Source organism: Hippocampus bargibanti, linkage group LG14, assembly GCF_051943395.1.
Source record: "Hippocampus bargibanti isolate YZ-2025 linkage group LG14, ASM5194339v1, whole genome shotgun sequence".
Classification (NCBI taxonomy): domain Eukaryota; kingdom Metazoa; phylum Chordata; class Actinopteri; order Syngnathiformes; family Syngnathidae; genus Hippocampus; species Hippocampus bargibanti.
This window is the reverse complement of record NC_142747.1, coordinates 19,283,281-19,425,333: the sequence shown is the minus strand read 5'-3', so window position 1 is coordinate 19,425,333 and position 142,053 is coordinate 19,283,281. Positions and strand designations below refer to the sequence as shown.

At 40.6% G+C, this 142,053-nt stretch overlaps 8 protein-coding genes and 1 long non-coding RNA gene across 20 annotated transcripts; 5 read left to right on the top strand and 4 right to left on the bottom strand.

The window, feature by feature from the left end:
* The first annotated feature begins 36,498 nt into the window (after positions 1–36,498).
* On the top strand, positions 36,499–45,064 carry pld3 (phospholipase D family member 3). Of its 2 annotated transcripts, none has more exons than XM_089014289.1 (12): positions 36,499–36,673; positions 37,301–37,358; positions 38,692–38,742; positions 38,813–38,967; positions 39,850–40,033; positions 40,091–40,208; positions 41,533–41,660; positions 42,518–42,715; positions 42,783–42,922; positions 43,672–43,837; positions 43,922–44,021; positions 44,345–45,064. In XM_089014289.1, the coding sequence occupies exons 1-12, from the start codon at positions 36,591–36,593 to the stop codon at positions 44,530–44,532; spliced, it is 1,569 nt and encodes a 522-aa protein (XP_088870415.1). In that variant the 5' UTR covers positions 36,499–36,590; the 3' UTR covers positions 44,533–45,064. The 2 variants fall into 2 exon arrangements, with proteins under 2 accessions (XP_088870415.1, XP_088870414.1); XM_089014288.1 differs by having other exon boundaries at positions 36,520–36,654; positions 37,287–37,358.
* Positions 39,417–66,315, bottom strand: LOC148888714 (uncharacterized). Its single transcript, XR_016117210.1, has 5 exons — positions 66,199–66,315; positions 55,128–55,346; positions 42,593–42,651; positions 39,831–40,186; positions 39,417–39,728 (listed from the first exon to the last, which is right to left on the bottom strand). It is a non-coding gene; the product is annotated as an uncharacterized LOC148888714 (long non-coding RNA).
* On the top strand, positions 45,212–67,334 carry prx (periaxin). Of its 4 annotated transcripts, none has more exons than XM_089014285.1 (9): positions 45,212–45,509; positions 51,102–51,157; positions 51,684–51,791; positions 53,092–53,217; positions 53,539–53,713; positions 53,968–54,161; positions 55,145–55,374; positions 55,769–65,622; positions 66,048–67,334. In XM_089014285.1, the coding sequence occupies exons 1-9, from the start codon at positions 45,452–45,454 to the stop codon at positions 66,296–66,298; spliced, it is 11,052 nt and encodes a 3,683-aa protein (XP_088870411.1). In that variant the 5' UTR covers positions 45,212–45,451; the 3' UTR covers positions 66,299–67,334. The 4 variants fall into 4 exon arrangements, with proteins under 4 accessions (XP_088870411.1, XP_088870410.1, XP_088870407.1 ...); XM_089014284.1 differs by lacking the exon at positions 45,212–45,509 and adding an exon at positions 47,654–47,819 and having other exon boundaries at positions 65,965–66,101; XM_089014281.1 differs by lacking the exon at positions 45,212–45,509 and adding an exon at positions 47,657–47,819.
* Positions 67,335–67,980: 646 nt separating this feature from the next.
* On the top strand, positions 67,981–78,106 carry LOC148888712 (uncharacterized). 2 transcript variants are annotated; one of them, XM_089014287.1, is made up of 6 exons: positions 67,981–68,788; positions 70,172–72,548; positions 72,993–73,147; positions 73,689–73,804; positions 74,151–74,274; positions 75,252–78,106. In XM_089014287.1, the coding sequence occupies exons 2-6, from the start codon at positions 70,319–70,321 to the stop codon at positions 75,372–75,374; spliced, it is 2,748 nt and encodes a 915-aa protein (XP_088870413.1). In that variant the 5' UTR covers positions 67,981–68,788; positions 70,172–70,318; the 3' UTR covers positions 75,375–78,106. The 2 variants fall into 2 exon arrangements, with proteins under 2 accessions (XP_088870413.1, XP_088870412.1); XM_089014286.1 differs by having other exon boundaries at positions 67,984–68,788; positions 72,993–73,162.
* Positions 78,107–78,445: 339 nt separating this feature from the next.
* kcnk6 (potassium channel, subfamily K, member 6) lies at positions 78,446–84,811 on the top strand. Its single transcript, XM_089014290.1, has 3 exons — positions 78,446–78,902; positions 80,554–80,946; positions 83,355–84,811. The coding sequence occupies exons 1-3, from the start codon at positions 78,584–78,586 to the stop codon at positions 83,555–83,557; spliced, it is 915 nt and encodes a 304-aa protein (XP_088870416.1). The 5' UTR covers positions 78,446–78,583; the 3' UTR covers positions 83,558–84,811.
* A 134-nt stretch (positions 84,812–84,945) lies between these two features.
* Positions 84,946–88,437, bottom strand: sertad3 (SERTA domain containing 3). 3 transcript variants are annotated; one of them, XM_089014291.1, is made up of 4 exons: positions 88,346–88,437; positions 87,772–87,872; positions 86,625–86,795; positions 84,946–86,256 (listed from the first exon to the last, which is right to left on the bottom strand). In XM_089014291.1, the coding sequence occupies exons 3-4, from the start codon at positions 86,666–86,668 to the stop codon at positions 85,503–85,505; spliced, it is 798 nt and encodes a 265-aa protein (XP_088870417.1). In that variant the 5' UTR covers positions 86,669–86,795; positions 87,772–87,872; positions 88,346–88,437; the 3' UTR covers positions 84,946–85,502. The 3 variants fall into 3 exon arrangements, with proteins under 3 accessions (XP_088870417.1, XP_088870419.1, XP_088870420.1); XM_089014293.1 differs by lacking the exon at positions 86,625–86,795; XM_089014294.1 differs by lacking the exons at positions 86,625–86,795; positions 87,772–87,872 and having other exon boundaries at positions 88,346–88,390.
* A 1,878-nt stretch (positions 88,438–90,315) lies between these two features.
* Positions 90,316–105,987, bottom strand: rsf1a (remodeling and spacing factor 1a). The gene is made up of 19 exons (XM_089013091.1): positions 105,763–105,987; positions 104,450–104,541; positions 104,264–104,356; positions 102,650–102,855; positions 102,450–102,565; positions 102,155–102,241; positions 100,480–100,983; positions 99,034–99,493; positions 98,170–98,386; positions 97,219–97,416; positions 97,026–97,130; positions 96,475–96,554; positions 96,313–96,361; positions 96,140–96,240; positions 95,182–95,246; positions 94,396–94,558; positions 93,884–94,098; positions 93,631–93,816; positions 90,316–93,339 (listed from the first exon to the last, which is right to left on the bottom strand). Exons 1-19 carry the CDS (start codon positions 105,914–105,916, stop codon positions 92,639–92,641), a joined length of 3,792 nt encoding a protein of 1,263 aa, XP_088869217.1. The 5' UTR covers positions 105,917–105,987; the 3' UTR covers positions 90,316–92,638.
* Positions 105,988–106,694: 707 nt separating this feature from the next.
* On the top strand, positions 106,695–114,600 carry LOC148888708 (pannexin-1-like). Of its 2 annotated transcripts, none has more exons than XM_089013102.1 (8): positions 106,695–106,853; positions 108,692–108,881; positions 109,517–109,632; positions 109,754–109,941; positions 110,822–111,100; positions 111,755–111,923; positions 112,576–112,807; positions 113,554–114,600. In XM_089013102.1, exons 2-8 carry the CDS (start codon positions 108,701–108,703, stop codon positions 113,622–113,624), a joined length of 1,236 nt encoding a protein of 411 aa, XP_088869228.1. In that variant the 5' UTR covers positions 106,695–106,853; positions 108,692–108,700; the 3' UTR covers positions 113,625–114,600. The 2 variants fall into 2 exon arrangements, with proteins under 2 accessions (XP_088869228.1, XP_088869227.1); XM_089013101.1 differs by having other exon boundaries at positions 111,701–111,923.
* A 329-nt stretch (positions 114,601–114,929) lies between these two features.
* On the bottom strand, positions 114,930–135,287 carry LOC148888707 (fibroblast growth factor 12-like). Of its 4 annotated transcripts, XM_089013106.1 has the most exons (6): positions 134,572–135,287; positions 134,255–134,477; positions 121,735–121,845; positions 120,722–120,825; positions 119,180–119,378; positions 114,930–117,761 (listed from the first exon to the last, which is right to left on the bottom strand). In XM_089013106.1, exons 2-6 carry the CDS (start codon positions 134,280–134,282, stop codon positions 117,580–117,582), a joined length of 624 nt encoding a protein of 207 aa, XP_088869232.1. In that variant the 5' UTR covers positions 134,283–134,477; positions 134,572–135,287; the 3' UTR covers positions 114,930–117,579. The 4 variants fall into 4 exon arrangements, with proteins under 4 accessions (XP_088869232.1, XP_088869231.1, XP_088869230.1 ...); XM_089013105.1 differs by having other exon boundaries at positions 134,255–135,287; XM_089013104.1 differs by lacking the exons at positions 134,255–134,477; positions 134,572–135,287 and adding an exon at positions 129,086–129,226.
* Positions 135,288–142,053: the final 6,766 nt, after the last annotated feature.

Here is a 142,053-nt window from a genome sequence, read left to right as displayed (position 1 = left end):
CTGGCACTGGAGTGGACACATTTTTGCGCATCGTCTGGCAGTAACATAATTACAGTAAAGTCTCGTTATATCGATATTCAAGGGAGTCCGAAAAAATATCGATATAACCAGGACTATCGATATATCCGACCCTGTTTGCATGTAATTTTCTCCGTGCGTTCATAGAAATAGTATCGATATAACCGGGACTATCGATATATCCGATATCGATATAACGCGACTTTACTGTATATTTTATTTATTGTATTCTATTTATAATTGTATTTTATTTATTGTTGTCTATGTTTGTCTGTGACTGTAAAGTGTACTTGGGAGCTCTGAAAGGCGCTTGAAGGAAAATGTATTATTATTATTATTATTATATCATTATTAAGATGAATACTTTAAAAAAATGAGAAATTTGGAAGCTAAAGAAGATTGACTTCAGGCAAAAGATGAAGTTTTGCATGTGTACTCAAAAAAAGAAGAGTAGGAAAAGGAGGAGAAGGAGAAAGAGGGAAAGTGCGCCACCGAGACTCTTGTCATCTTGTTGAATATTTGACCCCTGGGGCACAACTGATAACTCAACACTTGTGCACGCTATCCGAAAACAAAAACCGAGACATGATGAACACCAACGACAAATATAACACAGAACAAAAGAAATAAACAGGAAAAAAAGATGTGACAGCGTGTCCTCCAAATCAATAAAAAGAAAAATAACAAATAAAAAGAGACGAAAGGTGTGTGCGTGTGTGTTTTTAACGGGAGCTAAGATGCAAATGAAGCGGTGCATCCTGGATCCTGTTAGGTGGATGCTGTGTTTACTTTGCTTATAGCCTGTGGGGAAGGAGGGGTGTGGAGGGGGGGGGGAAGGACAGGGTGAGGGGGGGTTGAAGATGGAGGGGGGGGGGGGGGAGGCCAGAGGCATGAAGAAGAGGAAAGCAGCACTTACAGTTCTGCCTTGGGGACATTTCTTAATGGATGACATGATGTGAGATACACACACACACATATGCACACACACGCACACACATTCCTGTTTCATAGTTTTGTGAGGTCCGGATAACTCCAGATAAGGAGTGAGGACCACCGTTGCTAATAAGTTTAGAGACGAACTAGTGTTACATTTGAACACAAAATGTCACCCCATTTCCCACTTCAACTTCTTTAAAAACAATGCAATAAAAAGTGGACTTGAAACTGAAATAACAGCAGGAGTGAGGATTCTGAATAGCTACATTCAAAGTCCTCACCACTGTTGTGAATTTGGTTAAAATATCGTTTTACTTTTTGCGGTAGGAACTTTTTCCTCTCATTAAACACAGAAAAAGTGTGTATCCAAGTGAAATGAAAATACACACAAAAAAATTAGTTTGGGTGAATTTGTGAGGACCTCTCTGAAACTTTAACAGATGAATATATAGACTCTCTAGAAACCTTTAGAATTAAAAAAAAACTTGTGAGGACCAGCCAAAAGGTCCTCACTTGTCAAAAATGTCCTCACGCCGCATGGTATAAAATGTTAGTGGTCCTCACAAGAGTAGTCATACAAACACGCACACACACGGCACAGCATGACTTCTTCCATACAGTACGTGACGTCCATAAATTTAACATATTTGAACATGGATGTTGACTTTAAGTCGTCAAGGAAGAAAAACGTCCCTAACGAGCTCACCAAAGTAAAAAAATTCTGCAGCAACTGACAAAGCATCCAAATGAACAGCCAACGGGCATCATTAAATTTGTCATTGCACCAAAACCAAAAAACTGAGAATCATACTTTTTTTTTTTTGGGGGGGGGGGGGGGGGGGGGGGGTGAATGAGTTAACACACTGATGTTAACTCATTCACTGCCAGACATGTGCAAAAAAATGTGTCCACTCCAGTGCCAGGGTTTTTGTCATTTCCACTCGAATTCCAGGACCCACAGAATATTGACTTTTACGACTACATAAACATTCAAGATAGAGTTAGAAACCTTAAAATCTCTTATTGCATCAGAAGAAAAGTTAATTCCTAAATTATATGGGTCTGGAGTTATCAGAGCTTGAAATGAGGGCGGCTGTTGAAAATACAATGCAATACATACATATTGGTTTATATAGCGCGTTAACAACGGCTGAAGCTGGAACAAAGCGCTAACATGGAAAAATGGGAAATGCTGCCCCCTTTGGATTAGAAAAAAACACTGCCAGAGGCCATGGCCAGCGCTTCATCGGCACCCAAGCATGAAAAAACAAAACCCGAACAGATTCAGGAATGGCGCTATACGTCATATTTTTAGCTTACTTTCATTACTTTTCCCTTGATGTGCTGCTTCCGGATTTCTGTTTTTGTATTTAAGCATTTAACCAATCACATTTGAGTCATCATTTCTTACCAGGGTCAAAAATAGAACTGGACGCCTTCACAATCAGTTCTGCAGGCCTTGGAGCATTACATAAGTGTTGATGGAACTATTGAATTAACCAATTGGATTTTGAGTTGGCAAGCTTAGCCTTAGAGTTTTTGCAAAATATTATTGGCATGATTGGCTAGTCACTAGCCAATCATAGTATCACTAGCCGCTAGGTTATAAGAGCATACTGGCCCGAGCTAGCACACTGTATGTAGCCAGCTGCATAGGCAAATATGTTGTTGTGTAATAATAATAATATGTTCATCAACACGCTTCAACAGGCTGATTAATTCCTTACACGGAGCTTTGTCGCCGTCTTCTGCCTCTTTTTGGTGCAACACAAAGTTTTCAGACCAAACAAGTACAGCAAAATGCATTGATGTGATGGAAGGACATCATTTGAAGCCATTTTACAAATTATGGACACAACTTGTCCGTAGACGTCGGTTGTCCTTTAAGTCATTTTTATTGGTGTTTTGTATTTGACTAAAAATATCATACTGCGTGTTTTGTGTATTTTAGATGCTATAAAACGTTTTTCTGATGTCAGTTAGGAAACAAAAAAGTGGTGTCGGTTATCCTTTAAGTGTTTAACGCAATCATGCTAGTTTTTATGTGTCTCCTGAACGTTTTTTCCTTTTTTCTTTTTTATCGACCTTACCCCGACAGGACAAAGTCCGAGTATTTATCTGAAAGTCAGACTGATACACTGGCTTGACGTGTTTGTGTATATGTGAGTTGATATGTGTCATGGGTATTTTTTGGCTTATATTCGCGGTTGAGAGTTGTCATGTGACATTTATTTTTTGTTTTTGTTTTTTTTTTGTTAGCACGCACAGTTTGCTGCGGCGCTACAGTTTGTGAATATTAACCAATCAGAGGCATGAATGTTGGGTTGCGACATCTATTCGGGGGACTTGGTATTATTCACTATTCAAAGCAGACTTAGTCACCAAATAATGATTAACTCTGTCCGCTCTTGTATTTTCATCCAAGTTGGTTTGTAGTTATTAGCCTTTCCCTGATCCACTGCTGAAAACGACGCTTTGATCCTCTCCTCTTTCATCTAGAACTGCTTCATGTCACAGAGAGGGTACGGAAAGTGCCGGAGAATGAATGGCTCTCTGTGTCTTTGTGTTGTCATATTTATTTATTTATTTATTTATGTTACTTCCGGGTTGAGTGAACACTGGCGCTTGTGGCTGCCGCTGCTCACTCGCAGAAAAAATATCCTGTGACTGTAAAGTGTCCTAGAGTGCTTGTAAATGACATTTATTATGATTAGATATGGATAGCTATTAGCTGTCTAGCTATCTATTAGCTAGCTAGCTTGCTTGCTATCTTTTTGAGTTATTCGCTTGGCTGCCGCTGCTCACCCACAGAAAATCTTATCCTGTGACTGCAAAGTGACTTTGAGAGTTTTGAAAGGCGCTTATAAATAAAATGTATTATTATTATTATTATTATTATTATTATTATTATTGAATAGAGGGTTTTTGGATTAGCAAAGGATGGAAAACAGGCCGGAGATCGGCTCTCGAGGAAACCAGAGTTTGTGCCAGCGTTGAAACCGCTGCAGGCCCATGCGGCGCCTGCATCGAGTTTGATGCCTGTCACACAAAGACGGTCATCAGAAAATGAAATCGCAATAACTGCTTTCAACACAGCGGAAACAAAAGACGTGAAATCAGGTGTTAAATATCACACTTTGTTCCTGGACTTGTTATGGCTTTTAATGATCTATCTTTGCCGTTTATACAAAAACGGGGGGGAAATACTATTACGCTTTTGTTTAGCTAATTTAAATCAATGACGCTGTGATCAATAAGAGATAGAATGTTGATATGGTGTATGTGTGTACACATGTGTGTGTGTGTGTGTGTGTGTGTGTGTGTTTGTGTGTATATAACAAAGCATCACAAGTATGGCTTTGCAAATATACTGACAACACAGATTAGTTAGCTGCAAATATTTGCAGCAAATCAGATAATTTGTGTTTCTTTGAGAGCAGCGCAGACAAACTCTGATTGTTTAATATGATACCAGCTCAACATCTCCCTTAAGCCGTCCCAATGTCACTCGTTACTTCATTAAATACACTAAAAACACTAGAATAATAATAATAATAATAATAATAATAAAAAATAATAATAATGCCCATTTAACACATTCACTGCCAGACGATGTGCAAAAAATGTGTCCACTCCAGTGCCAGGGTTTTTGTCATTGTCACTTGAAATCCAGGACCCACAAAATATTGAGTTTTAGGACTACATAATAATAATAATAATAATAATAATAATAATAATAATAATAATAATTAAAAGTAAAAATAAAAGTAAAAGTAAAAGTAAAAGTAAAAAAAAGTAAAAATAAAAATAAAAATAAAAATAAAAATAAAAATTCAAAAACTACTACTACTACTACTACTACTACTACTACTACTAATAATAATAATACATTTCATTTATAAGAGCATTTCAAAAAACACTCAAGGACACTTTATAGTCGCAGGATATTTTTTCTGCGGGTGAGCAGGGGCAGCCACACGCGCCAGCGTTCACTCAATCCCGGAAGTTCTTTCATTATTAGAATGAATAAACAAATCTATAAATAAATATATAAATAAATACATAAATGAATACAAAAATAAATACATAAATATAAACATTCAATGCAGCATTACAAATCTTAGACTCTGCTAATAGTTTATCCATATATATTTATTTGTTATTGTGAAAGCAACAATTTAATCAGCAATGTGATTGAAAATGATGGATTTAAGTTTTGTGAGATAATTTTCGTCGTGGATTACATTTGGGCAGGGCGGCCGATTTTTCTGAAATAAAAAAAGCTGAAAAAAAACCTGTGACTTAAAAAAAAGGATTTTGTGGGGGAAAATAGGATGTAATTTTTTTGCGGGATTAAAAAGATTATTATTTTTTTAATTAAGTCATTGAAAAATGTGTCCACTCTCGTGCCAGGGTTTTTGTCATTGTCACTTGTATTCCAGGAGCCACAGAATATTGACTTTTACGACTAAATAAACATTTAATGCCGCGTAAGAAACCTTAGATTCTCTTCTTTCATCAGAAAAAAAAGAGTTAATCCCTAAATGATATGGGTCTGGAGTTATATGAGCTTGAAATGAGGACAACTGTCCAAAATGCAATACATATATGCATGTATTGGTTGATATAGATATATTTAACAACAGCCGAAACTGGAACAAAGCGCTAACATGGAAAAAAACAGAAATTCTGCCCGCTTGTGGAAAAGAAAAAACATTGCCAGAGGTCATGGTCAGTGCTTTATCGGCAACCAAGCATGAAAAAAACAAATTTGGGAATGGCGCTCTTTGTCATATTTTCAATTCTCAAATAAATTCGTGAATGAGTAAATAAAATTTGCAACACTGGAGACGCACTCAACATTGTACAAGTTTTAAAAAGTCGGCAAAGAGGGTCTTCGTTAAGTTGAGTGTACCTAATGAAGTGGGTTATTTTATGCCATGCGAAAAAGAGTATTTGACACACACACACACACACACACACACACACACACACACACACACACACACACACACACGCACGCACACACACATATACACACACGCATCAAGCCCTGCAGTTATCTTATCACTCATCACAGGTGTGTTGAAGGGACCCCACCCATTACTGATTTCCATCTTGGACTCGCTCACTTGAACTCAGTTGGAGTTGTGAGTGCGTGTGTGTGTTTGTATGACTAATCTTGTGAGGACCACTAAAATTTTATACCATAGTTAGTGAGAACATTTTTGACAAATGAGGACCTTTTGGCCGGTCCTCACAAGCTATTCATTCTAGAGGCTTCTGTTAAAAGGCATCTGTTAAAGTTTCAGAAAGGTCCTCACAAATTCACCCAAAAGATTTTTTGGTGTGTATTTTCATTTCACTCGGATACACACACTTTTTACTCACTGTGTGTGTTTGTGTGTGTGTGTGCGCGTGGTTAATGAGAGGAAAAAGTTAATATCACAAAAAGTTAAACGATATTTTAGCCAAATTCACTACAGGGGTGAGGACTTTGAATGTAGGCATTCATAAACCTCACTTCTGCTGTTATTTCAATTTCAAGTCCACTTTTTATTGCTTTGTTTTTAAAGAAGTTGAAGTGGGAAATGGGGTGACATTTAGTGTTCAAATGTAACACTAGTTCTTCTCTAAACTTGTCAGCAACAGTCGTCCTCACTCCTTATCTGGAGTTATCTGGACCTCACAGAACCATTGAAACAGGAATGTGTGTGTGTGTGTGTGTGTGCGTGTGTTTGCGTGTGTGTGTGATTTCTCTGTTGGTCTCTTAACATTGAAAACAAAGATATGAATAACAGGCAAAATAGGTGAGAGTTTTTCCACATCACAGCCTTCTGTATTGGTTCCATTTTCCAAAATAAAACAAAAATTAGCCAAACTAAGGCAAGATTTTCTTGTGAAAGGACACTCTTCTAAAGGTGCAACACACTCTTCACCTATACTTTTCCCAGCTTGGAATGGCAGCGTGAAAGAGGCGTGAAAAAAAAAAAAAAAGGAAATCCAAAATGGCGCCCGAGTAGGCAGCCGTGTTATAATAATAAAATAATAATACATTTCATTTCTAAGCGCTTTTCAAAACTCTCAAGGTCACTTTACAGTCACAGTATATGTTTTTTTTTTTGTGGGTGACACGCGCCAGCATTCACTCAATCCGGAAGTAAATAGATAGAAAGCTAGCTAGTCAGCTAGTAGATAGCTAATAGATAGCTAACAGAAAGCTAGCTAGATAGCTCAACACCTAGGTAACAATACAGCTAATAGAAAGTTAAGTAGAGAGAAAGCTAGCTAGCCAGCTAGTAGATAGCTAATAGATAGCCAACAGATAGCTAGCTAGATACTGACCCACATGTCATACTATTATTATTATTATTATTTTGTTGTTCTTTTGATTTCAAAATGGCGTCGTGAGAGTAGCTGCCTTTCTAGCAGCTCCTGTTTTGTTTTTCTACTTCTTCCGTTTTCTTTCCTTTTACTTTCATCACTGCTGTTGTGAAATATCAATTTCACCGCTGCGAGACTAATAAAGGCTAATCTTCATTCAAAAAAAAAAAAAAAAGACGTATCCCGACGTATCGCCGTTGCGATTTTGGTCACAAAACAAGAGAATGTTCTCGTGATGACATCACGCAAAATGGCGCCACATATGATTAGCCTCTGTGGTGAACGGCGGCTAGCGTGATAGCATAGCATCAGAAGTGGGTGAAGAGCAGAAGCGGTCACACTGGAGTGACAACACACTTCATTAACAGTGTGTACGTGTGTGTGTGTGTGTGTGTGTGTGTGTGTGTGTGTGTATACAGCTGGACACACAAAACACACACCCACACATCAACCAACAATAGAACAAACAGCTGGCGGAATAAACGCATGCGATGCACCATAAGAGAAAAAAATAGCCCTCTCTCACCAGACGGCTTTAGACTGACGTCCATTTTAGAACTTCATAAAATGAAAGACCACAGCAAAGGATTAAAAAAAAAATTGGGCTTTTTTTTTTAAATATCAAAACATGAATCAGACTTAAAGCGATTTGTTTGTTTTATTATGGTGTTGTTGTTATTATTAATAGTCGTTCAATGTTTATGACGGAAAGTCTAGCAGCTGGCGGTGTGACTTCCTGAAGACAGAATAGTGTTCTTGATTTGATTGAATAATAATAATAATAATAATAATAATAATAATAATAAATATTTATAATAATAATAATAATAATAATAATAATAATAATAATAATAATAATAATAATAATAAATATTTATAATAATAATAATAATAATAATAATAATAATAATAATAATAATAAATATTTATAATAATAATAATAATAATAATAATAATAATAATAATAATAATAATAATAATCATCATATCATCATCATAAATTTCATTTATGTCATTGTCACTTGAAATCCAGGACCCACAGAATATTGAGTTTTAGGACTACATAATAATAATAATAATAATAATAATAATAATAATAATAATAATAATAGTAATAATTAAAAGTAAAAGTACTAATTAAATAAAAATAAACAAAAATAAAAATAAAAATAAAAAAAAATACTACTACTGCTACTACTACTACTACTACTACTACTACTACTAATAATAATAATAATAATAATAAAAAAATCATCATCATCATCAGAAATTTCATTTATGTCATTGTCACTTGAAATCCAGGACCCACAGAATATTGAGTTTTAGGACTACATCATAATAATAATAATAATAATAATAATAATAATAATAATAATAATAATAATAATAAAATAATAATAATAATAGTAATAATTAAAAGTAAAAGTACTAATTAAATAAAAATAAACAAAAATAAAAATAAAAATAAAAAAAATACTACTACTGCTACTACTACTACTACTACTACTACTACTACTACTACTACTACTACTAATAATAATAATAATAATAATAATAATAATAATAATAATGATAATAATAATCAAATAATAATAATAGTAATAATTAAAAGTAAAAGTACTAATTAAATAAAAATAAACAAAAATAAAAATAAAAATAAAAAAAATACTACTACTGCTACTACTACTACTACTACTACTACTAATAATAATAATAATAATAATAATAATAATAATAAAAAGTAAAAGTACTAATTAAATAAAAATAAACAAAAATAAAAATAAAAATAAAAAAATACTACTACTGCTACTACTACTACTACTACTACTACTACTACTAATAATAATAATACATTTCATTTATAAGAGCATTTCAAAACTCTCAATGTCACTTTACAGTCACAGGATAGATTTTTCTGTTGGAATTTACTCTATTTTTCTGATTAAATAAAGAGTTTCAGTTTTTTTTTACGCCCCGTTGAATGTTTATGTAGTCCTAAAACTCGATATTCGGTGGGTCCTGGATTTTGAGTGACAATGACAAAAACCCTGGCACTGAAGCAGGCAAATGTTGGCACATATCTGACAGAGAATGACTTAATCACAAAAAATAATAACATCTTTTTAAATACACAAAAAAAATACATGCTATTATTTTTTTTTAATTTCACAGGTATTTTTCCTTTTTTTTCTATTTCAGAAAAATCGGACACCTTGCTAAAATTTAATCAATGACGAAATTTATCTGACGAAACTTTAATCCATTATTTTCAATCACATATCTGAAATAAAATCGCTGCTTTCACAAGAACAATTAAATGTGTACGGATCAACTGGTATCAAAATTTCTATTGGCGTTCAGAGGGCCAAACTACACACAAACTTCACCTGGAAATAAAAAGCCCACACACATACACACACGAACTGAAGACACTTCATTCATTCATTCATTCATTCATTCATTCATTCATTCATTCATTCATTCATTCATTCGTTCGTTCGTTCGTTCGTTCATTCATTCATACGTTCGTTCGTTCGTTCATACGTTCGTTCGTTCATTCATTCATTCATTCGTTCATTCGTTCGTTCGTTCGTTCGTTCGTTCGTTCATTCATTCATTCATTCATACGTTCGTTCGTTCATTCATACGTTCGTTCATTCATTCATTCATTCATTCATTCATTCATTCATTCATTCATTCATTCATTCCCTCATCCTCTCAGACTTTTTTTCATCCTTCTCCCCTGCTCGCCCATGAGTGATTTTCAAACGTTAGCATAGCTTTCCATAGCTGGTATGAATCATCCCACTCATTTGATGCTCACCCTAACAATTCCAACTTTGATGTCACTTTATACGCATCCGTGGTTGTTGTATGCCAATATAAATAAAGTTAAAGTCGATACGGATTTGACACAAGAGTGACATCACATCCTCCAAAGATGGCGCGTGTGTGCCCTTCATGGTGATTTTTTTTGGTGTGTGAGTGTTAATTTCAAAGCTTCCGTTTTAATGGCGTAGGCGGAGTTTGGCTAATCTGACACAGCTGGCTACCACACCCAATGCAGCTGTATGTGTGTGGGAAGTGAGGGGGTGAGTGGGGGTCAACAGCAGGTTGTTAATTGGGGTCCTCCGATTGGAGGCAGTGGACAAACAACATCAAGTCACAGAGGGGTGAAAGTAAGAATGGAATTCCTGTGAGGATGGAAGGAGAGGGTCTCGGGTTTTGCGTGGAGACTCATGGCAAAATGAGCTATCTAGCTAGCTAGCTATTTGCTATCTAGCTCCCTGGCTGGCTATCTAGCTAGCTATCCATTAGCTACATAGCTATATAGCTGGCCGGCTACTGATCGAGCTAGCTAACTATTAGCTAGCTCGCTAGTTTTCTATCTATTTGAGTTACTTCTGGGTTCAGTCAACGCTGGCGCGTGTGGCTGCCGCTGCTCACCCACAGAAAAACTTATCCTGTGACTGTAAAGTGACCTTGAGAGTTTTGAAAGGCACTTGTAAATGAAATGTATTATTATTGTTATTACAGTAAAGTCTCGTTATATCGATATTCAAGGGAGTCCGAAAAAATATCGATATAACCGGGACTATCGATATATCCGAACCTGTTTGCATGTCATTTTCTCCATGCGTGCATAGAAATAGTATCGATATAACCAGGACTATCGATATATCCGATATCGATATAACGAGACTTTACTGTATTTAATGAATAAAACGGGACTCTGCCGTTTTAAATTCACCTTGTCCAACGGAACGTGATCAAACCGCCGATCTCTGTAACCATCCTTTAAACTGTCATCGAAGGTTAAAAAAAAACCTCCCATCATGTGCGCTGTTAGCAAGGAGGAGCATCAACAGTTAACCCCCGAGGCTACGTGCAGGCGAGCCTTGGTGTATTTGAATAGTCGCTTGCCATTATCGTTTTCCAACCCCCATCAAGTCATCCCAAAACCCGAACCCAACATCACCTTTTCGTCTTTCCCTGTCAAACAAATTCTATCAGAAAAAAAACAGGAATGTTCTACCTCAGCTAAATACAGTGATACCTTGGCTTACGAACTTAATTGGTTCCCAGAAAGAGTGTGTAAGGCGAAAAATGACAATAATCCGTTCCCAGGTGCCCATAAAATATAATTTTCAACTTTCTAATTTTCTAAGCCTTAAAACGACGCAAAATATACCTCATTTTACATATAATAAATGTGCTATTGTATTATAATTAAAGAAATAAACTGTACAGTATAATAAATTCATTTTATTTACATTTGTGATGGTAGTTGACGGCTTGATGGAATGGAGTGGCCGGTTCATCAGCATTACCATGATGTCCCTGATCCACTGGTGTAAAGACGCTTTGATCCTCTCCCTTTTTCATCTAGAACTGCTTCATGTAACAAAGAGGGTACAGAAAGTGCTTAAGAATGAATGACTGTGTCTTTCTGTTGTCATATTGTCTTTGTGTTGTCATATTATTTGTTATTTAGTTTTTTTGTTCTTTTGACTTCAACCCGGCGCCGCGAGAGTGGCGTATTTTGTTTTTGTACTTTCATTCCTTTCATCACTTTGCTGATGTGAAATGTAAATTTCTCCACTGCGAGACTAATAAAAGCAAAGCTAATCCAATCCAATTAAACCTCTGCCATAATTTTACCTTGTTCCTCATCAATTGTGTTCTGTTTAGCTGGGTTGATAGCTTTTTGCATCAAGTGTACAGATGGCTTGTGCGGGTTGTTTGTGAAGCCTGATTGATGGGATATTTTAACCTTGCAGTCTACACTCTGCCTTTGAACTATCAACCCAGTCCAAATGTCACTTTTTATTTTCTCACTCTGTCGGTCTCTTTAATGTTAAACCACACCCCTCACTGCTGCGTTCTTGATCAATCACATGGTTTTAACCAAAGACTGGGGGCGGGGGATAGAGGACAAAAACAGTCGACTGCCATTTCCTTGTTCGGAGAACAGGCTCGTTCGCGAATGACACATCACTCATCCGTGTGTATCCTGAAAAATAGTTTGTATGCCAAGGTAAAATAAAAAAAAATCATAAAAATATCATAAATTTAACGTTCGTAAACCGAAAAGTTTGTAAGCCAAGGGGTTCGTAAACCGAGGTATCACTATATTCCAGCTCCGGCCGTTCCCAAGAAAGAAACCCCCCTTTCACTCTCACTACCTCCTGTCAAAATAAACACATTGCAAGCTCATTTAGCATGTGTGTGTGTGTCTGTGTGTGTGTGTGTGTAATGTGTGTTATGTGTGTATATGTGTGTATATGCACGCACGTATATTTATAACACACAGCGTGGTATCTGACATAAGCAGCAGCGTTGGGCCTTCCTGGCAGATAGAGGGGCCGCCGGTCGGTCGGCCGGCCCGCAGCCCGTCGGGGGGAACTTTCCTGGCTCGGGGAAACCTTAGGACAATCCCACCTTTCATGGGGGCCCGGAGAGACCCGCCGCCGCCACCGCCACGGGCCAGGGGAATGTTTCTCTCTGTCGCTCGCTCTTTCTACTTCTCGATCACTGGCTCAAAAACCGCCATATAATCACTCCCCTTGCCTCGGATTTTGGTGTATTTGAAGTTTACTCAGCATCCATATTGAAGTGTTAATTCAATCAAAAACATTGGAAATGCTGAAGTGACCTTTGAACTCAAACAAAATCCTATTTGACACAAATCTGGCGTCCATGTAACAGACTGTGCTTGAATTGATTTGCAAGATATTCAAATAGCCTCCCAAAACTGCTGTTTGGATGTCAACTTCCGTAGCGTACGTTTCTCCGCTTTCGTACGCATCATAGAAAATGATGCAGGGGGATTTTTTTTGGGATTGGATTCATCTTTAATAGTCTCGCATCTAACGAGCCAACCAGATAGCTAATAGCTAGCGAGCAAGATAGCTAACGAGCCAGCCAGAATGATAATAGATAGCAAATAAATGGATAGCTAGGTATTCAGCTAAATAGGTAGACAGCTAACTAGATAGCCAGATAGCTAATAGCTACATAGCTAGATAGCGAACAAACTAGCTAGATAGCTAATAGATAGCAAATAGATAGCAAATAAAGTGCTAGATAGCTAGCCAACTTAATAGCTACATAGCTAACTGGATATCTAGCTAGATAACCAGATAGCTAATAGATAGCAAATAATAATAATAATAATAATAATAATAAATTTCCTTTCTAAGCGCCTTTCAAAACTCTCAAGGTCACTTTTCAGTCACAGGATCAGTTTTTCTGTGGGTGAGCAGCGGCAAAATAGATGGCAAATAAAGTGCTAGACAGCTAGCCAGCTAAATAGCGAGATAGCTAACTAAATGGCTATCTAGCTAATAGGTAGCTAGCTAGATAGATAACAAGCCAGCCAGATAGCTAATGGATAGCAAATAGATAGCAAATAAAGTGCTAGCTAGCCAGCGAAATATCTAGATAGCTAACTAGATAGCTAGCTAGATAGCCAGATAATTAACAGATCGCTAGCTAGATAGATAACGAATCAGACAGATAGATAAATGATAGAAAATAGATAGCAAATAAAGTGCTCACTATCTAAACAGCTAAAAAGCTATATAGCTAACTAGATAGCAAGCTGGATAGCCATACATCTAATGGATGCTACCGAGATAGCTAACGAGCCAGCCAGATAGCTAATAGATAGCAAATAGATAGCAAATAAATTGCTAGCTAGGTAACCAGCTAAATAGCTAGATACCTAACTAGATAGCTGGCTATATAGCCAGATAGCTAACAGATAGCTAGCTAGATAGCTAATGAGCAAGCCAGATGGCTAAGAGATAGCAAATAAAGTGCTAGCTAGAAAGCTAAATAGCTAGATACCTAACTAGATAGCTATCTAGATAGCCAGATAGCTAAAAGATAGCTAGCTAGATAGCTAACGAGCCAACCAGAATGCAAATAGATAGAAAATAGATAGCAAATAAAGTGCTAGCTAGGTAGCCAGCTAAATACCTAGGTAGCTAAGTAGATAGCTAGCTAGATACCCAAATATAGCCACTATTTTGACATGCTGGAAAGAAATTCAACTATTTCGCTTTGCTTGAACATGATTCTGAGCAATCTTTGTTCCGAGAATGATAAATGATGACTTCTGATGTGTAAAGTTGAATGACTGAGTGGCGTTTGACGGCCTCGGGGGAGGTCATCCCTTTAGCTCAAGTTCCTCTGCGACTTTGCAAAGGAGCCATCAGTCGCCCTGTGAGAAAGTCTCCATCTGAATATTCCCGTTGTATGTCACGTTCTGCCGGGTGCCATAGCTTCAAAACGCTCCTTCATCCGCCACACCAATCCCCCCCCACCCCTCATAATCTCCTCCCTGTGCCCCCACCTTGAGCTCCACAAAGCTACCTTTTAGCGCGTTTAAAATTAGAACGTGCTGCGAGAGAGGGAAGGAGACTGATTTATTTTTTTATTTTTGCTCTGTTTGGGAACGCTGGCTAGCTTCTTTTTTGGAAGATGCTGCTATTGCCGATGCAAGGCCCCGCCACGCTCTTCCCGTAAGGACGCTCAGTGGCGTTATTCAAAGACCCTGCGGTAAGACCAAGAGCCAAATAAAGATGGCATCAATGCCGAGGGAGGAAGGGAAGGGGAAATGCGGAGAGCTACAGTGGAGATCCAAGCCACCTGGGACACGGAAAATGTCTAGGAACAAATTACGGGGGGAAAAAAAAAACAACAACAACAACAACATCATGTGTGCGATATCTATCATTTGAAGTGGAAAAGTGTGCTATGGATTCAAGTGCAGGTAACATCTGACTTACAACCAGCTCGACTTACGACTGCCATTTTCGCGTTTATTATGTTTGTTAAAGGACAACCGACGTTGTCCATCAGTTCTGTCCATAATTTGTAAAATGGCTTCAAATGACTTCTACTGAGCGCATTTCAATAAGATTCCACCACATATAGCTATATTTTACAATTTAAGACTCATGCTGAATATTCCGGATGTCTTGTTTTAGAGTTGGTGACGAGTCCGTACGTGACGTCACTGAAGGAACGCCCCTGACCGAAAAAAAGGACACATTGTAGCAGCTAGCTAGCTAGGTAGCCAGCTAAATAGCTAGATAGCTAACTAGAACGCTAGTTAGATATCCAGATAGCTAATAGATAGCTAGCTAGATAGCTAATGAGCCAGCCAGATAGCTAAGGCATCCAGACCTTATTTTTAAAATTTTCATTCTATGCCTGGCACCGCTATGTGCTAGCAGGCTGGCAACGCGTACGACAATTTTGGCCAGCCAGCCAACATCTCACTCTCGTACAGCAATCGACCGTGTGATGGCACCGGGGGTGGGGGTTAATGGATTTCGACTTACGACCATTTTGACTTACGACCGTTTGGTCGGAACGTAACTCGGTTTTAAGTCGGATGTTACCTGGATATACTTTACATGAAAATATGTTTTTACTTTCACTTCTGACATTGGCAAAAATAGGATTGCATTATCTGATGATGATACTAGTGCAGCGTGTTCGACCGGAAACAAATTCCTTGTGTGTTCTACATACTTGGCAATAAAGATTATTCTGATTCTACACTTTTTATAATAATAATAATAATAATAATAATAATAATAATAAGCTATAAAGCTAGCTAGCTAGGTAATAGCTAGTTAATAGATAGCTGGCTAGTTAGCTAGCTTGACGGCTAGCTAGATAGCTAGCTAATAGATAGCTAATAGACAGCAAATAGATCACTTTTCATCACTTTACTGCTGTGAAATGTACATTTCTCCACTGCGAGACTAATAAAGGTTAATCCAATCCAATCCAATGCGCTTCACATAATTAAAAGGTGAAAATGTAAGAGTGTAAAATATCTTGGGATACGTGCACGGCCATGGAGAATGTTGAAAAGTCAAAAGGCGGAGTCATCCCATCATCCTAAAAGCAAACACGGGTTGAACACTTGGAAAGAAAACAAGACAAAGTGAAGGAGGAAAAGAGAGCCGCTGGTTGTGAGCAAACACGACTGGTTTAACTGGTTAGTGCAGGCCACGGGATGGATTTTGTGGAAGCGACAGGAAAGTTACAGCCTTGGGATGACATGTTTTTTTTTTCTCTTTGTGGTTAAATTGATCATCAACATTCATACATTACAATCTATCATTTACAGTTTTTGAAATATTGCAATCGGGCTTTGTCAGAGGCATAATAGACATTAAACATAGTGTAACTATAACACAATCATTGTGTAATATTGACTCCTTCATACACCCTGTAACCTGATAACACAATATGCTTTCCACTGGAGTAACCGATGTGGCTGCAAGGTTTGATTATATCATAAAAAATAAGCAGCATTCGATGTATAGTAGCGACATGAAATATGAAGATCGGAAAAAAAATGGAGAAACATCAAATACTGTACAGTCAAAACATCTCACATTTAACGTACAGTAGATCGATCCATTTTCTAAGCTGCTAATTGTCCCAAGGATGGCGGAGGAGTGCCGGAGGAATTTTAGGGCAGAGCGCTGAAGCATATGTGGAAATGTCGCAGCTCGGAATTGAAGCGGATTTACAGTACGTGGGACAGGAGTCTCTTTTCGTCAATGGATGCCACAGATTCGTGTTTGTTTTCAACATTCAGCTTGTAGCAGATGAGCATATTCTACCATGACGCTCCTAATCCATTGGTGAAAAGGACGCTCATCTCTTTTTTTTTAATGTACAACTGCTTCATACAACAAAGGGGGCGCGGAAAGTGCTTAAGATTGAATGACTGTCTATGTCTTTGTGTTGTCATATTTTTTGTCATTTAGTTTTTTTGTTCTTAATAATTTAATGTAACTTAATGTAACGTAATGTAACTTAATGTAACGTAATGTAATGTAATGTAATGTTATGTCATGCCATGTAATCGAATCAAATCAAATACTAACACCAAGGAACCATTCAGGATGTTCAATCAACCTGCTACGCATGTTTTTGGAAAGCGGGAGGTAACCGGAGTACCCAGAGAAAACCCACGTGGGCACACAAAGAACATACAAACCCCATACAGGGGGCCAGCATCAAACCCGGTACCTCTGCACTGTGAGGGGGACCCGCTAATTATTATGTTGCAGTCTACTTTGCCGTCAAAAGTAGAATTTATAAACATCAAATTTGACGGTAAAATGCTACATTCAAGTTGTCGACTGTATTGACATGAAAATGGATGTAAAAGGTGCTAAATGGAAGCGGTCCTTTCAACCAATGGAGGGAAATGGAGTCAGTCCAGACCAAAGTAAACGTTACGGAATGTTTCATAAAATGTTGACTTGCATCTACTCGGATGTTGTCTGTGTTTGCTTACATTTTTTTCGGAAGGCCTGTGTTGTTGTTTACAGGATTTTTGTACCCGTGACCATGTGTGTGTGTGTGTGTGTGTGTGTGTTTGTATGACTACTCGTGTGAGGACCACTAACATTTGATACCATACGGCTTTTCCCTTGATGGGAAAAGCCAAAAAGAAAAGAAGAAGAAGATGCAGTGAAGACATTTTTGACAAGTGAGGACCTTTTGGACGGTCCTCACAAGTTTTTAATTCTAAAGGCTTCTAGAGAGGCTATATATGCATCTGTTAAAGTTTCAGCGAGGTCCTCACAAATTCACCCAAAATGTTTTTTTGGTGTGTATTTTCATTTCACTTGGATACACACACTATAGACTATCGTAAGACTACTTACTCACTGTGTGTGTGTTTATGTGTGTGTGTGTGCGTGGTTAATGAGAGGAAAAAGTTCATACCACATAAAAATAAAACGATATTTTAACCAAATTCACCACAGGGGTGAGGACTTTGAATGTAGCCATTCAGAAACCTCACTCCTGCTGTTATTTTAGTTTCAAGTCCACTTCTTCTTCTCTAAACTTATCAGCAACGGTGGTCCTCACTCCTTATCTACAGTTATCCGGACCTCACAAAACCCCATTGAAACAGGAATGTGTGTGTGGCTGTGTGTGTATGTGCACACGTTGTTTTATATGTTACGTAAATGCAATATGATAAAAATACTTCAGTCCAAACTACGGAACAGGAAGCCTTTAAATATTCACTTTTACAACATCCCAGCAATGCGCAACATTTTACAGGCCAGACGGAATTTGTGATTGGGCGTCCAATCTCTCTTGCCGCGAAAGGAGAATTCCGCCAAAGTCCGCAAACAACAACATTGACTTTCTTCCGCTTCGTCAATGAAAACAAGAAAGGAATCACACGGAGAACCTCCATGCACGCACATACACAGCTATACAATTGTACAAAAGCACATATACACACACACACAAAACCCTCTTACACACGTTGCCTACATTTGGCTAGAAATAGCAAAATAAATAAAGATGTTAGCTGAAAGGAAAAAAGGTCAGAGTGGTTCGCAGGCAGCATGGAGGGAAAACAAACCTCACTTGACCCCAATGGGGCCAAAACAACATCATCTACACCAGCACGATTTGAAATTTTCCTCACTTATTTTGCCCTCAACCCTTTTGTATTGTATTGTATTGTATTGTATTGTATTGTATTATCCTATATTATATTGATGAAAAGGTTTCTTCAGCCGTCATCTGTACTTCTTTGACTTATACAGTAAAGTCTCGTTATATCGATATCGGATATATCGATAGTCCCGGTTATATCGATATTTTTTCGGACTCCCTTGAATATCGATATAACTAGACTTTACTGTATTACATTACATTACATTATATTATATTATATTATATATATATATCATATCATATCATATCATATATCATATCTCTCACATATCATATCTCATATATTATATTATATTATATTATATTATATTATATTATATTACTAGATTATATTATGCTTTATTATATATTATATTATGCTTTATTATATTATATTATATTATGCTTTATTATATTATATTATATTATATTATATTATATTATATTATATTATATTATATTATATTATATTATATTATATTATATTATATTATATTATATTATATTATATTATATTAATTAATTATAATTATATTATATTATATTATATTATATTATATTATATCTCTGTGACTACTTTATTTCCTGTATGAGAGTTGTCCATGTTAAGCGCTTTGTTACAGCATCAACTGTTGCTAAAGCGCAACATAAATCAATATGTATTGTATTGCATTATTATATTCTGTGTTATTATAATGTTTAAAATGATGATTATTATTTTTATTATGCATTTTTATCTTTGTAAAAAAAAGTGTTTTGCGGTACAAACAAATTGTGGGAGGTGAAGGAAAGCAAAAGAGGGATGACGATGACGCTAATCCTAACAACGGGTTCTGGGAATGAACGTGGTCCAACTGGATCCTCGCTTGGTGTTAATCATTTAAATCAACAGGGAAGCAAGATCATGACCTTGAGTCAATAGGGTGCCCATTTATTTAAATACCGAAATAACATGAAATATTAAAAAAAAGTGCTATGCTAACAAGCTATGGAGGCTGAAAGCCCTGCGGCTAAGTGCTAAACTGAGCCGATCCAGTTGAGCCCGAGGGTACAGCTCGTTCAGTTGCAGCCGCCGTACGTTTCCTTCAAAACATCCAGTGTATGAATTAAGACGTCTAACTTCGCTAGCTGCCTCCACCCGTTGGCCTCTCCGCTCAGTTTTCTTCTCGGGTAGAAAAAAAATCTTGAAAGACTTTGGGTGAGCACAGTGGCGTGTTTTTTTTTTTTTGCTCTCAAAGAGGCCCTAAGAGTTGTAAAAGTGGCCAGCGAACTCAATGAACAAGCACGGCTAACTGGAATTAGCCTTACGATAACAACTAGCGACTTTTTTTTCCGCCTACTTAATTTAAATGAAACGCATAAACAACATCGAGGCGGGACTCATATTGAAGATTTTGCATAGAGAAATGTGGGACTGCTGTATTATGATGTACAGTAGATATTTACCATATACAGTGATACCTCAGTTTACGAATCCCTTGGCTTACAAACTTTTCGGTTCACGAACGCTACATTTATGAAAATTTAACCTTGGCATACGAACAATTTTTGGGGATATACACAGGAGCGCCACAATGAGTGATGTGTCGTTCGCGAACGAGCCCCTTCTCCTAACAAGAAAATGGAAGCCCACTTGTTTTTATCCTCTATTCCCCGCCCCCAGTCTTCGGTTAAAGCCACGTGATTGGTCAAGAACGCAGCAGTGAGGGGAGGTGATTGAAACAAAGAGACAGGCAGACGACAGAGAGAGATAGTGACAAAATGGATAGAAAACAGTGACATTTGGACTCGTTACAACTTTGATAGTTCAAAGGCAGAGTGTAGAGTGCAAGGTTAAAATATCCCATCAATCAGGCTCCACAAATAACCCGCACAAGACATCTGTACACTTGAGGCAAAAAGCTATCAACCCAGATAAATAGAACACAATTGATGAGGAACATGGTAAAATTATAGCAGAGAACGCACCTACAAGGGATCATTCCTCAAGATGGTGAAAGAAGAAGGCTACGTTCCTCATCAAGTGTTTCATGCTGATGAAACCGGTCACTCCATTCCATCAAGCCATCAATGACCATCACAGAGGTAAATAAAATGACTTTATTATACGGTACAGTTTATTTCTTTAATTATAATGCCATAGCACATTTATTATACATAAAATAAGGTCTATTTTGTGTAGTTTTAAGGAAAATTAGAAAGTAGAAAATGATGTTTTATGGGGACCTGGGAACGAATTATTATCATTTTAATGGTTTCCTATGGGAAATTAATTTTTGGGATACATTACTTTTCACATGACAGACTGTTTGTAAACCAATTAAGTTCGTAAGCCAATGTATCACTGTATAGGATGCAGTTTTAAGGTGTCAAAAAATGTTATTTTTGGAAGCATCTCAAAGTAATCAAGACTTTCCACCGGATGATTCCCTTTTCCACTCGTAAACTTGAGGATTGCTGTCATCTGGAATTCATATGACTTCAGCGTCCAGACGATGGTGACAAAACCGAAGTCTTTCTCTCTCTCTGTCTACCTGCTTCTTCTTCTCCTCGCTGACTTCCCCCTTCCAACGGGAGGCTGCGGCCATCAGCATCAATACCTCGCTGTGTTCCGTCCCTTTCGGGCAAACACTGCTACCTTTGTGCCTGCACTGTGCCAGATGAGACTAAAATTAAATGTGCTTTAATTGCAGCCTTGTAGGGCGCTGTGGATGTATGGGTGTGTGTGTGTGTGTGTGTGTGTGTGTGGCAACGCGTGTATGAAGTATATGAAGCGAAGAGTTGAAACAATATTTTTAGCTTGTGATTTGAAGACAAAATGTCATTGGTCATGGTAGGAAGGGAAATCATGTTCAAAATACAGTACAGTGATACCTTGGTATACGAACTAGTTTTCGGGAAACACACGGAGCGCCACCATGGGTGGCGGACTAGTTTCCCACACACCTTTTTGTTTCAGTGCACCCGGTGCAGACATGGTTTGTTATCGAGTGGATACTTTTGCTTTTTTTGCGACCGAAAAAGACCCCACCACAGGCTCATGGATGGACACAAAACACGGTCGAGCAGAAGAAGGAGATCATCGAGAAACACGGACGAGGTGTGCATTTGTGTGACTTAGCATCCCAGTACCGGTATGCTAAGTCGACCATTGCTACGTGTGGCTAATGGTGTTTCTTTGTTGTCTAAGCAACGGTCTCAGGCAATAGAAGAGGTTGAAAAACTTCTGTTGATTTGGATTAACGAAAAGCAGCTAGCAGGGGACAGTGTGTGAGGGTATTATGGCCGAGAAAGCACGGCAACTTTACTCAGATATCATCAAGAGGCAACTACATCAACGACCATCACAAAGGTAAATAAAACAACTTTACTATACAGTACAGTTTATTTCTTTAATTACAATACAGTAGCACATTTATTATACATAAAATAAGGTGTGATTTGTGTAGTTTTAAGGCCTATTTAGTAGAAAATTATGTTTTATGGGGACCCGGAAACGGATTATTCTCATTTTTAATGGTTTCCTATGGGGAGTTCATGTTTGGAAGATACACTTTTTGCCTTACACACACTTTCTGGGAACCTTATACACACCTTATACACCGGAAAATATGGTGAATATCTACAGCATTATACATGAGTCCCGCATCCCTAAAATTTTACCTGTCTATCAAATTTCATGTTTATAATTAATAAGTCTACATGTGGTAAATTTGAAGAGGAACAAAACGAGGATGTTTTTTAGGGCTTCAATTCCGGCTGTACCTGGACTCCGCCTTGAATTTCTGTTCATTGTTGCCGCTTCAGGTGCTTGCGTTAATGGTTAACAGCAGGCTGGGCCCTTTGCGGAGCAAGTTGGGCAGCGGCCGCCAAAGAAAACGGTGACATTTGGCTGCCATTATTCATGGTTTTCAAGCTTTTGTTCCTGCAGCAGGCAGGAGTGTTTGCACTGGGATGAATGGGGATGGGGTGTGGAGGTTGGCGGTATGGGGGTTGGGGGGGTGCGTTGGGTTTGGTATGCCAGGTGAACAAGTCACGGGGTTAAAGTGTGAGACCATTTTTTGAGGCTAGGATAAGACACACAAAGGCCTTCATTTTTTTTTTCGATGTGGCTATCGCACATTTTTAATCGCGGACTCTTTTTCTTTGCTACTTGGCCCCTAGCGCCTCTTTGACACACCACACACACACACACACAGACACACACACATACATATGGTGAGCACAGCCATGTTTGCATGGTGTGTTTGCACAATATGGTGACAGAGAAGGAGCATGGATGTTCCCCCTTTGCCGGGGAGAGATGCTCTGCTCCTACAGTTGTCAGAACAAAGCCGCGAAAAAACAAGTCATGGAGGGAAGATACACATAAATAATGATTTCCAAAAGTTGGATTCTTGTCAAACGGAGACTTTTGTTTTACTATTCTCTGTTTAGGTCATTTTTATACTCCAGTGGGCCTTATAGGCCAATGCGCCTTATATATGGGAAAAAGTTGGAAAATAAACCATTCAATAGGGGTGCGCCTTATACTCCAGTGCCCTTTATACAGTATATGGAAAAAGTTGGAAAATACACCCTTCAATAGGGGTGCGCCTTATACTGCAGTGCACCTTATACAGTATATGGAAAAAGTTGGAAAATACACCCTTCAATAGGGGTGCGCCTTATACTCCAGTGTCCCTTATACAGTATATGGAAAAAGTTGGAAAATACACCCTTCAATAGGGGTGCGCCTTATACTCCAGTGCACCTTATACAGTATATGGAAAAAGTTGGAAAATACATCCTTCAATAGGGGTGCGCCTTATACTCCAGTGCACCTTATACAGTATATGGAAAAAGTTGGAAAATACACCATTCATTAGGGGTGCGCCTTATACTCCAGTGCCCCTTATACAGTATATGGAAAAAGTTGGAAAATACATTCTTCAATAGGGGTGCGCCTTATACTCCAGTGCCCCTTATACAGTATATGGAAAAAGTTGGAAAATACACCCTTCAATAGGGGTGCGCCTTATACTCCAGTGCCCCTTATACAGTATATGGAAAAAGTTGGAAAATACACCCTTCAATAGGGGTGCGCCTTATACTCCAGTGTCCCTTATACAGTATATGGAAAAAGTTGGAAAATACACCCTTCAATAGGGGTGCGCCTTATACTGCAGTGCGCCTTATACAGTATATGGAAAAAGTTGGAAAATACACCCTTCAATAGGGGTGCGCCTTATACTCCAGTGCCCCTTATGCAGCATATGGAAAAAGTTGGAAAATACACCATTCATTAGGGGTGATCCTTGTACTCCGATGCGCCTTATAGTCCAGCGTGCCTTATATATGGAAAAAAGCTTGAAAATACAACATTCACTAGGAGTGCGCCTTATACTTCAATGCACCTCATGCAGTATATGGAAAAAGTTTGAAAATACACCATTCATTAGGGGTGCACCTTATACTCCAAAGTAACCTTATATACCAGTGCACGTTTATATATGGGAAGAGTTTGAAAATACACCATTCACTGGGGGTGCGCCTTATACACTGGAAAATATGCTATATGGTTTCACAGCTATAACGCGTCTCTCTGGGGAAAACGACAAAACTGAGTTTGACACCTCTATCTTGGGAGGCCTTTCCATCGAGCTACTCTATGTACTGTATATGCTTTGCTAATGGCGACCACGGCAATCACGTTATATGCAAAGACGCTCATCTGAAACCGTTCCGGAGCAAAATGGAGTGAACGCAACTAAAATTGATGAATTGTGTTCCTTTTTTTTGGGGGGGGGGGGGGTGTTGGCCGCTTAAATTAGCCTCAGTCCCTGCTATGTCATGCTTGTTCGAAATGCTAAACGTTGTGTGCGATAGCGAATGATGGAATTTGTATGTAAATAACGGTCTCTTTTGCTCGTCTCGGTAAAAAAAGATGGTTTAGTGAAATAGCTGTTGACAGAAAACTAAAACTGTCACACATTGATTTAGTGGCAGTAAGTGACAGGCCAGGCTGACGCCGACGCCGCTTAGTAGAGCGTCGCATGCAAAGCGGAGGAGCACCATCAAGTGATTTTTCTTGTGGTGCGCTTTTGGGAGTTTCAAGGAGGTCGGCGACATGCATGACGCAAGCGGCGGAAAGCTTCACTCAAAACAGAGTCTATTCTCAAAAAAAAAAAAACACAAGATGCGGAGCTTTTAATGCCCGAAACCGGATTGAGTCATCATCGCATACGAGCCGCCGCACGTTGCCGCGCGCGTATATTCTCTCACGTGCACGCACTCGGCCGAGTCTCAGAACAATGGCCTGCTTTGACGCGGGCCGACTGACAGGAGGAGATGGGCTGGGAACTATTGTCTGCTGTGTTTACTCACAGAATCACCTGGCACTGAGCTAATAACACACGCTCTATCTATCAGTGGAAGGGGGGGGGGGGTTAGGGGTAGGGGGGGGGGGTACCCTGGCCCGACATACCCGACATCGCCGTCCCCAACACCCAAAAAAAAATCTACTTCCAAGCATCACTTTATGATGAGCCCTGTATGTCTGTTTATATAGCTTAGCGTTGTGTGTGTTTTAAGTCCCCACGAGTTTGAATTAAAATAAGAAAAATGCAATTTGAAAGTGATTTCTTTGTGAGCACATGCTCAAATTTTTTTAAGGAGTTTAATAAAAAAAATGTTTGAAATGGGGTTGCCACGGGTCAAATCCTTTGCACACCACGTCCCCACCGTGTAGAAAAAACGTGTGTGCGTGTGTATGTGTGCGTAGTCCCCACGAGTTTGAATTAAAACAAGAAAAATGCAGTTTGAAAGTGATTTCTGAGTGAGCACATGCTCACATTTTTTTTATGAGTTTAATAAAAAAAATGTTTGAAATTGGGTTCCCACGGGTCAAATCCTTTGCACACCACGTCCCCACCGTGTAAAAAAAACGTGTGCGCGTGTGTATGTGTGCGTAGTCCCCACGAGTTTGAATTAAAACAAGAAAAATGCAGTTTGAAAGTGATTTCTGAGTGAGCACATGCTCACATTTTTTTATGAGTTTAATAAAAAAATGTTTGAAATTGGGTTGCACGGGTCAAATCCTTTGCACACCACGTCCCCACCGTGTAGAAAAACGTGCGGGGTGTGAAGTAGCCATGAGGTTGCCAAAAACTTGGAAAAATTAAAATAAGAAATATCCCATTTGAGGGAGCACAGACTCAAAAAAATGTGTCCTAAAATCAAATTTGTATGAGTTTAATAAATAATTAACATTTTATTAATGAGTTTAATAAATATATTTTTTCATGTTTGAAATTGGGTTCCCACGGGTCAAATCCTTCGCGCACCTCGTCCCTACCACGTAGCAAAAACGGGTTTTGTGTGTGTGTGTAGTCACACCTGGGTGTTCTAGGAGGTTGCGGTGGTGGATGAGGAGGGTTTATGGAGGAGAAAGAGGTGAAGTTACGGGGAAGTGGGAGGAGGAAGGTAAAGCGGGGATTCTTTCAGGTTTTTACTACTGTGCAAACACACACACACATGCACACACACACACACACACACACACACACACACATGCACACACAGACACACACAGGGTTGATAGGTTTGATGGGATCAGTTGGAAGCCTCACAGTCACCCTTCCCCTAACCCCGCCCTCGTTTGATCCAGAGAAGATGGGTGTGTGTCAGTGCATGTGTGTGTGTGTGTGTGTGTGTGTGTGCGTGTGTGTGTGTGTGTGTCGGCGCCTGTGTTGAAATTATGAGATTATTTGGATTTTTGTCAACAACAGACATCAACAATGCCATTTTAGTCCGTCTGAGGTTTTTCCTCTTATGGATTGGATTGTCTTTATGAGTCTCGCAGTGGAGAAATTTACAGTTCACAGCAGCAAAGTGATGGAAGGGAGAAGAAAGGAAAGGAAAAGGTAGAAAAACAAAATACAGGAGCTGCTGTAAAGGCAGCCTCTCTCGCGGCGCCATCTTGAAGTCAACAAAAACAACAAAACAGAATAACAAAATAGTATGACACCACAAAACCACATTCATTCAATCTTAGTGAACTTCCTGCACCCTCTTTGTTGGATGAAGCAGTTCCAGATGAAAGAAGAGAGGATTAAAGCCTCATTTTCACCAGTGGATCAGGGACAACGTCTGCTAGAAGCTAATTATTGAAAACAACCACGAAGCAGTAGCATCCATTGAAGAAAAGAGAATGTTTCAAATTTCAGTTCCACGTAAATCCGCTTCAATTCCAAGTCACGACCGTTCCATATATGCATTGGCACTACCAATGCATTGGCATTGGTAGCTCGTCGGGCCTTCGGCACTGTGACTTGATGGCACTCGAGATAACTAACCACGCCACGCTACGTCACTTCCCGTCGAGTCTGTTTGATGTTAACGGCCGCCGTCTGCGCAATTATCCGCAGTCGGGGCCTTCGAGGCGCTCTGGTTAGTGCCTTAACAGAAATATGAAAATAAAGGGAGGCTGACTAATCATTAATCCGTCTGGTATGTCCCGAGCCAGCCTTATCAGGCGATCGGCTTTTTTTTGAGAAACGGGGCGTCTGATTGAATGAACCTTGAATTCAGGTTTGAGGGGTCATGTGGGATAAGACGGGCGAGACAGGGTGGGAAAACCTTTCTGCTCCAGAGCCACGTTTGATTTTTATTTACCGTATTTTCCAGTGTATAAGGTGCACCCAAAAGCCTTGATTTTCTTCAAAGACAACCATGCGCCTTATACGCCGGTGCGACTTATATGTTCAGTCATATTGCACCACAAAAGGTCTCCTTATAATGTGGCATGCCTTATATTTGTAAAATCGTTATATATTTCTATGTTATATTTGTAAAACCTTTGTCATGCATTGAGGGTGCGCCTTACACAGGTAACATCCGACTTACGACCGAGTTCCGTTCCGACCAAACGGTCGTAAGACAAAATGGTCGTAAGTCGAAATCTATTCAAAATGTTGAATAAAGACTCGGAGGCTAAATGACTTGCAAACTCCCCCCCCCCCCCCCTATGGTGCCATCACACGGTCGATTGCTGTGCGAGAGTGAGATGCTAGCTGGCTAGCCAAAATTGTTGCCTGCCTGCTAGCGCGTTGCGGTGCCAGGCGTAGAATTAACATTTTAAAAATTGGGTCTGGAGGTCATGGTCGTAAGTACGGGTGGTCGCAAGTTGAGCCGGTTGTAAGTCGGATGTTACCTGTGTATAGAAAAAGTATATTTCTATGTTATACAGGTAACATCCGATTTACGACCGGCGCGAGTTACGACCACCCGTACTTACGACCACGACCGCCAGACCTTTTTTTTTAATGGGTCAGCAGAAAGCGCGTGCGCCGACACAGTAATAAAGATTGATAATATGAAATATAAAATGATTAAAATGATACTAAAAGTTATAAGATTTATAAATGAACTGTCAACATTTTGGTATATAATAGTAATTAATAGAAAACGTTGCTTAAAAACAACAGCTTGACATTGTATACTATCCTGTCGTATAGGAGATGACAGCGTGTCGTCATTTGTTATGATCATGTGATCCTCGCATCAGCCATTTTGAATGCTTTTGGATTTACGACCGTTTGACTTACGACCGTTTTGTTGGAAGGTAACCCGGTCGTAACTCGGATGTTACCTGTTTCTAATAGAAAACGTCGCTTAAAAACAACAGATTCACACCGTATGCTATATAGTATTCTGTCGTATAAACCTTGCATCAGCCATTTTGAATGCTTTTCGATTTACGACCATTTGACTTACGACCATTTTGTCGGAACAGAACCCGGTCGTAACTCGGACGTTACCTGTATTTGTAAAACCTTTGTCATTCATTGGGGGTTTGTTTGCCTTATACAGCAGAAAATAGGCTACATTAGCTTGTGAGCGCTACAGTCGTTTTCACCTCCCGTAACTATAATCGAAGTTTTGAGACGCGCCCGAAAGCGAACGCAGCGGGTCGGCCAGTGACCTGCCGGTTGTCTGGGCTTGATAAAGGAAGTCCTGGTTAATAAGTAATAAGCCTGGGCGCTACAGGTGGGGCGGGCGTGGGGGCTTTCGGCCAGGACGTTGTGCTGATAAGAGGGGACATAGAGTGACTTTCAAAGTGGGGGGGGGGGGATTTGTCGAGGCAGTAAAAGATTGTCGCTTCACATTAGTGCATCCACGCTCACGTCAGCAGAGAGGAAAGGGAAAAGATGGAAATACATCAATAATATGAGGGGATGAATGACAGCCCTTGACGCAAGTGGCTGCATGATGAATAGGAATAATAAACGATTATCTGAACTGTTACGCTACAGCTAATAACACCATGTACACTGCAAGTTATGACAAGAGGAAACGTTTCCGCTTTTCTATACAGCATGACACTGATTTCACCAGTGGCGGACCGTCAAAACCTGCAAAGCCTTCTCTGCTGGCCTAAAGATATCTGAATCACGGACTGATGTGAATCAGTATATTTTATCCATGAAATCTTATTAAATAATTCCAAATTGTCTTTCAGCTTTCTTTCATTACTGTTGCGCTGCTTACAGATGTGTGTTTTCATATTTAACGAAGCTATTAATCAATCACATTTCAGCCATCATTTGTTACCAGTTGTTCGCATCAAAATCATTGGCGAGTCAAGGACTTGCACACTGCGATAATCAAAACAAAGGCGCGACACTGGACCCTCCGCACCCTGCCCACCACCTTTTCCAGCGACTCCTCTCAGGCATGCGCCACCAAATCCAGCAGATATTTAAACAGCTTCTTTCCCCGTCGCCATTAACTCTCGAAACAGTAACCTAAATACAACTGTATAGTGCCTCTTTGCAATATTTTATGGTGATACTAGTGCAGCGTGTTCTATCGGAGACAAATTCCTTGTGTGTTCTACATACTTGGACAATCAAGATGATTCTGGTTCTGATTCTGAAAAGTGTCGCTTGGCAATCCAAAAAGGGTACCAATGCCATCTTGAAGAGAGAATTCTCAACATAACCATAGTTAATAATAATAATAATCCGTTTCATTTATAAGTGCCTTTCAAAACTCTCAAGGTTACTTTACAGTCACAGGATAAATTTTTTTTTCTGTGGGTAAGCAGCGGCAGCCACACATGCCAGCGTTCACTCAACATGGAACTAACTCAAATAGATAGCAAGCTAGCTAGCGAATATATAGCTAATAGCTAGTGAATAGATAGCTAATAGCTAGTGAATATATAGCTAATACCTAGCAAATAGATAGCTAATACCTAGCGAATAGATAGCTAATGGCTAGTGAATAGATAGCTAATAGCTAGTGAATAGATAGCTAATAGCTAGTGAATACATAGCTAATACCTAGCAAATAGATAGCTAATACCTAGCGAATAGATAGCTAATGGCTAGTGAATAGATAGCTAATAGCTAGTGAATAGATAGCTAATACCTAGCGAATCCATAGTTAATACCTAGCGAATAGATAGCTAATAGCTAGCGAATAGATAGCCTAATAGGTAGTGAATAGATAGCTAATAGCTATCTTAGGTTACAAGAGGGTGTGCAGACTTTTACAACGAGATTATTTCAGTTTTTTACTCTGCCTTTGCTCAGTTAAAAAAAAAAAGATTTAAAAACATATGTTGAGTTGTATAGAATGTGAGCCATTTAAAAAAAATATTGCTTCAAATTCAAAACATGAACAGTAGCATTTAAGCTAACGCACTACAAACATTTTTACCAGGAATTGAGATTGACCAATCACAGCACAGGAAATCCCGGAATGGACGGCCCACGCGTGATTACAAAAGAATAAAATAGTGGAATGTGACAGTGATTGATGTCATTGGGACTGATAAGGGCGCCGATAGTGACCTAAAAAAGGTTGCCATGACAACCTGCTCAACTTAACCTCTCTGGAGCTTCACTTCCTCATTCTGGATGGTAAAAAAAAAACATGGGAACAGACACAATGACCTCCCCAGTTGTCACTAAAAGGTGTCCTCATCTTTGTCACCTGAAACCCTCGCAAGGTTCCAAATCCTATTTGCCAAAGCGGCCAATGGGCTCCTCCTTTAAGAGGCGGACTCCCGCAGTGTTTGTGATTCTTGCGTCTTAGTCCAACAATGTCAAGGAAAGCCTCAGTCGTGTCAAAGATTTTGAGGGGTTAAAACTCCTGAAGAGTTCAGGACGAACGAGGCCCTCTTCTGTCCACCCGTTTCGACCGTTGGGTAATCAGTTACCCGGCTCTATCGGACCCCCCCCCCCCCCCCTTAACACACACTCATATCAAATGAAAAGCCTCCCAAAGTCCAATTGGACACAGTTTGGATATGGACCGAAGTGAATAGTCACACTGACAATGTACTTGGTGGGAAATGGCAAAACAAACTAACAAATAAACAAATAGTTTGTGTGTAAACATTCTCAATGTGTTGGTTTGTTTAATAAATGCAAGTACAGTAAAGTCTCGTTATATCGATAATCAAGGGAGTCCGAAAAAATATCGATATAACCGGGACTATCGATATATCCGACCCTGTTTGCATGTAATTTTCTCTGTGCGTGCATAGAAATAGTATCGATATAACCGGGACTATCGATATATCCGATATCGATATAACGAGACTTTACTGTATTACCTTTGTCAGGTATTTATTTGTTTGGAGGATGATACACACAAACCCACACAAACCCCCACACACACACACACACTGATTTCCTTCAATGCTTGTACAAAGGTGATTCTAGACCCCTTCCTCACACATCGAGGACCTGTTAAAATTTCCATTTTAATTGTATTGTATTTATTTATTTTGATTTTTTTATTTTTATTTTTTTACCCCACCATTTCTCACTTTTTTTGCAATTTTATTTGATTTCATATGATTGCGATTTATTTTTAGATGTTTTTATTTATTTGTATTTATGTATTTGGTTGGTATTTGGCTGAGGGTATGTGTCTCCATGTTCTTTGTCCTACAGAGCTGTATCTTTACTCATCCCCAGTGTGTTTATTCTTCTATTTTGTAATCATTCAGCCCAATCCCCGCGTTCCTGTAACTGGTCCAAAAGTCCAAAGAACTGCACTGATCCTGAAATCCATCTGCCTCCTTCTATCACCCAAATATGGTCCTTCAAAACTAACATTTTAGTTCAGAGGTTAGCTTGGTTCTATGAGGTTTTTTTTTTTTTTCACCTAAACTTGGGGTCCCTCTAGCGCTACGTCAGGATGATCCACTTCCTGCCGGTGCGGTTCCGTTGAGTCTCCACAAAACCCAAGGTGTCAGCTCACTTCCTTGAGTGATTTCCAGTGCACTCCACGTGACCAGGAATCGATTTGGACACTTGTCCAGTTCTTTCTGCCCCCCCCCCCCACCACCCACTCTCTGTGCGATCTGGACTCTGAGACCAGGGAGGTGGGAACACGGTAGGAGGTACACCGGTGAAACAGATAGTGGGGGGTGAGGGGCAACGGACTGCATCAGGTGAAGGTTGACAGATAACCTATTTGCAAGGCTGACCTAGTCAAACCTTTCATCAGGATTTCATACCGTTTATCACTCGTAAAGTGTTAGATGGGTGGATTTACGTTGCAGGTCCAATTGCCCAGTCCTGATTTAACTCGTTCACTGCCAAAAGAACTGTCCAAACAACAGTTCATATGTAATAATAATAAATACATTTCATTTGTAAGCGCCTTTAAAAACCTCTCAAGGTCACTTTACAGTCACAGGATATCAAGTAAGATAGGTCTCATGTATCTCAAGTATATAATAATAATAATAATAATAATAATAATAATAATAATAATAATAATAATAATAATACATTTACTTTCTAAGCGCCTAGTTGTTATTTTATGGGCAGCACGACTGATTGTGAAGCCAAGCAAATTAAATGAGATGGAGGCTGAAACAAGACTAAACAAAAACATAACATAAATATTTGGGGAGGAGTGCATAATGGGAATATAGACACTTAATTATAATAATAAAAAAAAATAAAATAAAAAATAATAATAATAATAATAATAATCCATTTCAGTTCTAAGCGCCTTTCAAAACTCTCAAGGTCACTTTACAGTCACAGGATACGTTTTTTCTGTGGGTGAGCAGTGGCAGCCACATGCACCAGCGTTCCCTCAGCCTGGAATAACTCAAATAGATCAAGTTAGCTAGCTAGCTAATAGATAGCTAGATAGCTAATAGATAGCTAGATAGCTAATAGATAGATAGCTAATATGTTTCCTGACTCAAATAGCTGGCTGGAACAATAGACAATTTAATAATAATAATAATAATAATAATAATAATAATAATAATAATAATAATACATTTCATTTACAACCGCCTTTCTGAACACCCAAGGACACTTTACAAATAAAAGAACAATACACAGAACAATAAAACCATAAATGTAAAGATAAATAATAAAATATCTGATTAAACTAGACCATGAATGCAAGTTTAAACAGGTGGATTTTGAGGTGAGATTTGAAATTTTGTGAACAAACTAATAGTTTGATGTAAACATTAGTTTGTACTTCTCATAGTGCAGTAAAAACTTGACATCCCACGACCGCATTTCCTTCATGTCCCTATTTTGTGAGTCCAGGATACAACCACACCTACCACGACATCGTGACGTTATTCATATAACAGCTTGCATACAATGAGAGTCTGCGCGTACGCAGAACAGGAAGTGATATTGATCCGACGGCGTCACCAATGACTCATTTCATATCATTCACAACTATACGTGGAACTTACCATGAGGACTAATTACTTTCACAATGAAGACCAACGATGAGAAGGTTTCTTCAGCCGTCATCTGTACTTCTTTGAAGGTGTCGGACGTTTCGCTTCTTATCCAAGAAACTTCGTCAGCAAACTAAAGTCTTCCTGGTAGTTTAGGCCCTATATATATATATCCCTACTGTCCAGACATGGCAGTGCCGGACTTACTAATTGAACCTCACCCCACCATCTCAGTTTAATGAAGGATTTAGTTGTTTTATGAAAATCGCTTCTTTTACTCCTCTTTCAAACCATCTATGTTCTTTCGCTAAGATTTAAACCTCATTGTCGTCAAATGAGTGCTTGCTAGCTTTTAGGTGCATATGTACTGCCGATTGAGGCCCACTAGTATTATCCCTGCGATGTTGATAAAGTCTTTTTTTTGTAGAATTTGTTCAGTCTCCCCAATATACTGCTCTTTACAATTTTCATTCTTCCAATGAATAAACTAAATGCTTCATTAAACCGATCTGGTAGGGTGAGGTTCAATTTGGATCGTTCATACAATAGCCTGCTTAGGCAACATAGGATTAGTAATACTGATGAGGTGATACCGGTGGAAGTGGGGCAATCAGGCCAGTCGTTAGTCAGAACAATAGGAACAATCAGTGGAGCTGCAGGGAGTAGTCCTCTGCTCCCCCCAACCTGAGAGCAGGGACCTATCATAGCAGAGTCCTGCACTGCCATGTCTGTACAATATGGATAGATATATATAGGGCCTAAACTACCAGTAAGACTTTAGTTTGCTGACGAAGTTTCTTGGATAAGAAGCAAAACGTCCGACACCTTCAAAGAAGTACAGATGACGGCTGAAGAAACCTTTTCACCGATGGACCACTCCTGCACGACTGAGAGCTTATACAGACGTAATGAAGACCAAGTTATGTTGGAATAGTCCGTTAAAAAAAACGCATGAGAAATGCCACTGTGTTACCAAATTAGACATAATTGTTCAGCAAATAACACAAAGATTATACGAAAGGACAGAAGTCCATCATCAAGGCTATTATTTCGAGTGAGGTTTGGCCAGCTTCACTGTGGAACTCTGCGTTTATGGCTGTGTCATAATTGGGCCTCATAGTGGCCATAAATGTTAAATGAGTCTGGGAAGCACAGATGACACACATTGTCTCCAACAATAGATAATACCACACATGGCCTTGTCAAGTCAACTACCCCACCATACCTATTTCAACCCTCAATTAAATGAGAAAGGGGTGTGGGTTACTTTTTTAAAAAGAGATAATCTTGGAATTTCTTTTCTTTCTTATCAAATGTTAAATTCCAGCATTTAACAAAACTGCTCACCTAACGTTGACACACATTCCACACTGTCAGTGAGTGTACAAAATACTTCTTTTTTTTAAATTGCAGTTCAGATGTGACAGTTGAGGCTTTACAGTTTTTGTAAACAAATTATTGCTGCAATTTACGCTATACACGACAAGTATCTTGGAACAAGATCTGTTCTTGAGGAACCAGGTATATCGAAAGGATTGCCACTAAAGCCGCTGGTGACGATGCCAAGCTCTTAAAGCAAAAAGCAAAGGAGAGTCTATCCACAAGGCTGCATGGGAGATCAGCAGTGAAAACAACAACAAAATATTCATGAGATAATTCGAACACTGAAGCGGAAGATTATGACATTCAACATTTTTTTTCTATCTGCTTGGCATTTTTTCTATCTGAAGAAAATTTTTGATTAAATCTAAGGTGTTACTTTAAGGTCATATCATGTATTCTCGCCTAACGCATCCTATCCTGAAAACAATGTAGCTAGTTTAATAAGTGAGCGGTCTTCAGTGTATTCTAAATATTAGCTACTGCATTTAATGACATGACAATAATGTATACTGCTCAAGATACTAATGTTCTTTATCAATATTGTTTCTATCAAGGTTTATGAATGCGTTGAATTGTATTATGTACTTAAAAACTGAATAAAAAAACCAACAACCGATACTTAATTGATACCAAAAAGAAAAATTTAAAAAAAAATGTACTTCCAAGATGGCGTCATGAAGTGACCACTTTATACATGGCGTCCTTCTCAAATAGAGACGACGTACGTAACATCGCGCCAAATAACACACAATTAAATGCCAAATAGACTAGAATAATATAAATACTTCCACTATGCACAATTTTATGTACTCACCATGCTTCTTCAAGGAGTAGAACTAGCTTTAATGGCCTTTTTTTTGTACAGTCCTTCAATGGCGGCGTCCCTGCCAAAGAGTATAAAAATACAAGATGAACATCATGTGTGCATTTTTTTAACAAGGCGACGTTGGAATTTCTTCATTCCAATTACGTGTTGAATTGTTTAACTTGATTACTTCAAGTACACACCAAAACCTAGTCGTTTTAAAAGTGTCTTTACATAAGTTTATGTCCATGTATTCTGTTGGTTTCTAAGAGTAAATAAATACAAAACAAACCAAGACAAATTCGTCTTTAGTGGTAAAGTTCAGGCATATGGCTGCTTTCTAATGAAATACCATGAAAAACACCTACCAGATTCATTCGTTTCAAAATGAACTATTTTGCTCTGATTTGCTGTCTTACTACTCTTAGCGTGATTAATGTGCACGTCGATATTGATTTCATTGCATCTTAGGGACGTGCGGTTACACTTCCCGCAGTATGTTGTATGAAAATAGACATTTGTTTAAAAAAAACGGGAGAAAGTTATGTAGCCTACGGACTGGTACAAACAAATTCATTCACATGACAGTTTGAATCGCTGGTTTAATTTGGCATCCGCGGGATGACAGCGATATCTAGAGGTCATTTTTGAAACTCCATTGGTACAAAACAACTCGCCCGAGGACGTCACATGACACTCCTCTTTCGTCATTGGCTCTCTTGGGTCATGTGACTGTCAGACGCACAGTACCGCTGTAAACAGTTGGAAGCTATCTTCGCCCTCGTCTTTTGTGAACTATTGTGTGAAACAATCGTGGCAGAAAGTTAAAATTTTATGTCACCCAGGGAATCCGACGCTATTGAGTGGGACCTCAGTGAAAAGACAAACTTTAGACAAGGTGCGTCAATTTTTTTTTCTTAACCTTTTCAAAGCGGAATTTTTGTACTGGCTCGGCAAAACAACTGAATCTCAATGAAAGCAATTGAATGGAATTATTCGGACCTATTTAGTATTATGTCTGTTTTTTTTTTTTAATTTTCCTTTTTAAGTCCAACGCCGGTTAATTATTACCTTGTAATTATTATGATGTAATGTAAAATAATTGAATTTAAGGTCGAGTTTATTACTTAAATGCAATAAATGTGATTATTCTAATGCATGTCGCATTGAAAAGGGGTATTTTTGCGCTATTTGCCAACTTTTAAGAGAAAAAAAGAACACACGTTTTACCTTCAATTCTGTATTATTACTTGGTTCTCACTTCAAAACATCACTTATTGTTGATACTACCGTACTTTTGAACTCAGAATTGGTGTGAAGAGAATAGAGGCCGAGAAGCTTCTCTGTGTGTGTGTGTGTGTGTGTGTGTGTGTGTGTGTGTGTGTGTGTGTGTGTGTGTGTGTGTGTGTGTGTGTGTGTGTGTGTGTGTGTGTGTGTGTGTGTGTGTGTGTGTGTGTGTGTGTGTGGATGGTGAGAGAGATTCTTTGTGCTTTTCCATCACTTTTCTTCCCCATGTCCTCCTTGTTTAAGACTTTTGACATAAGGCATCAAAGCGGAGCGACTTCGCATGTCAACATGAAGATTGACGTCACCTATGAGAAGGTACCATAAGAAAATAAGTTGTGACCTATATTCCAATTTTGATGTGCACAATTCCTTGCACGGCATTTCTATTAGTCCGTGAGAAATTAAAGAAATGTTTTGTAATAGTGGAGAAAAAAATGTAAACGGCCTCTCACAGATTTTGTTTCTTTTTCAAATTTTATCATAGAAATCACCACCGCCATGAGAAAGCCTGACACTTTGGGGCATTTGCACATTTTAATGTTTTTTTTTAATCTTAAAATTGGTTTTGTTAAAACATTTGCACTCAAATAATTGCTCATTTTCAAGTTTTTTTTTTAATATTAAAATTGGTTTGGCAAGACATTTTCATGTATAAATGAACTATACAGTAAACAGATTACATTACAGGTACAGTTATACAGTAATAAAAATCAACAATACGAAATATAAAATGATAATAATGACACTAAAGGTTATAATTTTGTATTATTTATAACATGTATAAATGAACTGTACAGTAAACAGATTACATTACAGGTACAGTTATACAGTAATAAAAATCAACAATACGAAATATAAAATGATAATAATGACACTAAAGGTTATAATTTTGTATTATTTATAACATTTATAAATGAACTGTACAGTAAACAGTTTTGTATACATTACAGGTACAGTTATACAGTAATAAAAATCAAGAATACGAAATCTAAAATGATAAAATGACACTAAAGGTTATAATTTTTTATTATTTATGACATTTATAAATGAACTGTAATAAGTTAGGTATATAATAGTATTCAAGAGAAAACATTGCTTAAAAAGAATAGATTGACATCCTGTCGTGTAAACGTCACATCGGCCATTTTGAATGGATTTCGACTTACGACCGTTTGACTTACGACCGTTTTGTCGGAACGGAACCCGGTCATAACTCGGATTTTACCTGTATATTTATTAAAGTAATTATTTTTTTATACAGGAAATTAATTACATTAACTACAAATACAGTAAAGTCTCGTTATATCGATATCGGATATATCGATAGTCCCGGTTATATCGATACTATTTCTATGCACGGATAAAATTACATGCAAACAGGGTCGGATATATCGATAGTCCCGGTTATATCGATATTTTTTCGGACTCCCTTGAATATCGATATAACGAGACTTTACTGTAATACAATTGAGAAAATAATTTTGTTCTGGAAATGAAAATGTTCAATTTTTACATGCACAACATTTATGAATAATCTGGCCAATCAGTTTTTGAAACAAAAAAAAAACTATCTGACTGGGCTAGTGGGAGCTGAGCTATTGTTAAAATCTTTATTAATTCCGAATATTTGTGGTTTGTTTTTTTTCAGTTTGCGGACGTAAGGCGGAGGCGGTCAGATTTGGACGACAAATCTCTAATGGTATGTCAACTAATGGCGGTTCAAAAGTCACCTCACCTCACAATAACATGTTGGGCCTCTCTGATGACAGCACTCCTGTTGTCTGGTGGCAGTCGCTGCCGCTGCCTCTTTGCTCCTCGCCGCCATGGTGCTCTACAACCTGCTAGCGCCTGCCGCTTCCGACCCATCGCCGATAATCGGCGGTGATCTGCAACTTGGCTTGGAGTCCTGCTCGGATCCGTGCGAGTAAGAAAACGGCATCAAAGTGATTGGTGCTCACTAATCAGGTTTTAAAAAGAGGAGTTAAAGGAAATTGGAATCGCGAGAAGTATAGTACAGTGGAATTTAGCTTTAAAGGACAACCAACATCACTTTTTTGTGTACTGACATCAGAAAAACGTTTTATAGCATCTAAAATACCCAAAACACGCAGTCTGATATTTTTAGTCAACTGCAAAACACCAATAAAAATGACTTCAAGTGTCTAAAAAGTACTTCAATTTGAAACCGGAAGTGGTCAGTTTCAGAAGGTCCCGCCCCCATGTTCGTAGTGTCACGGCAAGACGTCTTGCCTTGCTGGAGAATCAAAACAATGGCTTCAGATTCGGAGAATATGCTTCCTTGTTACTCATCCAGTTATGAATATGATTCAAATAGTTCTGAAGAAGAAAGCATACATTTTTGGAATGGATTAAAGAATTTATTCCGTGTCATTTTGAGGCATCAGGGGTGGGAAATGTTGCACCCAAAAAAGGCAGAAAACGGCGACAAAGCCGTGTAAGGAATTAATCAGCCCGTTTCCACAGGCTGATTAATTCCTTACACGGAGCTTTGTCGCCCTCTTCTGCCTCTTTTTGGTCCTACATGACGTTTTCAGACCAAAGTACAGCAAAATGCATTGACGTGATGGAAGGACTGCTACAATGTGTCCTTTTTTCGGTCAGGGGCGTTCCTTCAGTGACGTAGGGTGAGTTGGCCGTTAGTCACCAACTCGCGCATCTGAAAATCTGAAAAACAAAAATATAACTCAAACACTACAGCTTTCAAGAATTTTAATAAAAAGGTCAAACAAAATAGAATAATTAAGCAGTGAAACAAATGGATGTGACCTCTTTGTTACTCGTTCAGGATCTCCTTGGTGGAAAGCATCCCCGAGGGCATGCGGTTCAACTCCAGCGAACCGTCTCACGGTTCCATCTACCAAGCATGGCTGCAGCTGATGCTCCAAGCCCGTACTAGTGTGGACATCGCTTCCTTCTACTGGACGCTCACTAACCAAGACACGGGCACCCATGAACTCACCGCAGACCAGGTGCAAAAACATCATTTTGTTGCCCCATCCCTCGGTCCACTAATGTCCTCCTGACAGGGTGAGAACGTTTTGAAGAAACTGGCCGAGTTGTCGGGCTCCTTGTCGGTCCGCATCGCCGTCAACGCGCCACAGGGCAGGCAGCCGATCGAAGACCTGAAACGACTTAATGCTTCAGGTGAGTGTCATCGATTAAATACAGTCAACATCATTGCAGTTACCCACTTCTGTAAACACCGTATTGTGATACATATTTCATGTGGGCAATATGACTGCAGGAGCAAAATCCTCCCGGTTTTCATCAATCTGGAAGAGGCGGCCATTTTGTCACTTGTAAACATCCATAATGGAGCTGTGTGACAGTCTTTATCTAAGCCGTGACTGTAACTTGATGTCATTATTAGTCGATGGCCAGTAGCAAAATGGCAGTTTTGGATGGATAAAACCGAGTGGAGCGGTAATTCATATTCCACAAACTCCAATTTTAATATACAGTAAAGTCTCGTTATATCGATATTCAAGGGAGTCCGAAAAAATATCGATATAACCGGGACTATCGATATATCCGACCCTGTTTGCATGTAATTTTCTCCGCGCGTGCATAGAAATAGTATCGATATAACTGGGACTATCGATATATCCGATATCGATATAACGAGACTTTACTGTAATAATAATAATTTAATTATGTTTAAGTCATCCTAAGTGCCTTGCACGCTGGGTCCGAGAGGACAGTAATTTCATCTGTGCTGTATGTCATGCATATTAGCATATTTGACAATAAAGCTGACTTTGACTTCATAATAATAATAATAATCAATAATAATAATAATACATTTCATTTATAAGCGCCTTTCAAAAGTCTCAAGGTCACTCTACAGTCACAGGATAAGTTTCTCTGTGGGTGAGCAGCGGCAGCCACACGTGCCAGCGTTCACTCAAACCGGAAGTAACTCAAATAGATAGAAAGCTATTCTGAATATTCACAATTTAGACCAGTTACAGGGGCATATTATTGTAAAGCAGTGGCGGGTCGTGCGGGTCATTCCTAGGCCTTCAGTAGTGCTACATCTAAGTGAACGCTGGCGCGTGTGGCTACCACTGCTCACCCGCAGAAAAAAAATATCATGTGACTGTAAAGTGTCCTTGAGAGTTTTGAAAGGTGCTTATAAATGAAATAAATGTATTATTATTATTATTATACATCTGAATCACTTCACAGCTGCGAGTGCGGTGTGATATTACTACACGTCCACTAGAGGGTGTCGTTGGCTTGGAAATAACTTGTGACTTGAAGAATGTTATGACATACTGTCATTAAACTGAATTTTTTACGATGAACATGTGGATTCATGATAACTTCATAAAATCGAAAATATTATTTGTTATTTTTTGCTAGCTTCGGAGCTGTCCTTTTTGCTAGCTTCGGAGCTGTCCTACCTTAATGAACCATTGTGAAGTTAAAAACAATTGTGTGTGTGTGCCTGTGTGTGTGAAAATAGGGGCCGACATCAGGATAGTAAACATGAAAGAGCTGACCTCGGGGGTTCTGCACACCAAATTCTGGCTGGTCGACAAGAAACACATTTTCATCGGAAGCGCCAATATGGACTGGAGATCCCTCACACAGGTACACACGTCTTAATTCAAATACAGTAAAGTCTCGTTATATCGATATTCAAGGGAGTCCGAAAAAATATCGATATAACCGGGACTATCGATATATCCGACCCTGTTTGCATGTAATTTTCTCCGTGCGTGCATAGAAATAGTATCGATATAACCGGGACTATCGATATATCCGATATCGATATAACGAGACTTTACTGTAGTTCTGAAGAGGAAAGCATAAATATTTGCAATCGATTAAAGTAGTCCTTCTGTATCATTCGAGCCGTTTGGACCCCAATGTAGCGCCCAGAAAATGCACAAGATAGCGTACAAGCTCCGTTGGAAATAGGCTGGTTTGTCCGCTGGGAATTTGTGTCAACTTATAACCTTCTTTATGTGTGTTAACGCAATTGGCTGCGACACACACCGATTCACCATTGCGTTATTTATGTAGTTTTCCTTCTCATTTTGCCATCAACACGGTGTTTTCACGTGAAAAAAAGTACCCCATTGTGTGTCGCTTTCTCGGTCAGGGGCGTTCCCTCCGTGACGTCACTTAGGGGCTCGTCATCAACTCGAAAACAAGACTTTTTGAATATTCTGCGCTCGTCTTAAAAGGTAAAATATAGCTAAATGCGGTGGAATCTTTGTCAAATGAAGAAGTCATTCGACGTGATTTTACAAATTATGGACGCACCTTGTCCGGCGGTGTCGGTTGTCCTTTAAGTGATTGTTTTAAATTCAAATTCAGATTTGGGTCCCTCATAACGCAGCATGGTATTGAGGAAATGACAATATTAGGAGTATCTTGATGCATAAACCACGCCGTCGTTTATAAATTGACGTACTCAAAGTATGTTTGTATCTGATTGTTAGGTAAAGGAATTGGGCGTGGTAGTGTCCAACTGCAGCTGTCTGGCCTCAGATTTGGGAAAAATATTCGAGGCTTACTGGTTCTTGGGGGGAAGCCAGTCCATCCCGTCACCTTGGCCCTCCAGCTTCTCCACCGTCTACAACAAAGAAACGCCACTCCAGCTGACACTTAACAATACTCTCTCCAGTGTCTACTTGACAGTGAGTAACAACACTAAAATAAACGTGTTTGTTATTGTGTTAACAACTTCTTTTTTTTTTTTATCAGAGTTCCCCTCTGTCCTTCTGTGCCGCCGGCAGGACCTTTGACCTGGAGTCCATCTTAAACATAATGCAGGATGCCAAGAGTTTCATCTACATCGCCGTCATGAATTACATACCCGCCATGGAGTTCTCACATCCCAGAAGGTAAAGTGGGCTTGATTGTATTCTTATTGGATTTGATTGGATTAGGCTTTATTAGTCTCGCAGTGGAGAAATGTAAATTTCACAGCAGCAAAGTTACGAAAGGAAGAAGAAAGGAAAAAAAGAAGTAGAAAAACAAAATACAGGAGCTGCTGTAAAGGCAGCCACTCTCGCGGTGCCATCATGAAATTAAAAGAGCAAAAAATGTGACAACACAAAGACACAGTCATTCAATAATAATAATAATAATAATAATACATTTCATTTCTAAGCGCCTTTCAAAACTCTCAAGGTCACTTTACAGTCACAGGATATGTTTTTCTGTGGGTGAGCAGCGGCAGCCACACGCGCCAGCGTTCACTCAACCCAGAATAACTCAAATCGATAGAAAGCTAGCTAGCAAATAGATAGCTATGAGGTAGCTAACTAGTTAAATAGCTAATAGCTAGTTATCTAGCTAATAGATAGCAAATCGCTGGCTAGCTAGGTAGCCAGCTAGATCGCTAGGTAGTGACCTTGAGAGTTTTGAAAGGCGCTTAGAAATTAAATGGATTGTAGATAGCTAGCTAGATCGCCAGATAGATAATTTAAAAGAAGAAGTGAAGAGGAGAAACTTTTCACACACGGAGAACCCAACGTTCGTATTCCAAGGTAAAATTGTCATACATTTATCGTTCGTAAACCGAAAAGGTTCGTAAACCGAGGTATCACTGTATTGGTAATCGATATGATATGTATTGGATCATCTGCAGGTACTGGGCAGATATTGATACTCAGCTACGTCGGGTGGCTTTTGAGAAGAAAGTACGAGTGCGCCTGCTGATCAGCTGCTGGTCCAATACGTCGCCCGCCATGATGCCCTTCCTCAAATCACTGGCATCACTCTATGACGCAAAAACCAAGCTGGATATCCAGGTGGTGAGTAGACGCGTTGTTTGTAGTGATTACGCTGGATGTTTTGTCACAAGATTATAACAGCCATTTTGTTTCTCTGATCCACAGCGACTTTTCGTGGTTCCATCCAGCACCAAGCAGAAGCAGATCCCCTTCGCCAGGGTGAACCACAACAAGTACATGGTGACAGACCAAGTCGCTTACATCGGTAAGATATGAGAGGTTTGGTGAGACAACTCGGTTAACGACTAATATCGGGGAAAAGAATGCTGAGTGGGCGTTCCTTTCGTGACGTCACGTACGGACTCGTCACCGACTCAAAAACAAGACTTCCTGAATATTCAGTCTTAAAACGTAAACTATAGCTCTATGCGGTGGTATCTTTGTAAAATACGCTCAGTAGAAGTCATTTGAAGCCATTTTACAAATTATGGACACAACTTGTCCGGAGAAGTCCCTTTAAGGAAACTATTATTTTATTTTATTCATTAGAATGAAATTAATGCAAAATTGCTTGTATTTTTATATTAGGTACATCCAACTGGTCAGGCGACTACTTTGTGAACACTGCAGGTGCTGCCGTGGTGGTCAACCAAACATCATCCTCATCCCTGGAGCCCAGCGTACAATCACAGCTGAGAGATATTTTTGAGAGAGATTGGAACTCCGGCTACAGTGTCCCCCTCACGCAACACACTAACATCAAAAATGTCTGTTAATCTGCACCTTAGAAGGTAGTTCAGGTACTTTTTTTGAAGAGTACTACATGGGTGGAAGAACATTTTCAACATGAGGAAAGAAGCTTTCGACGATACTTTTAAGAACATTTGAAAGATTTGCTCGCTTACCCACAGAAAAACTGATCCTGTGACCTTGAGAGTTTTGAAAGGTGCTTAGAAAATCAATGTATTATTGTTGTTATTATTTGCTATTAGCTAGCTAGCGTATTATAATTATCATTATGAATTACTTCTGGGTTGAGTGATCGCTGGCGCGTGTGGCTGTCGCTGCTCACCCACAGAAAAACTGATCCTGTGACTGTAAAGTGACCTTGCGAGTTTTGAAAGGCGCTTAGAAATGTAATGGATTATTATTATAGTATGCCGTGCTTCATGTTTCAGTGCAAACTGGCTCACTACTTGCAATCCAAACTATACTGAACATATTTCAGCCTCAGGTCTTCTCTGAACCACAATGGAGAATAATGTGTTGATTAAAAAAAAAGCTGTTCTGATGCCACGGTCATCAACACACTCAGCGTTGTGCTCCATGCTGGGGGTCAGTCTGCCATCCGACATCTAGCCCCCACTAAGCCCACCAACAACAGTCTGTACTAAAGCCTCCAAAGGTAACAACAATGAGAGCTTTGCAGTGACACGGAGGAAATTGCTGACTGTCCGCAACTGCTAATGCACGCCTATTCTGTGCTGTCCATACACACACACTGTGGTTGAGGATGCAAAGTTAGGTACCGGATTGCGTTCCCTCCCATCTTTTCCATCCCGCGGTGTAAACCACACTCCGAGCGTCGCTGGTCTGCCGGCCTCCCCAAAGCATTGAAGCCACCCCGGGATCGCATCCGCCTCGAGAACCCCGAGTGCAGGCTGCTGTGTTGGTGGTCGTCCTCTCCTGCAGACCATGTGTGAGTGTCTCCGTGGAATATTCCGAGTCACCTGGACACCTTCCTCCGATGCAGGTCAGGATGAATAAACTTTCAGACTGGATCGGCAATAAGAGCAACCAAAGTTTGAGAGTCATCAAAGGCGTCAAATTGTCAACGGGGGTGTTAGCAATGTCCGTCAAGAGAGCTAAAATGTCAATGCTAATTGAGCTCTTCAATGGTGATTGGTTTCTATTCACTATGAATCCATGTTCCCACTTATTCGTTAGCTTTGTACTGGAGAAAGACTCTTATTTGAAATTAGTTGAATTTAAGGAACGGTCTCTGGCCATGTTTCCAAAATACAGTAAAGTCTCGTTATATCGATATTCAAGGGAGTCCGAAAAAATATCGATATAACCGGGACTATCGATATATCCGACCCTGTTTGCATGTAATTTTCTCCGTGCGTGCATAAAAATAGTATCGATATAACCGGGACTATCGATATATCCGATATCGATATAACGAGACTTTACTGTAGTTAGCTTAAAATGTTATAGTGTAATGTGGTTTGTAACATGTTGAATTTTGAAGCCTATTATGAATTTCAAATTCTTCTGTATCCAAACTGTTGGACGATCACATCCATTTTTTTTTTTTTTTTTTTTTTTTTGCTTCATCGCTCATCTACATTCTTGGTAACAATATGTCACCAACACAGCTCAGTGGCGCTCATCCTCAACCTCAACAACACGACTAAAACCAAAACCCAACAACATCACTCTGGCATCACCAATGCCTGAACTCCATCCAAGTCCAGATACCCCCACTGTATTTCTGAATAAAAGGAAATCCAGCCTTTGTGGATCAAAGTCCATGTTTGCTGACACAATCGCGGCAGCTGAACCACAATCCTGATCAAGACAAACACAAATCCAACAACATCCAAATACAATCCTGATATATTAGGCGATTCTCAGATTTATCTCATCATAAAACATCTTGATCAGTGGTTCTTAATCTTGTTGGAGGCACCGAACCCCACCAGTTTCATATGATCATTCATCAAACCCTTCTTACAATGACTGTACTCACTAACTGCAGACTAGACTCAGGGGTGTACCTCTGCGGCAGTGGATCCACCAAACCCCTGGGACAGACTCACCGAACTCCTAGGGTTTAAGAACCACTGCCCTATGGTTTCAGTGAGTTGATCTCAGGGGTTTGGTGGATCATCCGCCGCAGAGGTCCACCCCTGAGTCTAATCTGAAGTTAGTGGGCACAGTCATTGAAAAAAGGGTTCTGTGAACGAGCTTATGGAACTGGTGAGGTTTGTTGCCTCCAACAAATGAAGAACCGCTGCCATCGGGGAAGAACCCAGTTTAAGAACCACTGCTCTAGAACATCCTAAGAAGATGTCAATACGATCCCAATAAAATCTCCCTCAATCCTTGACAAAATCAACCAATCCGCCATATCCAAATGCCCCTACAGGATTCGCGCATCTATTCCAACCCAATCAGATCCTGACCACCACAACACCTCAACAAATGCCTACAGCTTTATGAAAACATCCCAATGCAGACAAACCAAAATTTTACCAGCATCTTAACCACCACTTTGACAGTACAACAACATACAGGGATTCTAGTTTTGATTCACTTCTTGTTTTGTCATCAATCTACCCCTTAACAACGCAGGAATTTTTATCCTGGTTCGGTTTGTGCAGTGGGGCGGACTCACTGTTTACCACACTAATAATACACACACAGAAACACACTAATAATAGACACACTCACACACACACAAACACACTGTGTTGCAGCTGCTCAAGCATTGCGAGAGGAAGCTTCACCCTTTCTCCAAATCCTGTTCTTACTATTTTTAGACCTTTCCTTTAAAAATAATGTTAAACAACATCTCCCACCGGGACCATCGGTCAAGCAAGTCCATCAGAACTTTCGCTTCTCATTCCTAAACTTCGTATTCTGACAAAGAACTGAGCCGAAAAATGAAAACATCTGCTGAAATCAGTGCCAGTGGAGTGAGTAGTCTTCCCCTCATAGACGCTGTACCATGCCCCAAACGTTGTTTTTCCCTCCCTAACTTTATCAGCAACAAAGGCCCCGCCTCCAGCGGACCCAATATGGAAGCATCTTCCTGTCCGCCGGCCAATCAGCAAGCTAGCCCGGTCCCTTCTGGAGATGCTGTGGTCCTGTGTCGGGTCGAGGTTTTCAGTGAGGGGGAGCAACGGGTGGGCTGGTGACGAGGGATGAACGTTTTTGACAAGAGGGGGGGGACAATTTTAAGAAATACCGACAACAAGAAGGAAAGACTTAAAGTTCTTGAGGCGGGAAGAAGGCTGAAGCTCTGAAGGGAGACTCTGGGAAGGCTGAGAGGAAGGTAGGATGGACCTTCAGCTTCTGTTACAGCTTCTGGAGGATAAATACTCTAGTTTTCTTGTTCTGTAGTTGTCATGGGAAATTTTGCGGAAAGTTGCTGGCTTGCGCAGTGCGGAATGACTGCACATGGTGGAACAATAGCGTACTGTTTCAACAAACACTCAAGTAATGTGTGTCACCATGACTTTTAGTAGAGTGTTTTGTCATAAGAGGAGTTTGTGGAAATTCATGCTAACTGCCTCAGGCAGGGTAATGAGACAAGTCGCGTTGGATTGGTTTTCCAGATTTTCAGCTTTTGTTGATGTCCACCCCCCAAAAAAATAAATAATCGGAAAGTCAAATGATGCAGAGCTGTCAGAGGCGCTGGCATGGCTTTGACTTCGTTTAGTCTCGTTCTTGTGACAGCTGCAGCAAGATAGTCATTGGATCCATTTGCCCCCCCACCCCTACACAGAAATGGAGCTCTCCCCCACCTTAACCCACCCCAGCCTGGTATGTCATCATGGTGAGGGCAAAACGATGACAACAGCCGAGGTAGTTGAATCTGTGCAGGTTTTGGGAAAATGTCCAGCACATTTTCAAAGAAAGTTAAAATCAAGAATGATGGAAAGATTCCAAATTGGAAACTTTCCAACTCATTCGCTGCCATTCCTGAATTTATATCCCATCAATCAGGCTCCACAAATAACGCGCACAAGCCATCACTTCAATTTGCAATAAAAAGACAAGAAAGGGAACCAGCTACTAATGAAGTTTCTAGTGTGTATGTCCATTCCATCAAGCCATTAACGACCATCACAAAGGTAAATAAAACGACTTTATTATACAGTATAGTTTATTTCTTTAATTACAATACAATAATAGCACATTTATTATACAAAAAATAAGGTATATCTTGTGTAGTTTTAAGCCTTTAGTTGAAAATTATGTTTTATGGGGACCTGGGAACGGATTATTCTCATTTGAATGGTTTTCTATAGAAAATTAATGTTTGGAATCCACACTTTTCACCTTACACACACTTTCTGGGAACCATTTAAGTTCTTAAGCCAAGGTATCACCGGACTGTATTTGTATATTGTTAATTGCCAACCCTGGCCACCACAACACATGTTTGGGATTTTATTCCTGTCTTGATGGCACATCAGATGTGGTGTCATGCTGCTTCTTAGCATGTGAAACATCTGAAGCCTCCACGAGTCCAGCTGGTGTGACCGTGGCCAAGAACTGGATTCTCCAGAAGAGAATATCAGGCGAGTGGAAGCAGAACCAAGACGTGAACTCTTTGACGTTTCAGCATAAACAAGGACTACAAGTGACATGATGGATCACACGATGGTGGTTTCCTGGCGTACGTCTTTGGGCGGTGGCTGTGGTGCGAGTCGATGGGCTTTATTTTCAGGCAGGAAGTTTGGTCAAGAGTGGATGGGGAGACGGTAGGGAGGGAGTACCCCATGTGAGGAAACAATGTTTGACATCTGATCGAGAGTGAACTTCCCTGCATACGGCAAGTAGAGGAAGAGCCATGTCAATAGAATTATGCAGCGTGTGACTCTTAAGGCATGTTGACGAATGAGATTTTTCAGTTCTTAGTTGCTGCTTGGTTTTACTTTTTTAATTTTTCGCTCGCTGTTGCAAAAGACAACATTTGAGTAACGGGTGAGGCTCAGATACACCCTCGCTTGACGAAAAATAAAGTAACCCCGAGCTATATAGCTAGCTTGCTCGCTATACAGGTTAAAATCTTAGCGAAAGAAAATAGATGGTTTGAAAGGGGAGTAAAAGAAGCCGTTTTCATAAAACAGCAAAATCCTTCACTAAATCGCCATGGTGGGGTGAGGTTCAATTTGGATTGTTGGTACAACAGACTTCTTAGGCAACATAGGTTTAGTTATGCTGAGGAGGTGATACCAAGGCAAATGGGGCAATCAGGCCAGTCGTAGACCTCATACTCAGGCAGGACAATAGAAGTCATCAGTCAGGATAGTAGAAGTAATCAGTGTAGACGCAGGGAGTAGTCCTCTGCTCCCACCCAACCTGACAGCAGGGACCAATCATAGCAGAGTCTGGCACCGCCACGTCTGGACCGTAGGGATATATATATATATATATATATATATATATATATATATATATATATATATATATATATATATATATATATATATATATATACCAGCAAAAGACTTTAGTTTGCTGACGAAGCCTATACACCTTCAAAGAAGATGAAAAGAAACCTTTTCATTGCTAGTTATACATAGCTACATAGCTAGATAGCTACCTAGCTATCTAGCTAGCTATATAGATAGATTTGAGCGATAGTGGCCTTTCCTGTTTACAGACGGCCCTTTCCTGCCTAGACACGGGTTGACCACATTTTTGGATCATTATAAAGCACACTTGATGGTTTCATCCGCACTCGTTATCATATCTCATGATTCAAACAGGAAGTTGGAGGATGTGTATCGTCCTTAGCGTCCTTAGAGCTAACAAAGTAGAAATACTGAGTGAAATGAAGATTCCTTTGGAATCAGAATTTTTCAGATTTTTCTGAAGGCCTTTGATTTTTTTTTTTTTGCCTTCATTCGAAAGCAAGAATATGTTGTCGCAAAAGGCTGATGTTTTTTTGCTGACTGCTGAAACTGATTGAGATCTTATAATAATAATAATAATAATAATAATAATAATAATAGTAATAGTGTGTGTGTGTGTGTGTGTGTGTGTGTGTGTGTGTGTGTGTGTGTGTGTGTGTGTGTGTGTGTGTGTGTGTGTGTGTGTGTGTGTGTGTGTGTGTGGTGTTGGGGCCCTGTGTAGATATGGGTGTCTGGTGTCCAGCCGGTCACAAGATGACATAACTTAAATTCTGTTGTGCTCACTTTAACATTGAAAGACTCTTGTTGCAATAAACGGCCATCCCCGAATAAGTCGTCAGGTGCGTCATCCATTTATGACAGTTAAATGACTATCCCGAAAAAAAGTTCGTATGCTAGGGTAAAATTGTCATAAATTTAACATTCGTAAACTGAAAAGTTTGTAAACAGAGGTATCACTGTAGTATATGGAAAAAGTTTGAAAATATACCAATCATTGGGGGTGCGCCTTATACTCCGGTGCGCCTTATAAACCGTAAAATACGATATCTCTTTAAGAACCATCAGTGCTCCAGGTCAGATGTTTCCGATTTTTTTTTCTTCCACGCCACTTTCACCTATCAACTGTCGCAATATACGACCAACGTGATTTAAAATGCTTCCATGATGTATTTTGTCGTCTCCCTTTCCAGACTCTGACAGAGAAAGCGACGACGGCCATGTTCACGGCGCCAGCAGAGATCACGCAGTAAGCAAAACACAGACATTACAAACAAATCCTCCAACAAGCGTCAGATAGAAACCTTACACTCTCTTCTTTCATCGGAAAAAAAAGTTAATTCCCAAGTTATATTTGAAGTTAAAAATAATGACTGTTATTGAGGTTTAATTGGGATAATTTTGATTTTAGGAAGCATCATGGCACTTAACATACTTGATTTGCTTTCGCGGGCCGAATAAAATGAGGTAATGGGCCACATTTGGCCCCCGCGCCTTGAGTTTGACACCAGTGACATTCATTTTCGAATTCAGTGAGTAAAATTGCCAATTAATGGTCGATAGGTCATACACAAGGCAAATGCTGCCCCCTTGTGGAAGAGAAAACCATTGCCAGAGGTCTGACCAGCGCCTCCCCCCCCCCACCCTGCAAGAAAAACAAAAAACCCGAACAAATTCGGGGATGGCAGCGAATGAGTTAACAAAGAGAATGTTCCCTTTTGATTGACAGCCATTGTTCTCTATGAGACCCATCGCAATGTTGTACTTCTTCACAGGTGAAAGATAAGAAGTATTCTCCTCCCTCCAGTAGACCCCCCGCTGGCCCACAACGCAACCCTCACCACTGCGCCTCTGCAGAAGAACGTGACAGTCCCGAAAGAGTGGTGAGACACAAATATAGACAAACTGGAACCCTCTTTTAGCGACAAACAATACAAACAATAGTTGACATACCCATACACGATGCATGGTTACAGACGAAAGTGTTGGGACAGTCTGGAGCTGTTTCCACCTTTAAAGGACAACCGACACCTCCGGACAAGTTGCGTCCATAATTTGTAAAAACACTTCAAATGACTTCTACTGAGCGTATTTTACAAAGATTCCATGGCATAGAGCTATATTTTATGTTTTAAGACTTGCGCTGAATATTCAGGAAGCGACACACAATGCATTTTGGGTACTTTTTTTTGTCTGAAAACACAGTGTTGATCGCGAAATTAGAAGGAAAACGACATAAATAACGCGATGGTGAATCGTTGTGTGTCGCAGCCAATTGCGGTAACACGCATAAAGAAGGTGTAAGTTGACACAAATTCCCAGCGGACAAATCAGCCCATTTCCAACGGAGCTTGTGCGCCATCTTGTGCATTTTCAGGGCGCTACATTGGAGTCCAGATGGCTCGAATTGATATGGAAGGACTTCGTTAATCGATTGCAAACATTTATGCTTTTCTCTTCAGAACTATTTGAATCATATTCATAACTGGATGAGTAACAAGAAAGCATCTTCTCGGAATCTGAACTCTCTGAATCCATTGTTTTGATTCTGGAGCAGGGCAGTGTGTGCCCAATAGTGACATCACAAACAAGGGGGCGGGACTTTCTGAATCTGCCCAGTTCCTAGCTCATTTTGTGGCAGTTTTGGGATACTTGAAGTCGTTTTTATTGGTGTTTTGCATTTGACTAAAAATATCAGCCTGCGTGTTTTGGGTATTTTAGATGCTATAAAATGTTTTTTCTGATGTCAGTTAGGAAACAAAAAAATGGTGTTGGTTGTCCTTTAAACAGCTTTTATTCGTTTGGGAAGACTTTCTATCATAGATTAATTAAAACCCAGAGAGTTTTGTTGCCGGCCGAACCTGGCAGCACATTTTTTGGCTCGCTCGCTACATTATTGTGGACCACAATGGTTGCGCAGCTTTCAATTGTGTAGAGTCAGCAGAGATGTCAGCAGTCTTTGGACCAGAGCATCAACAACAAACAATGTGGCTTATCTTTCCCGAATTACGGGAAAAAAAAACAGAAATGGAATTTACTAATATTTCACAAATAGATAGCTCGCTAGGTAGCCAGCCAGATAGCTAGCTAGAAAGCCAGATAGCCAGCTAGATAGCCAGATAGCTCAAGTGATGGTCCCCCCACACCTCATGATGACTAACGAGCCATTTGTGTTGTGTACAGGAGCAGAAGGAGAAGCTCCACGCAGAGTTGAAAAAGGTGCTGAGTCAGAAAAGAAGTCACCTTCGAGCATCCACCTGCCAACTGGCCCAATCAGAGATGGACTCGGAACCTTCCAACGAGCAGACAGTAAAGCCCCCTTGACCACTGAACCATCAAACAAACCATCTGGACCGAATTGGAAATGTTCAAGTCATCTCCTAAAAATCAAAATTTTGCAGTCGACTATGAATTTTAAAATCCCACCATAGGCTGAATAACCTACATAAGTCTGGAAAAACATTAAAACTACACACCGCAGGAAGGCCAGAGTCAAGATTTGAAAATTGGCCTCGAGGCTGACATACTCGATATTAGTCCACGGTGTTTGCCCATAGTGCTCATTGTTCCAGTTCACGTATTTCACCACAATGACGGTCAAGACTGTAAGACTCTGTATTTGTATCTGAGGACCAGACCACAGTGGAAGCCGTGGCCGTGGAGTCTCCGGTGGAGATAGTTGTGGAGACGGAAGCAGAGGCTGGAGCTAGTGGCTACAGTGTGACCGGCGGTGGAGAGCGAGGCATATTCATCAAAGACGTCCTCAAGGACTCACCAGCTGCCAAACATCTCAGCCTGCAGCAAGGTGCCTGCATGCTTGCAAACTCCTCCCACTGCAGTCGACACTCATTATTTGCATTGGTTAGTGATCAAGACCTGCCTGAATAAATAGTACATAAGCCCGCAAGAGTGTTTTGCCAATGTTCATAGTGCGAACCCCAAAAAAGACCCCAAACCATACACTCTATATGACAACAGTCCCCGACAACAGATTGTTATGATATTCTGGTAGTCAATACTACTTCGACTGGGAGTTACTACTACTTTGATCCATACTAGGTGATCAGCTGCTAAGCGCCAAGGTGTACTTTGACAACGTGCGGTACGAAGACGCTCTGAAGATCCTCCAGTGCGCTGAGCCCTACAAAGTCAGCTTCCTGGTCAAGAGGACGGTCCATGGCGAGGAGGTTTGCGTGCGGCCCCGCCTGCCCAGTGTGGACATTAAAGGTTCCAAAGCCAAGATGACCAAAATGGTAATCAAAAAATGTGATTGATCCTTACGTGACTCTGTGACTTGCTTGTTAAATGTGACTTTATCGATGGTCAATCACAGTCACACCATACATGAAGACGGGATTTCCATTTTGAATTGAAGAACTGAATATATGCTTATTTATTTTAATTCTCAATGTCTGGTCACCTTGCCTGAGAAATGAACAATTTAGCACTTATGTTAGCCCATTTTCAGTACGCTGAACAGTGGAACGCAGACAGTTAGCATGATGGGATTCTTGCTTGCCAAATATTTTAGGCTGATCCTGTTTTGGATCTTCTTGATCAAGTGGTGCTCCATTTAAACTGACTTCAAATACCAACCAATCATGTCCACAACAAGCATCCAGGGAGTAAATTCATTGTGACTGAAACACGTTTTTTTGTTGTTATGTCAGTTTTTGTCCTCCACATTTGTATTCAACTGAAAACAGACCAAAACACACACACAAAAATAGAAGTTTGGTCACTCTTGGTGTGCAGTGGTACATAGAACTAAGTTGAGCTTCGGAACTGTAAGATAAGGATGATTTCTTCAGAGAGCTTTTCTAAATGTCTTTGCTCCCCAACGCATATCTCGGTGGTGTTCACTGAACGTGCTAACTAGCAGACAGCCACCCGATGTAGGCTAGCAATGCAGCATATTCTAAATCAGTGGTTCTTAATCTGCTTGGAGGCATAGAACCCCACCAGCTTCATATGCTCATTCACCGAACCCTTCTCAATGACTGGGCCCACTAACTGCAGACTAGACTGAGGGGTGGACCTCTGCTGCGGAAGGATCCACCGAACCCCTGGGACTGACTCACCGAACCCCGAGGGTTCGATCGAATCCAGTTTAAGAACCACTGTTCTAAATGACATCATGTTCCCTTATAAAATTCAAAGTAACATTGTCATTTTTGATTGTTACATAAAGGTATCTAAAATAGGAGAGGGTGGCTGACCTTGTTGTATGTTTCAGAGCGTGAAGGCGATCAAGCCGTTCAAGGCCAAGAAGAAGAGAGGCGGTCGCTTTGGTCTGAAGAGGCTCAAGGAGAAACGGCGCGAGGAGCTGGTGATCGAGGGAACGCCACCCAGGATGGAGATGAGCAACGTGGATGTTGAATTTTGCCTCCCTCGGTTGAAACCCAGGCAGAGTGACCAAATGAAGGCAGATGTTGGTGCTGCAGCAAAGGCAAAGAAGAAAATCAGGTTGGATAAGATATTGTATTGTAGTCATAATTTTTAAATGAGAATTTTTAAAATAGAGGCATTCTATATTCTTCGAAAAGTTATCCTCACGTTTATGCAGTGATTACAAGTGATCCGAAGTTTGATGCTAACCAAAACGGTATTGCCTGCCAAGGTCAAGGTCAACTGTCTTCACAATTAAAGTGTGTCAAAATCAAACATGATTAATTGTGTCTTCAGCGTCAATTAGAGTTCTAGATGTTCTGAATCGCTATAGTTTTAAACTCCATGAAACATTCAAAAACTCTGTCAAAATTGATGAATGCTTTTGTAGAATTAACTTTTTTTTTACATAAAAGTACAGTTTTTCACTCTTTTTATTGGCAGTTTTCATCCTAACAAAATGTCTTCTCAGGTTTCCTCGGATGAAGATAAAAAGTCAGAGTAGTGTAAAACAGGACAGTGGAGTACTAGAAGAAAAGGTGAAGGTCTCCCCGGCTGAGATTCCAGGAGCCAAAGCGAAAGCCAAAGGAAAAGGTCCCAAGAGTAAAGATACTAAGTCTGAATCTGTGGAACTTAAGAAGCCGGGTGTCAACATTCAGTCGCCGTCTGTAGAGTTCAGTTTGCCTTCTGGCAAAGGTGTAGATGTGGAGTTAGTGGGAGTATCGTTAAATTCCCCAGATGTGGATTTTACCCTTCCATCCATCAATGTCGACACAGCTTTACCTGCTGAAAAGGGAAAGGTGGGAATTAAAGGTCAAGTTGAAGTAAGAGTTGATGACATCAAAGATATGAAAGGAAAAGTTGATGTTGAAACAGGCAAAGGTGATGGAAAACTGCCAAACTTGAAACTCCCCAAAATGAGATTGGTGCATGATTTAGATGAGACCAATGATGACAAAATGGAGGACAAAGCGGAAGAAATCAAGGTTCCAACCGTAGAAATAAAAGGGCCAAGTGGTATTGTGCTCCCTAAACCACGTGTCACCAAAGGACGGATCTCAGCAAATGTTCCATCTGTGCCTTCTGTTGACATCTCTTTTCCCAATGTCAAAGGATCATTGGACATGGATATAAAGACAACTATTGTGTCAGATGTGGATCACCATGTTGAGAGAATTCAAGACGAGGTGGAGGGCACTTTTAAAGGACCTGAAATTTCCATGCCCGCACTCGATATCTCTTTGCCAAATGTGGGAGTGTCTGACAAGGACGTGGCTGGTGCAGGAAGTGGAGGGAAATTCTGTCCTCCTTCCGCTGAAGTTGGAGTAGACATGAGTCATTATATTGGTGGAAATGGGAAGTTCACCCTACCTAATTTCAATGTATCTCATTCGCAAAAAAATAATCTGACAGGACCTGGTGTTGAAGGAGAATTCAAGTTGCCTTATGTGGACCTGACGCTTCCTAAAGGCAAAGATGTGGACCACAATTTTCCCGATGTTAACATTTCTCTACCAGAGATCAGTCTTCCAGAGGATGATATCAAGCTAAAAGGTCCGGACTTTAAGGAGGAGAAAATGGATATTTCAGACATTGATGTCTCACTTCCCAAAGGAAAACTTGAAGGTGGAATTGAGTTTGAAGGCCCTGATATCAAGGGAGGGAAATTCAAAACGCCATTGTTTGATGTTTCTTTACCAAAAGTCAATCTACCAGAGGGTGGAGTCAAACTCAAAGGTCCAGAGCTCCATGGAGGAAAGATTGACGTACCAGATGTTGATGTATCAATTCCCAAGGTTGACGCAGATTTTGGTATGAAAGACCCTGATATTAAAGGAGGAAAGTTTAAAGTGCCCAAACTTGATGTTTCTAAACCTAAAGTCAATCTTCCAGATGTTGGTGTGAAACTGAAAGGTCCAGAACTCAAGGGAGGGAATATTGAAATGCCAGACATTGATGTTTCACTTCCAAAAGCTGAAGGAGATTTCGACGTTGATGGCACTGATGTCAAAGGGGGAAAGTTCAAAATGCCAGCATTTGACGTTTCTTTACCAAAAGCCAATTTCTCGCAGGCTGGTGCCAAACTGAAAGGTCCAGAACTCAGTGGAGGCAAGGTGGAAAGACCAGATATTGATGTTTCACTTCCCAAAGGAAAATTTGAAGGTGATGTTGAGGTTGAAGGCCTTGATGTCAAAGGAGGAAAGTTCAAAACACCATCGTTTGATGTTTCTTTACCAAAAGTAAATCTTCCAGAGGCTGGTGCTAAAGTAAAAGGTCCAGAATGCAAGGCAATGATGATGGAGATGCCAGACATTGATGTCTCACTTCCAAAAGTTGCAAGAGACTCGGACAGTAAAGGCCCTCGTGTCAAAGGAGGAAAGTTTAAAATTCCAAAATTTGGTGTATCTTTACCGAAAGTCAATTTCCCAGAAGGTGGTATAAAACTAAAAGGTCCACAAATTAAAGGAAAGATGGAAACTGCAAAAGTCAATGTCTCACTTCCCAAGGGGAAATTGGAAAGTGATGTAGAGGTTCAAGGATCTGATGTCAAAGGAGGAGGGTTTAAAATGCCAACGTTGGATGTTTCTTTACCAAGAGTCAATCTTCCAGAAAGTGGTGTGGAACTAAAAGGTCCAGACCTCAAAGCAGGCAAGGTGGAAATGCCAGATATTGATGTCTCACTTCCACAAGGAAAATTTGAAGGTAGCGTTGAGGTTCAAGGCCCTGATGTCAAAGGAGGAAAGTTGAAAACGCCATTGTTTGATGTTTCTTTACCAAAACTAAATCTTCCAGAGGGTGGTGCCAAACTTAAATGTCCAGACTTCGTAGGAGGGAAAATGGAAATTCCAGATCTCGATGTCTGTCTTCCCAGAGGAAACTTTGAAGGTGGCATTGAGTTTCAAGGCCCTGATGTCAAGGGAGGTAAATTCAAAATGCCAACATTGGATGTTTCGCTACCAGAGGTCAATCTTCCAGAAGGTGGTGTCGAACTAAAAGGTCCAGAGCTCAATGGAGGGGGGATGGAAATGCCACATCTTAATTTCTCACTTCCCAAAATTGAGGGAGATTTTGATGTAGAAGTCACAAAAGTCAAAGGTGGAAAGTTCAAAATGCCAGGATTGGATGTTTCGTTACCCAAAGTCAATCTTCCAGAGGGTGGTGTGAAACTGAAAGGACCAGAACTGAAGGAAGGGACGATGGAAATACCAGACATTGATGTCTCACTTCCCAAAGGAAATTTTGAAGGTGGTGTTGAGGTAAAAGGGCCTGATGTCGAAGGAGGAAAGTTCAAAATACCAACTTTGGATGTTTCGTTACCCAAAGTCAATCTTCCAGAGGGTGTTGTGACACTGAAGGGGCCAGAACTCAAGGGAGGGAAAATTGAAATGCCAGACATTGATGTCTCACTTCCAAAAGCTAAAGGAGATTTGGGAAGAGAAGGCCCTGATGTCAAAGGAGGAAAGTTAAAAATGCCAGGATTGGATGTTTCTTTTCCCAAAGTCAATCTTCCTGAGGGGAGTGTGAAACTAAAAGGTCCAGACCTCAAAGGGGTGAAGGTGCAAATGCCAGATATTGATGTCTCACTTCCCAAACAAAAAAATGAAGGTGGAGTGGACGTTCATGGCATTGATGTCAAAGGAGGAAAATTCAAAATGCCAACGTTTGATGTTTCTTTACCAAAATTCAATATTCCAGAGGGTGGTGTCGAACTAAAAGGTCCAGAGCTCAAGGGAGGAAAGATGGAAGTACTAGATGTTGATGTCTCACTTTCCAAAGTTGAGACAGATTTTGATATTGAAGCACCAAAAGTCAAAGGGGGAAAGTTCAAAATACCAACATTGGATGTTTCGTTACCCAAAGTCAATATTCCAGGGGGCGGTGTAAAACTGAAAGGACCAGACCTGAAAGGGCAGACGATGGAAATGCCAGACATTGATATCTCACTTCCCAAAGGAAAATTTGAAGGTGACCTTGAGTTTGAAGGCACTGATGTCAAAGGAGGAAAGTTCAAAATACCAACTTTGGATGTTTCTTTACCAAAAGTCAATCTTCCGGAAGGTGGTGTTGAACTTAAAGGTCCAGAGCTCAAAGGAGGAAGTATAGAAATGCCAGACATTGATTTTTCACTTCCAAAGGCTGAAGGAGATTTGGAAATTGAAGGTCCTGATGTTAAAGGAAGAAAGTTCAAAATGCCAGCATTTGACGTTTCTTTACCAAATGTCAATCTCTCGCAGGGTGGTGCCAAACTGGAAGGTCCGGAACTCAAGGGAGGGAGGATTGATATGCCAGACTTAGATGTCTTACTTCCAAAAGGAAAATTTGAAGATGGCGTTGAGGTTCAAGGCCCTGATGTCAAAGGAGGAAAGTTTAAAATGCCTGCATTGAATGTTTCGTTACCCAGAGTCAATCTTCCAGAGGGTGGTGTCAAACTAACAGGTCCAGACCTCAAAGGACGGAAGGTGGAAATTCCAGATATTGATCTCTCACTTCCGAAAGGAAAATGTGAAGGTGGATTTGAGGTTCAAGGCCCTGATATCAAAGGAGGAAAGTTTATAATGCCAGCATTGGATGTTTCATTCTCCAAAGTCAATCTTCCAGAGGGTGATGTGAAACTTACAGGTCCAGACCTCAAAGGAGGGATGGTGGACATGCCAGATATTGATGTCTCACTTCCCAAAGGAAATTTTGAAGGTGGTGTTGAGGTTCAAGGACCTGATGTTAAAGGGAGAAAGTTCAAAATGCCAAAGCTGGATGTTTCGTTCCCCAAAGTCAATCTTCCAGAGGGTGGTGTGAAACTAAAGGGTCCAGACCTCAAAGGAAGGAAGTTGGACATGCCAGATATTGATGTCTCACTTCCCAAAGGAAATTTTGAAGGTGGAGTGGAGGTTCAAGGCCCTGATGTCAAAGGAGCAAAGTTCAAAATGCCAACGATGGATGTTTCGTTCCCCAAAGTCAATCTTCCAGTGGGTGGAGTGAAATTTACAGGTCCAGACCTCAAAGGAGGGAAGGTGGAAATGCCAGACATAGAGGTGTCACTTCCCGAAGGCCAATTTGAAGGTGGAGTTGAGGTTCGAGGCCCTGATGTCAAAGGAGGAAAGTTCAAAATGCCAGCATTGGATGTTTCGTTACCCAAAGTCAATCTTCCAGAGGGTGGTGTGAAACTGAAAGGACCAGACATTGATGTCTCACTTCCCAAAGGAAATTTTGAAGGTGGAGGTGAGGTTCAAGGACCTAATATCAAAGGAGGAAAGATCAAAATGCCAAAGTTGGATATTTCTTTACCAAAGGTCAATCTTCCAGAGGGTGGTGTGGAACTAAAAGGTCTAGACCTCAAAGGAAGGAAGGTGGAAATGCCAGACAGTGATGTCTCACTTCCCAAAGGAAAATTTGAAGGTGGCGTTGAGGTTCAAAGCCCTGAAGTCAAAGGAGGAAAGTTCAAAATGCCAGCATTGGATGTTTCGTTCCCCAAAGTCAATCTTCCAGAGGGTGGTGTGAAACTAAAAGGTCCAGACCTCAAAGGAGGGAAGGTGGAAATGCCAGACATTGAGGTCTCACTTCCAGAAGGCCAATTTGAAGGTGGAGTTGAGGTTCGAGGTCCTGATGTCAAAGGAGGAATGTTCAAAATGCCAGCATTGGATGTTTCGTTCCCCAAAGTCAATCTTCCAGAGGGTGGTGTGAAGCTGAAAGGACCAGAACTGAAGGGAAGGAGGATGGAAATACCAGACATTGATGTATCACTTCCCAAAGGAAAAATTGAAGGAGGCATTGAGGTTCAAGGTCATGGCATCAAAGGAGAAAAGTTCAAAATTCCAACGTTGGATGTTTCTTTACCAAAAGTCAATCTTCCAGAGTGTGATGTGAAACTTACAGGTCCAGGCCTCAAAGGTGGAAAGGTGGAAATGCCAGATATCGATGTCTCACTTCCCAAAGGAAAATTTGAAGGTGGAGTTGAGGTTCAAGGGCCACATTTCAAAGGAGGAAAGTTCAAAATCCCAGCATTGGGAGTTGCGTTTCCCAAAGTCAATCTTCCAGGGGCTGATGTGAAACTTAAGGGTCCAGACCTCAAAGGAGGAACGGTGGAAATGCCAGGCATTGATGTCTCACTTCCCAAAGGAAATTTTGAAAGCGGAGTTGAGGTCCAAGGCCCTGATGTTAAAGGAGCAAAGTTCAAAATGCCAAAGTTGGATGTTTCTTTACCAAAAGTCAATCTTACAGAGGGTGGTGTGAAACTAAAAGGTCCAGAGCTTAAAAGGGGAACGGTAGACATGCCAGATATTGATGTCTCACTTCCCAAAGGAAAATTTGAAGGTGGTATTGAGGTTCAAGGCCCTGGAGTCAAAGGAGGACAGTTCAAAATGCCAAAGCTGGATGTTTCTTTACCAAAAGTCAATCTTCCAGAGGTTGGTGTGAAACTAAAGGGTCCAGACCTCAAAGGAGGAACGGTGGAAATGCCAGGCATTGATGTCTCACTTCCCAAAGGAAATTTTGAAGGCGGAGTTGAGGTCCAAGGCCCTGATGTCAAAGGAGGAAAGTTCAAAATGCCAGCATTGGATGTTTCGCTACCCAAAGTCAATCTTCCAGAGGGTGGTGTGAAACTAAAAGGTCCAGACCTCAAAGGAGGGAAGGTGGAAATGCCAGACATTGATGTCTCACTTCCCAAGGGAAATTTTGAAGGCGGAGTTGAGGTTCAAGGCCCTGAAGTCAAAGGAGCAAAGTTCAAAATGCCAACATTGGATGTTTCTTTACCAAGAGTAAATCTTCCAGAGGGTGGTGTAAAACTAAAAGGTCCAGACCTCAAAGGAAGGAAGGTGAACATGCCAGATATTGATGTCTCATTTCCCAAAGGAAAATTTGAAGGTGGCGTTGAGGTTCAAGGCCCTGAAGTCAAAGGAGGACAGTTCAAAATGCCAAAGCTGGATGTTTCTTTACCAAAAGTCAATCTTCCAGAGGTTGGTGTGAAACTAAAAGGTCCAGACCTCAAAGGAATGAAGTTGGACATGCCAGGCATTGATGTCTCACTTCCCAAAGGAAAATTTGAAAGTGGTGTTGAAGTTCAAGGCCCTGATGTCAAAGGAGGCAAGTTCAAAATGCCAGCATTGGATGTTTCGCTCCCCAAAGTCAATCTTCCAGAGGGTGGTGTGAAACTTACTGGTCCAGACCTCAAAGGAGGGAAGGTGGAAATGCCAGACTTTGAGGTCTCACTTCCCGAAGGCCAATTTGAAGGTGGGGTTGAGGTTCGAGGTCCTGATTTCAAAGGAGGAAAGTTCAAAATGCCAGCATTGGATGTTTCGTTCCCCAAAGTCAATCTTCCAGAGGGTGGTGTGAAACTGAAAGGACCAGAACTGAAGGGGGGGAGGATGGAAATACCAGACATTGATGTCTCACTTCCCAAAGGAAATTTTGAAGGTGGTGTTGAGGTTCAAGGCCCTGGTGTCAAAGGAGGAAAGTTCAAAATGCCAAAGTTGGATATTTCTTTACCAAAGGTCAATCTTCCAGAGGGTGGTGTGGAACTAAAAGGTCCAGACCTCAAAGGAGGGAAGGTGGATATGCCAGACATTGATGTATCACTTCCCAAAGGAAACATTGAAGGTGGTGTTGAAGTTCACGGCCCTGATGTCAAAGGAGGACAGTTCAAAATGCCAGCATTTGATGTTTCTTTACCAAAAGTCAATATTCCGGAGGGTGGTGTGAAACTCAAAGGACCAGAAGTGAAACGAGTGGGGATGGAAATACCAGACATCGATGTCTCACTTCCCAAAGGGAATGGAGAGGGAGAAATTGGAATTGAAGGACTTGGTGTGAAAGGGGGGAAATTCCACATGCCCTCTGTGGATATTTCTCTTCCTAAAATTAAAACAAAAGGTTCTGACATAGAAATTCAAAGTCCTGGCATTAAATGTGGAAAAGCCACTCTGCCAGCGGTGGATGTTTCCCTTCCGAAAATTAAATCCCCAGAAGTAGTTGACAGTTTGGAAGGTCCTGATATAAAAGGTGGAAAAGTTGCCACCACAGCAATGACTGGACTGACAGGACACGTTGCTGGTTCAGGCTCTTTGAAACGTGGGACAGTCAAACTTCCAACTGTTGACATCTCAGCTCCAAAGGTGGATCTTGACTTTGGCCTCAGCAAACCAAAAGTTGACGATGTGAAAGTGGCACTTCTAAAACCAGAGGGAAGTAGGCCTTCTTCTGGGGGAAGTTTTAATTTGACGAATGTTTCTCTCACAGTCCCTGGTTTTACACTTCCCAGGTTTGGTGGCAAGTCAAAAAGTCACAATTTAGAGATGTCGGGACAAAGCTCTGAGGGTGACATTTCTCTCAAGGAGCCATCCGTGGAGTTGGGTTTAGACAGTAATGTGACAAGCAAAAAACCTAAACTCAAAAAGCCTATCATTGGAATACCCAAAATAGATGCAGATGTGTCTGTCTCTTGTCCTGAATTAGATGTCAATTTAAAAAAGGTGGGTGTTGACATTCCTGAACCAGATACTAATGTTGACGTAGAAAGGAAAGGTCGCTTCCATGCACCCGATGTAACAATCAAACTTCCAAAGTTCTCCATGCCAGGATTTGCTTCTAAAGATGGAGATTTGGGAAAACCAAGCGGTGACCTTGACGCTAAAACCAAGGCCAAGATGCCCTCAGTTGAGCTATCACTTCCCGCCACAAAATCACCAGAAAAGGAGGTTCTCCTCCCCAATGCAGAGGTGGACATGTTGGAATGTGACATACGAACCTATGAGGGAGACAATTCCAAAAAGCATGTTCTTGATGTAAATGTGCCCAAAGTAGACCTCGCCATACCACTTCCCAAAGTAAAACTTGAGTCCAATTATTACAAAGAAGGAACAAAATTCAAGATACCTAATGTGGACTTATCCTTACCAAAAGGAAAAATTGGCGGCATGTCAAAAGGCAAACCTATAAAGATCGACACACCAGAAGTTGAACTCAAAATGCATTCAATAGACGTGTCCTTTCCCAAGGCACCAGATGCTGACTTCCCTGGTCATGGACAAGGTGACTTTACAATACCACATGCAGTCACTGACCTCCCAGGAGCGACAATCCCGAGGACAGACATATGCCTCCGTAAAGACAAAGATGATGTGCATGTAAAAGGAGAGCAAATGGGTCTGAAACTGAAGATGCCAAGGCTGGATATCGCATGTCCAAAAGGAGACCTGGAGCTGGACATGAGACTTCGGAAAGGGGACACCAAGGTGGTGGAATGTGATGGAGAAACCAAGAGCAAAGTCAAAGGGCCCAAAGTCAGAGGAACAAAGTTCAATATCGGAATGCCCAAAAAGAAAAATGGTGGCAGTGTAAAATCTGAGTATGACATTGACAATAGTAAACCCAAAGTCTCTGGACTGACATCAACAATTCATAATGAACACAAAGAGGGAAATATAAACATCGAAATGCCAGGCATTACGTTACCAAATGCAAGTGTGAAAAGCAAAGAAGGCTCCGAAGAAAGTGACCTCCCGTCATCATCTAGTGCAATCCCCAGGATTCCAGAAATAGACTTTGATATCGACACAGCACAGGATGAAGAAGATGACAAACTAGACAAGAAGATAAAAATCCCCAAATTTGGTGTCCCACTCCCATCCCTGTCCTCCCGGGAAGGAAGAATGGAGATCCATGGACCGGAGTTCAAATACGAAGGCCCCAAAGTGAAGAAAGCAGTTTTTGTTTTAGTAAATCCATCTCAAAGAGATGAAGTGACGTTAACTCCAGGAGATGCCAAGATGAAGAGTCCCAAATTTCAAACCAACACCATAGAACCATCTGTTAGCACACCTGGAATGCTGGTGTGTACCAGCCCATTAAGATCAACTGACGACACACTCAAGCCAGAAGCTCCAAGTTCAAAGTTGCACTTTGAAACAGATAAACGAATTCACGAGGACTTCTTCGACGAAGAAGTGGTAGCTTGTGGAAAAGTCAGACTTCCAAAGGTGGAATTGACTTCTCCTTATGCAAAGAAAGCTGCGGGTGATGCCAGCTTGGAAAGGGCAACCAGAATGTGTAAACCTTCATTGTCTGGGGAAGCTCCTAAAGGGATCCAGATAAAACCCGGCAATGTTTCGTTTGAAGGTTTTGTTGATGAGTCCTTAAAGGACGTTGTCACACAACACCCCAGAACGCAAATACTGGATCACAAAAGCTCAGCGTCTTCAGCTTCTTTTACCAATGACTTCAATTCATCAAAGGTCCAAACATGGAGCGAAGGAGACAGCAAAGGAGACCTTCAGGAGATAGAGGGCTCCCCTTGGTTCAAGGTCCCAAAGTTCACCCTGAAACCTCACTCCACAGGTAGGCCTGGTCTATCAACTTAAATTCAGTACTGTCCTGTTTGTTTGATTATTCACTTCTGCCAAATAGCACTTCTGTGTCAGACAGCGCTAGCATTCAAAGCTAAAGGATGATCATGCAACTTCTGACAGAAGTTCATAAGTAGAAGACTACTGCAGTCACGACAAGTGACCTCAATCTGGCAGAATTATACTTTGTGGTTATAATCTGGTGTGGGATTCTGGTTTAGGTAAATCATTTTAACATTAAAAAGGAAAATGTAAGTGTAGCTACGAAGAAAACGTTGTTGTTGTTGTTGTTTTTATTAACTGTCACGTCTTGCTTTGTCTTTCTACTACAAAGACTAACATTTCCTACTGTCCTACACACTTCTCCTACTGTTTCCCCTCCTCACTTTCTGCCCTTTTGGGCTGACTTCCTGGCAGGATTCCTCCAGATCACACCAGAGGGGTCACCCACGGCACAACGACGAGGGGAGCTGGGAGGTGAGGTCAACATATCGGGCTCCTTCTGCCAATACCCCTCTGACATCACTACACACCAAGTGTCCACTCCGGGCGGAGGAAGCTCAGTTACCGTGATCACCAAGACCAGCAGGACGACGAGGCACTCGACGCCTGCCGAGACTTCGGCGGGGGTTTCAGTTCCAACCACACATCCACCATCAGACCTTTGAGGAGACAGACACTCCTGCAAATTAAAAGCCTTGGTTTTGGTAAATAGAGATGGAACCCGAGTTACAAATGGGTTACATTCACGTAGGTTCGTCTGTGAAAGCTCTCAGTCGTACAGGAGTGGTCCATTGATGAGAAGGTTTCTTCAGCCTTCATCTGTACTTCTTTGAAGGTGTCGGACGTTTCGCTTCTTATCTAAGAGGCTTCGTCAGAAAACTAAATTTTTTTGCTGGTGGTTTCAGCCCTTTGTCTATGGTCTTTTATTTTGAGTTTTATAATATTCTTCGAAAGTAGCAACAGGAACGTTGTTGTCACGTTGGTTTATGTGTTTTTTGAGTTTATTTGAGATTTTTACACTTTTTTTTTGTATTTTTAGCTTGTTAGTTAGTCATGCCGGTAAAATGTTTTTTTTTTTTTTTGTCATTTGTGTGGATCATACCTGTAAACATCTCACTGGTGGTCAGTCATTAAGACTGAAATGCTGCTGTTTTTATTCATATTTTCATTTTCATGCATTTAGAGTGAGGAATATGTTGCTTAATTTAAATTATTCTTCTCATATATACTACATGGACACAGTTATCAACTCTTTTGCGTGGCATAAGCAGTAAAGATAAGAAATTAATGGCTGGTAATCTATGTAGTGAATATAAACCCAATTTTTATATTAACCATGAACAGTGTGTGTGACCGAATTAAAAAAAAACAACTGTTTTTAAGATATTACAGGTGGTAAAAAAAGAAAACATCACATTTCGTATGACAGATATAGTTGAGAATGTATAATCATTTACGCTCTTGACTTTGGTTGCTGTGCCTGTTTTGCAATGAAATTTATGTGATATTTTACATTTTTCAAATGCTGGATAAAGATTATATGTCTGTGGACACCGAGATATTGGTGTAGAATTTTTGGGGAGTTTTCTAGTTTGAATGAATATGTATTTGTTCAGTACTGCAGTACATGTGTTGTCACACCTGCATTGAAGAGATTGTTGGTGAAGATATTACATCAATAAATTAATATATTCACATTCACATCATGTGTATTTCAATAACGGTGGAACAAGGTGCAACCAAATAATTTGTGATTCAACACGAAAATAAAATGAACATTTTACAAGGCAGAATGCAAGAAGACCACCAAATCAAATGTGCCCAAAAAGAAACAGCTTAACTGGATCACGTTGTCCGCCATTTGTTTGCTTAGGTGACGTCATACACATCCGGAAGTTGAATTATAAGATTAATATACATAATTAAAATAAAACATTTCACAAATAATGACGTGTGTACAATACAAACAATAAACGTACAGAATACATACAGCAATTTACACGGGTATATTAATGTGCAAATGCCCGAATTGTTAGGTAATAAACTCGTCCAAGAACCATTACCATAGTTTGCAAATAGAAAGTAATTCTCACAAATTCGACGGAAACGTCTGTTACAGAACAAAAACAACATTAACAGGACATAATTCCAAAATGGTGTATTTTATTCATTAAATACGCTTTAAAAATGTGAAAAGATGACCGAAGAACTTAACTCAGCAATTGAAGTTACAGCAATCAAGGCTTCCTGTCACCCCGGAGTCGAATCAAGGCACTGCTAATAGATCGCTGCACAATAGATGTGGAGAAATGGGTGAATTAAGCACCGAAACACGAACACGAGTAGTTTATTAACTAAGCCCAGGACTTGTTTCGTTGTTATTTGCAAATGAAAACTACATTTCATTGCTGAAATCACATAATCGTTTCACTTTACACGGAAAGTGATTTACACGGAAATGGGCTATTACGTCATCGCTCAAAAGTACGAGACTGTAATTTCATTTCGCAACGTTTAGCAATCTTTAGCAACGTTTTTTTACTGCCCACAAATCAACGTTCTGTCATTTACACGGTATTAATAAAAAAATAATACGCGATAGTTTTTATATTTGTGTGATCGATTTTTAAACTCCTTTTTCGAATAACAGCCCGGTGTGCTCCGCCTACAGACCCTACCACAGGCTCCCACACGCGTGACGTTGGCTGGCTCTTACGATGTTTTTTCCATGTGTAATATTTGTTTTAATATAAAAAAACAGTGCGACATTATAACCTGTAATATAACCCCTAATACATTATCAAAATCAAATAATCTTACGAATACGTGGAGGCGAGTTGCGCTGATGACGCGGATGCTCGCATATGGTGCGTGTCGCAGATGACGCGCAATGGCCGCAGTGGTTCTGCTACCGGTTCTGGTACTGGTGCCGCTAGGGAGGAGAGACTGACGATGCTGACGGAGGGGGGAGGTGGAGAAGGAGGAGGAAAGACGCCTTTGTGGTGTTCTCGTGTCTATTTTAGGTCAGCGTGGACCGGGCGAACATTCGGTGGTTCATCAAGGCCGACATAAAGGATGAGAACGCTGCACAGTCCGAGGAGGATGCGAATTCTTCGCCCGTGATTACGAGAGACGGCTGCAATTTAATCATTGGGGTGAGAAATGTTTCTGTAAAATGTTGTTTTTCATGGGCCAACGTGTGGATAAGACCGAGCGGGACGGATCCCGAACGACTATTGCATTTGAGTGGTGAGCATGTCTACCACACAGTTTGGGGGTTGGGGGTTCGAATTCTTGGTTAAGGCCTTACTACGTGGAGTGGTGGTGGTGGTGTACTCCCCAAATCCAAAAACATATCAGTGATATTCAATGAGGATTTAAAATTGTGTGAGTCTCAGTGTTGTTTTTCTCTGCATGTGCTCTGGAATTGGATGGATACCATACCAGTACTATGCTTCCTTCACATTAACGTCATCTGGCATGGGTTCCAAATCACAAGTGAACCCGCATGAGGATATTTAATATAATAGAGGCATTCCATCGCATGAAACCCAAAGCAGATCTCAAAAAAGTAATTTTTTCTTGAACAAAAAAAAACTAAACAAATGGTAGGTAGCTAGGTAGGTATGTAGGTAGGTAGGTAGGTATAGGTAACATCCGACTTACGGCCGAGTTTCATTCTGACCAAACGGTCGTAAGTCAAAATGGCCGTCAATCGAAATCCATTCAAAATGTTGAATAGGGACTCAGAGGCTAAATGACTCTCAAACTGCCCCCCCCCCCCCCCCCTCTGGTGCCATCACACGGTCGATTGCTGTGCGAGAGTGACATGCTGGCTGGTTGGCCAAAATTGTCGTACACGTTGCCGGCCTACTAGCGTGTTGCGGTGCCAGGCGTAGAATTACAATTTTAATCATAGGGTCTGTGGTCGTAAGTCAAGCTGGTCGTATAGTCGGATGTTAGCTGTATATATATAGTTGGACATGCAATTAAAATATATTAAAATCCCCATAAAATGAAAAAAATATATACAGTAAAGTCTCGTTATATCGATATCGGATATAGCGATAGTCCCGGTTATATCGATACTATTTCTATGCGCGCACGGAGAAAATTACATGCAAACAGGGTCGGATATATCGATAGTCCCGGTTATATCGATATTTTTTCGGACTCCCTTGAATATCGATAGAACGAGACTTTACTGTATATATATAATACCTGAAATATTTAAGAAAGATGTCAATTTTTTCGATCCAATTTATCTTTGAAAATCTGTCACTTTATTTAAAAATATACATGACTGGTCTTTTTTTTCTTCTTGAACCAAAGCAGCACTTTTTTTCTGACAAGATTACAACTCACTGTATGATTATTTTTATACTTACCGTGACTTAACACACATTTGTAACTAGGGGATTTAAGGCTAAATATGCAAAGAAAAGTATTGATGTTTTCTCTTCGCATTGGTGATAAAAATGGGCAAAAACAAGTATGACGCTGGAACTCATCCATATGTCTCCTTGGCATGTCACCAGGAGAACCATCGGGGGATGCGGAGGGACTTTGCTGTTATTGGACATCAAGCGACACTGCCCCCTTCTGGTGACTTTTTGAATGACGTCTGGCTGAAGACCATCACCATATGCACTCCGGTTGTTAAAAGGAAGAGAACGGTTCTCTAAATGAGGCTCACGTGGGGCACCATGCTGCAGCACAACAACAACAACAACTACCCGTGCCTGAAGGCATCAACCCGTGAGACGCCTTTGAAATGCTCCTCGGCGTCCCAGCCGCTCCCCAGCAGGCTGGAGCTGGGCTTGGCGGACCTACCGCTCATCCGGGGCCTGAGGGCCTGGGCACTGTGTTCCAAAAACCGTCAGAAGAAGGGCACCGCACCAAACGGCGGACGTGCACCAGTGTCACCCCCCACCGGTCGAAGGACTTTCTGTCCCGGGTCGGCAGATGTGCACTCGAATAGCGTATGGGGCTCGGGGTACGGCCTCCGCCAGACCGCGGTGGGCGCCCTAGTAACGGTGGCCACACTGAAGACATCCGAAGGCAACGGCAAGACGCAGACTCAGTGTCTGTTTCTGCGGAATGACAAAGGAAGTTGTTTGTACTCTACACCCGGTGGTACAAGCGGGGGCGGAGGGTGGCTGAGAGGGAAGTCCGGTTCCGGTACTGGACGTCGGGACCTTTCTGCTCTCCAAACGCAGACTGCTGCGAGCAGAGTAAGAGTGCGATCAGGCCGCAGATGGAGAAAGTCCACGCATCCGATTGCCCGTGAGAAAAGGCATCCCGATGAGGAAGTCACGAAGGAAAAGGAAAAACTAGGCAAAGCCAGCTTGCAGCGTCTTCCCAGTCCCAAAGGGGAAGTCCGTCAAGAACATGGAGGAGTGCGGAGATCTTCTGAATGCCTTCAGAATTTGTCCAATGAAGTAAATACAAGGAAATGCATTTACAACACACAAGACAACAAAACACTTCCAGAGGAGGAAGTCAAAGTGGAACAGGAGGAGCCAGATAAAGTTTGTCAAGACCGCGTTTTCAGTCCTAAAGGGGAACCCAGTCAGAAAAGCAGAGGACCCGATGGGAGTCCTGCTTGCCATGAGAATCCCTCCAATGGGGATAGCCAGAGAAAGTCCAGTCATGTGGCCGGTCGAGTCAAAAGACTTCCAGAGGAGGGAGTTACTGAAAAACAGGAAGAGACACACAAAGTGGAACTGCAGCGCATTACCAGTCCAGACGAGGGAGCCGGTCAGAAAAGCTGTGGACCGGGTGGGGCTCCTGGATGCCTTCAGAATGCTTCCAACAAGGAAAATACCAGGAAGCCCAGTCACATGGCTGGTCAATGCATAAGACTTTCTGATGGGGATGTCACAGAGAACCAAGAAAGGGGAAACAAACTGCACCTGGTCTCTCGGGTCTGTTCTCACGATAGTCCTTGTAGCAAAAAAGAGGTTCGGAGTCCTCAATGCCTTCTAAACACTTTCAGCGAGGGGAAGTCCAGTCATGTGGCCTGCCAAGACAAAAGACTTGCCTATGAGGAAGTCACCGAGAAACAGGAAGAGCAAGACAAAGTCAGTCCGGAGGGCCTCGCGAGTCCCAAAGGGGGTCTCTGTCAGGAAAGTCCAGAGCTGGGACAGAGTCTTGGATGCCTTTGGAATGTTTCGAAAGAGGAAAATGTCAGGAAAGAAGGCACTCTTAGTGAGGGGTTAACAGGAATGAGGAGGGAGTGGAATGAGAATGCAGAGGAGGGTGCGGGGGGGAACGGTCTCTGCCAGAATGATCCCTCTATTTTGTTTGCCGCCAAACCAGACCTGGAATCTTCCCACTCGAAATGTCCGAGCGATACAGACCCCATCAATATAAAAAACAGACGGGATGAGGCACAGTGTGGCATCCAGGCGCCTTTTGATGACATCACAAACCGATGCACGGAGGAGTCCTACCCCGCAGGGGGCAGTACTGGCCAAGAAGAAGGTGAGGTTGGGAGTGCGCGCAGGGGCAGCGGTACGCACTCAAAGCCGGAGTACGATGTGACAAACGCAACAAGGGCGTCTTCTTCCTTTTCTTCTTTTTCAAGAAAAAACTTGAGGGGGAAAGAAACTGACTGGACGCCAACTGAGTTTGAATGTGGGCTCACGGTCAATCCCGCTGGTCCCTGCCTGCATAATTCCACCCCCGCCCAGCCCATCTCGGGCACCATGGCAACAAGTCAGAACTGCACCGAGGCAGAAGAAGTTAAAAGAAGAGGCCAAGCCAGGATCGAGCTGGAGAGCCGGGACGAAAAACCGGAGGAAGATGGGGACGAGGAAGATGACTTTGGAGGGTTCGTGCAAGCAGGGGGAGGAGAAGAGTCCATACAGGGTGTTGATGTTTCTGTCCCGGTGCATTGTGGGAGCTCAGCAGGTGAGTTGGCACTACTTTTTAGTGTATTTTTACGCACCAGACACTTTATTAAGTACACTCGCCAAGGAGACTTAAAACAAGAGTTGGACTATTGTCAAATCAATCGACGCACCTCTATCCTTCTCGATACATATTTTAAATATTGCTTGGTTTTTGATAACGTCTATATGCCTTATTATTCACGCGAGTAAACGATTCCAAGGGAGTTCAGACCATGAAGCTGAGCTGTTGGATTACTCTCTTACTTCCTTCCTCGGCTTTGATCCGCCTCATAACATTTTTGGAATTACTGCTCTGGATTAAGTCGGCTTCTTTCAAAGGGTTATGCTTCTGTTTTTATGTCCATAAGGGGACAAAATTAAGGGAACACAATCGGTCATTCTATCCAGTGGTCAGAACTTCCTGTTTCAACGTTGTATTGTCATGTTTGTGTACTTTCAACAGCATTTGAGAGCAACGACCTCTCTGGGGAGTCGTGTGACTGGAAGACCACCTGGATGGGAAACGTGGACGTTTGGGCGGCCTTTCCTCAAGATGTGCGGGATGAGGGTCAGGATCTTGTGGGACAGTGGTGGCCTGAAGAGGCAAGCACGGACAAGGTCTGTCAGGAATTGGTAAGGATGTTTGTTGTCTTTTCATGGAGGCGCAAACAGTCCGTTGTCTGTCACAGACCGCAGACGGACATTCGCGGACAGAACCAGGTTCCAGACTATTCCGATGACACTTTCAAATCATTTTTGATAGAACAGCTATAAAGGATTATGCCAGTCTCATGACCTTTGCCTTCCCATGACATTCCCACGCCACTTCCCTAACATTTATTCCTACTCCCACTACACTGCGATAACACCCTACGTCATTGCGTCTCGATCATTGCCATGACACTTCAAAAATACCCTTCCATGAGGTTATTCCCAGTCCGACTCTGAAAAGATGACATCCCCACGCCACACCCATGACACTTCCTGGTGCACCTGCACCACTGTCTACTGTTCCGAACGCATGTGGGTCCATCCAATGACATTTTTCATCGTACCACTGTCCGAACACTTCCCTAACACTTCTGGTCCTCCTCCAGACTATTACCATGACGATCCCAGTATAACTCTGTGAGATTGATGTGGTCTCTCCCTCCTACAGGGTCTTCTCTTTGTCACTGCCTTTCCCTCGGTGCCCAACTCGGCCCCCCGCCATCCTGCTGACATTATTCCCACACTGACGGACCTTCTCGGAGAAAGCGGCAGTCAGGAACAGCGGTCAGTGAAACAGGACTTTGACAATGTTCATAACGGTGGAATTCAGGGCGGCACAGTGGGCGACTGGTTAGGACGGACGCCTTCACAGTGCTGAGGTGTAGGGTTTGATTCTGGCTTGACTGACAAAATGGATTCATCTCGTTGACTGTGTTCTACTTCCTGTTGCTTTCCATGCTGTCAATCAAAGCGTGTGGCGTTTTTCGTTAAAACATGCAAAAATGAAGCCAATAATTACAGGAGTCTTGAAAATGAAACACTTTGTCTGCACTTCCACTAGATGGTGCTGAATGACACTTGTCATGACCATTTTTTTTCATAACAAATACTTTTGTGGTGGTCTCTTCAGGCTTTTGGACGGCTTCCACGACATCAGCAAAATGTCAGTTCACAAATCCAAGCCAGGGGCCGCTGGTGTCAGGATTTCCCGAGGTCTTCTGATGAGCTCATTACACATGGAGCAGCGCAACAGCGTAAGTGCACATACATCCGGGTGATTTCAAAAGTCTACACCCCTGTGTTCTAATGCCAAATTCTTATGAAATGAAAACAATGAATGAGATGCTCAATTATTTTGAAAAGGTTTTTTTACCCTGAATATGAATGACGTAATAAAAGCAAATATATCACTGAGAGTGGAAGTCAAAATAACCAGTTAATCTACAAATGTCACGTGGTATTATGGTAAAGTTTCAAAGAACTGCAATCTTTTAATTTTCTGCTAGGTTTATGTTTCAAATAGGACCACACACAATTGTTTTAATGCCAATTCAGTAGTTGGTAGAAAACATTCTATATAAATATACACACATATACTGTATATATACACACATATACATACATATACTGTATATATACGCACACACACATATATACCATACATACAGACATATACACACACGTATATACATATATATATATACACACACACACATATATATATATATACACACATATACACACGTATATACACACATATACATATATATATATATACATATATATACATACGTATATACACACATATACATATATATATATACATATATATACACACATATACATATATATATATATATATACATATATACATATATATACATACATACACACACATATACATATATATATATATATATATATATATATATATATATATATATATATATATATATATATATATATATATATATATATATATATATATATATATATATATATATATATACACACACATATACATACACACATATATATTATTTTTGTCGTAATTATATATATATATAATTACGACAAAAATATGCCTTTTTTTGTTTTTAATCTTGTCATCTGTTAAAATGGGGTTGGGGGAGTTTGCTGGCCTGACGATTAATTACTTGAAGCGTAGTTGATGCTGTAAAACGTGCTAATTGATTTTTCAATTGAATTTTGCTTGATGTTCTCATGACAGGAAAGCCATCAGTGGTTGAATCGACGTCCCTCCCCTGGATTGTTCTCACCCACTCGGTACGCTCACAATGCGGTGACCAGGCGGCGTCTGTCCTGCGACCACAACAGGAGCAGTTTGGAGTAATGGTGGCATCAGCTCACCAACTTTTTTTTTATTTTAATGTGGTGATGGCAAAGACTTTACTCTCTAACATATGTTTTAATAATTATAGCTTGTGGGTTTTGGGACATGAAAAGATACATTTGAGTTTTTGGTGAGGACTGCAAACTTTTCACAGATTCACCATATGTGTGAAAACAGGAAGTGTCACGTGAAGGTCGCAAGCTACTATTTCTCAGAAATGACATTCTGTGTTGTTGTTTTTTTTTTGTGGGCAGGGGAGAAATCATTTAGAATGCTGTTCCTTAAGTTTGTGTTTTTTTTTTTCAATTATTTGCACGTCTCTTTATGACAAATGGGTTCAATCTAGCATGTTTTTTTTTTCAATAGTCTTGCAGTGACCTATCCTGGAATTGCATCTTAAAGGACAACCGACGTCTCCGGACAGGTTGTGTCCATAATTTGTAAAATGGCTTCAAATGACTTCTACTGAGCGTATTTTACAAAGATTCCACCGCATATAGCTATCTTTTACGTTTTAAGACTCGCGCTGAATATTCCGGAAGTCTTGTTTTTGAGTTGGTGACGAGTCCATGCGTGACGTCACTGAAGGAACGCCTCTGACCGAAAAAAAGACACTTGTAGCAGTCCTTCCGTCACGTCAATGTATTTTGCTGTACTTGTATGGTCTGAAAACCTCGCGTTGCACCAAAAAGCCGCCAGAAGAGGGCAACAAAGCTCCATGGAAGGAATTTATCAGCCTGTGGAAACGGGCTGATTAATTCTTCACAGGAGCTTGGACGCCATTTTCTGCCTCTTTTTGGGTGATACATTTCCCCCCAATGTTGCCTCAAAATGGCACGGAATAAATTCTTTAATGAATTGCAAACATGTATGCTTTCCTCTTCAGAACTATTTGAATCATAGTCATAACTGGATGTGGAACAAGAAAGCATATTCTCCGAATCTGAAGCCATTGTTTTGATTCTCCAGCAAGGCAAGACGTCTTGGGGTGACATCACGAACAAGGGGGCGGGACCTTCTGAAACTGGCCACTTCCGGGTTCAATTTGAAGTAGTTTTTGGACACTTTAAGTCATTTTTATTGGTGTTTTGCATTTGAATAAAAATATCATACCGCGTGTTTTGGGTGTTTTAGATGCTCGAAAACGTTTTTCTGATGTCAGGAAACAAAAAATTGATGTCGGTTGTCCTTTAAATTTACAACCTATTCATAACAGTGTCTTCTTTTGTTCCTCACACATAGTTGCAAAGGCCACAGTGTAGCTCGCTTGCGTTTTTTCTCATCCCCCCGATAATCACTTCTTGTCAAAGTGTGTATTTAATTTTTATGCTGCTGCGAAACCGCTAGGAAAGAGTTAAACGCACGATTTGCTGAGTCAGTCCTCGCAACAGGATGAAGAGAAGCGCTTTAAGCGATAAGAAGAAGCGAAACAAGGTTGCTTTAAAAGAACACACCAAGAGAGGAAAAACACAAGTAAAGGCATACAAGAGTATGCATATACAAAGACTCATGTGATCGCAAGGATGTTCTTCCGTGGAAAACAACAACATCAAATGAATTTGACATCTTTGTCATGTGCGCCAGTCACAAGAAAGCAAAGAAACGCATGCGTTCTAATGGATTTGTTCAAATGCGTCAGAAAAAAAAAATGGTCTTTGTGATTTTCATGAGGAGCAAAAAAAGCTTTTTGCCACAATATCAATCGACACCTGATCTAGATTAGACAGAATAAGAAGTTATCATATTTAAAAGTTTCATCCTGTTATATGCTTAGTCAACATGTGTCACTCCAATACACAATTGAAGCACAGACAACCTGGGGTCAATCTGAGGTCAACAAACACAGCAAGTTAAACTGTCATCTTCATCTAGGAGATTTGGCCTTGGACACAATTTAGGATTTAGGAAACTCCTTTATCCTTCTATCTTTTTGAGTTATTCCGGGTTGAGTGAACGCTGGCGCGTGTGGCTGCCGCTGCTCGCCCAAAGAAAAACTCATCCAGTGACTGTAAGGTGACCTTGACTGTTTTGAAAGGCGCTTAAAAATTAAATGGATTAATATTATTACTATAATCCAATCCAAAAGGTATCAAAATTAGCTATCTACCTACCTAGCTAGCTATTTGCTATCCATTAGCTATCTAGCTGGCTATCTATTAGCTAGCTAATTTTCTATCTATTTGAGTTGATTTGAAGCACCTGTTGCTAATGCTAAACAAATCGTGGCACGGTATTTGCTTTCTGGGCCTGGATTTGACACTAGTGATGGGAACTCCGGCTCCTTTCAGAGATCCGGTTCTTTTGGCTCGGCTCACTAAACAGATCCGGCTCTTTTGGCTCCCAGTTTTTTTTTTCGTTGCTTAAATTAATTAACAACCAAAAATCATGTAAAATTATGTGAAAAACGAATTACTCATGTAAAAAAAAAAACTTTCACTTTCCCTGTCTTTACTCTGGTCTGATGATCAGCTGTGACTAATTTGCTTTTCATATTAATAATGCGATCATACCAACTCGTAAAAAAATAGAATAATTGAATACTAATAACAACATAATGTGATAACATTTATCAACCTGTCTACCCTAACCCCCCCTTACTGCTGCGTCTGTAATTCTCCCCTCCCTCCTCTACCACAGATATCGACCAATCAGCTTTAACCGAAGACTGGGGGCGAGGAAAAGAGGACAAAAAAAGTCGGCTACCATTTCCGGCTCCTTGTTAGTTTGTTCACTTTAGAGATCCGGCTCGTTTGCGAAGGACACATCATTATTTGACACCTTTGGCAACGTTTGTAAAGACAAACGACCCCCACAATAGTTTCTACAATAAAAGACTGTTTTTCAAAAGTGACCAGTATTGTCTTTGTTTTGACTGACTTTGTGATTACATCGTTTTAGATTCGAAGGTACCTAAAAACAACCGACAAAAAAAAAATGAATAAATATCGCGTTAGCGATTCATATAATGTATTTTTTTGTAGCAATGTTGACAACGCCTTGTTAGAATTTTGGTTGGTCGACTGTGTAAAGATCATGTGATACCGTGGATCCAGGATGAAGGTCCGGGGAGGAACACCTCCTTCTCGGCGGTGTGCGAGAGGAGGACGCTGGATTGGATTAAGGGTTGGGGGCGTCGCAGGCCACAATCGGCCCCCTCAAAGTTACATCGGAGAAACTGAAGTGTCTTCTTTTCCGGTTCGTTGCTAGATATGCACCCGCTGGGCAAGTCGTGGCTGCTCCTCAGCGGCTTGGTCCTCTTTTACTTCATCTACCTCCTATTCGGCGGGTTGGTTTTCTCCAGTCTCGAACGACCCGTCGAGGAGAAGCTCCGTCGCGACCTGGACACCTTGAAGCAGAGTTTTCTTAATCAGAGCTGCGTGTCCGCCGCCGATTTGGATCACTTTGTGGGCCAGGTGCTGGCCGCCAACAGGTATGGCGTGGCGGTTTTACCGAACGCCTCATCTGACGCGTCCAACTGGGACTTGACCTCGGCTATGTTCTTCGCCAACACGCTGGTTACCACCGTGGGTAAGTAAGGCATTTTTTAATTGTTCCCCACAGATCAACTGCCGTCCATACTTAATTTCGGCGTTTTCTTGGAGACGTCAACTTCTCTTAACACGTGTCTGCATCCGTTCGTCACCTTTGTGAAAAAACGGAAAAAAATATTTCCCTGATAACACTCACCGGTTAAAACTATGAAGCCCATCAGACTCAATAGTCCTCCCCAGTACTTTAAGTAACGCGTTAATTTATTAGCACTCAGGGAGGAAATGTTCTGTAACTTTGATGTGTCAGATTCGTCAAATCTCGGTGCATTAGTGACAAACTGCCAAGTTGTGTGATTTCAGATGGCATTGAAGGCAACACGAAGCTTCTTTAAAAATCGTGATGTCACTTAAACAAAATGCGAATCAGTTTTCCAAAATAATTTGGTTTAATGTAAATATAACCAGTCAGGTTTCAAGATTGTTGAATATTTACTGCTGAATCTGAAATTTTGAGGAAAATGTAATTTCAGTATTTATTTTTTAAAGGCGTTTTCGTTATTTGATTTGGTGAACGAAAGTGCTGTTGAAATTGTAGTTTTCGTTTACAGAAATAACATTGATGGAGACTTGCAAGATTTAAAGCTATTGCTAATAGTGACGCTGTTGTGTCATTTCAATTGCAAGCGAGTGCAACACGAGAGAGATGGAGGAAGTGAGGGTGGGAGGGGAGAGTTTCACTGTCACTGCAAACAACTATACTGTACTTATTCTTCTTTTCCCTTCAAGGGGTCGGTACAGCGAATCAGTGTCCTCCATTTTCAGATTAAATATGGCATGAAAATCAGAGCGTCAAAGGGACAAAGTTAGTGTGAAAATTGGGGTGGAGGGGGGGCAAATTGGTAGTTAATGGGGAAAATAAAACAAAAAATTGAAAAAAACATATATCTACTGTATTTATTTGTAGCTGTTGTTAAAGCGGCATATAAATCAATATGTATTGTATTGCATCTAGCTAGCTAGTTGTTAAAGCGCTACATGTGTTGTATTGCATCTAGCTAGCTAGCTGTTAAAAAGCGCTATATAAACCAATATGTATTGTATCGCATCTAGCTGTTAAGGCGCCATATAAATCGATATCTATCTCTGTTAAAGAACCATATAAATCAATATGTATTGTATTGCATCTAGCTAGCTGTTAAAGCGCTATATAAATATCTAGCTATCTGTTAAAGCACCAAATAAATCAATATGTATTGCATCTAGCTAGCTAGCTGTTAAAACGCTATATAAATCAATGTATTTTGCATCTTGCTAGCTAGCTGTTAAAGCGCTATATAAATCAATGTGTATTGTATTGCATCTAGCTAGCTAACTGTTAAAGCGCTATATAAATCAATATCTATCTACTGTATGAATTTATATTTATTATATTACATTTCTAAGCGCCTTTCAAAACTCAAGGTCACTTTACAGTCACAGGATCAGTTTTTCTTTGGGTGAGCAGTGGCAGCCACACGCGCCAGCGTTCACTCAACCCGAAAGTAGCTCAAATAGATAGAAAGCTAGCCAGCTAGCTAATGGATAGCTAATAGATAGCTAGCTATTAAGATAGATAGCCATATAGCGAATAGCTAGCTAGTTAATTGCATCTGTCAGGTTTTTAATGTAGTTCTGTATGTGTTGTACAGGTTATGGTCATACCACCCCGCTGTCAGACGTGGGCGAGGTCTTCTCCATCGTGTATGCTCTGCTGGGCGTTCCCTTCACCATGCTAGTCTTGACGGCGTGCGTCCAGAGGCTAATGTATCCTCTGGTAGCAGCTCCCCTCAACCAACTCCAGCGTTGCGGCCTCGAGGCCCGTCGGGCGGCCGGCGTGCACTTTTTAGCACTGCTAGCGCTGGTGCTGCTGTGTCTCTTCGCGGCTCCGGCGGCCGTGTTCCACGTCTTGGAGAGCGGTTGGTCCTTCTTGGATGGTTTCTATTTCTGCTTCATCTCATTGTGCACCATCGGCCTGGGGGATTTTGTGCCCGCTGCTAGACCTGAGCAGAGTTTAAAACAGCTCTACCAGGTTGCCGTCATGGGTGAGTATATGCTACATAGATAGCTATCTATTAGCTATCTAGCTAGATTTCTGTCTATTTGAGTTACTTCCGGGTTGAGTGAACGCTGGTTATTATTAGGATTAATATTAAATGTACTTGCACTCAAATCTATTAGCTCAAGCTAGGTGTCTATTATCTATCTAGCTAGCTAGCCTTCTGTCTATTTGAGTTACTTCCGGGTTGAGTGAACGCTGGCGTGTGTGGCTGCCGCTGCTCACCCAAAGAAAAACTTATCCTGTGACTGCAAAGTGACCTTGAGAGTTTTGAAAGGCGCTTATAAATGAAATTTATTATTATGATTAATATTAAATGTACTTGCATTCAAATCTATTAGCTCAAGCTAGGTGTCTATTATCTATCTAGCTAGCTAGCCTTCTGTCTATTTGAGTTACTTCCGGGTTGAGTGAACGCTGGCGTGTGTGGCTGCCGCTGCTCACCCAAAGAAAAACTTATCCCGTGACTGCAAAGTGACCTTGAGAGTTTTGAAAGGCGCTTATAAATGAAATTTATTATTATGATTAATATTAAATGTACTTGCATTCAAATCTATTAGCTCAAGCTAGGTGTCTATTATCTATCTAGCTAGCTAGCCTTCTGTCTATTTGAGTTACTTCCGGGTTGAGTGAACGCTGGCGTGTGTGGCTGCCGCTGCTCACCCAAAGAAAAACTTATCCTGTGACTGCAAAGTGACCTTGAGAGTTTTGAAAGGCGCTTATAAATGAAATTTATTATTATGATTAATATTAAATGTACTTGCATTCAAATCTATTAGCTCAAGCTAGGTGTCTATTATCTATCTAGCTAGCTAGCCTTCTGTCTATTTGAGTTACTTCCGGGTTGAGTGAACGCTGGCGTGTGTGGCTGCCGCTGCTCACCCAAAGAAAAACTTATCCCGTGACTGCAAAGTGACCTTGAGAGTTTTGAAAGGCGCTTATAAATTTAATGTATTATTATTATTAAATGCACTTGCATTCAAATCTATTAGCTGTAGCTCGCACCCCCAACGAATGGTGTATTTTCAAACAAAAGTATAAGGCACATCAGAGTATAAGGCGCAGGGTTATATTTTGAAGTAAATGAAGGCTTTTGGGTGCGCCTTATACACCGGAAAATACAGCGTATTCTGTAATAAAAATAATACATTTAATTTCGAAGCGCCTTTCAAAACTCTCAAGGACACTTTAGTCACGGGATATGAACTTTTTGAGTCTCATGTTTGCATTGAACAGATAATTTGGAGTTTGGACTCCGCCACTGGTAGTTTGTGATTTTTCATTGTCGTGTGTACTTGAAGCTCATTTGGATATTTAAGAAGGGGTATCACTTTAAGTTCTTCCCAACAGGATAAGAAAAAAGTGAGCTAATCTCCCAGCCACTGTTCATTCTTGGTAATAATCCCTCATTATTAACTGGCTGTCAAATTGTGGGAGGAGTTAATTTTTTTTGTGTGTGCCTGTTTGCATGTGACCGTGTGCCTTTCCAGATCAGGAAGACCAGACTGTTGTTGTTGTTGTCACCTTTAGCATAAATTTCTCTTAGCTGTGAAATTCAAAGTGCATATCTGGAAAGTTGACTTTTTAGAGTGTTGAAGACAAATACAATGATACCTTGGTTTACGAAATTAATTGGTTCCCAGACAGAGTGTGTACGGCAAAAAGTGTGTATCCCAAAAATTAATTTCCCATAGGAAACCATTAAAAAGAGAATAATCCGTTCCCAGGTCCACTTTCTAATTTTCTAAGCCATAAAACTACACAAATATACCTTATTTTATGTAATATAAATGTGCCATAGTATTATAATTAAAAAAAGAAAATGTACTATATAATAAAGTCATTTTATTGACCTTTGCGATGGTTGTTGATGGCTTGATGGAATGGAGTGGCCGGTTTCCTCAGCATTAAGCACTTGATGAGGAACGTAGCCTTCTTCTTTCACCATCATGAGGAATTATCCCTTGTAGGTGCTTTCTATGCGATCATTTTACCTTGTTCCTCATCAATTGTGTTCAGTTTAGTTGGGTTGATAGCTTTTTTGCATCAAGTGTACCGATGGTTTGTGCGGGTTGTTTGTGAAGCCTGATTGATGGGATATTTTAACCTTGCAGTGTGCACTCTGCCTTTAAACTATCAACGTTGAAACGAGTCCAAACGTCAGTTTTCTATCCATTTTGTCACTCTCTCTCTGTCGTCTGCCTGTTTCTTTAATGTTTAAACCACCTTCCCTCACTACTACGTTCTTGACCAATCACGTGGCTTTAACCAGAACGGGGGCAGGGAACGGGGTTCCTAACCTGAGGTATCACTGTAGTTGTAGGACTGGAGTCAAGAATGAATCAAAACGAAATAAATACAATTGTTTTTTTCTCCCCCCTTGATACATTTTAGTCTACCTATTCGTGGGCCTGATGATGATGTACCTTCTTCTGCGTACCTTCCACAAGATGGCCGACCTCCACGGCCTGACAACCTTCCTGCAGCTCCCTCGCTGCGAGGAGTCCAACCAGAACGAGGACCGCGAGCCCATGGTGGAAAACGGGCACGCCGCAGCCCAGAAGCGACCCTCGTACAACTCCATCGGCGACCGGTGATTTACGCTCTCCCGAGAAACCTCAATTCCGTGACTGAACGGGGAAGTCTTGACGTTTTCTGGGAACATTTTGCAGTTATTCAATTGAAACTTTCAAAAGAAGTTTTGCATCCTCAGGACACACCCCCCCCTTTCGCCCCCTCCTCTATCACGCCAAAGTATGTTTTTCGTGTTTGTTTGTTTTTCTGTCTTACTGCTCCTTTTCTCCAGCAGTTTGAATTATTGATAACATTGTCATGATGGTGATTTAGGGCCCAAATATTTGAGGTTTAACACTTGAGTTGCACTTTAATGCTCACGTTTCAACGAGTATATTGTACAAAAAAAAACGTGTTTAAATAAAGTTGTTGGAAAAATAATAATAATAATCCATTTCATTTCTACTCTCAAGGTCACTTTACAGTCACAGGATCCGTTTTTCTGTGGGTGAGCAATGGCAGCCACACGCGCCAGCATTCACTCAACCCGGAATAACTCAAATAGATCTAAAGTTAGCTAGCTAGCTAATAGATAACTAATAGATAGCTAGCTCGCTAGTTAGATAATAGATAGCTAACTAGGAAGCCACCTAGATAGCTAGCCAGGTAGATAGCTAGCTAGATAGAGAACTAGCTAGATAGCGAGACAGTTGTGGCAAACAAACCCGTTTTGGAAAGATGGATCTAGTTTTTATAATAATAATAATAATACATTTAATTTCCATAAGTGTTGATTGTGATGAGGGGGGGCGAGGATGGACAAAGCAGGCAAGGGTTTTTCCATTATCAGTTTTTTTTTTTACAAAAAAAAAGTGAACATTTGATCTTCATTTAAAAACATACATGAAAAATGAGGGGTGAGTTCTAAAACAGTGACCGGTTTCTTGGAATACATTGATGTAAACACTGTGTAAATGGACAAAAAAAATAATAATTCTACTCCCTCCTTTAAAAAAAAGTGCATTCAGGCTGACAACAAAATGGCAGCCAGACTAACTTTTGCGAATATGAAATATGGACCAAAAATTAGAAACCAACTCGATGGTAGTAACTACTTGATAAATATCAAGTTTAACTTTTCTTCACGGAAGAAATGACTGCTAGCTTAACTAAATCTGGTAACAGATTTGTAAATTCGCCTTATTATTCGCGTTGTTGTTTTTTTTTTTTATGGTGAGCCCTCCTGAACACGTATTCCAATCGACTACTAGTACGCGCTTTGTCCTTGTCTGTTCAGTGCACGAGTCGGATTTACGAGTAAAAATTAATGTCTCCTACCGTGTGACATTTTACCACTGTCAGAACACTGTGCCGTCGTAGCGGCTACTACTAGAAGCTAACTAGTAGTCTTTTATGTCAAGTTGAACGATAAACATAAATTCCAGTTTTAGGGATGGACCATGATAAGTAAAGTACTACTTTGCTGCCATCTGGTGGTAACGTCACGCTAAGCAACCACACTGAACTGAGGTCAGCTGCTTCCATTAGTGTTGAAAAAAAAAAAGTGCTTTGCCACATGTAAGATGGCGGGTCACAATGACAAAACCTTTTGGCGTGGGGGTGTTGCGCAAATATTGGCTCGCTAACTCGACCACGAAAACATCCTTACCAAGATGTGAACATTTTTTTGCGTGCTGGCTCAATAGTAACATACTACAGGTAACATCCAACTTACGACCGAGTTCCGTTCCGACCGAACGGGCGTAAGTCAAAATGGTCGTAAGTTGAAATCAATTCAAAATGTTGAACAGAGACTCTGAGGCTAAAAATGACTCGCAAACTCCCCTCTCTGGTGCCATCACACGGTGGATTGCTGTGCGCTAGTGACATGCTGGATGGCTGGCCAAAATTGTCGGACGCGTTGCCGGCCTGCTAGCGCCTTGCGGTGCCAGGCGTAGAATTAAAATGTTAAAAATATGGTCGTAAGTCGAGCCGGTCCTAAGTCTGATGTTACCTGTACTTGCGTGTTCAAGGAATAGTCGGTGGTGAACTGAAGGACGAAAAGGACGGTAGACCTTTGGCACTGTGATACAGGATGTCCTCTCCTGGGGGGCAACCGTCACCCCCCAGGCCCAAAATCACCATATCGCTTTCCAGCTGCGCCGTGTCGATGTCCGCGAACAGATCCTCGCCTGTGATGTCCGTCAAGTAGTTAGAGCGCGCCGCCTCCACGTCGGCCTCCCATTCCATCACATCCTGACCGCGAGACCCTCGGACGTGGTGCCGCAGCCACAAGTCGGCGGCATCGGGGCAGGTCTGCAGGTTCTCCAGGGACTTCAACGCTGCCCGCAGGGAGGGTAACTGCGGGAGCGGCGCGCTGGCGTCCAGGCTCGAGTCTAAACCCGTGAGGATGGACGAAACGGCGGGCGAAACGGTGAAATCGGGGTCGGTTGTGAGGGAGCTCCAATCCTCCGTTTCCTCGAACGACACGCGACTGGTCGCCGTTCGCTGGCATTTGGCAGGTGACGGCAGGTCCTCGGTGGTTGTCGCGGGCGAAGGAGAAGGTACCCGGCAAGCTTCTACCTGCCGCAGGGTGTTGCTAATGAGGACAGACCGCCGCAAGCTAGGTTCCGCTAACTCCTGGTCCAGTTGGTACTTGTGCAGGGAGACGCTGAACACAAATTGTCGCTGACGCTCCCACGCCACAGCGCCGCCGCCGGGACACTCATCGGGGGACTCCGGCTGGAGCTTGCGCTTGTGCGTCTTCATGATCATCTTCACACTGCAAACAGACGTATAAATGTCTCCAAATGTGTACATTTCTCCACTGCCAGACTAATAAAGACACTAAAAATCCAATCCAGTTGAGCCAAAATTAACAAATACAGTGATACATTTGCTTACGAACTTAATTGGTCCCCAAACAGAGTGTGTAAGGCGAAAAGTGTGTATGCCAAAAATTAATTTCCCATAGGAAACCATTACAATGAAAATAATCCGTTCCCAGGTCCCCATAAAACAATTTTCCACTTTCTAATTTTCTAAGCCTTAAAACTACACAAAATATACCTTATTTTATGTATAATAAATGTGCTATGGTGTGATGATTAAAAAATAAACTGTGCTGTATAATAAAGTCGTTTTATTTACCTTTGTGATGGTCGTTGATGCCTTGATGGAATGGCCGGTTTCATCAGCAATAAACACTTGATGAGGAACGTAGCCTTCTTTCACCATCTTGAGGAAAGATCCCTAGTAGGAGCTTTCTCTGCAATAATTTTACCTTGTTCCTCATCAGTGATGTCTTTCATCACTTTGCTGCTGTGAAATGTAAATTTCTCCACTGTGAGACTAATAAAGGCAAATCCAATCCAATCCAATTGTGTTCTACACTCTGCCTTTGAACTATCAAAGTTGAAACAAGTCCAAATTTCACAGTTTTCTATCCATTTTGTCACTCTGTCGTCAAACCTTTGAATGATGTGTTATTACATTTAATCAATACGATGATCTTGTCTTTAAAAATGGGAGGCGTTTAGAAGGCAACTTTGTGGAGCGCTTCACTACCTCGAGTACACGAAGCGCTGCACAAAGTCACCTCATTCGGCATGTGTCGGACATTAGAAGGAACAGGAGGTTCAGTACTTTGCTAAAGGACACTTTGATATGGTCAACTTTCAATACAATACAAATTGATTTATATAGCACTTTAACAACAGATGGAGCTGTAACAAAGCGTTTAACACAGGCAACTATCATATACAGGAAATAAAGCAGTCATAAAGATAGTAGAAAGCACCAGGAAGTGAAACTAAGATCAAATCTGAATCATGTGTTCAGTTTTGGAAAGCTGAAGAGTGGTGGCTCAAACTATTAACAGTTTAAAATGAAAACAAACTCGATCTTTGTCAATATTAATTAAAATTCACATAAATGTGAAAGCGCTTGTCGACGTATTTGCAATGTTGGTCCGAATGCTAACACAGCGCATACCCCGTTAAAAACGTTTCAGGTTTCATTTTCAGCTTCATAGCGAATTTAATCGTGGTTTTTATTCTTCGTATCTAGGTAGAACATCAAAATGTTCGTGTGTGGGAAAAAATATATACATTTTTAGTGTAAAAAGAATGTTTTGTAACAATGACGTCACGGGAAGTAGAGGTAAATAGTACAAAGACAACAAGAGGAAAAAAAACGCTTATTTCGGTAGCTCATTCGTCAACGGCCAATTTAAAAGCGAAACGTCTGGGAAACGAAGAACGCCACACAACACAAAAAAAAAAACACACAAACCAACCTGTTGCTTCTCTTCCAGCGCCGACTTTTTACTCGTGAAGAACAAAACGACAGCGTTTAAAGTTTAAATGCTGCCAAAATGTTGCTTGCTTGTTCTCCCGCCTGAGATTTAAGAAAAAAAGGGCTGGTTGTTGCACAGGTGCATCATGGGTAATGTTGTTTCACGACGATACGGTGGTCGCTTTTAAGTAACAAAAGTAGCCGTATTTCGAATTTTAAAACAATAGAATAAGAATCAGCGTCACCAGCGGCAAAATCTGGATTAAATTTGTTATTTTCTGTCGTTGTGTTTGATTAACTAGCGGGTTTCAGTGCACGTTGAGTTGCCATAATTCCAACACGATGACATCACCGATGAGACGAGTTTCTTATCGGCTTCGCCCCAACAAAGTATCACTAGAAGCAAAATTAAGACATTTAGTTTGTGGTTTAATTCACTGTAACATTAATAACTATAAATAATAGTTAAAATAAACGATTTTTTTTTAACACATTTCATCACGTTGGCCGGGGGACATCGTTGCAAAATAACAGGAAATTAAGCATTTAAGTGTTGAATTGTCACTATCACTTACCTGGAATAAGATTTGAAGTTAAAACAAAGTCGTGACGTTGCTGTAAAAAAAGAGAGTTGACTTGTAAATTTAAAAAATCCACTCGTTCGACCTTCTTGCCACATGAAACTTGGTTAGCCAATCAGTGAGCCTACTCTTTGAGTTATGGAAGACGAAAGAGATTTCAAAATAAACTTTTAACTGCTTAAATGATTTTAATTCACGTTAATAATTTCATCATAGTCAGATTTACTGCATGTACTGATTAATAATACATTAATATGAATTATGAGTTGGAACATTTATTTTTTTATTGGATCGTAGTACGTTATTGTGAACTCTGAGAAACTATTATTTTGAAAGTAGCTGAGTACGACGGCACTTCCCGGAAATGCGTCACCTTCATTATTCCTGATACAGTCGCTTGATTTTCCCTTTGGCGGGAGTTGCGTAACGTATCCCAACAATTAAATTAAGTTGTAACGCATCTCACTCCATGATAAAATATTAATGGTAAGTGTAGCTGTTACACGTGTGCCGTTTATGTCACAGTTTAACGTAATAAAACGTTACAGACCCCTTTGAACGACTCGTTTGTGACAACCGGAAATTACGCATGGATTTATGGCCCCTAAAACAGGAAATGTTTACATTCGGAATTATTGGTTAGTCCTCTGAAGACGCATGCATTTTTTTCATCTATCTACATTTTTAGAAAAGCTCCCAAAGGGCTTCATAACATGGCTCTGTCATATTTTCAAATGACTATTCCACTAAATCGTGTGTATTTGCATGTTTCCCCATTCTGGTTCAAATAAAGGTTATTTTAATAATTTATTGCTTATTGTATTTGATAACAGCTGACTTAAAGGACAACCGACACCATTCTTTTGTTTCCTAACTAACATCAGAAAAACGTTTTATAGCATCTAAAATACCCAAAACACACAGTATGATATTTTTAGTCAAATGCAAAACACCAATAAAAATGACTTAGTGTCCCAAAACTGCCATAAAATGAGCTCGGAACTGGGCAGATTCAGAAATTCCCGCCCCCTTGTTCGTGACGTCACGATTGGTCTCACACACTGCCTTGCTCCAGAATCAAAACAATGGCTTCAGATTCAGAGAAGATGCTTTCTTGTTACTCATCCAGTTATGAATATGATTCAAATAGTTCTGAAGAGGAAAGCATAAATGTTTGCAATCGATTAAAGAAGTCCCTCCCATATCAATTCAAGCCGTCAATGACAACAATGTCGCATCCCAGAAAATACACAAGATGACGCCCAAGCTCCGTTGGAAATGGGCTGATTTTTTTGCTGGGAATTTGTGTCAACTAGTATGAAATAGTAGTCTTGGTGCAACACACAATGATTCACCATCGCGTTATTTGTGTTTTCCTTCTAATTTCGCCATCAACACGCTGTTTTCTGACCAAACAAAGTACCCAAAATGCATTGTGTGTCGCGTTATCGGTCAGGGGCGTTCCTGATGTCACGTCACGTACGTACGTACTCGTCAACTCAAAAACAAGACTTCCTGAATAATCAGCGCGAGTCTTAAAATGTAAAATATAGCTACAGTAAAGTCTCGTTATATCGATATCGGATATATCGATAGTCCCGGTTATATCGATACTATTTCTATGCACGCACTGAGAAAATTACATGCAAACAGGGTCTGATATATCGATAGTCCTGGTTATATCGATATTTTTTCGGACTCCCTTGAATATCGATATAATGAGACTTTACTGTATATGCGGTGGAATCTTTGTAAAATGCGCTCAGTAGAAGTCATTTGAAGTGATTTTACAAATTATGGACGCAACTTGTCCAGTGGTGTTGGTTGTCCTTTAAGCAATAACATACTTTAGTAAATAAATGCAATCATGCTCTCCCCTTTTATTTTCCTGCAGTAAAGGAAGAGAAATAATTGACATGTTACTAGACAAAGTACTTATTAAAAAAAAAAACATAGTCACAGTATGTTTTGGAGGAGATGCTCGCAGTGCTGGTTTTTAATAACTTAGACAACATTGATGTGACATTGTGACACTACAGTAACAGAACAACAGAGTCACACGTCAATGTTCAGTCCAATCCGTTTCAACCCGACGAATGTGCACTTGGGAAACACAACCACTTCTTTAATTTGATTCGGAGCCAGCAGATTTGTTCAAACCTTTGTGCGACTTAAGAAACTTAAGAATTACAGTAGGACCTTGGCTTACGAACTTAATTGGTTCCCAGACAGAGTGTGTAAAGCGAAAAGTGTGTATCCCAAAAAATAATTTCCCATAGGAAACCATTAAAATGACAATAATCCGTTCGCAGGTCCCCATAAAACATAATTTTCTACTTTCTAATTTTCTTAAAACTACACAAAATATACCTTATTTTATGTATAATAAATGTGCGATAGTATTATGATTAAAGTAATAAACTGTATTGTACAATAAAGTCATTTTATTTACCTTTGTGATGGTCGTTAATGGCTTGATGGAATGGCGTGTCCGGTTTCCTCAGCATTAAACACTTGATGAGGAACATAGGCTTCTTTCACCATCTTGAGGAATGATCCCTTGGAGGTACTTTCTCTGTGATAATTGTATCTAGTTCTTCATCCATTGTGATCTGTTTAGCTGGGTTGATTGCTTTTTGCATCAAGTGTACAGATGGCTTGTGCGGATTATTTGTGGAACCTGATTGATGGGATATTTTAACCTTCCAGTCTACACTCTGCTTTTGAATTATCAAAGTTGAAATGAGTCTAAATTTCACTGTTTTCTATCCATTTTCTAACCTTTTTTTTATTTTTTGGTTTAAAACTCTTTCATCTCCCTTTCGTGTGTGTGTGTGTGTTTTCTCTCACTCTGTCTGCCTGTCTCTTTAATGTTTAACCCCTTCCCCTACTGCTGCGTTCTTGACCAATCACATGGCTTTAACCGAAGACTGGGGGCGGGGAATAGAGGACAAAAACAGTGGCCACCATTTTCTTGTTAGGAGCTTGTTCGCGAACGACACATTACTCATTGTGGCGCTCAGTGTGTATCCCGAAAAATAGTTCGTATGCCAAGGTAAAATGTTCATAAATGTAACGTTCGTAAACCGAAAAGTTCGTAAGCCAAGGGGTTCGTAAACCAAGGTTTCACTGTACATGTTGAATTGTAATTATTGGGGGTGGGGGTATGGAGTAATCATATTATTATTATTTTATTTAAGCAGATTCAAGGAAATTTTTGTTTAGGGTGTCCCTCACCCGTTTCAGCACGCCTGGTGAGGATCTGCTGGCCATTCACTGCCGAAATGCTGCTCCTCGTCCTTCTTTGAGAAAATAGAACACTATATTTTACAAGAGAACTAAAATGCAACATCTATTATTTTACAAAAGGAAGAAAGCGAGAAAGAGATAAAATAAGAGCGCACGGCCAGGCCACACGATATGTACAGCAGTGTCAAAAAAAGTGACTTTGAGTCTCGTGATCCAGAGCGTGGAGGCCGGGGGGCGACTTGAATAAATGCTGCCAGAAGGACAGCGAGGCTCGAAGGGAGAGTCAGGTCCATGATAATCACGTGAACTCCCAAGCGTTTCTTTTCTCATCACGACAATGTCCATCGGTCGCTACTTGTGCATTAATTTGGAACAGTGGTTCTCAAACTGTGGTTTCCCTTAGCTTGGGGGTCTGCGAAAATAATAAACGTCATTCGATTTTGTTGTACCATTTTGAAAAGTGGTTGCCAATGTGTCGGGAATGTTGTAAATAAAAGTAAAATAAAATTACAAAAATACATTTAAAGGACAACCGACACCATTTTTTGTTTCTTAATTGACATCAGAAAAATGTTTTATAGCATCTAAAATACCCAAAACACGCAAGGTGATATTTTTAGTCAAATGCAAGCTAGCTAGCCAGATAGCTAGCTAGCTAGATAACGTTTTTCTGATGTCAGTTAGGAAACAAAAAAATGCTGTCAGTTGTCCTTTAAGGATATATATAAGGCCAGAGCTACCAGCAAAATTTTCGTTCGCTGACGAAGCTTTTCGGATGAGGAGTGAAACGTCCGACACCTTCAAAGAAGTCCAGATGACGGCTGAAGAAACCTTTTCATCGATGGACCACTCCTGTACGACTGAGAACTTACACAGACGCATTGGAAGTTGTTTAAAATTCCTCTGCTGTTTCGGGTCGGACATGGAAATTTTTGTTTAAATGGTGCGAGGATTATTTGGGGTTTTGGGGGGGGGGGGGGGGGGGGGGGGGGACCTATAAAGTGTGAGAACCCCTAGCCGAGAAAGACAAAGTCCGGATCACGAGCGCGGACTGTTGTGGACAGAGTTTAACGAGTCTGACTTAGCCTCTTCGTCCTCTTGGTCGTGCGAGGGGCTTCTGTGTTTTCCCTGTCCACCCGCCGCTGCTGCTGCGTCCTTTCCACGTGTGTCCCCTTTAGATTGCGGGAGTTTGTTGAGTCCTCGCACCGTGTCTCCAGCATCACTGTGGTCTTTCGTCTCCTCCGACTCCTCGTCTTCATCCTCCTCTTCCTCCTCCTCCTCCTCCTCCTCGTCCGAGTCGATACGGTTGAGTCTTTTGCGAACGGGCCGATCCTCCTCGGAGGAGGACTCCGATTCTTGCGAGTCGTCCTCGTCTGTGGAAGGTCTTCTGTTCTTCAGCATTTGAGCCAGACGCTTACGTCGCTGCTGGGATAACATCTCCCGCCTCTTCCCTCTGCCCATCTTCTCCGGGTCGTCGTATTCTCTATCCGTCCTGGAGATCTTCCTCCTTTGCTCCTCGTCATCTTCCGAAGGCTTCCATCGACGCCGTTTCCCTCTCGGCTGGCCATTGTCTTCCTCCTCTGTCTCGTCCTCGTCTTTTTGGTTGCGTCGCCTTCGCTTGGATTTGGAGTGACGAGTGGAGAGATGTTCCTCATCTTTTAGTCCTCGCCGCTTTTCACGCTTCCTCTTACCCGAACCACCTTCGTGCTCATCCTCCTCTTCAGAGTCACGTGAGAAAGCTTAAAAAAATTAGAAAGTAAAAAATTATGTTTTATGGGGACCTGGGAACGGATTATTCTCATTTTAATGGTTTCCTATGGGAAATAATTTTTTGGTATACACACTTTTCGCCTGACACACTCTACACACTGTCTGGGAACCAATTAAGTTCGTAAGCCAAGGTATCACTGTATTTTTTTTTCAACATTTACAGGGAACTGGTACTACTACAAAAAGAAAATCGATGAAAAGGTTTCTTCAGCCATCATCTGTACTTCTTTGGAGGTGTCGGACGTTTCGCTCATATTTACCATCACTGTAGTCGCTTGAGAAACGTTCCTTCCGTGGCCGCCCGCGTGGTTTCACTTCTTTCTTTTTGGCAGATGTCGTGGAATTGTCCGACGATTCCGACGTCTCCCGGTAGTTGACCTGCTGCCGCTGGCCGCGTCTCAGCCCGCCACGCTTCTTATCCGACATGTCACTGTCCTGATCGGAGTCTTTATGAAAAACAAGACATGAGCGTATTTTTGAGTATGATCGCTTGGTGAGATCAATTGGACTCACCTTCATCGCTGCCTATGTCCTCGTCCTCGGAGGAATGTCTCCGCCGGCGCCCCAGCGGCCTCCCGACTCTGTTTTTGGTCATGCCCGCTTTGTGCTTGGCCCCCATTTTTGTTGACCGTTTGGGTCGCGACGTGCTGTCCCAGCTAGCCCTGTCCTCGTCTTCCTCATCATCGTCAACGGCAGGTCCCGAGCCTGCGAATTCTTCATCTTCAGAGCTGGAAAAGGAAAATTTAGCAAGTGACAAATCATTTTTCCACTCAAGGACCACAATGTGGTTTTATTTATCTGCTTGTTTTGTAATTGTAAAGTGTCCTTTTTAAAGGCGCTTATAAGTAAAATATATGATTATTATTATGATTATCAAAACAGCTGCAGCTGAAAAAAAGTACCGAATAATCAAAATACGCTAATATAACAACAGTCATGCAACCATAACCACTTTTCCTGCATATGCTTTGTCCCTTTTTTTCCGTTGTAAAATGTCGGATATGTCGCAGTGATGGTGATGTCACCTGTTGCTGAGGGTGAAGTCGTCCTCGCTCTCCACTGCCGTGCTGTCACTCTCCAGGTCGTTGAGACGCCGGCGCTTCCTGTTTCTCGCCGCAAGCGTCGTCGGCCGGCGGTGGCTCGCCATGCCGTGCTTAGACAACGTGGTACCGGCGGTAATGCCTCCCCCTGTTGGGACATGGCATGGTTACTGTGCCACGTAAATCCGCTTCAATTCCAAGCCGCGGCAGTTCCAAATAAGACCTATCAATGCACTAGTAAAATAACAAAAGTGCATAAAAAGAATGAGTGTCTCTTCCCCGTAATCATTTTCTCACATCTTCTGTCCCACGTAAATCCGCTTCAATTCCAAGCCGTGACAGTTCCACATTATTATTATTATGATTAAACACCCCATTCACTCAAAATATTGCCCCTACTGTAATCTCTCTGTGTCCTTGTGTTGCCATATTATTTATTTTGTTTTGTTGTTTTGACTTCAAGATGGCGCCCTGAGAGTGGCTGCCTTACCAGCAGCTCCTGTATTTTGTTTTTCTATTTCTTTCTTTCCTTTCCTCTTCCTTTCATAACTTTGCTGCTGTGAAATGTAAATTTCTCCACTGCGAGACTAAGAAAGGCCAATCCAATCTAATGCATTATGCTAAGTCATTTATTGGTGAAAAAAAAGCAAAATTATGTTTGCTCATACAACCTTGAATGGATGTAATGTACAGTATATATGTAGGAAATATGAGAGTGAAATAAAAATCATAAGCAAGTTTATATTTTCAATCCTAACGTTGTCCACTCACCGCTGTTGATGTCACCAATGTCTTCTTCGATGGCCTCGTCGATGGCATCGTCAAAGTCATCAAATCTAAAGCAACAATTAACAATTGGCATATGTAGTTTTCAGACCCGAAAAGTGTGTATCCCAAACATTAATTTCCCAAAGTAAACCATTAAAATGAGAGTAATCTGTTCCCAGGTCCCCATAAAACACAATTTTCTAATTTTCTAAGCCTTGAAATTACACAAAACATATCTTATTTTATGTATAATAAATTTGCTATGGTATTATAATTAAAGAAATACACTGTACAGTATAATAAAGTCGTTTTATTTACCTTTGTGATGGTTGTTGATGGCTTGATGGAATGGAGTGGCCGGTTTAATCAGCATTAAACACTTGATGAGGAACGTAGCCTTCTTCTTTCACCATCTTGAGGAATCATCCCTTGTAGGTGCTTTCTCTGCGATAATTTTACCTTGTTCCTCATCAATTGTGTTCTGTTTCGCTGGGTTGATAGCTTTTTGCATCAAGTGTACAGATGGCTTGTGCGGGTTATTTGTGGAGCCTGATTGATGGGATATTTTAACCATGCAGTCTACATTCTGTCTTTGAACTATCAAAGTTGAAACAAGTCCAAATTTCACTGTTTTCTATCCATTTTGTCACTCTCTCTCTGTCATCTGCCTGTCTCTTTAATGTTTAAACCACTTCCCCTCACTCGCATTCTTGACCAATCACGTGGCTTTAACCGAAGACTGGGGGCAGGGAAGAGACGACAAAAAAAATGTCGGCTGCCATTTCTTGTTAGGAGAGCAGGCTCGTTCGCGAACGACACATCACCGATTGTGGCAGCTCCGTGTGTATCCCAAAAAATAGTTTGTATGCCAAGGTAAAATTTTCATATATTTAACGTTCGTTAACCGAAATGTTCATAAGGCAAGGGGTTCGTAAACCGAGGTATCACTGTACACATTAACCTGTAGCTGATGTGCTTCCTTGTTCTGGTTGATCTCCTCCCCAGATTTTTAGACTTTTTGGCATCCTTTTTTTTGGCCATTTTTTCATCTTCCTCATTTCCCTGTGAGAAGACAATATAACATCTGAAGTCTTAAATGTGTGTGTGTTGTCCTCCATTTTGCTTTGCACTCACAGGAATGATGTTCTCCACGCTGATCCCCACGTACACCAGCCGCTCCCGCCTGGCGCAGACGTATGTCATTTAAACTCATCAACACATGAGTCGATGTTGCTGGACTAGTTTGCGATCTAATCAGAAGTGTGTGTGTGTGTGTGTGTGTGTGTGATGTATTACCTCCTCTCCGCACGTTCTCGCTTCTTTAGTGCGCTGTCTAGGTTCAGCAGCTGCTCCTCCAATCTCTCACACAGAAGCTTCTGGATGTACACATGAAACACAGGCTATTGAGCACCTGTAATAATGAGCTAAAATCGCTAAAAACATTTGTAGGTGATTCGATATAATATCATGTGGACTCATATTTTCACGCCTCTTCTAAATCTGATGCAAAATTGCATGCAAATAATAGAAATCTAACACCTGCTGTCATTATGAAAGCAGAGGCCGGTAAACTACATTCGAGGTGGTCTGACATCAAATGTTATGTAAATAGGCCACATTAGACACTTGGCGCCGCAGTGTAAATCCAGGCATTTGCTATGTATTAGCTAGCTTTCTATCTATTTGAGTTACTTCCGCGTTGAGTGAACGCTGGCGCATGTGGCTGCCGCTTGTCACCTGCAGAAAAAACGATCCTGTGACTGTAAAGTGACCTTGAGAGTTTTGAAAGGCGCTTAGAAATTAAATGTATTATTATTATTATAACAATATTCCAGAGGTTGACTTACGTGCTGGCACGGTGGACAGAACCACTCGCCATCCGGGATGAGCATGAGTGGGGGTCGTAGACAGGCCGTGTGATATCCACTGTCGCATGAGTCGCACAATAGAATCTAATGATGACACGGATAGATTAAGATGAAGCAAAACATAAGTAAGCAATGACGTTCATCAGATTTAAAAAACATAATTGTTAGATACCAATTCCGGGTGGTTGGGAAGGCCGCAGTGAGTGCAGGCGTCCTCCTTGGGAAGTTCTTCAAACTGGCACGAGTCGTCCGAATGGCTTCCTCCTTCGTCGGCCTCCTCGCTTCCTCCAACTTTATTCATCGCCACCTCCTCATCTTCTTCATTCTGTTTGTGACGTTTGATGTTGGACCAACGGTGTCTCCGCTTACCCTGAACACATCAAAAAGATGGCGGTTGAGGGTCATTATCAAAAGCGCAGAATTATATTTAAAACCAACGATAAAATATTTGTTCCGTGGAATAATATTAACTCATTCACTGCCATTCATTAAATTGTTCGGGAATTGAAAATATGACGTAGAAGCGCCATTCTTGAATTTGTTCGGGTTTGGTTTATTCATGGTTGGGTGCTGATAAAGCGCTGGCAATGGCCTCTGGCAATGTTTTTTCTTCTCCACAAGGAGGCAGTATTTTCTTTTTTTCCATGTTAGCGCTTTGTTCCAGCTTGAGCTGTTGTTAAAGCGTTATATAAACTAATATGTATGTATTGCATTGTATTTTGGACAGCTGCCCTCATTTCAAGCTCATATAACTCCAGACCCATATCATTTAGGAATTAACTCTTTTTTTTTTACCTGATGAAAGAAGAGAATCCAAGGTTTCTAAGGCCGTACTAAATGATTCATTCATTCATTTAATTTCTAATCGCCTTTCAACGCTCTCAAGGTCACTTTACAGTCACTGGATTTTTTTTCCGTGGGTGAGCAGCGGCAGCCACACGCGCCAGTGTTCACTCAACCCGGAAGTAACTCAAATAGATAGAAAGCTAGCTACCTAGCTAAGAGTTAGCTAATAACTGAATGATTATTATTATTATGGTGATTATTATTATTGTTATTATTATTATTATAGGTCCTTATGTTGCCATGAATGAGCAACGAGTGTAGAAGAGGCTCCAATTACCCTGCGCTTCCTGGCGAGGACGACAGCCTTTGCTTTTCCATTTTTCTTGGCAGCAACACTTTGCTCTTCATCACCGCCTTCGTCATCATCATCTTCCTCCTTCATGTTCTGTTCTTCCTCCTCCCCTTCCTCGTCATCCTCATCATTTTCTTCTTCTATGGTCTGCTTTTGCTGCCCTTTCTTTTTTTTCGGGCCCTCTGGTGCCTTTGAGCTTGGCCTGTATGGTTGACAAAGCACATATTCATATGATGCAAGTTAATGATGGGATGGAAAAAAATAAAGCGACAGCAATTGGGACTGAAAAATGACGGTTATCAAATTTAAAACTCTTTAATAATAATAATAATGTAATAATACAGTAAAGTCTCGTTATATCGATATCGGATATATCGATAGTCCCGGTTATATCGATACTATTTCTATGCACGCACGGAGAAAATTACATGCGAACAGGGTCGGATATATCGATAGTCCCGGTTATATCGATATTTTTTCGGACTCCCTTGAATATCGATATAACCAGACTTTACTGTATATGGGAAAGTATATGGGAAAAGAATACTGAAAAAAATGGACAACTGAATTACAATATGCATCCTTGTGAAATAAATTTGAGATGACTTCAAAATGGCGCCGCGAGCGTGGCTGCCTTTACAGCAGCTCCTGTATTTTGTTTTTCTACTTCTTCCATTCCTTTTTTCTTCCTTTCATCCTTTGCTGCTGTGTAATGTAAATTTGAGATGAGGTCATTTTCACACAATTAATCGTTTTTTTATTGTTGTTTTGACTTCAAAATGGCGCCGTGAGAGTGGCGGCTTTTAATAAAGGCTAATCCAATGTGTTGTGACAATGTGGGTGACAAACCTGGAGATCCTGGCAGACCTCCGGAGGGACCTTCCCCCTTGCGACGCCTCCTTCTGCTGCTCTTTGGCCTTCAACTTGTTCCTGCGATGAGGCGGAATCTTGATCTTCAAGCGGATTCCTTCCTTCTGAAGCTCCGAGGAGGCTTCCTCTCTTGGCCGGTTCTTCCCATCGGCATCCTTCTTGCATGACTGATTCACTAGAGCACCATTGATGGCTTCCTCATCCCTCGCCTCTGCTTCTACTTTTCCTAAAGTACTCACGTCCTTCTGGTGGTCATCTTTGTTTAATTCTGTCTCCATGGGAAGGTCTCGTGTTACCAAGTCTGGATCCTCTCCCTGAGGGACACTTTTGTCGGTTTCGTTGTCCGGACTTGGTTTCACAGCCTGGTCGACGGGTACCGTGTCCATGACGACGGGCTCGTTCCTCACCAAGACTGACATGCGCCCCATCTCCTGGGTTCCTACACATTTCAAATGTTAACATTGCAATTTTTCCATTTCAAAATTTCCAGACTCATTGGTTTAAAAAAAAAAAAAATCACATTAACCTTAGTTGAAACAAACATTTGACTATTATTATTTTGAACATACCCCTTTGTTTACATTTTTAAATGTATTTCCATTTTTTTCTTATCCTCGGCAATTCATTAAACTCAAACCAGACGTCAACAAAATCAAAGTCTAGACTCGTAGTAAGTTTTGTGTTTTTTTAAGATATAATATTCATTTGTGTTGTCATATTTATTATTTGTTATTTAGTTTTTGTTTTTTTACTTTGTTACTTTATGTTAGCTAGCTAGCTAATAGATGACTTATAAATAGCTAGCTAGCTAGATAGCTAGACAGCTAATAGATAGCAAATAGATAGCTAGCTAGGTAGCCAGCAACGGTGACCCTGTTCAAACGGGAATAACTCAAATAGACTAAGTTAGATAGCTAGCTAAGAGCTAACTAACTGATAGCTAGCTAGCTAGCTAATAGATAGCAAATAGATAGCTAGCTAGGTAGCCAGCAACAGTGACCCCGTTCAACCGGGAATAACTCAAATAGATCAAGTTAGCTAGCTAGCTAATAAATGCCAAATAGATAGCTAGCTAGCTAGTTAGACAGCTAATAGATAGCAAATTTCCCCATTGTGGGACAAATAAAAGTTTTCTGATTCTGATAGCTAGCTAGCTAGATAGCCTGCAACGGTGACCCCGTACATATAGCTTTCCGTTGTGAGCAGCCGTGTTTGTATTGTTCAATATTGATTACAAAAAAGCAGACATTGATTATATTGATAAAGTGACCTTGAGAGATTTGAAAGGCGCTCATAAATTACTTCACATATAAGGCGCATGATCAACTTTTGAAGAAAATTAAGGTGTTTGGGTGCGCCTAATACACGGGAAAATACGATACTTTTGCAGGGCAGGACATGAAACAAATGGCATATTTTCCGTACTTGCGTTGACTCCATGGACATTCTTCTCTTCCTCCGCCGCTTTGCAGCCATTCTCTTCGTTGGATGTTGGTCCACGGATGACCCCCACGTGATGCGACACAATCGACGACCTCCCGTTGGCCAGCTCAGGTTGCTGTTGTGCTGCCTGGCCTCCACTTGGTGCTAATGAGACATCCTTACTCTGTATGACCGAGGGGTTGCACACTATGATGCTGCTGCTGCTGCTGCTATTGTTGTTGTTGAGGTGGTTGCCATGGTAGCTTTCGGCGAGCTTCAGCTCTCTCTTCTTCAGTGGTATCTTAGCCTGTTGATTGCTCCTGACCACGGACCGCTCGGTTTCCTCTTCCTTGGGCATTGTCGTCGTGACGGCAGACAAATCACGGCTTTCTGATTTGATGACGGAGGTGATGGTGCTCACGTGGTTATCGATAGGAGGTTCTTGATCTCTGGTCTTTTCCTCTTTCACCTCCTGCTTGATGCTCACTGTCTGCTCTACGTTTCCCACTAGTAGCAGAAAATGACAAATATTTTTTTAACCTCCAAAATCACTTTTTCAGATACATTCAAATACAGATACATACAATGACGACAATGCGAAACAAATCTGGGACTTTTGATTCAGCCAGTCACAATCAGCCTAATGTTAAATTGAAGTTAGCACCTCCTGCCATCTTAAGTGCTAAATAATGTTCAGTTGCTCAGGTGGGCTTTCTTGATATCACCATCCTTTTAACTCATTCACTGCCAGACGATGTGCAAAAATGAGTCCATTCGGATGCCAGGGTTAGGACTGCATAAACATTCAATTCAGCCTAAGAAACCTTCGACTCTCTTCTTTCATCAGAAAAAAAGTTAATTCTTAAATGATATGCGTCTGGAGTTATATGACCTTGAAATGAGGGTTTACAGAAGGGTGAGAAGCGTACGATGGTAATAGTAGAGCAATACAGGAAGTTTTATTTTGAAAAGTAAGATGATAGCGAGTGTTAGAGAACTTGAGAAAGTGAGCCCCTCAGTAATAATTTCGTTTTGAAATTTCAAATGTTAGAGAAAAAGTAAAGTTGATATTCTGAATATTAAATTTTAAGTATGATAATCACACCGAGTGAACTGATGAGATGCTTTACTTTAACTCATTCAGTGCCAGACAATGTGCAAAAATGTGTCCATTCCAGTGCCAGGGTTTTTGTCAATTTAACTCAAATTGCAGGGCCCACAGAATATTGAGTTTTAGAACTAAATAAACATTCAATACAGCATTAGAAACCTTGTACTCTCTTCTTTAATCAGAAAAAAAGTTAATTCCTAAATTACATGGGTCTGGAGTTATCTGAGCGTGAAATTGGGGGGTTGTACAAAATACAATACATATTGATTTATATTGCGCTTTAACAACAGCTGAAGCTGTAACAAAGCTCTAACAAGGACAAAAGGCAAATACTGCCCCCTCATGGAAGTGAAAAACAGCGCTTGATCGGCACACCCGCAAGAAAACCCGAACAAATTCGGGAAAGGCGCTCGACGTCACACTTTTCAATTCCCAAATAAATTCAGAAATACATTAAATGAGTTTAAAAAAAAACGTTTCAAATAAAAACCTACACAACTAAGAAATTAAACAATTGATGAGTGTCACAGCCCCAATTTAAAGTCACTTATGTAATGTTAATCTTACCTTGCTTGAGGGGTTGCTCGTCTTTTTCAATTTCTACATCGTCAGTGACATCTTCGGAGTTCTTGAGGTGCTTGTCATCTTCATGCACTTTGATGAAAGACAAAAAAAGAACGTCAGGTGACTGTATGGTGTACTATTACACTTCTAATAATTCCATCCATTCGTTCATTTTCTGAACCGCTTCATTCAATGGTATCCATGCAGCATGATGTCTTTTTCTATTTGCTGAAATATCGTGCTTGCCAGTCATCTTTAATGACAACTTGAACGTATAAAATATTGTTTATTCACAAACCTGATTCTCTGTGGGTAGGACTCGATTCAGACAGTTTCTGCTCTTGGTCCTGGTTTAAATTCGGAAAAACTTGGGCCTTTAGGATGTCCAAAGCATCAGCCAAGTCATTGCGGGTCCTGAGGAGACCGTCGAGAAGGACACTCGAGTTGTTAGAAACACAATCCAGATAGCAAAGTAAACCTTTCGTTTAATTCTTGTACCTGACGATGCACCTCCAGGTGGAGCCGTCCAAGTCGTCCTGCTCTTCCGTATACAGTCGGATATTTTGCTCCTGGTCCAACTGTAGCCAGTACATCAAGCCCTGTTTGTCCCGCCCGATGGGCTGCAGGCGCATCTTGTCCGCTTCCTCCTCGTTGATCAGCGCTTTGAACTTGAAGTTGTCGTCAAATTGGCACTCGCAAAGATACTGAGAAAATGCAAAGTGATTGCCAACAACTGTGCGATACATATTTTACAATGTTGGTATTTTGCCTTATTTCATTTTCTTTTTCAATCTTGTCTAATGCATAAAATGTGATCATCCAGTTGGTCCACATTTGTTTAGTAAAGTGCTGTTAGGTTTTTGTTTGGTAGAGTGCTGTTAAATTTAAAGGACAACCGACACCATTTTTTTGTTCCCTGACATCAGAATAACGTTTCATAGCATCTAAAATACCCAAAACACGCAGGCTGATATTTTTAGTCGAATGCAAAACACCAATAAAAATGAGTTAAAATGTCCCAAAAATACTTTAAAATGACCCCGGAAATTGCGAGTTTCAGAAGGTCCCGCCCCCTTGTTCGTGACATCACGCCAGGACGTCTTGCCTTGCTCAAGAATCAAAACAATGGCTTCAGATTCGGAGAAGATGCTTTCTTGTTACTCATCCAGTTATGAATATGATTCAAATACAGTAAAGTCTCGTTATATCGATATCGGATATATCGATAGTCCCGGTTATATCGATACTATTTCTATGCACGCACGGAGAAAATTACATGCAAATAGGGTCGGATATATCGATAGTCCCAGTTATATCGATATTTTTTCGGACTCCCTTGAATATCGATATAACGAGACTTTACTGTAGTTCTGAAGAGGAAAGCATAAATGTTTGCAATCGATTCAAGAAGTCCTGCCGTCTCATTTTGAGGCATTTGAGGCATCCAATGTAGTGCTCAGAAAATGCACAAGATGGTGCCCAAGCTCCATTGGAAATAGGCTGATTTGTCTGCTGGGCATTTGTGTCAACTAGTATCAAATAGTAGTCTTGGTGCAACACACAACGATTCACCATCGCGTTATTTATGTTTTCCTTCTAATTTCGCCATCAAAACAGTGTTTTCAGATGAAAAAAAGGACCCAAAATGCATTGTGTGTCGCTTTCGCGGTTAGGGGCGTTCCAGACGTGACATCACGTCAGGCATCGTCATCAACTCGAAAGCAAGACTTCCTGGATATTCAGCGCGACTCTTAAAACGTAAAATATAGCTATATGCCGTGGAATCTTTGTAAAATACTCTCAGTAGAAGTCATTTTTTACAAATTATGGACACAACTTGTCCGGAGGCGTCGGTTGCCCTTTAAGATGAGTTACAAACAGGTACCTAATTGACATAACAAAATTAAATACTGACTGATTTTAACACTAAATTGAGGATTTTTTTGAAGACCAGCGAACAGCAAATTCCAGTATTAAGTGGCATATTTAAGGAGTTAGATAGGCAGACCAATAAATATTCAATCTGAGTGGGATTGTGACACAGGAACATAATGACATATGATTGTAACAATGTTGTCCAGTGGACTATTTAAAGATGTGTGAATGTCATACTTTCAGGATGCTGGACTTGCACTCCATGGACATGTCCTGGTAGCCGTTCTGTTCCAGCTCCCAGGCCCAGGCACTGTTCAGCTCCTGGCAACTCTACGAGAAAATTAACAGTGGATTTAGCTGTTTGAAACTTCATTCTCACACAGATCTCAAGTCAACTTTTGACCAACTGAGCGCTTCACTTGCTTTGGCCAGGTATTTTTCCCAGCGCTCCGTCGTCACGCTCTTGCCGAGCTTTCGAAGCAGCTTCACATGAAGTTCGATGAGAGGTTTTGGAACTGAAAAAGAAAGTGAAAATGACTGGAAATTTACATCTTTAAAAGTATGCAGACATTTTCCGCTTTTGTAAACCATCTCTAATTACATAAAACATGTTATAAACACTAGCCCTGATGGATGCATGTGTTTAGCAACAAATCATGATTTCAGACTTTCACTGAATGCAACAATTGTGTTTCATGAACATTTTTAAAGAAGATACTAGCATTGAATTTCAGTGTAATTACTTAGATAGAAATGTTATTGTATAATAATAAAATATTGTATCGGAAGTACTGTCGTAAATCACGGTTACGACGTCATACGACATTTAAAACTGAAACAATTGGATTTAGAAAGCATGGCTTGGTAGTGTACAGTAACATTTTGAGTGAAACCGATTTATTCAGGCACAAATATGGCAATAATCAAACAGGGCGATCGTTTCAACTCTCAGCATCAATGCTAATTTTTTGAGCTAGCGCGCTGGCGAGGCCCCGACTACGCATGCGCAAATTTGACAGCCACCAATTCTCATCCACTGTTATTAGCGACCCTCCTTCTCGTTTTCTTGACGAGTGACGATTACATTACTGTTAATAACAAACAAACAAACAAACATGAAGTTGAACGTCAGTTCGAAATTTGATTCCTATTGACAGTGAATGAAATCAAATTTTAAAAAAAGTACACCTGACAAGACTTCGGTAGAGCTAACCAGGCTGCATCATGGCTTCCTTCTCTTCTTTACATTCACTCATTTTAAGTTTTCTCTTTCACACAACATCCACCACGTCTCGTCACTTCTAAATGACCACGAGCACAACTCATCCCCTTAGAATCATAGTATGTTTTTTTTCAACAGCAAATGAGAATGAAGGCTTTTTTGGTGGTGGGGACGCGGGGTGGCGGGGCGCTAGCTTGGTGTTAGCTTCGACGGTTTCTACGGGTTCAACTTGGAACTTGTTCTCATTTATGGCTGCTTGCTTTATCAAATGGCGGAAGACTGAAATGCGAGATATGATAATGTCAATATCTGGTGCAACGCTGTACGAAGGCTGTTGATGTTAACCAAAGCGAACATACATCTTCATCACCCTCACCATCATCGCGAGGAAAGTAGCGATGGTGCCCGGGTGCCCCCCCCTTCACCCCCTTTCCCTCCTTCTCCTCCTCCGAGTGTCGCAGCTATTCCACCACTTCTTCCTTTCGCCACAATAATGGAAAAATTAGCTCCTCACCTGACGTCTTGTCGCGCAGGTAGCCCTCCATTTGCGGGAACGTCATCTCAGGCAGGTCGAGGACGGCCCCGTAGCGCTCCAGAAACGAGCAGACCTCCGCGAAGCTCGGGCACAGCGCCGGTTCGGAGCTCCTGAGCAACGCCGGAGCAGCCATGTTTCAAGGCGAACTGAAGCGGGAGGGGAGGGCCAGCCACCGCTGAGAGGATGCGAGTCAAAGGGAATGAATGGGGACACGAGCTGGCAAAGGTGGTGGTTGTAAAAAGACTACAATTTCCGGGTAAGCCTTTTCAGCATAAAACTACTTAGACCTATGGAAACGTTTTAGCTGGTGTATATTTTTTTTACATTGTTTACCGGTATTTCTGGTGTGTTTTACTTTTGACTCCCAAGTGAGAAGTTATAAGAATGTACCGCGATGGAAAAACAGAAGCAACCTGGCGCGGTTTTGTGTTAATAATAATAATAATAATAATAATAATAATAATAATAATAATAATAATAATAATAATAATAATAATAATCCATTTCATTTCTAAGTGCCTTTCAAAACTCTCAAGGTCACTTTACAGTCCCGGGATAAGTTTTTTGCCCTCATTAACCAAACGTGCAAGATAAAGCAATATTTCCCGTAGCATATGTTTTGCAAAATTAAAAGTGAGTGTTATGTTGCGCTGGTAATCCGAAAAACATTAGATGGATCGATAGTCGATAAATCGATAAAGAGAATTAAATCGTTGGTGTTACATTCACGGATTTTTAAAAATACATTAAAACAACAGTAACGGGACAGTAAATAACCCCTTTTAATAATCTCTAATAAATCTTGAAGAAATGTAATTTAATCGCTCGTGTAGAACATTATAAGGATACTGTTGTCAAAAATCCGAGGTTGTTTCTGGTCCATGAAGCCATCGCAGTTAGGAATTCCGGAAGTCGTCTCGTAGAGAAAAATTATCTTTGTTCACAACTGTTGAAGGACTTGGAGTCGAATTTGTTACACTCCATCTAATTTCGAGTCCCCGTCGTTGTTTCCAAAGTTATTGGACATGCAATCATGTTAGAGTCGTAATCGCTTAGTAAAGAACAGAAAGGTGAGATCTTTCCTCATTAATTTCGTCGCTTTTTTTTGCAATTTAAACTAGCCATCTGTTTTTTGCTAATCAGTTTCCAGTACATTTTAAGTGGTGCATTCATGTACTTGAGGTGCAATTAATATTTTAAGCTTCTCTTGTTATGATTGCCAGTGAATTAATTGTAAATAATGCCCCACTCACTGCATATGTTGTTAAAATCAAATAGAGAGCAAACGTATTTTATGTTAAAAAGAAAAGTTATCTTATTCATGGGTTTGTTGGGTTGTATTTGTTGTCGCAGCTTGTTTTGTGCATGCTTTTATTTTTAACCTCAAGCAGACAGCTGCACGTGCAGTGCAATACAGCGATTACGACAGATGCCTCAGACAAGCTCATTCGTGTCTGGTGTATTTTTGTAACGTTTTTTTTGAGCGCGTTTATGTAGTGCGGGGTTATGTTTGTGTGACACAGGCAATACTGTTAAAATTCATGCAAATGCAATGATAACGTTTCACGAGTGTGTTATTGAATACACAGTCATTATAAACTGCATTTATCTCAACATATGTCTATACTCAATATACTGTCATTAGATTGAATGTATTCAATGTAGCAAACTGGAAACAGTTGCCTGTATGCACTTTACCGATCACACAATAATTTAGGGAAGTTTCCTTGAGATCACGTTGAAAAACAAATGAAATGCTTCATGTGATGACTGTCGTGTGTCATTCAAATCTCAAGTCACGAGTCACGTTGAGTGTTACGTGTGCGTGCTTTTCAACTTTAACACGTCTGTCGTCTGCATACCATGACTACAGGATTTCATGTTTACAAACACCAAAAGGAGCAGCACAGTGTCCGCTGAGTCAAAAAGCATGAAACCATGACCAATAATATATAAAAGTATATATTTTGTTGATTAATGTTCTTCATTAGTTTTTTCTAATATAAAGTAATAATCATAATAATAATACCACACGCGCCAGCGTTCACTCAACCAGGAAGTAACTCAAATAGATAGGAAGCTAGATAGCTAGTGAAAAGATACACAATAGCTAGCGAATAGATAGCTAATAGCTAGCAAATAGATAGCTAATAGCTAACGAATAGATAGCTAATAGCTAGCGAACAGATAGCTAATACCTGGTGAATAGATAGTTAATACCTGGCGAATAGATAGCTAATACCTAGCGAATAGATAGCTAACACCGAGTAAGTAGATAATACCTAGCGAATAGATAGCTAATACCAGGCGAATAGATAGCTAATACCTAGCGAATAGATAGCTATTACCTCGCGAACAGATAGCTAATACCTAGCGACTAGATAGCTATTACCTAGTGAATAGATAGCTAATACCTAGCGAATAGATAGCTATTACCTAGTGAATAGATAGCTAATACCTAGCGAATAGATAGCTAATACCTAGCAAATAGATAGCTAATACCTAGCGAATAGATACAGTAGCTGGCTAAATAGCTAGATAGCCAGCTAGATTTAAACAGCTTCTTCCCCCAAGCCATTAACTCTTTGAACTCTTTCAACAGTAGCCAAAATGGAACTGTATAGTGCCACTTAGCAGTTTTTTTTGACAACGATACTAGTGCAGCGTGTTCTACCGGAAACAAATTCCTTGTGTGTTCTACATACTTGGCAATAAAGATGATTCTGATTCTGATTCTGATTCTGAGATAACAAGATCGCCAGCTAATCGATTTTCAAGACTTACTTGCGGGAGTGCTGATAAAGCGCTGTTCAGACCTCAATGTTTTTTCTAATCCACGAGGGGGCAGCATTTGCATTAGTACAATTGTATGGACTGCTAATTACCTGTTCATAATCTTTCTTCACAGAACGTGATCATGGCCATCGCCCACGTGGCCACTGAGTACGTATTTAGCGACTTCCTCCTGAAGGATCCCAATCAAGCTCGATACCGCAGTGTGCGCACCGAATTGGCGGTGGACAAAATGGTGACCTGCGTGGCCGTGGGCCTTCCACTCCTCCTTATCTCACTGGCTTTCGCACAGGAAGTATCCGTCGGTCAGCACCGTTTCATTACTTCCGACAAGCACAAAAAAAAACAGATGTCACTTATACAGAAGGAAATAATAATAATAATAATAATCCATTTCATTTCTAAGCGCCTTTCAAAACTCTCAAGGTCACTTTACAGTCACAGGATCAGTTTTTCTGTGGGTGAGCAGCGGCAGCCACATGCGCCAGCATTCACTCAATCGGGAATAACTCAAATAGATCAAGTTAGCTAGCTAGCTAGCTAATAGATAACTAATAGATAGCTAGCTAGCTAGTTAGATAGCTAATAGATCGCAAATAGATAACCAGCTAAGTAGCCAGCAATGGTGACCCGTTTTTTTTTTCCCCGAAACAACGCGCAAGATCAAGTTAGCTAGCTAGCTATCTATTAGCAAGCATGGAAAAAAAAAACAAAACCCGAACAAATTTGGGAATGGCGTTCTATGTCATATTTTCAATTCCCAAATACATTCGTGAATGGCAGTGAATGCGTTAAGCCACGCTACTCTCCTATAAGTCTCGTATCACATTTTGTATATTCTTCACGAACCAGGAAAGCTCATAAACGCGATGAAAGTTGCGCGCGGTGGTACGTATTCACTGTATGTGAGTTGTGTTGACATTTTTTTGTGGACTTTTAGGGACTCAAATCAGCTGCTTTGCCCCAAGCAACTTCTCATTAAGACAGGCAGCGTACGTAGACTCGTACTGCTGGGCGTCTGTGCACACACACACGCTACCTCTTTGGCTGCACAAGGTACACACACACACACACACACACACACACACACACACACACACACACACACACACACACACACACACACACACACTATACTTCTCACTCACCCATTTTTTTTGTTGTGTTTGGTGTGCAGTTCTTCCCATACATTCTACTGCTAGTGGCCATGTTGACGTATAGTCCGGCTCTGTTCTGGAGGTTCTGGTCAGCACCGTTATTGCAGTCGGACCTTGGCTTTATAATGGAGGAGCTGGACCGATGCTACAACCGAGCTGTTACCCTCGCCAAGCGCATGACCACCGATGCTTTGCATGGATCCGTCAGGTATACGCTCGCATCTCAATGTTATTATTATTTTTTTTTTTATTGAACTTTTTTCTATTTTTATCAATATTTTCATACATTTTTTTTAAACTTTACAATCTAAATCGATGAGAAGGTTTCTTCAGCCGTCATCTGTACTTCTTTGAAGGTGTCGGACGTTTCGCTTCTTATCCAAGAGGCTTCGTCAGCGAACTAAATTTTTTTGCTGGTAGTATTGGCCCTATATATGTATATATATCCCAGACGTGGCAGTGCCAGACTCTGCTATGATTGGTCCCAGCTCTCAGGTTGGGGAGCAGAGGACTGTTCCCTGAGGCTTTTGCTGTTCTATGGGATATACAGTGGGGCCTTGGCTTACGAACTTAATTGGTTCCCAGACAGAGTGTGTAAGGCGAAAAGTGTGTATCCCAAACATAATTTCCCATAGGAAACCATTAAAATGAGAATAATCCGTTCCCAGGTCCCCATAAAACATAATTTTCTACTTTATAATTTTCTGAGCCTTAACACTACACAAAATATACCTTAGTCTATGTATAATAAATGTGCTATTGTATTATAATTAAAGAAATAAACTGTACTGTATAATAACCTTTAACCGTAGACTGGGGAATAGAGGACAAAAACAGTGGCCACCATTTTCTTGTTAGGAGAATGGGCTCGTTCACAAATGACACATCACTTATTATGGCAACTCCGTGTGTATCCCAAAAAATAGTTCATATGCCAAGGTAAAAATTTCATTTCAAAAGTTCGTAAGCCAAGGGGTTCGTAATCCGAGGTATCACTGTAGTTTTGTAACATTTACCCTTTCAAAATAAATCTTTCTCCTTTGCTCCATTTTCACTAATGACTATTTGTTGTTGTCCTAAAATTTTAGCGACCCAACAGAGGGCTGTTTCAACTACCCGCTAGTGGAGAAGTTCCTGATGACCAAGCGTTGCTGCCGTGTCCTGCTGGCCCGGTACTTGCTGTGCCGAGGTCTGACATTGGCCACGCTGCTGTGCGCCTGCCTTTACCTGGCCTACTACCTGCACTTAGCCCCACTCACCGACGACTTTGGCTGTACGCTAAGAGTGGGCCTGCTTGCCAATGACTCCACCGTCCCCAAAAGTGTGCAGTGTAAGCTCATTGCTGTGGGAGTCTTCACATTGCTCAGGTATGTAGAATGTAAAGTCTTTTATTTTGGAAGGGTAGATGTGATGATAGGTTTCAAACTGTGGAAAAGGTCAGATAAATAGAAACTTAGAAAGCCAACATACTAGACAGAACGCAACAGGAATAGGGACATTTAGATGAATGTTGAAATTCTCTGCAGGAAATTTTATTTTGAAAAACCACACTAGAACAGGGACTGATTTTTTTTCCTGTGAAATGTCAACCATTTCAAAAGGATGGAACACGAGAAGCATAACGACTGAATTTAAATAATAATAATAATAATAATAATAATAGTAGTAGTAATAATAATATCAATAATACTATTAATAATAATAATACTATTATTATTAATAATAATAATAATACATTTAATTTCTAATGCTATCTCCATCTATCTAACTATATTGCTACATTTATTTATTTACTAACTTATTAATGACATATTCCATTTCATTTCTTCAGCTATTTTATTTGGAAAAGACCTCATGGAACTTGAGATGTGCAGGAAACTTTACTTTGAAAAGTCAGAAGCATGAAAACCAAAATGCTGTGAAGTGTGTTTTAATTTGAAAGCCAACGGGAAGCATTCTCCTCCTAGCCTGGTCAACTTAATCGTCTTCTCTACGCTGATCCCTGTGGTGATCTATGCCAGTCTCCGCCCCCTCCTCTGTCACCGCTACGCCCACTTCCTGGAAACTTACCAATTGCTGCCCACAGTGAGTGTCCTGCCCAAACCCAGCAGCCAATGGGACGACCTGTCTCTCTATCTGCTCTTCTTGGAGGAGAACATCAGCGAGCTCAAGTCCTACAAGTACATCAAGGTCTGGATTTATGGGATACATAATCCAAAATATGACATTACTATTTTGTTTGCACAGTCTCCATTAAAGGACAACCGACACCCCTGGACAAGTTGTGTCCATAATTTGTAAAATGGCTTCAAATGACTTCTACTGCGCGTATTTTACAAAGATTCCACAGCTTATAGCTATATTTTACGTTTTAAGACTCACCTGAATATTCAGGAAGTCTTGTTTTCCAGTTGATGACGATGCCCTAAGTGACTTCACGGAGGGAACGCCCCTGACCGAGAAAGCGACACACAATGCATTTTGGGTACTTTTTTCATCTGAAAACACCGTTTTGATGGCAAAATTAGAAGGAAAACATAAATAACGTCATTTAAAGTAGTTTTGGGACACTTTAAGTCATTTTTATTGGTGTTTTGCATTTGACTAAAAATATCAGCCTGCGTGTTTTGGGTATTTTAAATGCTATAAAACGTTTTTTTCTGATGTCAGTTAGGAAACAAAAAAATGGTGTCGGTTGTCCTTTACTGTGGCTTATTGTGTCCCACAATTTCCTCCATTTTGTGTGATAAGGTCCCCTCGTCCCATTCTGTGCCATTATGTCTTGTTTGTTGTTGTTGTTAAATAGACCACTATGACAATATTTAATGATAATTGTTTTTAGGTGTTGGAATTGCTGAAGAAAAGAGGAGAAAGCCCAGGTGACGACTTTGACGCCATGGGTCTGCTGCAGACACTGTGCCTTGTCAAGCTGGACACCGTAGATGCTAACAAAGCTGCCAGAGCGGCGGCAAAAGCCAACCAGGTTGTCATTCACCAGGAAAAGTCAGACAAAAACAACATCGAAACCAATAACGGACAGGAAGATGAGGGCACGACGGGAACTGAGATGAAAGGTGAGATTCTCGACCCAAAGTTTGCAGAAGGATGAAAAGAGTATGATGGTAAAAGGGTTGTAGTGTTATACAGGAAGTTTTATTTTGAAATGTATGGTGATAGAGCACTTGAGAAAGTGAGCCCCTCAATAAGAATTTAGTTTTGAAATCTCAAATGTTTGAGAATAAGCAAAGTTGATATTCTGAAGATTTATTTTATGTTGGATAATCACACAGTGTGAACTGATGAAATCCTATACTTTAACTCATTCAGTGCCAGACGATGTGCAAAAATGTGTCCACTCCAGTGCCAGGGTTTTTGTCATTTTAACTCAAATTGCAGGGCCCACATAATAGAGTTTTAGAACTAAATAAACATTCAATACAACATTAGAAACCTCATACTCTCTTATTTCCTCAGAAAAAAAGAGTTAATTCCTAAATTCTGGAGTTATCTGATCTTGAAATGGGGGCAGCTGTACAAAATACAATACAATACATACATATTGGTTTATATAGCGCTTTAACAACACCTTAAGCTGTAACAACGCGCTAACATGGACAAAAAGCAAATGCTGCCTTCTAGTGGAAGGGAAAACATTGCCAGAGGTCTGACCAGCACTTTAACGACACCCCCCGCAAGAAAAACCAAACAAATTAGGGAATGGCGCTCCATGTCACACTTTTCAATTCCTGAATAAATTCAGGAATGGCAGCGAATGAGAATTTTATTTTGAAAGGTCCAATATCCCATCATTTCTTTCCAGAGCTGACGCGATTGCTGCCAGGCAACGGCGATGTGACAGAAGGCGGGGCTCTGCGGCAACGAGCAATGTGATTGGTTGCCGACTCCCCCGCCACCAACACCTGATGTCATAACATTTGCATATCCATCCAGCATGTTGTTTCTCTACATGTGTGTGTGCCATTATGGGATGTACCACTCCCCCTGGGATGATGTGACCATTTCAACCATCCTTAAACGAACTACAATGGCATCATCACAATGAGATGCAATGTCTTTATTTGCACTGTTTTTGTCGTGTTTGATGATTTTTTTGTGAAACCAAATATTGTCATTTATGGATTGGAATACTAATGTAATTGTGATTCTGTATACACCGGTACAATGTAAAAACAAAAAACAACAATGACGGTACAAAGCCTTGACATCTCAATGGAACATGTTTTCTGAACTCATTCACTGCCAGACAATGTGCAAAAATATGTCCACTCCAGTGCCAGGGTTTTTGTCATTGTCACTCAAATTCCAGGGCCCACAAAATATTGAGTTTTAGGACTACATAAACATTCAATGCAACATAAGAAACTTTAGACTCTCTTCTTTCATCAGAAAAGAGTTAATTCCTAAGTTATATGGGTCTGGAGTTATATGAGCTTGAAAGGGGGCAGCTGTCCAAAATACAATGCAATACGTACATACATTTTGGTTTATATAGCGCTTTAACAACAGCTGAAGCTGGAACAAAGCGATGACATGGAAAAAAGAGAAATGCTGCCCCCTTCTGGAAGGAAAAAAAAAACATTGCCAGATGTCTGACCAGCGTTTTCTCGGCACCCCCAGTAAGAAAATCTAAAAATGGCGCTCTACATCATATTTTCCAATTCCCGAATAAATTTGGAAATGGCAGTGAATGAGTTAATATTCATCGTTGTTGTTTCATACTGGCATCATGAATGTAAACATGTATTTAATACCCTTATGTAGCTACTGGAAGCCTATTTTTTTGTGGTGTGTGTTAACTGAATATGTATTTTTATGATGTTGTTTTTGGAAAATAAAGCAGCTGTAGAAAGTGTGTTGCATCTTACTTTTGGTACTTATTTAAACCAAATACATGACATGAAGCCTTGCATTAAAATGCTATTTATTTTGTCTTATTTCATGTATGTGTTTTTTTATTATCAAAAAAGCAAGCACAAAAAGGAAAGACATTTGGTGGATTAGTGGTTTGTTGTAGCAATGTTTCTTTGTAATAAATCTTAATAGTGTGATGTAATCACTCAAAATAAGTCAAGAGCAATTGCAAAATAAGATGTTTGGCGTTATCGCAGAAAAGTTTGGGTTTTTTTTATGCTTGAGTAATTTATGAATTCAAAAAACAAAACACCAGGCAATACATTTTGAATCATTCCTTTTTACATTTTATTTTTTTTAATCAACTTTTCAACCTGCTGCTGAGTATTTGCGATGACATTTTCAACTCCATAATGAGTGTGTCTAGGATAAGGCGGAAACATCAGCAAACGCATTAAAAAAAAAAATTATTCAGGCTGCGGGCAGATCCAACAACGGTACAACAAGGTCGACCAGCTGCCTCTGGTTGCTCATTTCTAAACAACAGCTTTACTTTTCCAATTGTTTTAATTGCTAAAATTAAGTAGCAAATTTGTTCCAAGTGGAGAATACAAAACTTTATATGAATAAGACACGATTGACTACTGGGTTGACTTGACCAACAAGTCCTGTATTCCAAATTTACAGTACAGCGATACCTTGGCTTACGAACTTAATTGGTTCCTAGACAGAGTGTGTCAGGCGAAAAGTGTGTATCCCAAAAATTAATTCCCCATAGGAAACCATTAAAATGAAAATAATCAGTTCCCAGGTCCCCATAAAACATAATTTTCTACTTTCTAATTTTCTAAACCTTAAAACTACGCAAAATATACCTTATTTTATGTATAATAAATGTGCTATGGTATTATAATCAAAGAAACTGTACTGTATAATAGTCATTTTATTTACCTTTATGATGGTCGTTGATGGCTTGATGGAATGGAGTGGCATTAAACACGTGATGAGGAATGTAGCCTTCTTCTTTCACCCTCTTGAGGAATGATCCCTTGTAGGTGCTTTGTCTGTGATAATTTTATCTAGTTCCTCATCAATTGTGTTCTGTTTAGCCGGGTTGATGGCTTTTTGCATCAAGTGTACAGATGGCTTGTGCGGGTTGTTCGTGGAGCCTGATTGATGGCATATTTTACCCTTGCAGTCTACACTCTGCCTTTGAACTATCAAAGTTGAAACTATCTCTCTGTCGTCTGCCTGTCCCTTAAATGTTTAAACCACCTGCCCTCACTGCCGCGTACTTGACCAATCACGTGGCTTTAACCGAAGACTGGGGGCAGGGAATAGAGGCCAAAAAAAATCTGCAGCCATTTTCTTTTTGGAGAACGGGCTCGTTCACGAACGACACATCACCCATTGTGGCAGCTCCACGTGTATTCCGAAAAAAGTTCGTATTCCAAGGTAAAATTTTCTTAAATTTAACATTCGTAAACCGAAATGTTCGTAAACCAAGGGGTTCGTAAACCGAGGTATCACTGTATTCTTATACCTCTCCTCCGCAAACTTTGTTTTATGTTTTTTACATTGCATATTGTGTTCATGATTTTATTCGGTACAATACTTTGGTACTTTTCTGGGGCTGGAAAGGATTAATGCAATTTCCATTCATTTTAATGGCGAACTGTGATTTGACTTACATACAGTATCTGATTGATTTAAGATATACACTCACTACTGCGAAAAAAATTGTAAATTCGGGTATTTTTAGGTCACGGTACTCTGTACTTCTGACATTTTTAAAAAAACCTCTGACTGGAAGACTTTCTCCGAGGCAGCGTGACATGGATGATGATTGATCCGTTGCCCGTTTCAGTGCTCGACAGACCAAAAAAAAAAAAAAAAAACGACAAAGCATGCACCACAATTCAGCTATCAGGTGGATGGACACTTTAGATGAATTCACATGCAAATATTTGGTGATATTTTGAGTGGTTGTTGCTGCATAAAAATAAAATAAGTCAATCTTATGCTTCGGAGGAAGGCGGAATATGAATATTAGGACTGTACCTTGAGAGTTTTGAAAGGCGCTTAGAAATGAAATGTATTATTATTATTATTATTATTATTATTATCTGGAACTTGGAGGCAACTGAACGAAACCTGATTGGCAGATCCTGATGACATCATCAGTGCATTTTTTTGACATAATTGGGACATAAAGTTTGGCGCTAGTATTTTTTTTTTGTTTTGATTTGAGCTAATCCCAATTCAGTATACAAAGGGGGAAAAAAAGCACACTTACTGATCTGCTTGCTTTATCTGCTTGTTAAACATTGAAGCGTCCAGTCCAGATGCTCTTTTGCGGCCTAATATACAGAACATTCATTCGGGAGGCAGTGATGCAGAAGACACGTGAAAACTGTGGATGAAATATGAGGAAAAAATTACAACAAAAAAAACATGGTTGATATAAGATATATGGAAGTTCTCTGGAGTGTATTTTAATCCCGTACTTTGGTATAACTTTCCATCCAAGGCCATGTCCATATGCTTGCGACAAGGCAACAAAAACACTCAAGTGTGATTGGCCACAAGAAGAAGCTTGTGATACTTAAAAAAAGTGCTCAATTGTTTGCATCGCTGAAGAAGAAGAAAAAAAATGTGCAATGATAATGGTGACGATGATGATATTTCTACATGGCTTAAAGCTTCGGAGTTCTCAACGCTCACCCATCTCATGGGAGGCGGTGGGAGGGAGGGGAAAAAAAACTTTGTCGTCACGGTAACGATGACGATGAAGAGTAGATGTGCTAGCCTCCTGGCCTTTTTGCATAAAATGTAAATCGTCATCACCAAAAGAAGAACATTGAAAGAGGATTCTTGCCCTTTTTTTTTCGGCTTCTTTTTCTCTGCTTGTTTGGGTTGTAGTTTCCGCGATGGGAGTGTTGCATGGGAGTTCTCCAGCGGGGGGCGCTGCAAGCTACGAGCCTTCCCGCTCTGTGATGTCCTCGTCGTCATCTTCCAGTTGCCCGTCCTCCTCGCAGCCATGCGTGGCTCTCAGGGGGCTCCTGGCTGGTTCCTCGCCGTTCATGGTGGGACTCCGCGAGGACATGAGCAGCTTCTCCTCCAGCTCGTGCAGCGAGGGCTCTTTGTACATGCACACTAATGACGGAAACAAAAACAGAAGTCATTCATTCTGCAAATAAAAGGCTTCCTCATCACAGTGTTTACAAATGTTCAGAATTAGCCTCGAGTGATGTGTGTGACACGAAATGAGGTGAAGCCAGAAGTGAAAGAGGACAAGGTTGAAGGACGAATAGGAAGGAAGGAACTTGACAGATATTTTTAAATGACGCTATGGGAGCCGGGATTAAGTGAGGGAGGGTGAGACGCCTGCGCGCTGAAAGCGGAGACGGAGGTCAATGTCCCTGCTTTGAAACGTCCACGTGAAACACTGGAACGTCACTTTTGAACGACAAGAAGTGAATACTGGATGACCTCTGCGGCCAGTGCGCTAAGTCAGTTGGATTTTGCTACACTTTTGCAATTTTTTTCAGGTCAGAAAATAATAATAATAATAATAATAATAATAATAATAATAATAATAATAATAATAATAATAATAATAATAATAATAATAATAATAATAATGCATGTCATTTCTAAGCGCCTTTCAAAACTCTCAAGGTCACTTTATAACCAAATGTGCCAGCGTTCACTCAACCCGAAAGTAACTCAAAGAGATAGAAAGTGAGCTCGCAAGCTAATAGATAGCTAATAGCTAGATAGAAAGCTAGCTCGATAGCTTATAGCTAGATAGATAGCTACCCAGCCAGATAGCAAATAATAGATGGATGAGATTCAGTAGAGCAAGGGGTTTTGTCATTTTCACTCAAATTGCAGTACTCGCATAATATTGAGTATTAGGACTACATTCAATGCAACCTTAGACTCCCTTCTTTCATCAGAAAAAAAGAGTTAATTCCTAAATGATATGGGCCTGGAGTTATCTGATCTTGAAATGGGGGCGGCTGTCCAAAATACAATACAATCCATACATATTGAGTGATATAGGGCTTCAACAACAGCTGAAGCTGGAACAAAGCGCTAACATGGACCAAAGGCAAATGCTGCCCCCTCATGGAAGGGAAAAAAACATCACCAGAGGTCTGACAAGTGCTTTATCGGCACACCCGCAAGAAAAAACAAACCCCGAACAAATTCGTGAATGTCGTTTAAAGACCCACTTTTCATATAAATTACAGTAAAGTCTCGTTATATCGATATCGGATATATCGATAGTCCCGGTTATATCGATACTATTTCTGTGCACGCACGGAGAAAATTACATGCAAACAGGGTCGGATATATCGATAGTCCCGGTTATATCGATATTTTTCGGACTCCCTTGGATATCGATATAACGAGACTTTACTGTAATATAAATAAATTCGGGAATGTTGGAACAGTCAAAATAGGACGAGCAGTCCACAGTACATCATTAATAATAATACATTTTATTTCTAAGCATCTTTCAAAACTCTCAAGGACACATTGAATAAACATGGCCGATGTGGTACCTTCTATGGGTCTAGGAACAAAGTGCGAGCATGGTTTGGTTTTCTTGACGCGGTTGCCCTTCATGATGACGCCCTCTTTGTTGAGGCCCAAGAACCAGGCCCGGCCCGATTCGTGCTGCCGGTACAGCGTAGATGAATAGATGACGTAGTAGTTCTCAAACACGGATTCCTTGAATTTACACTCAGCCGTGAAGATATCCTGATTGGCAACACACACGCACACACACAGTTGATTATTTCAGGAGTAAAATGAACCTTGATTGTCATTAAAGACACACGATATAAAATGCACAATCTAGAGAGACCATTATATATATTTAAAGGACAACCAACACCTCCAGACAAGTTGCGTCCATAATTTGTAAAATCACTTCATATGACTTCTACTGAGTGCATTTTACAAAGATTCCACCGCATATAGCAATATTTTACCTTTTAAGACTCACGCTGAATATTCATGAAGTCTTTTTTTCAAGTTGATGACAATGTCTTGAGTGACGTCACGGAGGGAACGCCCCTGACCGAGAAAGCGACACACAATGCATTTTGTTGTTTTTTTTTTCATCTGAAAACACCGTGTTGATTGCGAAATTAGAAGGAAAACTACATAAATAACGCGATGGTGAATCATTATGTGTGGTAGCCAATTGCGGTTAACACGCAAAAAAAAGGTGTAAGTTGACACAAATTCCCAGCGGACAAATCAGCCCATTTCCAACGGAGCTTGTCCGCCATCTTGTGCATTTATATATATAGTTTTGTGACACTTTAAGTCATTTTCATTGGTGTTTTGCATTTGACTAAAATATCAGCCTGCGTGTTTTGTGGATTTTCGATGCTTTAAAACGTTTTTCTGATGTCAGTTAGGACACAAAAAAAATGTGTCGGTTGTCCTTTAAACTCAAAGTATAGCGATTAATCCACAATAAATTATCAAATATACCAATAATTTAATAGTCAGTCGATTGTTTGAAGACAAAAATGGCGCAAATCCTCAGAATATCAGGAGAATAAAATAAAAGGGGCGCAAATGATGAGCGGCGATACAGCAGTGGTTCAGCGTGTTTAATTTCAAAGATATTCTGAGCACACGTGAAGGCAACACAACATTTCTCCTCCTGCATGACTCCGTCAGCAAAGAATGACATTTTAAAGTTTCATGCGAGCCGAAGTCTGAATAATGTATAAAGCAGTATTATGAGCTCCACTGAGAAGGAGCTGTTGCAACGAGGACTGTGAAGATGGATGACGAAGGCATTTCAACGCGATTCCAAAATATTTTATATCACTAAAAATCAATCTTATGATCGACTGTAAAGAGGAAAACCAAGCCCTGCCGGCCTAAACACGATAAGGAGCACTGACCTACATTTACAGCCTAAATTGTAATATTTGTAGCATGAGATTGCATAACAGTCTCCATTTATTCATGTTTCTCTTGGCTGCGTTAATCCCATTTTTTATTTTTTCTTTCTCCAATCAGATTCAGCCTCTATGTGTGAACACAAAGGTGTGAAAGTCAAGTTGAAATGGTGTTCTTACAGACGTGTAAAGGAATCCCTCTGCGTTCATGGCCATATAGAGTCCCGCTTTGACACCCTGCATGGCCACCACCCGCAGACCCACCGGGATCAGGTTGAAGAGAGCTGAAAAAAAAACACACAAACATGAGAACGATTTTTAGGTGAATATGTGCACCCATACTTGCAAATCACTCGTCCTTGATAGGACATTCCCAATGTGAATCGTTTTATAGCATCTAAAATACATAAAACACGCAGGCTGATATTTTTAGTCAAATGCAAAACACCAATACAAATGACTTAAATTGTCCCAAAAGTACTTCAAAATGACCTCAGAAAGTTTCAGTTTCAGAAGGTTCCGCCCCCTTGTTCGTGACGTCACGCCAGGACGTCTTGCCTTGCTCGAGAATAAAAACAATGGCTTCAGATTCGGAGACGATGCTTTCTTGTTACTCATCCAGTTATGAATATGATTCAAATAGTTCTGAAGAGGAAAGCATAAATGTTTGCAATCGATTAAAGAAGTCCTTCCGTCTCATTTTGAGGCGTCTGGACTCCAATGTAGCGCCCAGAAAATGCACAAGATGGCGCCCAAGCTCCATTGGAAATGGGCTGAGTTGTCTGCTGGGAATTTATGTCAACTAGTATCAAATAGTAGTCTTGGTCCAACACACAATGATTCACCATGGTTATGTTTTTTCCTTCTAATTTCGCCATCAACACGGATCAACATGAAGTTTTCAGACCAAACAAAGTACCCAATATGCATTGTGCGTCGCTTTCTCGGTCAGAGGCATTCCAGACGTGACGTCACGTCAGGCATTGTCATCAACTGGAAAACAAGACTTCCTGAATATTCAGCGCGAGTCTTAAAACGTATAAAAAGTATAGCTATATGTGGTGGAATCTTTGTAAAATACGCTCAGTAGAAGTCATTTGAAGTGATTTTACAAATTATGGACACAACTTGTCCAGAGGCATCGGTTGTCCTTTAACAATTTTATGATCAGCTTCAAAAAATGTGAGACTCACTGTTGTCGCTGTTCTCATCCTTGTTTCCACTGATGGTTCCATCAGGTTGCATCTGCAAGAAGAAGCCTTGCTCACTGAAGAGACGCGTCACAATGCCTTTCAGCTGCGGCTCTGCAACCCAACACACACAAAATGTATAAAAATATATCATTTGAGTGAGCGCTACAAAGCCATCGGCACTCATCTGTCCATTCTAAATACTCAGCACATTTATAATTCAAGCGTAAGACCATGTTGGGACATTAGCACAGGTTGATACATGCGCCACCATGTCGGTGGACATTTTACCCCCTTGCTCTGACCACCCATGTTTTTCTCTTGTTTTTCTGTGTTCCTGACATTTCTGTGCTCAATGTGTTCCCAACATTTCTGTACTCATGAAATTATGAACTGAAATGGGAAGCGCATCACACGAAATGCGTTCCCATCAGAAAAAAAGCAAGCTTGTTTGGATGGTGATGATGTTCACCGTCAATTAACAGCTGTGAGTCACATGTACAGCACACCGATAGCACTTCCCCTCAGAACATCGTGTGCGTGATAAGTGCAAAGCACCTCAATGGATGTACCTTACGGAACGCATTTTGAAATGAATAATAAAACCAACTAAGTTGAGGAAGATCAGACACAGTCGCTTGAGTAGTGAGCCATAATTTTCTTGACTAATCCGCCTGTTAGGACTAAGAACATACTAGCGCATGGATCTCAGACAGGATATCAAGGATACAGAATAAAAGCTTTCCGCTGTACTTAGGTTTGTGTGGACACGAAACATGTGTCATGTCATTTTTAGAAGATGCTTGCGGTATTGCCGTGAAAACGCAAGGCAGCTCATAAATGCTGTCAATGTGCTGACTTGACATTTCTCCAGAAGAAAGTATGATGATAAAAGCCTTTAGGCTTCACAATTACAGGTAGGAATTGCTAGGAAGCTATGAATTGCTTTTCTTATCAGATTAAAACCCAAACAGATTTGATATCAAATGGTTTCATCATGCAAAATAGCCCAAGCTAATTGTTGGCAATTTAATCTGGCTAAATTTTGGTCCATGCATCAACTGGGGTAGATTCCAGTTCACCAGTGATCCTAAAAGGACAAAGGGTCTAAAAAAAGAAAGGATGGATGAAACAGGAGGAGTGGATGGATGCAACAAGAGTACTTGATTATGACCAAGTATCAGGTATCAGGTACCAGGTATCAAAGTTTCAGGTATCAGCTACCAAAGTATCAGGTATTGTCTTAAGTTCTTTGTACTGAACAAACGACAGAGCGTTTCAAAACTGATTACTCAATAGGCATCAAGCACAGACTACGATATCAATATTTCATCCAATGACCACACCACATGTGGCCTAACTTGGGTGTGGGCAGCTTGGGTTTAGTTCCCACGTGATGTGAGTCGATTTTACCTTTAATCATGAAATTGGGAGTGCACCGGATAAAAAGTTCACGGGAGCAGACGGGAGCCGGATTAACCAGTCGGAAAACAACAACAACGGCAAAAAAACTCGGACAGATGCAAAGCCATTTATGAAGCAGACCTCTGAGCAGAACGGGAGTGGGGGATGTCTTTGAACTCAGATGGCTACCGTCCCCCTGGATTGAGAGTGGAGTGCCTGAACCAGCAGGCAAAAAACCCAGATTGATAACACACCAGAGCGCAGCGGCGTATTACAAACTTTCTTTTTTGCGCAGTCCTGGCTCCCATCCATTACAAATGGACCAATATATTTCAGAGCTCAATTTCTATTCTCACATTTTAGGTAAGCCAAATAGTTTTGGTGAGTCTTGACAAAGATGATATCCAGCAACCCACCTGGTTTCCGTCGCACCGGTTTCTTCTTGCCGCCACTGCTGCAGAAGCGAACTTTGCTAAAGACACTGAAAATGTGCCTCAAACCTTTGGGTTCCTTGGTAGGACTGGAACGCCTTTTATTGGGGGCAACTTTCTCACTGTTGGACTCGCGGGCCTGACGCTTCTGTCGGATCAGGGAGCTGGCGATAGCTGCCGCCATAGCCTCTGCCAAGCGCAGGGCGGTTTTCAGTCCAGGATACGTGTCATGTCTCAGTGCCTGAAATGTCCTTTACTGTCACGTCACGACATCAAGCAGAGGGTGCTGGAAAAAGTTCTAAGATACCAGAAGGATCCATGATGATGAATTTTAATTGATTGTCCAGATTCTTCTGCAATGGTTTCAGCTAGACATGTAAGATTTTCTTTCTTGGGTAGAGAAACACAAGACATGAAGTTGGGGAACTTGGAGAATATTCTCCAACATTTGAAGGATCTTTTCTGATGAGAAACTTTTTGGACTTTTTAAAGTCGATTCAACTTGTTTGTGCAAAACTTTGTCATCCAAATGTAGGAAGTGGTTTCTTCTTGTAAAAGTCCTCCTCCCATGATATCACTTGAAGGGTCACAAATTACTTTGGCTTTTTTTAATCCAGAAGGCAATTTGAAACATGAATAATGTTTTCTCTTGATGATGAGGGAGCAAACGTGTAGGCATTATATTCATCAAATGTTGATGGAAAGTTTGAAAAGTTCCTTCCCTCTGTGAAGAAGCTAAAAATCAAGGTACTGTACCGAATCTTGAATTAATGCCCTCTGATGGAAGTATAAACGCAAAAAAAATAAACATGAATGCTGATAACCAAGAGTTGACTGGTAAAACTTCTCTTCGTCCAAGTTCGGTGATGCTGCATACACTATGCATCCTTGGTAGCTATTTTTCAGGGGCGCAAAAAAGATGCACCGCCAAAAAGGAATCCTCGCTTTAGCTTTCTCCATCAATATTCATAAACACACCAAGCAAGTGTCTACATGCCTGCCAGGAGGTTTTCTGCGGCTTCAACCGGCACAATGCGGCAACATAAAAGAAGTTGACAGGGGGAATCCAAATTCCGGCAGCTTCGATATGGTCCAGATGCTGAATCTGTCTCCGTCCGAGTCGTCAGCTCAGCGCTGTGGCAGGATTCCAAGGGACGGAGAAGAAGAAGGGAGAGAGAGAAAGAGCGAGAGAGAGAGAGCAACAGAGAAGCAAAGCCATCGAGAGAGAGAGGCGTGGAAGTGTGGTAGAAGCTCCTAAAAATAGTCAGCCTGATGTTTTATGTTTCTCCCACATCACAACATTTCTATCGACGCAAACGTTGAATCATCGCGGTCTCACACACACATACGCACACAAATAAATAATCCATTTTGTTGAAAATTCATTCCATTCTGGTGCAGCTGAGAGATTCAGAAACTAGGGGAATCGAAAAGGCGTATGCAGCAGAAACAAGTTTGCTATCCTCAAAGGCAAAGACAAGAAAGCAGCATCCAAGGTCCCGTGATACTTAATTGAGACGACCTACATCATACACAATCACTAGTTTTGTTGAAATAAAGCTCCTCAACTCTTCAAAATCATGTGACAAAATCATCCAACATGTGACAAGATGGTGACTTTGTCCATTGGAAGCGCTTCTATTTAATACACTTCCCTGGTAACAAGACATCCCATGATGATAGAAAAGCAGTACTTTTGTCTGAATAAAGCATGACCCTCAAGAGTCTCCAATTTGACACAAAACATCAGTCAAAGCACAAACGTTGTCAAAAAGAAGCACAAACATTCTCAAAACGAAGATGCTCAACTGACTTCAACGTAGTACCTTGGCACAAGATACCAGAAGAACAGTACTTCTGTCTCAAAGAAGCTTCTCAACTCACTTTTTAAAAGTTCTCGGTGACTAAGAAAGCTACTGGTTGGTAACAAACCAGTGTTTTGATTAGTTTGTCAGTGAATAATGGACATTTGCTCATGAATAAATAAATAAATAAATAAATAAATAAATACAAATCTTTTGTGAGAGAAAAGGATGCACAAAACCGGGATAGATGGAGGACATTGATTCGCTGTGGCGACCCCTAAGGGGAAAAGCCGAAAGGAAAAGAAAGAAGAAGACAAATACAAATTTGTGAACAGGTTAATCAGAATGTTATACGACTTGATTTTTCTTGAGATTAAAAGACTATCACTTTGTTCTTGTGAAGACTATTTTTTCTCTCCTAAATAGGCAACGTCTGAGTTCGCTATTTTAAAATTGTATTTCTTTATTTTTTCAATGGTAGAAAAGTTAGTTTTGTTTAATATGTGTTTGGGTTATGGAGGGAGACCTTTGGAAAACACCCTGTCCTGAACCCACGAAATTTTAGAACCCCTGTGTTTGGATGCAGGCACCCCAATACACAATCTTGTGGTGACCAGCACACAAGCCGACGCTGCATTTATGATCCAAATACTCACTCACTCATTCACTGAATATTTCAGCAAGCAGTAGAAACCCTTTGATGCTATTAAAAACTAATCCACCGCAACCAATCAGTTTGCCCGAGGCGGCCACACGCATACCACAGCATCCACAACGCAAAGATAAATTGGAACTTCATCATCTGGAAGAAGGTAGGTGGAGGTTGGGGGAGGGAAACAGGTCAGCGCTTTCAATTATCATCCTGTATTTGTGTACGTGTACTGGGACCGGTCGCGTGGATATTTTACACCTGGATGTGGCCACTATTTTCTTTTAACATCAGTCAGCATGACTGATTAAGAGGATAATTACAGACTCATTAACTCTGACAGTGTAACCCTCACAAGCACAGTTTTTCAAGTCTTCTATTTCTATCTTTGTTCCATAACTGAATTTACTTGCATACCGGACCGGTACAACATGTATCTCCAGTATATTCCTTTCATTTGTATTTGTTACAAATCTAACACGGCCCTTAAGCGCAAGCATACGTTTGCCCTCTGCGGAGTATTTGTTAGCTTTGGTAGAGGTCAATGTTCTACTTTGTGACACTGTAGTACATGCATGATGATCATTACGTTTTTGTTTTTAAACAATATACTGTATTTGATGCCTACCTGAAACTTTTGATGAGTGTTGTTTACGAATCACTGACTGCTGAGATGAACTTGACCTGCTTTATCATCACACACACAAGTTGTTTGTGTGTGTGTGTGTGTGTGTGTGTGTGTGTGTGTGTGTGTGTGTGTGTGTGTGTGTGTGTGTGTGTGCGTGTGTGTGTGTGTGAGATGCAGGTATATGTCCCTGATCAATACACAAAGTGCACACATCAGAGGGCAGAATAAAGTCATCAAGTAAAGACGAAACCTCCATGTGGCTAACACGCACACACCAATAATCAATGATGGATGATAATGTCAGCTTAGTACTGGGTTATTTTTAACAGGGCAAGGAAAATAAAAACTAAGTCAGTAGATGTGAGCGTTGTTGATTTTGAGAGAGTTTTGTTTTTTAAATAGAGGAGTACAGAGAAAAGTTTTTTTTTTGAGTGGGAGAAATATTTGGTGACTAGCTTTATGGGTCTGTCCAAAGATTTACCCTGCATAGGTCGCCTAATATCATCATATATTATGACAAAATGGAGGATGTTGTGTCCAATGCTAAGACAAACAAGCATTTCCATTCAAACTCACATTGATGTCTTCAATGAGGTTAACTTGCTAAACGTAAAGAAAAACTACATCTGCCTGATTTTGAACCTTGAACCATTTGATTGCGAGGCAGACGTCCTTCATCGTGTTGCCCACATTGAGTTCAACTGGCTCCCATAAAGAAATTATAGGCGGTGCATTGCAGAGTGGAGATACGTTGCCACCTGCTGGACACAAACATAAATGCAAGTGTACAACAGTACAGTATAGTACACATATTTTACATTCACTGACCATTTATTTACTCAACTTCTAAGGAAGGCACATAGGTCGACCAGTGACTTAAATTGTCTTACTAGTGGGGACATAGAGTGTACTAGTAGGACAATCATATGTTAATAGTGAGGCTATTATTAGTTTATAGCCGCATGCTACTGGTAGTACAAGTGACTAAAAATCTAATAGTTAATATCTATCACATCAATAGGTACTGCGCTCGGTTTTGTTTCAGTAGTAGCAAAATGTGGTTGTTTTAATAGCATCTCAAACACGTGTTACTCATGTCTTGAATTGTCTTCTTAGTAACGGTTCTTTCCACAGCAGAATGACATTTCTGCACTTGAGGAGGAGAACTTTGATAGCATCTGGTACTTTGCTTGTATTACTCCAAGTACTACCATGCAACTAGTACTCACGTTTGTATCATTTGTAACATGTAATTAATTGTCTGACTGTTATCCCAGGTATTACTACTTGCCTTACTATAGGCGAACTTAACACCTGAATTTATGTACAGGATGTCAACTGACTATTGTGGCAGGATTCAGTCTTGGAGTCGTTCTTGTGCAGCAGGAGCTTCGTATAAAGGTTTAATCACATCCGAGTAGATTAAAAAAATATGAAAGGTAGTATCGGGAAAACATTACTAGTAAGCCAGCAAGTTCTAGTATACAAAGATGATAAGGACTCTAACAGTGCGTGATACTTGGCTCCATACTCATGTTACAAGTGAAACACAGTAGTTGTAAGGTTTAATTTCATACTAGTAACCCCAAAAAAGGCCCCTTGTAGCTTTTGGAACTGACAAACCTTCTGTTCGTGTTTACCCCAGAACGACTGCACTTCTTAAATCAGCATTAAGTTAAGTGAGTTCGTTAACACGCGCGCCCACACGCAAGAAAAAATGCACTACCGTGTGACAAAGTGCATCCTGATCGTGCGCCTTTTAAATATTTCATGAGAAATTCTCAACTGAAGACTACTGCAACATTTATGAGTGTGAAAACAAAAGCAAGATGAAGAAGCACCGAGTGATCATGGTGATCTTATATTTCACGGCATCTCTTTGTCATAATCACCGAAACAAGGATACGTACTTAGTGGTGTACAGGTATTTGCCACCATAAAGGTGCAACATTATTTACGCCGCTAGAGGGAAACAGAGAACCACAAAAACACAAGTACTCCCCCCACACTGGTTCAGGTGCATGTTGTCCTCCTTTCAAAATGTCTTTTCTCAGAAGAAATCATTTGGAGTTATGCCACCTCAGAGACTGAAACACGTGTGATAATTCAGACACATTTAACTCATTCACTGCCAAATGTGCAAAAATGTGTCCACTTCAGTGACAGGGTTTTTGTCATTGTCACTGAAATCTACAACAGCTGAGGCTACTACGTTAAATGATAAAATCGAGACGATTGGAGCATGTTGTGACTGCAGTCAAATTCAAAAACTTCCATTTGACTTTCAGCCCAGAATTTTAGTCTCATGGTCTTGACCCATTGAAAATCAATGTTGAAATTTGTTGTGAATTTTGAGTTGCAGTTCCTTGTTAGCGAACAGTGAGCTGCGCAAAAAAATGTGCCTCAATGTCATCAATATGCTGACTTAACGACTCACCTGACTTGCAGCTCTCTTTAACTGCATTGGCTTCATTCCGCTGAACCTCTTCACTTGTATTTTCGCATAGACCGCAGTACAGACTCATTCGGCCCTTTGACCGATCGTTCAATGAGCCAAATTGGGAAGTTGATGAACAGAGTCGAGCATGTGGAGCTGAGTGCTGCGTCCTCAGCTCGTATGTTGGCTTTATAAAAACACTTCTCAGCTGTATTCACTGTCACACTTTTAGCCGCCAAGAGTGTCAACACACTGGTAAATAAAAGGTCAAATGGCAAATTACCACAACTCTCACGCTTGACCATGTTGGTGTTCAACTGACATAGAGCTAATGTGCTTTCGTGAGATAAAAATCAACTGACGTACACATGCGAAGTCAAATTTGTCTATCTGATTATGCGACGCATGCGCACTGGGGTTGGAGAATGTGATGTGACAGTAAAGAGAGCAGCTATTTTGGGATTGGAAGGTGTAGCCGTGACTATTTTTATCGGGAGCGTTCAGCACGACCTGTCAGAGGGCGCTGTCGTCCCCGTAGCACCATTCACGCTACGACTCCAAACTGCACCCTAGTGTCAGGAAGCATCGCAGCCGTACATGATTTTAATACCCTGCAAGATTCTTCAATTTATAGTCTGTAATTTTAAAGATGTTCTTCGGGACCTTCTGAAACTGGCCACTTCAGGGTTCATTTTTTTGCAGATTTTGGACACTTTAAGTCATTTTTATTGGTGTTTTGCATTTGACTAAAAATACCATACTGCGTGTTTTGGGTATTCTGCCCTCCATCTGCTGCAGCCATGTAGTCACATCATATTAAACTGTGACATATATGGGGGAGGGGTGTAGAGTGCATATGTCTGATTAATAATTGAAAGTCCAACGACATGAAGATACACAGTTTCAGGCTATCATTGCTACTGGTCTCCATGGAGGACTGCATCGCAGGAGTATGATGGTGACACTGGTGTCTGCTGAAGTTTTCGAGAGGACTGTAAAAGCACAAGTCTTTGCAGTCATGTCGTCCTTGGTACCTCAGCGCTTATGATCCATGCCAGCGCAGCAACATATTTTAAACTTAATGGGACTATTTAATCGATGGAGGACACTCAACGGCCGTAAGAGTCTCTTTTGGCTTCTCGCACATAGCCTGAGCTCCTCCTCCCATTTAGATCAGATGAGGCTGCAATGTGCCGCAAGGAAAATGATGTTCATGATCAATCAGGGGGAACGGGAAGGTGCTTTTTTTTTTACTTTGATTGTGTATTTGATCAAAAGAAGGGGGACATGATCAAAGAAAATAGTGGTAGTTAATATTAAAAAAAGGTAGGAGAAATTGTTGCAAATTCATTCGTGGAAGAAGACAGTGTCTGCCAACAGGAAACAGTAGAAGTTAATTGAATTTCATTGAACCCCATGAAATGTAACGCCCGCTAATTGAAGTCGGTGAAAGTGAAGAGGAGCGAAGTGGACATTAATTCACAGCAATGGCCGTATAAGAGGAAGTGGTGTACATTTTGCTCAATTATGAAGAAGAAAAACGGGATCTACTGTGTGTTTAACTTAATGGAAGCTCGCGGAAGTTGAGTCAGCTCAAAGTTGAAAGAAAGTTGAACTTGTATTTTCATTAAGTACAGTGGAAGCAAAGTGAAGGTCGTGAAAGTCGATGGATGAAGAGTGAGGTTGATTGAATGAAATGGAAGGTATTGGAACATGACGTAAATTGACGAATTGTGATGGAAGTTGATGAAATGAACACGGTGCGGAGATCCGGTCATGTCGGCAGTGGAAAATACATCTTAGTTCAAGTAGGACGTTGATTGAAGTAAAGAAAAGATAATTGAAGATAAAGGAAGTTTATTGATAGTCACGCAAGTGGATTGGATGGAAAGTACTGGATTGAAGGAGCTGGTTGACCTTCAAAACCGGAAGTTGATCACAGGCACGAGAAGGTATCGGAATGTGGTTAAAACCGATGGAAGTTATTGGAACCTGATTGAGATGATTGAACGTGGGAGTTGATTGAAATAAGTGGACTTGAGGAATATATGAGAAGTAGAGCTAACGGGAGAAAATGGAAAGGTTCTGAAAGTGAAATTAATGGAAATGTACAATGATTGAAACCAACACAAGCTTGACTTTACAGCAGGTCCTGCATTTTGTTTTTCTACATCTTCCTTTTCTTTCCTATTACTTTCATCTTTAGGCTGCTGTGAAATGTAAATTTCTCCACTGCAAGACTAATAAAGGCTAATCCAACCCAATCAAAATTGATTGACCAGCCTTGGTGTTGACTGACATGAGTGGGAAAGACAGGTCAGATAAAGACCAGGAAAACAAGGCTCGTAGTGACCATTTTAGCTACACTTAATACCATCTTCATTATTCACATAATCAAACTCCATAAAATTGATACAACTCAATTCTCAAACGCAACATCCATATGATCATTCTGAAAGACTGAAACATACAAAAGACAGAAACGTACCACTAGAGACTGTGAGACTACATCGAATCCCACAAAAATATCAGAGTGACATCTTCATCGTGACTGACTGCTAAAAATCCATGAAAATCTCATTAGTGGGATTATTTCGACAGTCTATCAGAGTGCGCTTGGCACTGGCATCCGCAAAGCGTTTACAAGTTTACTAAGTGACAATCCCATACACACACCCAGGACGGGATGCAGTATAATTAGTAGCAAGAACTAGAGACGGAGAAGGTCCTCAACAAAGCTCCAGTAATAATGGTTGTTTTTACTGTTTATTGTATATCATTGTTTGGGTGTGTCTCAACAGAGCGACAACAAGGACAACACACTCACCCTCTGGGTTGGAGTCTCTCAGGTTACTACTGGCAGTGGTCCACAACATTCCATAATGGTGTCGATCCCATCCCACAATCAATAGAAATAAACACACACACAGACAGACACACACTACACATTGATGCCCGCTATAAACAAACTCACATTGAGGATGACGGTTCACTTTACATCCATCCACTAGACAACTCAGCTGCAACTTGCCCTACATTATATGGCCCTTTATTTACGATCTTTGCCCGCTAAAAAAGGACAGTCGATATGTTTTTGTGGAGGATGGACAGCCATCTTGGGTTCGGCACCCGACATGGGATGCAAAGTAAGCAAAGGGTATGCTCATGTCAGCAAAACACTTTGCATCAAAAGTGGTAATGACTCAGCAGTCTGCTCTTTGACGATACCATTCCAGCACGGCTACTAAGTGGCTTCTAATTCAGCCTTATGTCGGGTGAAGTGAAATTCCAGTCAAGGAAAATTTGATCTTTCACAGCAATTCACAGACAGTCCGACAGTAGATTAACTCTTAAACTGGATCTCCAAAAAACAGATGCTAAAGAGGTTTGGAAATGACTGAAAACAACTCCTTGGTATCTGTCTCTCCACCAACCTGTCTGTTTCTCGGCCTCGTTGGTGTTCAGCAGTGTTTTCATAATACAGTAAAGTCTCGTTATATCGATATTCAAGGGAATCCAAAAAAATATCGATATAACCGGGACTATCGATATATCCGACCCTGTTTGCATGTAATTTTCTCCGTGCGTGCATAGAAATAGTATCGATATAACCGGGACTATCGATATATCCGATATCGATATAACGAGACTTTACTGTAATTCTCACTAATGTCTCTGTGCCTGTCTCTCTCTTTCAGGTCAATTTGTCTGTCTCTTGTTCTTCTTACCTGTCTATAATCGTCAGGAATATCTGTAACTTGTCTCACACTACTTCTAGCTGTCTCACTGCCGTCATCAACACAATCTGTACTTAATGTCTTTCTCTTGGTTTCCTGCGTGTCTTTCTTACTTCTCGTCCCTAAACCTCATGAACTGTCATCTGGTCCATTTGTCTTTCCAGTCTGTCATTCTGTATTTATCCATGGCTCACTTGTGTTTGTGCATCACTACTCTCGCCTGTCTTTCTGCCTCCATTCGAATACCTGTAAATGTTTCCCACACTTATGTTGTCCACCTCATCTGTTATGTTATGATACCTGTCGATCAAGGTGTTACTTTATGTAGGTTATTGACGCATTGTACTTGAGTATTTATGTCCTGGGTGTAAAGTATATTACGTCATTGTGGCAGCAGTAATAGAGGCTCTCAAATGACCAATTTTCTTGTGATTTTTGACAAATTTGACTAATACATACGAAATATATTTTTATTCTGATTGAAAACTTGGATATGCCGATATGTTATGTATTTTCTTGCAAGTGTACACAGAGGTTGATCAAAAACGACATCTCTGAGTTTGTCTTTCATATTGTACATTTGAGTCACGCTTAACTGTCTTTACTAAACATGGACAATGTTAGGATCTAATCAAACAGCAACTTTTTCCCAATTACAAACATATCCAACCAGTCATGAGTTTTTACGTAAGTCAGCAAGTGTGAGACAAAAAGTTCAGTTGCTAAGAATTTACTGAACCCACCTGATCTAGCATTGTACATATTTAATATCAATTTATAACCCTGTCGCTGGTCTGTGTACCCCCTGACTAACTTTGCTAAATGTTACTAGTCTGTCGAACTTTCTTTCTGTGAAACACAGTGTTGTCATTTGTCTTCTTTTCTTGTCTCCATTTTGGATCTTCAAGAAGGTTTCTCTGTCCAGTTCTCCACCACGTTGATATTTCCAGTTTGTCATTCTGGCTGAACTGCCAGATAGTCTGTCTCCCGCTTAGTTTGTTTGTTTTTTTGCTACTGTCACCTCTCTGTCTTCTTGTCCATCTGTCCATTTGTACTTTCTGCTCATCTCTCATTCTGTTGTGGCTACTTGTATATTTTTCAATGGCCCACCTGTTTCCCCTCTTTTGCTGCATCATGATTTTTTTGTGTGTAAATGTTTAGATATATTTATTTTTGTGAACAGCTGGATTAATAGCAAACCCCAATACACACAGGCACATGCGGAATGCCTGCACCCCATCCCATAATAACCACACCTACGATCTGGGGATGAGCAGCTGCATTGAGGATACCGCAGTGTAATCCACTTCTACCCAACATGCATCGCTCTCTCCACCCTCCCACCGCGGTCGTCCCCACCCTCCATTCCCCAACTTCCCTACCCGCTATCCCGCGCCATAAACTTGCATCGTCGTCCATATCTCCCTCCTACCTGCTGGTGCTTTCTCTTTGCCTTCCATCTCACGCTAGGCTAGGTTCGGTTCGGCTAAGCTTCGGTTGGCGGCTCACAGTCCGGCGAAGTGGTGTCCGAAATCCACTCGTCGTCGCCTCCTTCTTCTTCGTTTCACCTCCTTCTTCACACAGCTGAGCGAGGAGACACGCGTAGAACGGTGGGGTCGCTGTACCCGGCCGACAATATCCACCCTGGAGGGGAGCTAAAGAGCCAAAATGGAGGTTAAAGAGCGGCAAAAACAGCCGAGGTGCGGCGGAGGAGACGGCTTGTTTTCCCGCCGAGGCTCGCGCGTTCACCTGTGCTGCTCTCTCTCAGTCTTCCAGTGTCTCTCACTCTCTCTCTCTCTTCCCACTCTATTTAAATGTCTCTCTCTCTCTTCGCGCTCTATTCCAATCTCTCTCTCTCTTCCCAATATATTTCAATCTCTCTCTCTCTCTCTCTCTCTTCCTGCTCTATTCCAATCTCTCTCTTTTACCTCTATACTGTATTTCAATCTCTCTCTGTGTTTTCCAATGTCGCTCTACCTTCCTCTCTCCGTCTTCTAGTGTCTCTCACTCTCTCTCTTCCCACTATATTTCAATCTCTCTCTCTCCCTGTTTTCCAATGTCGCTCTGCCTTCATCCTCCCTCTTTTCCAATGTCTCTCTAATCCAATCAAACTGTCCCGTTTGACATTCTGCTTTTCAATCTCTCTCTTTCCACCAACATCATGTCCCTCTTTTCTGGTTTCTTTACCCTCTTTTTCAACATATCTCGCCCCTCTCTATCTCTCCATTAGTGTTTCCAGACGTCTTTCTCCCTAAACTCTCCCACCCATCCAATGTCTCCCTGTCATCCTGTCACTGTCTCCAAATCACTCTCCTTTCAAATGTCTCCCACCCCTCACTTCCAATGTCTTTCTGTTTCTAGATATATCCCCCTGTTTTTCAATCCCATTCTATTCTTATCCAATTTACCATTCCTGCAATGTTTGACGACCATGTCCGACAGACAAGAAGATAATGTCCAAGACAGAGCAAAGGTGATTTTTTTTCCCTCAAGCTCAAAAAAAAAATATATATATATATATATATATATATATATATATATATATATATATATATATATATATATATATATATATATATATATATATATATATATATATGTTTGGCCCTAACAGCCAAAACGATGTCCGTGTTCAGTCTTGAATCTTAAAGGACAACCGACACTTGCGGACAAGTTGCGTCCATAATTTGTATCACTTCAAAATCACTTCAAATGACTTCTACTGAGCGCGTTTTACAAAGATTCTATTGCATATAGCTTTATTTTACGTTTTAAGACTCGCGCTGAATATTCAGGAAATCTTGTTTTCGAGTTGAGGACGATGCCCTAAGTGACGTCACGGAGGGTATGCCCGTGACCGAGAAAGTGACACACAATTGGGTATTTTTTTTCATCTGAAACTATATTAATAACGCGATGGTGAATCGTGTGTCGCAGCCAATTGCGGTAACACACATAAAGAAGGTGTAAGTTGACACAAATTCCCAGCGGATAAATCAGCCCATTTTCAACGGCGCTTGTGCGCCATCTTGTGCATTTTCTGGGACGCTACATTGGAGTCCAGACGGCTCGAATTGATACTGAAGGACTTCTTTTAATCGATTGCAAACATTTATGCTTTCCTCTTCAGAATTATTTGAATCATATTCATAACTGGATGAGTAACAAGAAAGCATCTTCTCGGAATCTGAACTCTCTGAATCCATTGTTTTGATTCTGGAGCAGGGCAGTGTGTGCCCAATAGTGACGTCACAAACAAGGGGGCGGGACTTTCTGAATCTGCCCAGTTCCGAGCTCATTTTGTGGCAGTTTTGGGACACTAAGTCATTTTTATTGGTGTTTTGCATTTGACTAAAAATATCAGCCTGCATGTTTTGGGTATTTTAGATGCTATAAAACGTTTTTCTGATGTCAGTTAGGAAACAAAAAAAATTGTGTCGGTTGTCCTTCAAGTGTGAATACCTCAATATCAAAACAATGTCCATGACAGGCCTATAATAAATGTTCTGTTCTACAAACCCAATTCCAATGAGGATGTTGTGTTAAACATGAGTAAAAACAGAATGTAATGATTTCCAAATCATGTTGAATTTGAACTTCTATGTAATGGAATACACCATATATTCAAACTGATACATTTGTTTTTAGCAAGTAATCATTAACGTTAAATTTTATGGCTGCAAAACTTTCCAGAAAAACTTGGACATGTGGCAAACAAGGCCGAGAAAATTGAATGCTCATCAAACACCTGTTTGGAACATCCCATCGGCTATCTGGAAACAGGTAGGCGGAAAGGTAGAAGAAAAAGAAAGGCGTCACAAACAGGTGAGTTCTTGTTAAAAGACTTTATAGTGACTCTACAGTACTGTACAGTGAAGAGAAGTGAGAGTCTAGCTCCATGGTGGAAATTTGCATAAAGAAATCTATGGCAGAGCAGCAACACAACAAAATCACAGTTCAAATATTCTTAACAAAAAAAAAAGGGCACAACACAAGGATTTTTACATCGCAACCAACCACAAGTGTGTGTCTTTGTTTTTGTGGCACTTCTCATTTGTGTTAGTGGGAATGGAGGTTCATACATTATGTGCGTGTTTGTGAAAGTGTGTTTTTTTTCTCCACTAATTGCACTTGAGGGTAAAGTAATGGGAATTGCAAAACCACATGGTACCATTTTTTTGTTTGCATTATTAATATGATGGAAATGATTCAACCATTTTCACAACATAAACGACAAAGGAAAATGTATGAAAAATGTGTTCAAACACCCATCTGAGGAAGGATTACAATCACTGTGATTTTTTTTTTTTGGATATAACGCAGCTAATACAGTCGTGTAACAGCTGTTGTTTCATTTTATATGCTCATAACCATGATGAAAGCAATTCAGTTTAACTAACTTGATCGAGGGCAGGAAAACAATTTATTATATCAATCCACCCAAGGAGCATTTTTTATTATTATGAACTCATTCACTGCCAGACATATACAAAAATGTGTCCACTCCAGTGCCAGGGTTTTTGTCATTTTCACTCAAATACCAGAACCCAAAGAATATTGAGTTTTAGGACGACATAAACATTCAATGCAGTATAAGAAAACTTGGACTTTGTTTTTCTTCATCAGAAAAAAAAGTTAATTCCTAAATTATATGAGTCTGGAGTTATCTGATCTTGAAATTGAGGCGATTGTACAAAAGGCAAATGCTGCTACCTCGTGGAAGGGGAAAAAACATGGCCAGAGGTCTGACCAGCACTTTATCGGCACCCCTGCAAGTGAAACCAAAACCCGAACAAATTCGGAAATGGCGCTCTACGTCATATTTTCAATTCCTGAATAAATGTGGCAACGGCAGTGAATGAGTTAAGTATTCCGCTATTGGCTGAATTCATTCAGATGTCCTTAAATTCATTAACTGTATTTTTCATTCATTTAACCTTATTGAATAGTTCATAAAATTGCATAATTATGACAATTGACAGACAATGTCTATTAAATCATTGTTAAATTGGTTAGAAATAACATTCAAATTTAGGATTATTCATTACCATCATTTTTATTTTACACAAATGCTTTTAAAATCAAATCAAATAAGCCTAAAAATATTCCCAACCCTGAACGAGACTAAAAGCAACAATAGTATCCTGGGAGTCATATTAATGGATTTTTTTGATATTCAAAATGCTTCAATAATGACATAAAATTGTTGTTATCAAAAATTTGCAATGCTGGATTTACTCACAAGTGGATTAAATCGTATACATGACATGATATAGGGGACTGCAGAGCTAGTGGCATCGGAGAGAATGACGATAGCGAAAAAAAAAATATAAACAATAAGCACCAAATATATTAACGGTAAATATTGAAAATACATATAAGGTCAGTGAGGTTCAACAAGAGTGAATTTACAAAGTCCACAATAAACAGCAGATATGACATAATGGAGCTCATACAAAAGTGATTTTAAGCTGCAGCAGTACAACCACCCCTAACCCCTCAAAAAAAAAAAAAAAAATACAAAACACCACAAAAGAAGAGTGATTAGTGCACGTTATCTCGAAAGAACATTCTGTCACAATGCAGCAGATTTTCAAACCTGAGTGCTGAAGAGAGCGGGTTATGTGATGCAGCGCTAAAACCGGGATTTGGGCGTACAATCAAAGCTGAGCTCCGGTTTTTGCATAAAGGCCAATCCTTCTGAGGTTACAGCTTTTAAAACGTTTCTTGAAAATCAACATGAGTGTAATGTGCATTCCAGGCCACTAGTAGGAAGCGGTGTGACATCAAGACACTTTATTTGAAAGTGTTTTTCGAATGCAGTGGTGTTTTGACTTTGTACTTCAAAGTATTACTGCAACTTAAGGACCAAAATTGCGCTACCAACCTGCCCCAATTCATTTAAAAGACAACCGACACCATTTTTTTTCTTTCCTAACTGACATCAGAAAAACGTTTTATAGCATCTAAAATACCCAAAACACGGAGGCTGATATTTTGAGTCAAATACAAATAAACACCAATAAAAATGACTTATAGTCTCCCAAAACTGCCATAAAATGAGCTCGGAACTGGCGAGATTCAGAAAGTCCCGCCCCCTTGTTCGTGATGTCACGTCAGGATACTCCTTTACAAACAGCCTTGCTCCAGAATCAAAACACTGGCTTCAGAGAGTTCAGATTCTGAGAAGATGCTTTCTTGTTACTCATCCAGTTATGAATATGATTCAAGTAGTTCTGAAGAGGAAAGCATAAATGTTTGCAATCAATTAAAGAAGTCCTTCCGTATCAATTCGAGCCGTCTGGACTCCAATGTAGCGCCCAGAAATGCTCAATTTGGCACAAATTGGCGCACAAGCTCCGTTGGAAATGGGTTGATTTGTCCGCTAGGAATTTGTGTCAACTTACACCTTCTTTATGCGTGTTACCGCAATTATCTGCGACACACAATGATTCACCATCGCGTTATTTATGTAGTTTTCCTTCTAATTTCGCCATCAACACATTGTTTTCAGACAAAAAAAGTACCCAAAATGCATTGTGTGTCGCTTTGTCGGTCAGGGGCGTTCCCTCCGTGACGTCACTTAGGGCATCATCATCAACTCGAAAACAAGACTTCCTGAATATTCAGCGCAAGTCTTAAAACGTAAAATATAGCTACATGTTGTGGAATCTTTATACAATGCGCTTAGTAAAGTCATTTGAAGTGATATTACAAATTATGGACGCAACTTGTCCGGAGGTGTCGGTTGTCCTTTAAATGGCGGTGTATCTGAAGCACAATCACAACTCAAGTTTTCGCGCGGAACACAAAGATAAATCAATCACTGAAGCGAACGCTCGTACCTAGGAATACTCCGAAATTGTAACAACGTCAACGTGCCATTATATATAAAAAGGTAAAGCGATTTTGAAAGGTAACTCATTGCTGTTCCAAAATGCTAAACGGCATAGCCTGCAATGAAAACATTTGACAATAAAGTCAATATGTGATAGGATCGCTTTATGACACTCTAAATCTTGTCTGATCTCACAAATGTTTTAAGCATTTCACTCCCTGGTGCTTTCTACTATCTTTTTGACTTCTTTATTTCCTGTATATGATAGCTGTCCATGTTAAACGCCTCGTTACAGCTTCAGCTGTTGTTTATATCAGCAAGACAGCAGCACTCAAGGACTGGAGTTGGACATGCCAGTCAAACCTATTTACAAACACAAAAATAATGAAAAAAAAAACTGAAAGAGTAACGTTTAATTTGTTATAAATTATAAATGCCGTCATTAAAGCTTCAGCTGTTGTTAAAGCGCTATATAAATCAATATGTATTGTATTGTATTGTATTGTATTGTATTGTATTGTATTATACTAAGCGGGAATGCTGTCGGTTCTGGAGACTCAAAATCATATTGTGGCTGCGCACCTGCTGCATCTCTTCGTCCTAACACACACACACACACACACACACACACACACAAAATCACACACCCACATAGACACACACTGAAAAACAAAAATACATTTGTTCACACACTGGCAAACATGTATCATAACACATATGCAGGCAGACAGACACGTCATACAGAAACACACACACACACACACACACACACAAAGCGTGCACTACGCTTATATGACCCCAAACACTCTAACACATTTTAACGTTTTAAGAGACACGCCAACACAGACTCAGCCTAATACACACAAACACACACACACACACACCAACAAAAATGCTAATACACCCATGCGCTAACAAACCCGCATACTAACATACCCTAGCATACATCCGCGCAAACACACTCAACATAAATTCGCCATGGCACTCATTTGCAAACACACGCGATAACACACACACACGCATACTAGCACACGCACACTAGCGCACACGATGCTAACAGTTACAAAAACAGACACACACACTAACACGTGTGAATTAACATGCACATTAACAATACACACTCGAGTTTACACACAGGCACACAGGCACACACATGCTAACAGACACACACACTAACTCACACATGAATGCGATTGGACAAAATCACTCACACACATGCCAATATACTAGCATACTGTACGTGTGCTAATAGACACCCACTCGCACATCGGCGCTGACACACACACATATGCTCACACACATACCAACACAAACATGCAATGACACACATGCTAACACACAGGCCGTCATTCACACTAAGTAGCATATTTAGCACCATGGCTCACTAGCGTGCAACTACAATCAACAGGACTGTGGTTGGTGTTTTTTTTTACATTTTGTGCAAAATAAAAATTCGATGATAAGCAGTAGTGGTCATTTTACTGGCGTTTTGGGAATATTTACATTGAAGTACCGTTCAAACAATCATTTTTTAACTCATTCACTGCCAGACAATGTTAAAAAATGTGTCATTTCCACTCAAATTGCAGGACCCATTGACTATTGAGTTTCAGGACTACATAAACATTCAATGCAGCGTAAGAAACCTTAGAGTTTCTTCTTTCATCAGAAAAAAAAAGAGTTAATTCCTAACTTATATTGGTATGAAGTTATGTGAGCTTAAAATGAGGGCGGCTGTACAAAATACAACACATACATATTGATACCGAGCCGCCCAAAAAGTGTATGGTGTATTTGTTGCTGTGACAAGCTGACGTAGGTGCATCGTGAGCTGGTCCTGATGGGTGAACACATACCAAGGTGATGTAGATGGGATCGTTTTTGTTTGTTTTTCTGCCGACTGGTTTGGCGGCATTTCACAGCTTACGTCCAGGTGAATTCTTCAGACCGGATGCCATCTGGACACATATCTCAGAGTGGACGTCTCCGTGCCTTCATCTCCAGGCTGATTTTTAGAGATAGGATTGTGCAGGTGGATGTCTCTAGAAGGATTCCTCAACATGGGTGTCTACGAGTTGATCTTTCCAGGTGATTTGCCCAGTTTGATTCCTCTTCCAAGAATTCTCAGATGGGACTCCTCCAGTTGGATGACATCAAGTCAATCTCTCTAGGGCAGTGGTTCTTCAACTGGGTTCCATCGAACCCTAGGGGTTCCGTGAGTCGGTCTCAGGGGTTCAGTGGATCCTACCCCTCAATCTAGTCTGCAGTTAGTGGGCGCAGTCATTTAAAAGAAGGGTTCGATGAATGAGCATATGAAACTGGTGGGCTTCTGTGTCTTCACCAGATTAAGAACCACTGCTCTAGGGCTACTTCCACCGTTTAATTTTTCCAAG

Excerpts from the sequence above, each read along its gene's own strand:
- pld3 (XM_089014289.1), top strand. The coding sequence starts at position 36,591 with ATGTCACCCAGGGAATCCGACGCTATTGAGTGGGACCTCAGTGAAAAG. Across the intron at positions 40,034-40,090 it reads ATGAACTCACCGCAGACCAG|GGTGAGAACGTTTTGAAGAA; the intron begins GTGCAAAAACAT and ends TCCTCCTGACAG. Across the intron at positions 42,923-43,671 it reads GAGTTCTCACATCCCAGAAG|GTACTGGGCAGATATTGATA; the intron begins GTAAAGTGGGCT and ends GATCATCTGCAG.
- prx (XM_089014285.1), top strand. The coding sequence starts at position 45,452 with ATGTGTGAGTGTCTCCGTGGAATATTCCGAGTCACCTGGACACCTTCC. Across the intron at positions 53,714-53,967 it reads ACATCTCAGCCTGCAGCAAG|GTGATCAGCTGCTAAGCGCC; the intron begins GTGCCTGCATGC and ends GATCCATACTAG. Across the intron at positions 65,623-66,047 it reads CCTGAAACCTCACTCCACAG|GATTCCTCCAGATCACACCA; the intron begins GTAGGCCTGGTC and ends ACTTCCTGGCAG.
- LOC148888712 (XM_089014286.1), top strand. The coding sequence starts at position 70,319 with ATGAGGCTCACGTGGGGCACCATGCTGCAGCACAACAACAACAACAAC. Across the intron at positions 72,549-72,992 it reads GCATTGTGGGAGCTCAGCAG|CATTTGAGAGCAACGACCTC; the intron begins GTGAGTTGGCAC and ends TACTTTCAACAG. Across the intron at positions 73,805-74,150 it reads AGCGGCAGTCAGGAACAGCG|GCTTTTGGACGGCTTCCACG; the intron begins GTCAGTGAAACA and ends TGGTCTCTTCAG.
- kcnk6 (XM_089014290.1), top strand. The coding sequence starts at position 78,584 with ATGCACCCGCTGGGCAAGTCGTGGCTGCTCCTCAGCGGCTTGGTCCTC. Across the intron at positions 78,903-80,553 it reads CACGCTGGTTACCACCGTGG|GTTATGGTCATACCACCCCG; the intron begins GTAAGTAAGGCA and ends TGTGTTGTACAG. Across the intron at positions 80,947-83,354 it reads CTACCAGGTTGCCGTCATGG|TCTACCTATTCGTGGGCCTG; the intron begins GTGAGTATATGC and ends GATACATTTTAG.
- sertad3 (XM_089014291.1), bottom strand. The coding sequence starts at position 86,668 with ATGAAACCGGCCATTCCATCAAGGCATCAACGACCATCACAAAG. Across the intron at positions 86,257-86,624 it reads CATCAACGACCATCACAAAG|TGTGAAGATGATCATGAAGA; the intron begins GTAAATAAAACG and ends GTCTGTTTGCAG.
- rsf1a (XM_089013091.1), bottom strand. The coding sequence starts at position 105,916 with ATGGCTGCTCCGGCGTTGCTCAGGAGCTCCGAACCGGCGCTGTGCCCG. Across the intron at positions 102,242-102,449 it reads TCCTACCCACAGAGAATCAG|TGCATGAAGATGACAAGCAC; the intron begins GTTTGTGAATAA and ends CTTTCATCAAAG. Across the intron at positions 94,099-94,395 it reads GACTTCACCCTCAGCAACAG|CTCTGAAGATGAAGAATTCG; the intron begins GTGACATCACCA and ends TTCCTTTTCCAG.
- LOC148888708 (XM_089013101.1), top strand. The coding sequence starts at position 108,701 with ATGGCCATCGCCCACGTGGCCACTGAGTACGTATTTAGCGACTTCCTC. Across the intron at positions 108,882-109,516 it reads CGCACAGGAAGTATCCGTCG|GGACTCAAATCAGCTGCTTT; the intron begins GTCAGCACCGTT and ends GTGGACTTTTAG. Across the intron at positions 111,924-112,575 it reads AGTCCTACAAGTACATCAAG|GTGTTGGAATTGCTGAAGAA; the intron begins GTCTGGATTTAT and ends AATTGTTTTTAG.
- LOC148888707 (XM_089013103.1), bottom strand. The coding sequence starts at position 123,750 with ATGGCGGCAGCTATCGCCAGCTCCCTGATCCGACAGAAGCGTCAGGCC. Across the intron at positions 121,846-123,551 it reads ACCGGTGCGACGGAAACCAG|AGCCGCAGCTGAAAGGCATT; the intron begins GTGGGTTGCTGG and ends GTTGGGTTGCAG. Across the intron at positions 117,762-119,179 it reads TGTTCCTAGACCCATAGAAG|TGTGCATGTACAAAGAGCCC; the intron begins GTACCACATCGG and ends TTCCGTCATTAG.